At 40.9% G+C, this 124,872-nt stretch overlaps 2 protein-coding genes, 1 long non-coding RNA gene and 1 pseudogene across 7 annotated transcripts; 2 read left to right on the plus strand and 2 right to left on the minus strand.

The window, feature by feature from the left end:
- Positions 1-19,072: 19,072 nt before the first annotated feature.
- Positions 19,073-19,880, minus strand: LOC116564925 (annotated as a pseudogene). Its single transcript, XR_004275160.1, has one exon. The product of XR_004275160.1 is annotated as a 40S ribosomal protein S6 pseudogene (transcript).
- A 27,275-nt stretch (positions 19,881-47,155) lies between these two features.
- METAP2 (methionyl aminopeptidase 2) lies at positions 47,156-87,152 on the plus strand. 2 transcript variants are annotated; one of them, XM_032298433.1, is made up of 11 exons: positions 47,156-47,431; positions 49,189-49,296; positions 54,716-54,781; positions 57,502-57,604; positions 67,108-67,269; positions 68,000-68,181; positions 69,056-69,150; positions 77,770-77,866; positions 84,746-84,849; positions 85,621-85,736; positions 86,455-87,152. In XM_032298433.1, exons 1-11 carry the CDS (start codon positions 47,281-47,283, stop codon positions 86,705-86,707), a joined length of 1,437 nt encoding a protein of 478 aa, XP_032154324.1. In that variant the 5' UTR covers positions 47,156-47,280; the 3' UTR covers positions 86,708-87,152. The 2 variants fall into 2 exon arrangements, with proteins under 2 accessions (XP_032154324.1, XP_032154332.1); XM_032298441.1 differs by having other exon boundaries at positions 47,186-47,431; positions 49,192-49,296; positions 86,455-87,146.
- Positions 87,153-90,851: 3,699 nt separating this feature from the next.
- Positions 90,852-91,128, plus strand: LOC116564952. Its single transcript, XR_004275169.1, has 2 exons — positions 90,852-91,025; positions 91,071-91,128. It is a non-coding gene; the product is annotated as an uncharacterized LOC116564952 (long non-coding RNA).
- USP44 (ubiquitin specific peptidase 44) lies at positions 91,096-120,753 on the minus strand. Of its 3 annotated transcripts, none has more exons than XM_032298398.1 (6): positions 120,202-120,753; positions 103,801-105,298; positions 99,640-99,835; positions 96,231-96,339; positions 92,909-93,114; positions 91,096-91,477 (listed from the first exon to the last, which is right to left on the minus strand). In XM_032298398.1, exons 2-6 carry the CDS (start codon positions 105,226-105,228, stop codon positions 91,278-91,280), a joined length of 2,139 nt encoding a protein of 712 aa, XP_032154289.1. In that variant the 5' UTR covers positions 105,229-105,298; positions 120,202-120,753; the 3' UTR covers positions 91,096-91,277. The 3 variants fall into 3 exon arrangements, with proteins under 3 accessions (XP_032154289.1, XP_032154299.1, XP_032154310.1); XM_032298408.1 differs by having other exon boundaries at positions 119,970-120,226; XM_032298419.1 differs by lacking the exon at positions 120,202-120,753 and adding an exon at positions 115,895-115,922.
- Between the last annotated feature and the right edge of the window lie 4,119 nt (positions 120,754-124,872).

Consider the following 124,872-nt stretch of genomic DNA (forward strand, 5'->3'; position numbering starts at 1 on the left):
TAAAAATATAAAAATTAGCCAGGTGTGGTGGTAGGTGCCTGTAGTCCCAGCTACTTGGGAGGCTGAGGCAGTAGAATCGCTTGAACCTGGGAGGCAGAGGTTGCAGTGAGCTGAGATCACACCACTGTACTCCAGCTTGGGTAACAGAGCAAGACTTAGTCTCAAAAAAAAAAAAGAAAGAAAGAAAAGAAAGAAAGGAACTACATCTCAAAAGGGAACTATATCTCAAATCTCAAACTACATCTCAAAGCCAATCTTTATCTCAGTCACCTCTAATCTAATTGTAAGCTAAATTCAATATGGTAGGGGCATTCATTGAATGTAAGAACTAGAGGATGCTTGGAGAATATCTAATCCCATTTTATGGATGAGGGAGCTAAATACAGAAAAGGGAACAATAATCACAACGTAATAGTTATTGCTTATCAAATATTTGCTATACTCCAGAGATTGTGCTAAGGGATTCAGCTTACGATTTCATTTAATGCTTTCAATAACCCTATGAGGTAGATTCTATTAGGATTTCCACTTTACATGAGGAAAGTAAAGCTTTGAGAACCTAAATGTCTCAAATCCCATGATTGGCAAATGAGAGTCACGTGGACTCCAGAGCCTGGGTTCTAAACCTTTAGGCCATATTGACTCTTATACCCTTGGCCACACAGCTAAAAAATAGGATCAGCATTAGAAGCAAGCCCAGAATTCCCTTGTTTTGCACCGCCATGCTGGAACAGTGAATATGACTGAAATCAGAGAACTAGAGAGTCATCAACCACAGACCAGAGATCTGATTCAGGACCAGACAAAAGGTCCACATAGACCCTAACTGTGGAATGAGCTCTGCTTTCAGAACTAACCTGGGAACTGGTCTGGGATAGTTTCAGTATGTTTGTCAGACCAATCTTCTTCTTGTGATAAATCCACAGAGTCTATCCCAGGGTAGACCTGCCCCTGGGGTTAGAGAAGCTTCTGTCTTTTTTCCTGCCCTTAACTTGCCTGGGCCTGACTTAATAGTAAAGTTCTATAATGCTCCATGTTGAGCAAACAGAAATTTGGTAACTAGGCTGAATGTTCTGATTTGCCTAAAATTGCGATTCACCCAGCAAGCATTCATTTACTCTCCACGGTATTTCTAATGCCAGTAACCTGGGGATGTTGAGATTTTGCTGCTTTTCTTACAGAAATGTTTCATAATACACATTAAATTGCATCTGCTGTTTTGTTTTTAAAGCTTGGAGTCTACATACAACAGATCCTTTGGGAATGAATTCTAGTAAGTTTAGTAATTCTCATTGTTAAAAAACCACTGTCATGGCAGAGTTTATTATTATGGGTCATGTATAATGGCCTATTACTCATTCCTGCTGCTGTGTGCCAGCTAAATTCCCCTCCCCCATCATCTTTGTGAAACCATCTCTTCTTGGTTTTAAACCCACTTGTTTCAAGAAAGCACCCCTGGGCCAGGCACAGCGGCTCATGCCTGTAATCCCAGAACTTTGGGAGGCGGAGGGGGAGATGGATCACTTGAGGTCAGGAGTTCAAGACCAGCCTGGCCAACATGGAGAAACCCTGTCTCTACTAAAAATAAAAAAATTAGCTGGGCATAGTGGTGCACAGCTGTAATCCCAGCTACTCAGGATGCTAAAGCAGAAGAATGGCTTGAACCCGGGAGTCAGAGGTTGCAGTGAGCCAAGATCATACCACTGCACTCCGGTCTGGGTGACAGCACGAGATTCCGTCTCAAAAAAAAACCTCTGATGGTAATAAGTTATTATTTAAAAATACCCTTTACTCATTTAGTGCTTTAGTGTCTACAAAACATTTTAACATATATTGTGTTGATTTCAGCTTTTAACCTGAAGTAGTAAACAGAGACATGTTATTTTCCCTAAGTGACTGAGGACATTGAAGTTCAGAGAGTCCAAGTAACTTCCACAAGATCCCACACCCATTGACTAAGGAACCTGAGTGTTCTGACCTCAACTGGGATTTTATATTCTTTCAAATTTAAAAAAAGCTTCGTTATTCAGAACAGTTTTCGGTTCATAGAAAAATTAAGCAGAAAACACATACACTTCCCATACACTCCCTGCAAGTTTGGTTTTCTTTCCATGAAAATATGCTCCCTACTTCTAAAGTGCTAGGATTACAGGCATGAGCCACTGTGCCCAGACAGAAATTTCTTAAAAGATCAATAAATACCAAGTTAAATCTCTCTAATTATTAAAGAAATAGACACTTAAAGAGTATTTTTTGCCTATCAGTTTTGCAAAGTTGAGCAAGCATATTAATTCTGTTCAGTGCTAAGAATGTGTGATGGAGCGGCACGCAGTGGCTCATGCCTGTCACCTCAGCACTTTGGGAGGCTGAGGCAGGAGGATGCTTAAGGCCAGGAGTTCAAGACCCGTGGGCAACATAGCAAGACCCCATTTCTTAAAAAAAAAAATGCTGCACTGGGATCTCTTAGACTTTGCTATGAAAGGTTAGCTGGGATTTTTTTTTTTGAAAAGCACTTTTGCAGTACATCTCTAGAGCCTTAAAAATGTTCATATTCTTTAATGAAATTTCACTTTGAGGAATCTAGCTTTAGGGAGGACCCAAAGAAACAAAAATGTAAGACAGTTGTACAAACATAAATGTTCAATAATAGGAGAAGGATTCAAAAACTCGTAGACCATCCATGCAATGGAATTCAAAGCAGCTCTTCCAAATCTTGTTTCTGAAGAACTAAATATCACAGGAAAATGCTAATGATCAAGTGAAAGGAAAAAAAAAAGCAGGACAAAAATGGTATTCAAAAATAGTTTATATTAAAAGCATATTATATATGTACACACACACACAAATACATAGTGTATATTCACTATATGTGTGTGGGGTGGGCGTGTATGTATACTGAAGAAAAGTTTGGAAGAAAATACGCCAAATGTTGAAATGGTATTCTCTTGGTGAAAATACTGTGTGATTTCAATTTCTTTCTTACACTTTTCTAAATTTTTGAAAAATGTAAATACTAAGCGTGTATTACATTTAAAATACACCCTCAAAAGCCATAAGTGGTGATTTTCACACCAGACAGTAGGTGAAGAACTGGAGTAGAAAAAATCTGTGGTGAAAAATGGGCCGGGCAAAGTGGCTGACACCAGTAATCCCAACACTCTGGGAGGCCAAGGCAGGAAGATCGCTTCAGCCCAGGAGTGTGACACCAGCCTGGGCAACATAGCACGACCCTATCTCTATAAAAAATTTTAAAAATTAACTGGGTGTAATGGCATACACCTGTAGTCCCAGCTACCTGAGAGGCTGAGGCAGGAGGATGAATAGAGCACAGTAGTTTTAGGTTGCAGTAAGCCATGCTGTGCCACTGCACTCTAGTCTGGGCAACAGAGCAGGAGTCTGTTTCTAAAAGTAATCATAATAAATAAAAAAGAATAAATAAATAAATAAATGGACTTAGGAGTCACACAAAGCTGGGTTTTACCCCTGGCTCTGCCTTTTTGTACCTGTATCACTGTGAACAAATTGCTACACTTTATGGTACATCGGCGCCATCAGGAAAGGGAAGATTACTGATTATTGTGCCTCTCTCATGGAATTTTTGTGAGGTGTATCAGTGACATATGTAAAGCATCAGGTCTGCTGTCTGGCACAGACTACATATTTTGCCAATGCTTCTATTGTGACTAACATCTCCTAATTGTTTGATTTGTCCTCTGTTGATTGCTAGCTTGCTGAAATGCCTAGTTTACCATTCTAGGTGACAAATGCCTTAAATATAGGGACTGGATTTATGTTTTTTTAGAATGGTGCTTTTCCTACATCTGCCTTTTCTCTCCCTGACTTTTCTCCCTTTCCTCCTCCCTATGTTCTTTGTTTTTACGCCCCACTATTTTCACATGTAATCCTGTACCAGTCACCTGACAAGTCTGATGGACTGACAAGTTCATGTGCCATGTGGTGAATTTCCCATGAATTAGCAGGAAGAGAGGAGTTTGTGTGTGCAGGTGTCCATTTATGTTTTCATATTACAGATACAATCGGCAGGTATCGTGATAAGGTGACTGTCTGGGGGGGCCACATGCTCGCATTTCTTCTTGCCCATCAAACCATATGCTTTATAAAAGTCTATGATTATAAAGACCACGGAGGGCTTCCTACATTTCAATTATGGCTACTTGTCTCTTCACAGCAATACTGAGGACTGTCTTCCACTTCAAAATTTCCCATTTTGAGTGAGGATGTTGAAAGATCCAACCTTAAAAAAGAAGACATACATAAAGAATTAAAATAAGTAAACAATCAAACACAAAAGGGATATTTCAAAATGGATACCAGTTCAGCACTCACTGAGTAAATCCTGCCCAGCCATCAGTCTACTTGTAAAAGGAACCAAAATCCATTTATATCAAAGTATACAAATCATCAGCCTAAGAATAGCCTCTCTCAAGGGGACTCGGACTGAAATGGGATTGAAGCTTTAACCAGAAGTAATTAAATCTCTATGACGGTGGGCTGACCCTGGTGGCTCATGCCTGTAATCCTAGCACTTTAGGAGGCCAAAGCGGGTAGATTGCTTGAGTCCAGGACTTTAAGACCAGCCTGGGCAACAGAGTGAGATCCCATCTCTTAAAACAAAAACAAAATGCTCCAATGGTGTCTCAAGTATTTGAGGCCTTTCAAGAATCCCTACATACTGTGTGGACCTACAGATAAGACTCTCAGCATCTCCCAGTTTAAGACAGATTCCTATCTACCAGAGAGAACACTTTCTCAACAGTCAATAGACTTGGGTTCTGTTTTTGACCTTTCATTAGCCAGCCTAAGTATTCAACATCTCTGAGGCCAGGCACGGTGGCTCATGCCTGCAATCCCAGCACTACGGGAGACCGAGGCAGGCAGATCACCTGAGGTCAGGAGTTCAAGACCAGCCTGGCCAACATGGTGAAATCCTGTCTCTATAAAAATACAAAAATTAGGCAGGCATGATGGCACACACCTGTAGTCCCAGCTACTTAGGAGGCTGAGGTGGGAGGATCGTATGCGGGAGGCAGAGGCTGCAGTGAGCCAAGATCATGCCACTGCACTCTAGCCTGGGTGACAAAGGGAGACCCTGTCGCAAAAAAAAAAAAAAAAAAAAATCTCTCGGCTTCAGTTTTCTCATCTGTAAAATAAGAGAACTAAACAAGATCTATAAGGCCCTCTCAGCTCTCACATTCTTCTCTTGTAAAAATCCTACCTTATAGCGAACATATGGAAAGATCCACAGACAGCTTTCAGGAATTTAGGAGAGGAGGAAAACCTGCTATTTCTTTATTTCATCCCATCTAATCTAGTCCATTAAATAAACCAGTAAGTTACGTATAGAAGAAAATTTGGAAGATAATGAAATGAAAGAGAGAAAAAAGGCCATGAATCCTACCACACAAACACTGTTAACGTTTTGGTGTATCTCTTCTGGAATTTTTGCCTTATGTGTGGGGAAAACATAAGTTGTAATTAGAAAGGGTAACCAGTATTCTGTGTCTGGGTTCTTTGCTTTTGCCATAAGCTCTTCATTTTAGCCAGAGCTCCAGGTGAAGCTTGGGTTCTGTTTTTAACTCTTGTATTAACCAGCCTGAGTACTCAACATCTCTGAGGCCGGGCATGGTGGCTCACGCTTGTAATCCCAGCACTGTAGAATTACAGGGCATTGTGGATCCTAGTTTTTTCTTACCTCTATTTTCCTAGAGGGAATAGGAAATCTCAGCCCTAGATTAAGAACAGGCTTTGGCTGGGTGTGGTGGCTCACACCTGTAATCTCAGGACTTTGGGGGGCCAAAGTAGATGGATCGCTGAGGCTCAGGAATTTGAGACCAGCCTGAGCAAGATGGTAAAACCTCGTCTTTACAAAACTTAGAAAAATTAAACAGGTGTGGTGGTGTACGCCTGTAGTTCCAGCTACCCAGCTACTTGCGGAAGGAGGCAGGAGAACTGCTTGAGTGTAAGAGGTTGAGGCTGCAGTAAGCTGTGTTCACGTGCCACTGCACTCCAGCCCAGGCAACAAAGTAAGACCTTGTCTCAAAAAAAAAAAAAAAAGAACAGGCTTTATTTTCACTTCCGAAACTACGGAACTATTTGACTTCCCTTCCTTTAGGGCATTATCACACCCCATTCCATGTGGCTCACCTTGAGCTAATAATTACACTCCCTTGCACCCATGAGCCAATGGCCCAGGTTTTACTAATACTACCTGTCACCCATCTTCCAGGCAACCATGATCAGCCCATACAGTGGGTACTTATGTTTGTTCTTGTTGCTATTGTTTTGAGACAGGACCGTGCTTTGTCACCCAGGCTGGAGTGCAGTGGCATGATCACAGCTCACTACAAGCTTGACCTCCCCAAGCTCAGGTGATCCTCCCACCTCAGCCTCCCAAGTAGCTGGGACTGCAGGCACATGCCACCACGCTGGCTAATTTTGGTATTTTTTTGTAAAGACAGGGTTTTACCATGTTGCCCAGGCTGGTCTCAAACTCCTGGCCTCAAGCGATTCACCCACCTGGGCCTCCCAAAGTGCTGAGATTACAGGCAGGAGCCACTGCACCCAACCTAGAGTACGTACTTAATTCAAATAAAGTGAGTCAAAATCAGTAATGAGCTGGGGTTGACACATAACTTTGGGAGAAAATAATCGCTTTCCTTTTAAGAAGGGGGCACACAAATCTGGGGATGGTAGTGGCCATCTCTTCAACATGTGGAGAGAGCCTGTCTGCAGAGTGCAGCCATGTGGAGATGGACAGAGAAGAGACCCTGCAGTCTTGAATCCCCACATCCTGCCCTGGGCCCTGTACTTGTAGTTCTTCTTTTAATCTTTAATCCATCCCACAGGACACAAACAAATAATTATCTTGTCACTTAGGCTAATGTGAGTTGAGTTCTTCTTACCTACCACCAAGAGAATCCTGGCTAACATAATCTAGTCTCATTCAGGTTTACTCCCACTGGATCATGAGAACCATCCTAGACTTAGACTGGAAGATTGAATACGCTCCATCCTGGTTTCCTTGGGACTGGATAATGTCCTCATTGTTCCCAGCCTCCCAGCCTGGGATTAAGTCCTGCTCTTCAGTGACCAAGGCCTGCCTCATTGCTCACAGACTCCCTGGTGGGCCAACCACCTGCTTGCCACTTGACTGGTTGCTGTGAGACTTCCTGTCCCTGGACCACCTATTTAAGTTCCCAGGCATTTTCATGCTGGGTCCTCTAGATACTTCCTGGTTTACTTCACTCCTACGTGCTTTTTGCCATATCTGTAGGGCTTGTTCTTCCCATATGCACCTGGGTCTCTTTCCTCAATACCTGGCCCGCCCCAGTGAGACAGTTCCTGTCCTAAATTCTCATCCCTCATTACATCAAGTCCAGAAGTATATGTTGGGGATGGGGAGGTATGGAAGGAACACTTGATACCTAAGCACATTCTCTAAAAGCAAGAACCTTTCAACAGTTCTTAAGGTGTTAGATCTATGAAGAAAAGGTCATGAAAAGCAAGTCCGTGAGACCCACAGCAGTCAGCCCGACCTCCCACTCATTCCCTGAGCCACGCAGCAGTTAGCTATCTTATGCCTGTGCTCCAAGGGAGGACAAGGTTCCCTTTTTCTAACAGTCCATATATTCTTTCCTTTGTAACCTCAATCAGGGATAGACAATATTCTTTCTAGATTTGTGCAACCATAATCTTCCCTAGGAAGTCTCCTTTATAACATTTAAAAAATATAAGAACATATTTTTGCCTTGTAACATGGAAACCTTGGTTCCAATCCACAGTGGGTTGTTTTTGTGATAGAAGGGCCCAAGCCACTCTTCCAAGCACATGAATGTCATTGTCACCAAAGCCATGGTCCTGGCTTCTGAAGATCTTGAAGAAAATATTCCTAGGGTATACAGTGGAGAAATCAGGGAGGGCTGGGTCGGAGGGGGATGCCTTTGAAAAATATGACTTGGAATCCATGAGCTTGAATGTCTGTCTCTGATTGAGGTTACAAGAGGATGTAACCTAGGGGAAGATTCCAAATTCAGGGAAGGAAAGTGACTCTCACTCTGGTTACACATAAGAATGCTGCCTGATTTGGGTGGGTAAGGGATCTTACCATTTTCTGTTCTTTTGAGACAGGGTCACACTCTGTAGCCAGGCTGGAGTACAGTGGTGCCATCTCAGCTCACTGCAACCTCCGCCTCCCTGGTTCAAGCAATTCTCCTGCCCCAGCCTCCCAAGTAGCTGGGGCTACAGGCGCCCACCACCACAGGCTTGTATTTTTAGTAGAGAAGGGGTTTCACCATGTTGGCCAGGCTGATCTTGATCGCTTGACCTCGTGATCCACCCGCCTCAGCCTCCCAAAGCGCTGGGATTACAGGTGTGAGTCACCACGCCCAGCGGGATCTTACCATTTTCTAAACAGATCTTGGATGACAGTGAAAAGTGGATGGCAGCAGGTAAACTGCTCTCCTGCAAAGTTTAGGAACCATGGTTGTGATTGACAAGAGCTAGGAAAAAAGGAGGAACATGAACAAAGAGAGAAAAAGAGCATCATCAACAGAAGCTCCAATTGCCAGTACTTTAATATTCTTATAGAGGCATCAGCAAAGTTTTCCACAAATATCAACAATAACCCATGAAATATGTGTATTATTTGCTCTGGAAATGAATCTGCCTTCTAAACTGAAAACTTGCTGCATAATTTCTTGATTTATTAAAACACTGTTTTGTTTACGCTTTTGTTCTAAGAACTGCCCTTCTACATGAGGCTATTCATAAAGGATTTGTGTTTTATTTTCATTCCTTCTTTTAGCAATTGGATAACAGTAAAAGCACACATACACACACACACAGAAAGGCTTCCAGGACACAGCCCCTCTGTGTCATTATTTTGTGCTAAAATATAAATCTAAAACAAGAAACTTTATTAAATCTATGAAGTGAAATAAATTCATCCTGTGGAGAAAAAATATTTTGTAAACTGTATAAAAGAAAAAAGGAGACACATTTGAAAAGAAAGCAAAGCTCATGAGAGGTTCTTAAAGTTTAGAAATGAATTAGGAGGTCCCTACGTCCAGATTCCCATAAGAAATAGATTACATCCAAAGAAATAATACAAGAAAATTAAAATGATAAAGTGAAATAAGACTGCAGACAAGAATTTTTACAATAACACCTGGGTGCAGTGGCTCACCTCTGTAATCCCAGCACTTTGGGAGGCCGAGGCAGGTAGATCACTTGAGCTCAGGAGTTTGAGACCAGCCTGGGCAACATGGTGAGACCCCTGTCTCTACAAAAATTAGCCCAGTATGATGGCATGCACCTGTAGTCCTAGCTACTTGGGAGCTTGAGCTGGGAGGATCGCTTGAGGCTGTGAAGTAGAGGTTGCAGTGAGCCATGATCATGCCACTGCACTCCAGCCTGGGAGAAAAAGAAAAACCCTCTCTCAAAAAAAAAAAAAAAAAAAAGGAAAAAGAAAAAAGAAAAGGAAAAGAATTTTTACAATAACCATGACTTATCTTTATTAAACACTAACTATACTTTGGGCACTAAACACTTTATATGCAGGATATCATTTAATTCTCCCAACAACATTCTACTCTTAGTCATCCTCACTGTACAGATGATACAGATGAGGAAATCAAGATTTAGATTTCCCCAGATTCACAGAGCTGGTTGGTGGTAGAGCTGAGATTTAAAACTTTTCAGAGTCTTTCTAGCTCCAATAATGCGGTTCTACCCACATGCCCTCCATATTGGCTGTTATAAAAATTAAAAATATACCCAGAGACAGTATTCAGTGCTTCTTTAGCCCCCTGGTGCTCATAACTACCAAGTTTATCATTGTCAAGAAGAAAGTGACCAGTTGGCTGGGTGTGGTGGCTCACACCTGTAATCCCAGCACTTTGGGAGGCCGAGGCAGGCGGATTACTTGAGGTCAGGAGTTTGAGACCAGCTTGGCCAACATGGTGAAACCCCATCTTTACAAAAATACAAGTTATCCAGGCACGGTGGCGGGTGCCTGTAATCCCAGCTACTTGGGAGGCTGAGGCAGGAGAATCGCTTGAACCTGGGAGTCGGAGGTTGCAGTGAGCTGAGATGGTGCCACTGCATTCCAACCTGGGCAACAGAGTGAGGCTCAGTCTCAAACAAACAAAATAGAGAGAGACAGAGAGAGAGAAAAAAATAGCATGGATCTGTAAGTGGAAAACACTACATTAGAAATTTAAGAAAGCACCAACCAACCAATTAAACACACCAACAAAAACATCTAAATTTCCTGTTCCAGGGACTTTTTATGTGCTGCTGAACCTGTTTTTAGCCACTGATAGAATGCCAAGAAGCCAGGTCCTGAGAGATCACTAGGACAAAAATAAACTTCTCTCCCAACTCACAGTCACAGTATTGTTGCCGGGGCAGAGCTGGCCACAGAAAACAGGCGGGGTAAGACTATTCCACCAGGAAGCCTGTTTTTCTCTTCTCTCCCTCACAACCCTTTTACAGAAAACTAAACCACTGCCAGCTGTTTTAATCACACATACTGGACAAAGGGAAGCAAAAGAATGGAGTATATTTAGCCTAGGGTTTGGAGTCTGAAAGCCCATGTTCCATTCAGACTCTGCGAGAATCACTAAGGTTCTTGGTGTAAGCAACAGCCAGCCCCTAAGATAGCTCGCTACAGATTACAAAACACCTCCAGAGCCTGGAGTTTTAGAGATTATGAATTCTGTCTCTTGGCTAAAAAAGTTTTTATTATAAATGCTGTCTGTTTGAATTGGAATACTACAGTTTATTTTGTTTTCATAGGCTTTTATTTTTCTTTTTTTCTCATACTTTAAAAATTAGGTTATAATTCACATCCTGTAACCTCACCATTTTATTTATTTATTTTAAGGATTATAGAACTCCCCCCGACACCCTTTTTTTTAATTAAAAAAAATTTTTTTAAATAAAGACAGGGGTCTCAGTGTGTTGCCCAGGCTGCCCTCGAACTCCTGGGCTCAAGTAATCCTCCCACCTTGGCCTCCCCAAACTGCTGGGATTATATGTGTGAGCCACAGCATTCATTTATTTGTACTGACTTATTTGTAGAGACAGGGTCTCACTATGTTGCCCAGGCTGGTCTCAAACTTCTGGATTCAAGCAGTCCTCCCACCTCTGCTTCCCAAAGTATTGAATTTACAGGCATGAGCTACTGTGGCTGCCTGCCAGTCACCCTTTTAAAGTGTACAGTTCAGAGGTTTTTAGTACATTCACAAAGTTGTATAACCATCACCACTGTCTAATTCCAGAATATTTCCATTACCCCCAAAAGAAACCCCATACCTATTAGCAGGAACTTCTCAACGCTCCCTCACCCCAAATCCTGGCAACCACTAATCCACATTCTGTTTCTATGGATTTGCCTTTTTTGGAATTTTCATGGAAATGCAATCATACAATATGTGCCCTTTTGTGACTAGCTTCTTCCACTTTGCATAATGTTTTCAATGTTCATCTATGTTGTAGCATATATCAGTATTTCATTCATTCCTTTTCTTTTTTTGAGAAAGGGTCTCACTTTTTGACCAATGCTGGAGTACAGTTGCATGATCACGGCTCATTGGAGCCTCAAACTCCTGGGATCAATTGATCCTCCCACTTCAGCCTCCTGAGAATCTGAGACTACAAGCAATGCCACCACACCTAGCTTTTTGGTTTTTTTAGAGACTGGGTCTTACCACGTTTCCTAGGTTAGTCCTGCATTCCTGGTCTCAACCAATCTTGGCCTCTCAAAGTACTGGAATTATAGGTGTGAACCACTGTGCCTGGCCTCGTTAATTTCCTTTTGTGACCAAGTAAAATTCTATTATATGGGTATACCACATTTTGTTTACCCATTTTTGAATTTACAGACATTTTGGTTATTTCCACATTTTGGTTACCAAGAATGATGCTGTTATAAACATTTGTTTATAAGATTTCATGGCCGGACGCGGTGGCTCAAGCCTGTAATCCCAGCACTTTGGGAGGCCGAGGCGGGTGGATCACGAGGTCAAGAGATCGAGACCATCCTGGTCAACACGGTGAAACCCCGTCTCTGCTAAAAATACAAAAAATTAGCTGGGCACGGTGGCTCATGCCTGTAATCCCAGCTACTCAGGAGGCTGAAGCAGGAGAATTGCCTGAACCCAGAAGGCGGAGGTTGCGGTGAGCCGAGATCGTGCCATTGCACTCCAGCCTGGGTAACAAGAGCGAAACTCCGTCCCAAAAAAAAAAAAAAAAAAAAAAAAAAAGATTTCATGTAGCTGGGCATGGTAGCTCATGCCTATAATCCCAGCACTTTGGGAGGCTAAGGCAGGCTGATCACCTGGGGTCAGGAGTGCAAGACCAGCCTGACCAACATAGAGAAACCCTGTCTCTACTAAAAATACAAAAATTAGCTGGGCGTGGTGGTACATGCCTGTAATCCCAGCTACTCGGGAGGCTGAGGCAGGAGAATTGCTTGAACCCGGGAGGTGGATGTTGCAGTGAACCAAGATCACACTATTCATTGCACTCCAGCCTGGGCAACAAGAATGAAACTCCCTCTCAAAAAAAAAAAAAAAAAAAAAAAAAAAAAAAAATTTCATGTGGACATGTTTTTAGCGTTCTTGGATATGAACCTAGAAGCAGAATCACTAGATCATATGCTCTCTCTGTTTAATTTAATTTTAATATTTTTTGAGAAATGGGGTTTCACCATGTTGGACAGGCTGGTCTTGAACTCCTGACCTCAGGTGATCCACCTGCCTCGGCCTCCCAAAGAGCTGGGATTATAGGCGTGAGCCACTGTGCCCGGCCTCTATGTTTAATTTTCTGAGGAACTGCCAAACTGTTATCCGAAACGGCGGCACTATTTTACATTCCTATCAGCAATGTATGAGGGCCCCAATTTCTCCATACCTTGTCTAACACTTATTATTGCCTATCTTTTCAGTTGTAGCCATTCTAGTAAATGTGAGTCTTAATTTTGAAGTTTAATTTATTTACTAGTTATTTGATGGTGGACCTAACTGTCTTACAAATATCTCCTAAAACTTTCTGTGATGGTAAAAATGTTTTATTGTTTTTATTTTTATTTTTTGAGACAGAGTCTCTCTCTGTCACCCAGGCTGGAGTGCAGTGGCACAATTATAGCTCACTGTAGCCTCAATTTCCTGGACTCAAGTGATCCTCTTGCCTCAACCTCCTGAGTAGCTGAGACTACAGGTGCAAACAACAACACCCAGCTAATTTTTGTATTTTTTGTAGAGACAAGGTTTCACCATGTTGCCCAGGCTGGTTTCAAACTCCTGATCTCAAGCAATCAACCCTCCTCAACCTCCCAAAGTGTTGGGATTACAGGTGTGAGCCACCATGCCTGGCCTGTTTGTTCTTATAAAGTAAAAAAACGTTTTGCTGGAATTATTTTGTTAGAGCAAATGTATTGGGCCTCATGACCCATCAGGAATCCATATTAATACCTATTTAACCAAGGGTAACAATGAGGGTTATATGAGACAATGGGGATAATAGTAACAGTAAATACATGTAATATCCACTATGTTCAGATACTTTTCCAAATGCCTTAGTGTTAATTGATTTTCATAACAACCCTGGAGGAAGTATCATTTATAGCACCGTGTCACAGATCATGGCACTGGGACAAAGAAAGGCTAAGTCACATGTTCAAAGTTTTATCACTAGCAAGTGCCAGAGCCAGGATGTAAGCCCAGGGCTCCTGAAAGCAAAGGCTTGGCCGCTGCTGGGGTTACTTCCCTATCTCAGAGGGATTGTTGTAGGGAAAACGACTACCATTTTTTTTTTTTTTTTTTTTTTTTTTTTTTGGAGACGGAGTTTCGCTCTTGTTACCCAGGCTGGAGTGCAATGGCGCAATCTCGGCTCACCACAACCTCCGCCTCCTGGGTTCAGGCAATTCTCCTGCCTCAGCCTCCTGAGTAGCTGGGATTACAGGCACGTGCCACCATGCCCAGCTAATTTTTTGTATTTTTAGTAGAGACGGGGTTTCACCACGTTGACCAGGATGGTCTCGATCTCTTGACCTCGTGATCCACCCGCCTCGGCCTCCCAAAGTGCTGGGATTACAAGCGTGAGCCACTGCGCCCGGCCTACGACTACCATTTATTATCGATAATATCATTTTTATTATATGCGAGTAGAATGGGAATTAGGGATAAAGTTACAGAAAGAACATTATCCCACGAGTTAGGAGACCAGGGTTGGGGTCATGGCTCTAGCAGCAATCATATGACTTTGGGAAAGTTTTTCAACCCCTTGGAATCTAAGTTTTTCTTCTCAATAAAATGGAAATCCAGCCTAGGTGACATGGCAAGACACTGTTTCTATAAAAAATTTTAAAATTAGCCAGACATGGTGGCACATATCTGTGGTCCCAGCTCCTTGGGAGGCTGAGGTGGGAGGATCACTTGAGCTCAGGAGTTTGAGGTTGCAGTGAGCCAAGATCGTGCTACCACACTCCAACCTCTCTAAATAAATAAATAAATAAATAAATAATTTTTTTAAAAAAAGAGTCAGGCACAGTGGCTCACACCTGTAATCGCAGCTACTTGGGAGGCTGAGGCACGAGAATCACTTGAGCTTGGGAGGCAAAGTTTGCAGTGAGCCAAGGTTGCACCACTGCACTACAGCTTGGACAACAGAGCAAGACTCTGTCTCAAAAAAAAAAAAAATTCTATTATCCCACAGTGATATCAGGATGGCTAAATTAGACAATAGCTAGAAATAATTTTATTACTTAAAATGTCAGTTCTTTTTGCTACATCTAACTTTGCTTGTATATATTCAACATGATAAAAGCTAATCTTCAAGTCCTGAATATAAAGTTTCATTCCTGGGAGAAAAGCTGGGTCTCCCAGGGCTCTTCACTGCATAGTGCTAATCTCAGATGAGTTTCCTCATCCTTCTTTAATTATACAGAGCTGCTTCAGTTACTCATTTTTCCTGGAAACTATCAAGCTTTCTGAAGTTAGCATCAGCAAAGATTTGAAACTGCTAAGCCTTTATTTATATTCCTGGATTTGGTATTTGCAAATGTTTCTAGCATCTTAGAATGGCATTGATTTTTGGAGAAAAAAATAGTAAACTTCATTTTAACTGTAAAAAACCTAGAGGCAGCCATGTGCCGTAGCTCACTCCTATAATCCTATAATTTTTTTTTTTTTTTTTTTTATCACTTTTGTTTTGTATTTTTGCAACAGAAACCCCCTGTCCAGAGTCAGACTGTAGCTGAACTGTTCATACTGAAGAATGGAGCAGGCTGTGGGCACACCCCTGGTCCCTCTCCTGGGCAAGCGGCCCCCACCCCCAGGGAACAAGGTCCAGGCAGGCCAGCTCACTGCACGCTGGCCACCAGCACTTAGCCATACAGGTCATCGTCATTGTCTTCCGTGTATACACTGCCACCTGTGCCGCCTCCACTGCCCTGACTGGGGCCAGCTCCACCCTGGTTCCCTGAAGGGAATCTGAAGCTGCCAAAGCCCCGACTCTGCTGGAGGGTCTGGGCGAACATCTCATACTTCCGAATGTCATTGTCACTGACAGAACGGCGCGCAAAGCGCATGGCTTCTTCAAAGTGATCTCGACGGATCTCAGGCACTGGATCATCCTCTTCTACCTCCATGGCTGATGGGTTTGTCTGTCTTTCTCGTTCTCGCCTAATCTCACTCTCGATGGATTCACGGATGGCCAGCTTGCAAGCACGCTGGCAAATCTCTGTCAGGTCAGCTCCAGAGAAGCCATTAGTCATTTTAGCCAGGAACTCCAAGTCCACATCCTTGGCAACTGGGGACTTGCGCAGGTTGGCCTTGAGGATGGCAACACGGGAGGTGGAGGCAGGTGGATCACTTGAGCTCAGGAGTTCAAGACCAGCCTGGCCAACATGGTGAAATCCCATCACTACTTAAAAAAAAAATTACAAAAATTAGTCAGCTGTGGTGGCAGGCACCTGTAATCCCAGCTACTTGGGAGGCTGAGGCAGGAGAATCGCTTGAACCCAGGAGGCAGAGGCTGCAGTGAACCCAGATCACGCCACTGCACTCCAGCCTGGGTGACAGAGCAAAACTCTGTCGCAAAACAACTACAACAACAAAACAACAAATAACAACAACAAACAAATACCTGGAGTCCAAGATCAGGCAAAGATCAGGTAAAGAGGATGGAACAACATTTTGAGAGAGAAGAACAGACATTAGAGGCAAGGGAAGAAGACAACAGGGCTGACTTCTCCGTTAGGCACAGTGTGTAGGGTGTGCGATACTTCCAGGGGCCAAGGAAAATGTTTCTTTCAAAAAAATTGTTTTTGAGGTAGGGTCTTACTCTGTTGCCTAGATGGATCTTGAAGTCCTGGGCTCAAGTAATCTTCCTCCTTTGGTCTCCCAAAGTACTGGAATTACAGGTGTGAGCCACCATACCCAGACAGTATTTTTTATTGTGGTTGAATATTTGTAACAAAATTTACCTTTTCAATAATTATTATTATTATTATTATTATTTTTGAGACAGAGTCTCTCTATGTCACCAGGCTGGAGTGCAGTGGCGCTATCTCGGCTCATGCAACCTCCACCTCCCAGGTTCAAGCAATTTTCTTGCCTCAGCCTCCCAAGTAGCTGGGACTACAGGCACATGCCACCATGCCCAGCTAATTTTTTTTTTTTTTTTGTATTTTTAGTAGAGATGGGGTTTCACCATGTTGGCCAGGATGGTCTTGATCTCTTGATCTTGTGATCCACCCGCCTTGGCCTCCCAAAGTGCTGGGATAACAGGCTTGAGCCACCACGCCAGGCCCCATTTCAATTATTTTTAAGTGTACAGTTCTGTAGCATTAAGTTCACACATGTTGTACAAACACCACCACCATTGCCAGAACTTTTTCATTTTCCCCAATTGAACCCCTGTGCCCATTTAACACTAACTCCTTATTCCCCCTTCCCCAGCCCCTGTAAACCACCATTCTATCAGTGGAATTAGATAAGTGGAGTCCTCAGTGTAATATTTGTCTTTTTGTGCCTGGCTTATTTCAGTTAGAATAACGTCTTCATGGTTTATCTGTATTGTGGCATGTGTCAAAACGTCAATCCTTTTGAGGGCTGAATAGTATTCCATTGTATGTATACACCACATTTTGATAAGAAATGAGGCTGGGCTCAGTGGCTCATGCCTATAATAATCCCAGTACTTTGGGAGGCCAAGGGAAGAGGATCACTTGAGCCCAGGAGTTTGAGACCAGCCTGGGCAACATAGCAAGACCCCATCTCTACAAAAGAAGGAGGAGGAGGAGGAGAAGGAGAAAAGAGAAACCTCTACCTGAATGTTTTAGCAGCTTTCATAATAGCCAAACATTGAAACAAAACCTAACAACAAAAAACCCAAATGGCTTTCAAAAGGTGAGTAAACTGTGGTACGTCCATGCCATGGAACACTACTTAACAACAAAAAGGAACAAACTACTATTACAAACAACAGTCTGGATGTGTCTGCAGAGAATGAAACTGACTGAAAAAGGTAGTCATCAAAAGTTACATGTTATATGATTCCATTTACACAAAATTCTTGAAATGATAGAAATATAGAAATGGAGAACCCATTGGTGGTTGCCAGGGTTAAAGAGAAGGTTGGGACAGGAAGGAAGTGGGTCAGGCTCTAGAAGGATACCACGAGGGATCCCTGTGGTGGTGGGTGGAAGCGTTTTGAATCTTGACTGTATCAGTGTCAGTATCCTAGTTGTGATGTTACACTACAGTTTTGTGAGATATGATTTTGCCATATAGAGAAAATGGGTAAAATGCACATTTGTTTTCTCCGTGCTACTTCTTACAACTTCATATGGACCTACAGTTATTTTAAAATTAAAAAGCTTAATTTAAAATTTATATAGAAACCAGGCATGGTGGTGCATGCCTTTAATCCCAGCACTTTAGGAGGCTGAAGTAGGAGGTTTGCTTGAGTCCAGGAGTTTGAGACCAGCCTGGGCAACATGGTGAAATCATGTCTTTACTTAAAATACAAAAATTAGCCAGGTGTGGTGACATGCACTTGTGGTTGCAGCTACTTAGGAGGCTGAGGTAGGAAGATCACTTGAGCCCAGGGGGTTGAGGCTGCAGTAAGCTGTGATCAGGTCACTTCACTCCAGCCTGGGCAACAGAGCAAGACCCTGTCCCCCACAAAAAAATCACATGTGTAGCCAGCATTGTATTTCTGTTGGACCATACTACTGTAAAAGAAGCTGAAGGATACCCTGAGGCAGAAACTTCATATCAAATGGAATCTAGTTGAACCTTAATTGATGCTTCATCTAACTGAAAGCACTATGAATTCTAATATCTTTCTTCTAATGTTCACGAATCACTTATTAAAGTCATCAACACAAGCCAAATAGTACTAAAATAATGTTTCATCAATAGCTCCTTACTTGCTGCTTTTATTCATTCATCTTGAAGCATTATTTATACATCTAACCAGTAACTTCTACTTACATATATTTCTTCCATGGGTTTAGTTGATGCAACATGGTGGTCTTCTTTTGCTTTAACTAAGTGATTTTGTTTATGACATTCTTCTCTTGAACCCCTGCTCATTTTGCGTTTTAGTAAGTTAACTATGGTCATGGAACTGCAACCTCCTTGCAAGGCATGGTCTTGCGTCCACATTGAATTTTTGGTTGCACACATATAAGCATCTTCGGTAAGATCTTTCCAACTGTAATTTATGAGATTTACAATTCCTTCAGGGAAAGTAATGTCAAGCTCAGCGTATTGTTGCAACATCTCCCCAAGTTCACATAGTATTTCAAGAGCAATGAGTTTGTATTTTTCAGATAGGTTATTTTGCAGGCATCTTTTGGAGAATCTAAGTTTTGAAGGAAGCTTGGACACACTAGAAGTTGTGAGATGCTTGGTGAGTGGAATTCATCTTCTTTCATAGATGCAGCTACTGTAGTTAGTCTTGCTTTCTTTAGTTCTTTTAACTTTGTTTTCTTTTTATTACTGTAAAACAAAATGTGAGCTTTAAAGATATATATATATTTTTTGAGTCTGATCTTATTTATTTGTTACTCAAAAAATCTTATTTCTGACTGGATTCAGATTTAGAAGTAGAAGCTCGCAGAGACGAAAGTCTGCGTCTCTTCGCAATTTGTTCCTGGCGCTTCTCTTTAGCTTCCTTCATCCTCTTGGCCAAAAGTTTAGCATATTCTGCGGCCTCTTCCTTGTTTTTCTTAGTACGCTGCTTCTTCAGAGCAATACGCCGCCGTTTGTGCTGCAGGACGTGGAGTAACAAGACGCTGAATCTTGGGTGCTTTAGTCCTAGGTTTCTTACCTTCTTTGTTTAAGGGCTTTCTTACAACATACTGGCGGACATCATCTTCTTTAGAGAGATTGAAAAGTTTGCGGATTCTGCTAGCTCTTTTGGGCCCCAGGCGACGAGGCACAGTGGTATCAGTTAGTCCAGGAATATCTTTCTCTCCTTTTTTTACAATAACCAAGTTGAGAACGCTTAGATTAGCATCCACAATGCAACCACGAACTGATTTTCTCTTTCTTTCTCCAGTTCTCCTTGGTCTGTAACAGGAATGCCCCTTACTCAGTAGCAGGCGGACATGGCCATGAGTCAAGACACCCTGCTTCATGGGGGAAACCTTGTTTGTCGTTCCCACCACTGATTCGGACCACATAACCCTTCCGTTCTTCACCCAGAGCGTCAGCAGCAACTTCGGTCGCCATACGCTTCTCATAAAAAGTACGAAGTTTGCGTTCATCATCCACTTCAATGAGTTTCTGGCAGCCAGTGGCTGGGAAGGAGATGTTCAGCTTCATCTTGAAGCAGCTATACGCCTTCCTAAAGATATTTTATACTCTTTAACTTACTAATCCAACTTCTAGGAATTCATCTTAAAATATAAAAAAAAGATTTATAACATCTATGTGCAAAATTGCTTACTATAACATTATATTTTGATATGAGAAAAAATTGAAAAGAACCTTATAGTGCACAGGGATATAGCTAAGTAAATAATACCATACCCATACAATGGGTAGTCATAAAAATTATTGCTTTTAATAATTTGAGAACATTTTAATGTTATATAAAAAGTATACACGATTACAGCTGGGTATGGTGGTTCATGCCTGTAATCCAGGCACTTTGGGAGACTGAGGTGGGTGGATCACTTGAGTCCAGGAGTTTGAGATCAGCCTGGGCAATATAGTGAGACCCTGTCTCTATGAAAAAAAAAAAAAAAAAAAAAAAAAGACCAGGCACAGTGGTTCACGCCTGTAATCCCAGCACTTTGGGAGGGTGAGGCAGGTGGATTACCTGAGGTCAGGAGTTCCAGAACAGCCTAACCAACATGGTAAAACTCTGTCTCTGCTAAAAATACAAAAAAAAAGAAAATTAGACAGGCATGGTGGCGGGCACCTGTAATCCCAGCTACTTGGGAGGCTGACGCAGGATCACTTGAACATGGGAGGCAGAGGTTGTGGTGAGCCGAGATCATGACATTGCACTACAGCCTGGGCAACAGAGCAAGAGTCCATTTAAAAAAAAAAAATTATCCAGGTGTGATGGCATACATGTGATGTGGTTCCAGGTTCTTGGGGGAAGGGGTACATTGCTTGAGCTCAGGGTTTAAGACTGCAGTAAGTTGTGATTACACTATTGTACTCCAGCCTGGGTGATAGTGTGAGACTCTTTAAAAAAAATACATCAATAAAATAAAATTTAAATTTTAAAAAATAGCTGTTTTGACAAAATTCAGTGAAATTCAAGATAACACAGAGAAGGAATTTAGAGTCCTATCAGATAAATTTAACAAATAAATTGAAATAATTTAAAATAATCAAGCAGAAATTCTGGAGTTGAAAAATGCAATTGATTTGCTGGGTGTGGTAGCTCATGCCTGTAATTCAGCACTTTGGGAAACTGAAGTGGGAGAATTTTTAGTCTAGGAGTTCAAGACTAGCCTGGGACACATAGACAGACCCTGTCTCAAAAGAAACATGTAATTGACATACTGAAGAATGCATCAGTCTCTTAATAGCAGAATTGATCAAGCAGAAGAAAGAATTAGTGAGCTTGAAGACAGGCTATTTGAAAATATACAGCCATAAGAAAAAAAGAAAAAGGTTTGAAAAAGAACAAAGCACACCTACACAATCTAGAAAATAGCTTCAAAATGGCAAATCTAAGAGTTAGTGTCTTTAAAGAGGAGGTAGAAAAAGAAAAAGAAACAGAAATTCATTTATTTATTTATTTTGAGATGAAGTTTTGCTCTTGTTGCCCAGGCTGGAGTGCAATGGCGCGATCTTGGCTCACCGCAACCTCCGCCTCCCAGGTTCAAGCGATTCTCCTGCCCCAGCCTCCCGAGTAGCTGGGATTACAGGCAGGTGCCACCACTTCCAGCTAATTTTGTATCTTTATTAGAGATGGGGTTTCTCCACGTTGGTCAGGCTGAGAAATAGAAAATTTATTCAAAGGATAATAACAGAGAACTTCCTAACCCTCAAGAAAGATATCAGTATTCAAGTATAAGAAGGTTATAGAACACCAAGTAGATTTAACCCACAGAAGACTACCAAGGAATTTAATAATCAAACTCCCAAAGGTCAAATACAAATAAAAGATCCTGAAAGTCACAAGAGAAAACAAGTAGTTATATATGAAAAATGGAGTCAGGTTGTCAAAGGAATTTAGAAAAATACCAGGCTAAACACTAGGGTCTTGTGAGAGTGGACAGGTTTCTGTCTGTCCTAGAAACTGGGTAGCTCTAGACCAGGGTTTAGCAACAGGGAGCCCCAGGGCAGGACCCATCCCTGAGATTTTATATATATATATATATATATAATTGGATGTATTTGAAACAGGATCTGGCTCTGTCACCCAGGCTGGAGTGCAGTAGTGAGATCATGATTCATTATAGCCTCAAACTCCTGTGCTCAAGTGATCCTCCCACCTCTGCCTCTTGAGTAGCTGGGACTAAATGCACAGGCCAAGATGCCCAGCTAATTTTTTTTTAATAGAGACAGGGTCTCACTGCGTTGCACTGGCTGATCTTGAGCTATTGGGCTCAAGCAGTCTTCCTGCCTCAGCCTCCCAGAGTACTGGGATTACGGTGTAAGCTACCGCACTTGGCACCTGAGATATGTATTTTTTGGCCTGTCTAGTAAAGCGTACACAATATTTTTTAAAATTGGATTTACTGCCAGCATTTGAGGTCTAGGACTATGCTGTAAACATCTACATTACAGGTTTCTCTTTAAAAAATGGGGCTGGATGTGGCAGCTCATACCTGTAATAACCACACTTTGGGGGGCTGAAGTGGGAAGATTGCTAGAGCCTAAGAGTTCAAGACCAGCCTGGACAATGTAGCAAGACCCCATCTCTAAAAAAAAAAAGTTTTTAATTAGCTGGGCATGGTGGTGTGCGCCTGTAGTCTCAGCTACTGGGGAAGCTAAGGTGGGAGGGTTGCTTGAGCCCAGGAGCTCTAGGTTACAGTGAGCGATGATCATGCCACTGTACTCCAGCCTGGGTGACAGAGCACTACCTGGTCTCAAAAAAATATATTTTTAAAGATTTTAGTTTTTAAAAGCATGGGCTGCATTCCTGTAAAGTAGAAATAGCATTTAAGTTGGTCCCTCCTGTCGTTATGTTAAGGCTGTGACAGGGCAATGGTATTAACACGTCTAGAGAGATAAAGGAGAGAGAGCATGGGGAGAAATGCCAGATATAGGTGAAGGGGAGGAAGGCAGCAAATCACACTGCCATGTGTGTACCTATGCAACAATCTTGCATGTTCTTCACATGTACCCCAAAACCTAAAATGCAATAAAAAAAAAGAACTGTGCTGTATCTACACTAGTACTTCATACCAGTATTTATACGAATGTGAAATTTCTATAAAAGGGAAGAGAGCCACAGCTGCATGGCCACTGCCATCCTGAGATTTCCAGCCCTCTGAATTCTGAATGCTTAACTCTACTACTAAGGTGATTGTGATGAAGATCTGGTCGACCCCGGGAGAGAGAGACTGTGCTATTGACCCAGTGGTATGTAAGTACTATGCCTCCTGAGAGATTTTTTCAAAACAATTAGAAATTAATTCGTGACCTGGCACCCACAGGCCCTTCACAGTCCCACAGATATTTTGGTTGGCTCGAGTTCATATCCCAGGTCCTGATTACCTTTGTCTTTGACAAGAGCCATCCCTGGGCCCTTAGATGCACAGGGTCTGAATCTGGAATTAGAGGCTAAAGGGTGGTGAGACTCTAGCCGACCCTCCTTTAGATGTATTACTAGCAACCTCCTTCTACAAATTTCTTCAGTTCCTTCCTCCATAACCTTTTAGGAACTTTTTTTTTTTTTTTGGAGACAGAGTCTTGCTCTATTGCTTAGGCTAGAGTGCAGTGGCACAATCATAGCTCACAGCAACCTCCACCTCCAGGGTTCAAGTGATTCTCATGCCTCAGCCTCCCAAGTAACTGGAATTACAGGCATGTTCCACCACACCCAGCTAATTTTTGTACTTCTGGTAGAGATGGGGTTTCACCATGTTGGCCAGGCCATTTGGTCTCTCTTTTTAAAAACTCCTTGTTTTAAAAAAACGTGTTGTCAAATATACACAACAGTAAGTTTACCATGTTAACCATTTTAAAAATTTTTATATTTTATTTATTAATTTATTTTTGAAATGGAGTTTCGCTCTTGTTGCCCAGGCTGGAGTGCAATGGCATGATGTCAGCTCACTGCAAGTTCCACCTCCCAGGTTCAAGCCATTCTTCTGTCTCAGCCTCCCGAGTAGCTAGGACTACAGGTGGCTAATTTTGTATTTTTAGTAGAGGCAGGGTTTCTCCATGTTGGTCAGGCTGGTCTTGAACACCCGACCTCAAGTGACCCACCTGACTCAGCCTCCCAAAGTGCTAGGATTACAGGTGTGAGCCAGCGTGCCTGGCTCATGTTAACCCTTTTAAAATATAAGTTCTATAGCATTAAGTCTGTCCATATTGTTGAACAACCATCACCACCATCCACCCCCAGAACTTCTTCATCTTGCAAAATGTAAACTCTGTACCCATTAAATACTGACTCCATTCCCCATTTCCTCCAGCCTCTGGCAATCACCATTCATCTTCCTGTCTCTATGAATTTAACTACTCTATGGACTTCATATAAGAGGAATCATATGATATTTGTCCATTTGTGACTGGCTTATTTTGCTTAGCATGTCTTCAAGGTTCATCTATGTTGTGGCATATTGCAAAATTTCATTCTTTTTTAAAAGTGAGTAATAATGCTTTGTATGGATATATCACATTTTGTTTATCTACTCAACTGTCAGTGGTCCCTGGGTTTCTTCCACGTTTTGGCTACTGTGAATAATGCTGCTGTGAACAATGGTGTACAACATCTGTTTTGAGTCTTCGCTTTCACTGCTTTTGAGTTTATACCTAGAAGTGAAATTGTTAGATCATATGGTAATTCTATGTTTAATTTTTTTTTTCTTTTTGAGAAAAGAGTGTCTCACTCTGTCACCCAGGCTGGAGTGCAGTGGCACAATCTCGGCTCACTGCAAGCTCTGCTTCCCAGGTTCAAGCGATTCTCATGTCTCAGCCTCCCAAGTAGCTGGGATTACGGATGCCCACCACCACACCTGGCTAATTTTTGTATTTTTAATAGAGAAAGGGTTTTGCCATGTTGTCCAGGCTGGTCTCGATCTCCTGACCTCAAGTGATGCATGCCTCAGTTTTTCAAAGTGCTGGGATTACAGGCATCAGCTACTGCTCCAGGCCTCCATGTTTAATTTTTTGAGGGACTGCCATATCATTTTCCACAGCAGCTGCACCATTTTAAATTCCCACCAGCAATGGTCAAGCGTTCCAATATCCCCATATCCTCACCAATACTTGTTGTTTTGTTTTGTTTTAAAATAGTAGCCATCCTACTGGGTGTGAAGTGGTATATGAGAAAACTCTGAAAGTTGCTTTTATTCTCTATTCAACCCACTGTATTCTTTTCTACCACTTCACAGATAAAACTCTTTTAAGGTCACTAGAGTCCTTTATAGTGCACTGTCCAATGGTTGCTATTCAGCCCCCAACTCATAACACAATCCCCATATAGCATTTGACACAATTGAAATTGTCTCTCACGTGGTTTTCTGGACACCACTTTCTCTTGGTTTTCTTCCCTCACTGGTTATTCCTTCTCCAGCTCTTTGCTGTTTTCATCCATGGGTCAACTTTTCCCTGTCACACCTCTTTTCTTTTTGGATGATCTTCTCCAATTCACTGGCTTCTTGTGTGTGTGTGTGTGTGTGTGTGAGATGGAGTCTCACTCTGTCACCCAGGCTTGAGCGTCGTGGCATGATCTTGGCTCACTGCTACCTTCGCCTCCCAGGTTCAAGTGATTCTCCTGCCTCAGCCTCCCAACTAGTGGGGATTACAGATATGTGCCACCATGCCGGGCTAATTTTTGTATTTTTAGAAGACAAGGTTTCGCCATGTTGGCCAGACTGGTCTTGGACTTCTGGCCTCAAACCATCCACCCACCTTGACCTCCCAAAGTGCTGGGATTACAGGCATGAACCACTGCATCCAGCCAATTCACTGATTTTAAAAACCATCATGACCTTGACAACTCACAAATGTATATTTCCAACTTTGACATCTCATCTGCTCTCCAGACTTAAATAATCTACTTCCTATATAATGTGTCTCATAGGCATCTCATATTTAACTAATCCAACGTATTCAAAACTGAACTCTTGGTTTTTCTGCCAAAATGAGTTTTCCTTTAGTTCTTATTTATTTCAATAAATGGAATCTCCATTCTTCCAATGGCTCAGGCCAAAAGCTCTGGAGTTTTCTTTGACTCCTCTCTTTCTTCGTACCCTATATCCATCCCATAGTCAAATCAGTAAACTATATCTGAAATGCAACCTCATTACCTTCTTTCACTATTGGCTGACCTACCGTCATCCCTCAAGGATCATCACTATAGATAGCCTCATATCTTGTCTTTATTCTGACCATTCCTCCATTCTTTACAATGGAATATCAACACAGGAGCCAGGTCTTTACTCAGATCAAGTCATGCCCCTCTCTGCTCAGACTCTAATCTCACTTAGTGTAAAAGCTTGTATCACAGTGGCCTGGTGGCTCACCCCTGTAATCCCTGCACTTCAGGATGCCAAGGCGAGCAGATCACGAGGTCAAGAGATTGAGACCATCCTGGCCAACATGGTGAAACCCTGTCTCTACTAAAAATACAAAAATTAGCTGGGTGTGGTGGCACGTGCAGTGAGCCAAGATTGGGCCACTGCCCTCCAGCCTGGGCAACAGAGCAAGACTCCATCTCAAAAAAAATAAAAAAAAAAGAAAGAAAGAAAGAAAAAGAAAACCCCACAAAACAAACAAACAAAAAACAGTGGCCTCCGAGGTCTTTCATAATCTGACCCTCTCCCCTTCCTCTGATTTTTTCTTTTTTTTCTGATTTTTTAATATATCCTACTATCCTCTCTCAATACATTATGCTTCAGCCACACTGGCCCCCTTGCTTTCTTAAAAAATACCAAGGATATGTCTTTCCTACACGTCGCATACGTCCTCACATCCACCAAGTTTTGTTCAAACATTACTGTAGGAATAAGGCCATTTTGAACACTGTACATAAAAAAGCATCAGTCCCATTTCCTTAATCCTGCTTTATTTCACTGCACATATCACTATTGGTTATCCTATATTTACTTTGTCTCCCTTTCTCGAATGAAGTCTCCATGAAGCAGAGACTTTATCTTTTTCAGTGTTGTCTTTCTAGCACATATTTGCTCAACAAATAGTAGAATGGTCTCATATTTTCAAGTGTTGGCAGAAAAAAATGTATTAGGAAGAATGAATCATTTAGGAGCAGATAGCTGAATTTAGTGAATTCAAGCCTTGCTCTGATACAATTCTCCTTCAAAACAAGAGTCGTGAGGTGAATACAGAATATTTACATCCCAAGCATATATTTTACTGAACAGCATCAAAGGTATCTCCTAGCCTCTAGATAGCTGGCACAATAAAATCTAGGAAGGTGCCAGGCACAGTGGCTCACACCTGTAATCCCCACACTTAGGGAGGTCGAGGAGGGCAGATCGCTTGAGGTTAGGAGTTCCAGACCAGCCTGACCAACATGGCAAAACCCTGTCTCTACAAAAAAAAAAAAAAAATTATCCAGGCATGGTGGCAGGCACCTGTAACCCCAGCTACATGGGAGGCTGAGGCAGGAGAACTGCTTGAACCCAGGAGGCAGAGGTTGCAATGAGCTGAGATAACACTACTGCACTCTAGCCTGGGTAACAGAGTGTCTCTGTCTCAATAAAAAAATAAAAATCTAGGAAGGTAATTATCTTAGTTCATTTTGTGTTGCTATAAAGGAATACCTGAGGCTGGGTAATTGATAAAGGATAAAGGTTTATTTGCTCACAATTCTGATGGCTGGAAAGTTTAAAATTGGGCACTTGCATCTGGTGAGAACCCAAGGCTGCTTCCTCTCCTGGCAGAAGGCAAAGGAAAGCCTGTGTGTGCAGAGATCACATGACGAGAGAGGAAGTAAGAGAGAGTGGGGAGGTGTCAGGCGGTTTTTAACAGCCAGCTCTCATGAGAACTAATTGAGAACACATTCACCCCTGAGGGAGGGCATTAATCTATTCATGAAGGATCTGCCCCCATGACCCAAACACCTCTCATTAGGTCCCATCTCTGACACTGGAGATCAAATTTTAACATGAAATTTGGAGGCACAAGCATCTAAACAATAGCAGTCATCAAGATAGGGGGCACTGCGCTACATGGATTACATGGAGAGGACAACACAGTCCTCAATTTTTTTTTTTTTTTTTTTTTTTGAGATGGAGCCTAGCTCTGTGACCCAAGCTGGTATGCAGTGGCGCAGTCTTAGCTCACTGCAACCTCCACCTCCCAGGCTCAAGCGCTTCTCCTGCCTCAGCCTCCCAAGTAGCTGGGACTACGGGCATGAGCCACCATGCCCAGATAATTTTTGTATTTTTAGTAGAGATGGGGTTTCACCCTATTGGCCAGACTGTTCTCAAACTCCTGACCTCAAGTGATCTGCCTGCCTTGGCCTCCCAAAGTACTGGGATTATAGGCATATGCCACCACACCTGGCCAGTCCTTCTCTTTTCTGGAGCTTAAAATCCATAATCTGACCATTGTCATCATTCATTCATTCAACAAATATCTATTGCACAAGAAACCAAAACTGATTTCACTGCACTGCCTGAGGCATGAACAAGAGAACTTTAAATGAATTTTCCTCTGAAATGTTCTCCAAACCAGTTGTTCAAAGAATTCTAAGTAAGGCAGCTGCCCCAGTCATCACTATTTCAAAGTGTTTTCCTTCACGAGCCCCCAGTGTGTTGAAATATATTGACATTTGGTGGAGTTTCACCTGAATAAAATTTTTATAAATTGGTGCACACCACTAAAGAGCTGCTTATCTTTGCTGTCTAAATGATGGTTCCATTAGCATATTTTGAAAAATAACACTGGTTTTCCAACTAAGTGTTTAATGTGAAGTAAAAGAGAATTTTTTTTGAGATGGAGTTTCACTCTTGTTGCCTAGGCTGGAGTGCAATGGCACGATCTTGGCTCACTGCAACCTCCACCTCCTGGGTTCAAGCGATTCTCCTGCCTCAGTCTCCTGAGTAGCTGGGATTACAGGAATGGGCCAATGTGTCTGGCTAATTTTTTGTATTTTTAATAGAGACAGGGTTTGTCCATGTTGGTCAGGCTGGTCTTGAACTCCTGACCTCAGGTGATCCACCCGCCTCGGCCTGCCAAAGAGTGGGGATTACAGGTGTAAGCCACTGTGATTCGCCCTAAAAGAGAAAATTTTTAAAGATCAAAAAGTATTTGAGGTGGCATAGGAATTCTAAATGACAGCTGGGTGCATGGGCATGTGCCTGTAGTCCCAATTATTCAGGAGGCTGAGGCAGGAGGGTTGCTTGAGCCCAAGAGTTTAAGTAAGTTCAGCCTGGGCAACATAGCAAGATCCCATCTCTAAAAAAAAAAAATAAGGAATTCTAAATGTGGATCTTAAATCTTTGACAAATTAGGCATTGGCTATATATACATGCTAACATTTAAAAGACAGAAGGCCCATTTAAGAAATATTTATTTATTTGTACTTTTTATTTTTTTTTATCTTGCTCTGCTGCCCAGACTAAAGTTCAGTGATGCAATCATAGCTCATTGTAACCTCAGACTCCGAGACTCAAGTGATCCTCCCACCTCAGCCTCCAGAGTAGCTGGGACTACAGGTGCATGCCACCACACCTGGTTAAGTTTTAAAAGTTTTTATAGAGATGAAAAATTTATAGAGATAAAAAATTCCTACTGTCTTTCTCTTTATTTTTATTTATTTATTTTTTTGAGACAGCGTCTAACTCTGTTGTGCAGGCTGGTGTGCAGTGGCATGATCATGGCTCGTTGCAACCTCCGCTTCCTGGGTTCAAGTGATTCTTGTGCTTCAGCCACCTGAGTAGCTAGGATTACAGGCTAATTTTTGTATTTTTAATAGAGACGAGGTTTTCCCATGTTGGCCAGGCTGGTCTTGGACTCCTGGCCACATGTGATCTACCCACCTCAACCTCCTAAAGTGCTGGGATTACAGGCAAGAGCCACTGCACCCAGCCTGGATATCTCTTTATAGCTTTGAAGGGTGCCCTCACGAACACCATTTCACCAAACGCTAAAACTAATGCCATGTGGCATTTATTGTGTTATCTCCATTTTATGGTATATTCTTTGTAACATCCTATAAATATGTATGTGTAACTGCTACTCAAATACAATGATAAAGGCTGTGCTTTTTACAATAATAAAAGTAACACATACCATTTATTAATTGTTTCTGTCTGTTTTTTGTTTTTTGTTTTTTTTTTTTTTGAGACAGGGTCTCACTGTCACCCTGGTTGGAGAGCAGTGATGTGATCGCGGATTACTGCAGCCTCGACCTCACAGACTCAAGTGATCCTCTCAAGTAGCTGGGACCACAGGCGGGCACCATTATGCCTGCATAATTTGTTTTTTATTTTTTATTTTTATTTTTGGTAGAGACAAAGTCTCACTGTGTTGCCCAGGGTGGTCTTGAACTCCTGGACTCAAGCAGTCCTCCCTCTTTGGCTTCCCAAAGTGCTGGAAATTCCAGGCATGAGCCACTGTGTCTGGCCAATTGCCTCACTTTTATCATCTGTAAAATGGGGCCAATACGTATACCTCCTTCAGGGGGTTTTAAGGTTAAGAAATTTAATGTGCATTTTAAAAAATAATATTTATATGCTGGCTTATTTTTTAATTAGAGTGCTCGAATAATGGACTATCCAATTCAAAAGCAGACTTAACTATCTTAACAAGAGATAACCACCAACGAAGGTCTTGGTACTGGCCCAGTCTTAAAGTAGTCTCACTTCTCTAGGCACAGCACATGTAGAAGAATGATTCATTCATTCCACAAATATTCATCAGGCACAATTCTAGGTGCTGGGGAGACAGAGTGAAGGGGACAGATCTCTGCCTACATGGACCAGTTAGGGAAAGACAGGAAGAAAAGCATGGAGTGGGAGAGAGGGAGAAGAAAAGAAAGGAAATAAAAAATTACAGCTAGTGATGGCTGCCATGATGAAAAGAAAACAGGCCACTGTAATAGAGTGATGGGGATACGAATGTCTGGCTTCTTTGGACTGGGAGTCAGGGACATCCTCTCTGCGGAGGCCACGTTTGAGCTGAGACCCAAATGAAGATCATGAGGAGGAGGAGCCAACCATAAAATGGTGGAAAACATCCAAAGCAGAGTGCACAGCAAGTGTAAAGAACATGGAGCAGGCCAGGCATGGTGGCTCACACCTGTAATCCCTGCACTTTGGGAGGCTGAGGCAGGAGGATCATTAGAGCCTAGGAGTTCAAGACCAACTTAGGCAACATAGTGAGACCCTGTCTCTATGAAGGAAAAGGAGGAGGAGGAGGAGAAGGAGGCGGAGGAGGAGGAAGAGGAAGAAAAAGTAGAAGAAGAAGAACAACAACAACAGAACATCAATCTGGGGCAGCAATGGGCTTGGTTGGTTAAAAAAAAAAAAAAAAAAACGAAAACAGAGAGGCCAGAACAGTTGGGGAGCAGGGAGTGAAAGGGAAAACTGCCTGCGAGGAAGTCGGAAGGCGGGCAAGGAGAGGAAATCTCAGAAGGGCTTGCAGGTCAAGGTAAGAGGGGTGGATTTTTTCTCATCGCAATGGCAACGACAGGACAATCAGTGCGAGAAATGGGGTGTCTCCAAGCAGAGCAGGCAGAAGCAATGCTCAAGGCCTACGGAGAGCATCAAATGAGAAATGTCGGAGCCAGCAGGCCCCTGGAGCTCTAGGTTACACAGACCTCCTTACTGCTCATATGATAAGCTGACTGCATTGACGGAGGGCCAATGATAAGCCAAGCAATGCAAATGCAAAATAATCAAGCTATGCTGAATTGTTTTTTAAAAAGAAAATGGGGACTGGGCACAGTGGCTCACGCCTGTAATCCCAGCACTTTGGGAGGCCAAGTTGGGCGGATAACTTGAGGTCAGGAGTTCTTGACCAGCCTGGTAAACGTGACAAAACCCTGTCTCTACTAAAAATACAAAAATTAGCTGGGTGTGGTGGCAAGTGCCTGTAATCCCAGCTATTCGAGAGCCTGAGGCAGGAGAATCACTTGAACCCGGGAGGCAGAGGTTGCAGTGAGCCGAGATCGTGCCATTGCATTGCAGCCGGGATGACAGAGTGTGACTCCATCTCAAAAAAAAAAAAAAAAAAAACAAGAAAAAGAAAGTGGGAAATGAGATAGTGGAGTTTTAAAAACAGAAGCAGGGCAGGCGAGGTGGCTCATGCCTGTAATCCTCCCACTCTGGGAAGCCCAGGGGAGTGGCTCACCTGAGGTCAGGAGTTAGAGACCTAGCCTAGCCAACATGGCGAAACCCTGTCTTTACTAAAAATATAAAAATTAGCCCAGCATGGTGGGGGCACCTGTAATCCCAGCTACTCAGGAGGTTGAGGCAGGACAATTGCTTGAACCTGGAAGGCAGAGGTTGCAGTGAGCTGAGATCATGCCACTTCAGTCTGGCTTGGGCAAAAAAGGGAGACTCCATATCAAAAAAATAAAAACATAAAAACAGAAGCAAAATGCAGTTTTTGGTTTTTGTTTTTAATTTTTTAAATAGTGATGGGGTCTTGCTATGTTACTCAGACTGGTCTCAAGCAATCCTCCTGCCTAGCTTCCCGAAGTGCTGGGAATACAGATGCAAGCCACCATGCCCATGCTTGCAGTGATTTTGCTGAAAGGTATGGCAGATTCCAAAAAACTCAAATACAGATGAGTGTAAAGCAGGGTTTGTCCACATGGCACTACTGACATTTTGACCACATAATTCTCTGTCGTGGGGTGCTGTCCTGTGCACTGTAGGATATGTAGCAGCGTCCTTGATCTCTACCTATGATGACAATAGCAACCAGCAGTTGTGACTACCAAAAACATCTGCAGACATTGCCAAATGTCCCTGTGGGGCAAAATCGCCCCTGTTGGATAATTCACTAACACAACTGACAATATTTAATCTTATATACGTTTGTGATATATGTTCTAAGACAGATTTGAGTGTTTGAATTTTCCCTTCACAAGTAAATAAATTGTATGAGTGAGTGCAAAAGTAATTAGGGTATTGTTTTGTTGAAATTTGCCATTTGAAATTGGAATACAGGCCAGGTGTGATGTGGCTCACACCTGTAATCCCAGCACTTTGGGAGGCTGAGGTGGGCGGATCATCCGAGGTCAAGAGTTCGAGACCAGCCTGACCAACATGGAGAAACCCCGTCTCTACTAAAAATACAAAAATTGGCCAGGCATGGTGGTACATGCCTGTAATGCCAGCTACTTGGGAGACTGAGGCAGGAGAATCGCTTGAACCCGGGAGGCAGAGGTTGCGGTGAGCCCAGATGGTGCCATTGCACTCCAGCCTGGGCAACAAGAGTGAGAACCTGTCTCAAAAAAAAAAAAAAAATTGGAATACATTCTTAAATAAATGTGGTTATGTTATACATCATTTTAATTGGTATTTCTTACTTTATGCTTTTTCACTAATGACTTATTACTTGCTGTTTATTTTATGTGTATTTTAGACTATGGAAATGAGGTTACACAAAAAGCAAATTTGAGTGATTTTAGTATTTGAGTTCAAAATGGGTCATAAAGCAGCAGAGACAACTCCTAATATCAATAATGCATTTAGCCCAGGAACTCTAAAGAATATATAATGCATTGAGGATTCAAGAAGTTTTGCAGCTGGGCGCAGTGGCTCACGCCTGTAATCCCAGGACTTTGGGAGGCTGAGGCAGGTGGATCACAAGGTCAAGAGATCGAGACCATCCTGGTCAACATGGTGAAACCCCATCTCTACTAAAAATACAAAACATTAGCTGGGCATGGTGGCGCGTGCCTGTAATCCCAGCTACTCAGGAGACTGAGGCAGGAGAATTGCCTGAACCCAGGAGGCGGAGGTTGCGGTGAGCCGAGATCGCACTATTGCACTCCAGCCTGGGTAACAAGAGTGAAACTCCATCTCAAAAAAAAAAAAGAAAAAAGAAAAAAGAAGTTTTGCAAAGGAGATGAGAGCCTTGAAGATGAGGAGCATAGTGGTCGGGCATTGGAAGTTGATAACGACCGATTGAGAACAATCACTGAAGCTGGTCCTCTTGCAAGTACACGAGAAATTGCCAAAGAACTCAATGTCTACAATACTACAGTTTGGCACTTGAAGCAGATTGGAAAGGTGAAAAATTTCGATAAGTAGGTGTCCCATGAGCTGAGTGAAAATTTTAAAATCATCGTTTTGAAGTATCACCTGCTCTTATTCTACACAATAACAACAACAAACCATTTCTAGATCTGATCATGATATGCAATGAAAAGTGGATTATATATGGCAACCAGTGATGACCAGCTCACTGGCTGGACCAAGAAGAAGCTCCAAAGCAATTCCCAAAGCCAAATTTGCACCAAGAAAAGGTCATGGTCACTGTTTGGTGGTCTGCTGCCAGTCTGACCCACTACAGCTTTCTGAATCCTGGCGAAACCATTACATCTGAGAAGTAGTCTCAGCAAATCGATGAGATGCACAGAAAACTGTAGTGCCTGCAGTCGGCACTGATCGACAGAAAGGGCCCAATTCTTCTTCACGACAGCACCCAACCACATGTTGCACAACCAACGCTTCAAAAGTTGAATGAATCTGCCATACTCACCTGACCTCTAGTCAACCGACTTCTTCAAGCATCTCGACAACTTTTTGCAGGAAAAATGGTTTCACAACCAGCAGGATGCAGAAGATGCTTTCCAAGAAGTTCATCAAAAAAAAAAAAAAAAAAAGAGTTCATCAAATTCTGAAGCAGGGATTTTTACACTAACAGAATAAAGAAATTTATTTCTCATTGGCAAAAATGTGTTAATTGTAATGGTTCCTATTTTGATTAATAAAGATGTGTTTGAGCCTAGTTATAATGATTTAAAATTCAGGATCCAAAACCACAATTACTTTTGCACCAACCTAATAGTAACTAGAGGGTTAAAAAAATGTGGAATGATTTATTATTTCATTCATTTCTCATGGGCCTGACACAATTCTGTGGTGGTTAATCAAAAATATTTATTAAGTGCATTCTATATGCCAAGCGCTGTTTTGGGGGATGGGGAATAGAGAAGTGATCAAGCACATTAAAAAAATATATCCTGCCCTTGAGGAACTTATACTCTTATAAGAGGAGAGAGGGTAAACAAATAAATAGGTATATCATTTACAGTGCTACGAGGTGATAAGTGCAACAGAAAAATTAAGTTGGGAAGAGAGATGGGAGTGCCACGATGGAGCAGGACAGAGATTTAAAATAGACACTGGGTGCAGTGGCTCAGGCCTGTAATCCCTGCACTTTGGGAGGTCAAAGTGGATAGATCATTTGAGGTCAGGAGTTCGAGACCAGCCTGGCCAACATGGTGAAACCCCATCTCTACTAGAAATATAAAAAATTAGATGAGCGTGGTGGTGTGCACCTGTAATCCCAGCTACTGGGAGGCTGAGGCAGAAGAATTGCTTGAACCCAGGAGGCAGAGGTTACGGTGAGCTGAGATCATGCCACAGCACTGTAGTTAGAGTGACAGAACAAGACTCTATCTCAAGAAAAAGAAATCTAAAATAGAGTCTTCCTGCAAAGATGATATTTAAGAGAAGAGTTAAAGGTAATAGGGAGGAAGCTGTGCAGAAAGCAGCAGAAAAACATTAGTGCGAACCCTCTAAGGCACGAGCTGAGCTGGGTTTATTGCAAAATAGCCGGGAAACCAGTATGACTGGTTAATATGACCAATTATGTTGAAATTAACCAGTGGCCTGACTTAAAGAAAGCTCTCTGAACAACTGCATGATCAAATCTGAAATGGCAACTCCTTGGTATAGTTTTTCAGGGGACGAGGCAATGGGAAACCATTGGTCTTAAGGATCTTACAAGCCTCTGAAGATGTAAAGTAACACCAACAATTAAAGAGCAATTCCAAATGTTTTACCTATACTTAGCTCTTGAGGTGCCTTTTGGGTGGGAGAACTGTTCTTCAAGGTGATCTTTTCCCATCTTTTTCATTCAGGTTTCAACGAAAATAAAACAAAATGTTGAGTAAAATGTAGGGGAAAACACTGGTCAAAAGCGAATTGTTTTTTAAAAAGCAAATTATAATTTGATGAGAAGGAGAAATGTTATTACCTGACCAAAGAAATTGATGGGCCCAGTGTCCAAGGGTTTGGCTTTAGCAAATTCCTTCATTCTGCCACGAGACCTGAGAAAGAGCAATTGAAAACCCGAAGACAAATGATCATCTTCATAGATGATATTTCAAAGTACGCGATGGTTTTAAAGTTCAGCTGTTTTCTTCTTTTTTAATGGACATGAGGTCTCAGCCGGGTGCCAAGGCTCACGCCTATAATCTCAGCATTTTGGGAGGCTGAGGCAGGTGGATTGCTTGAGCCCAGGAGTTCAAGACCAGCCTGGGCAACACAGTGAGACCCTGTCTCCAAATAAATAAATAAATAAAATACAAAAATTAGCCAGGTATGGTGGTGCACACCTGTATTCCCAGCTACTCATGAGGCTGAGGCAAAGGATCAGTTGAGCCTGGGAGGCACTCCAGTCTTCAGTGAGTTGTGATTGTGCCACTGCACACCAGCCTGGGTGGCAGAGTGAGACACTGTCTCAAACAAACAAAAAAAAATGAGTTATCATTATGTTGCCCAGGCTGGTCTCAAATTCCTAGCCTCAAACAATCCTCCCATCTCAGCCTCCCAAACACTGGGATTCCAGGCATGAGCCACTGTGTCCAGCCAGATGTTTTATTTTCACTGAAGCATAAAAACATTGAGGGGAGAGGAATGCCACTGTTCCTTTATCTCCATCTTTATTCCATATGCTATTCACTTGACATAGATAAAATCAGAACTGAATGCTATTGGCAAACAAAGCAATAATGACATATTAATACAGTTTCTCAACCTCAGCACTACTGCCATTTGGACCAGATAATTCTCTGTGGCAAAAAGCTACCTCGTGCATTGTAGAATGTTTAGCAGCAAAAAAACCCTGACTTTTACCTTGCCAGATGCCATAACATAACCTCTCACCCAGCTGTGACAACAAAAAATGTCTCCCGATATTGCTGATGGTACCCTGGGGGTCAAAATCGCCCCTGGTTGAGAACACTGTGTAATGGACAAAACAAAACACAAACAAAAAAAAAGATTTGTTAAGAAAGGAACTGGTGTCTGTGAGGATGGGTGACACTGATGATGGCAGGGTCATTAAAGCAGTGACACTCAAAATGTGGTCTCTGGATCAGCAGTGTCAGCAACACCTGGGACCTTGTTAGAGATGCAAATCCTCAGGCCTTACCCAGACCTAATGTTAGAATCTCTGCAGGTGGCACCAGGAGTCTATGTGTGGGCAAGCCCTCTGGGGGATTCTGAGGAACACTCAAGTTTGCAAAATACTAACCAAAGGGACACATTTTACTAAGCACTTCATACCTACTAGCATAGTTATAATGAAAAAGACAATAAAAAGGGACACATTTTAGACTGGGCGTGGTGACTCACATCTGTAATCCCAGCACTTTGGGAGACTGAGGCGGGTGGATCATGAGATCAGGAGTTCAAGACCAGCCTGGCCAAGATGGTGACACCCCTTCTGTACTAAAAATACAAAAATTAGCCAGACGTGGTGGCGGGTGCCTGTAATCCCAGCTGCTTGGGAGGCTGAGGCAGAGAATTACTTGAACCCGGGAGGCAGAGGTAGCAGTGAGCCAAGATCGCATCACTGCTCCAGCCTGGGCAACAGTATGAGACTCAGTCTCAAAAAAAAAAAAAAAGGACACATTTTACTAAGCAGGTTGTGAAAAACACATGACTGTGATTGGAGAGGAACTCTGGGGTAAACCAGAGCTAAATGGCCTCAGGGATTTGCAGTGAATGCACAATGGAGGACGGGCAGCAGCAACAACAGGACTGGGACACATAGTGGACTGAGGCTCATTAACTATTGTGATTATTGGTCAGTTTCGGTGGCTCACGTTTGTAATCCTAGCACTTTGGGAGGCTGAGGCAGGCGGATTGCCTAAGCTCGGGAGTATGAGACCAGCCTGGACAATATGGCAAACCCCGTCTCTACTAAAAATACAAAAAATTAGCCAGGTGTGGTGGTGCATGCCTATAAGCTACTTGGGAGGCTGAGGCAGGAGAATCCTTCTGAGCCTCCCAAGTAGCTGGGACTACAGGCATGCACCACCACGCTGGCTAATTTTTCTACGTTTTGTAGAGATAGGGTTTCACCATGCTGCCTAGGCTGGTCTTGAACTTCTGGACTTAAACGATATGCCTCCCCCCTTGGCCTCCCAAAGTGCTGGGATTGCAGGTGTGTGCCACTATCCCCAGCCTTGTCAGGGTTTTTAACACAAGTGACTCCATTATGATTCTGACAACTTTCACACTTTGTCCCTTGATTTGGTGTCCAAGAAACCGCATCGCAATCTCTCTTCAATAGCCTGCTTCGATGCCCCTAACAAAATTGCTCTATCTGAAGTCAGTGGTCTATCCTGAGACTTTGTACTACTTGATCTTTTTACAACAGTTGATATAGCTGACCAAATTATTTCATGAAACATTTTCTCTCCTTACCTTCATGTGATTATTCTCTGCCGCATTTTCTCCTTCTTGTCTTACCATTCGTTTGTAGTGTCCTTAACAGAATTTCCCACTCTCCCCACAAACAAGCAAAATCTCCAAAACATTAGTGTCCTTGTGGGTTGTGTTTTGTTTTTTGGTCCCCTTCTCTTCTCCCTGAATGATCTCGGTCATAGTCCTCTGCCACACGGAAGGCCTAATTACTCTCCTGTCTATATCACTAGATCCATATTTCTAACTGACTACCAGATATCTTCGCCTGCGTGCCCTGCAGGCACCTCAAATTTAGAATGCCCAAAGCTTATCTGCCATTCCACTTCTTCCAAAACCTCCCCCTCCCCCTTCATTCTCTATCTCAGGGAGTGGTACCCCTCTCACCGAGGAACCCAAGCCAGAAACCTGGGTCTCATTCTCAACTCCTCTCTCTCTGTTCTCAGTGCACAGTAAGCTCTCTTAATACTACTTTAGAAATGTTTCTGTGGAAGCCGGATGCAGTGGCTCACACCTGTAATCCCAGCACTTCGGGAAGCCAAGGCAAGTGGATCATTTGAAGTCAGAATTCGAGACCAGCCTGGCCAACATGGTGAAACCCTGTCTCTACTAAAAATACAAAAATCAGCTAGGTATGGTGGCAGGCACCTGTAATCCCAGCTACTCAGGAGGCTGAGGCAGGAGAATTGCTTAAACCAGGGAGGCAGAGATTGCAGTGAGCTGAGATCACATCACCGTACTCCAGCCTGGGTGACAGAGCAAGACTCTGTCTCAGAAAAAAAAAAAAAAATTCTGTGATCCAGCCTCTCTTGTTAGGCCTGCCCAACCACCACAGCCTTTGTATAAGTTCCCATCAATATTGTTAGCAGCAATGATTTGGCAGTTCTCCCATAACACTAAGCTCTCCCATCTCCAATTCTTTCTTTAGAATAGAGACCATCAGACTTAGGGATGTCACTATTCAGAAATGTTTTAAAAGTGGGTTTGGGAACTAATACAGTGTTGCCTTTTAAAAAACTTTGTCAAGGCACTGAAAAATGATATCTGGTCTCACTGTTGTTTTATAATAATAATGTAAAATGACTGTTTAACTTCAAAAAATAGAAACTATCATACGCTCAGAAGGCAGTTCTTTAAATATATTTGACTTTTTATTTTATTTATTTTATTTTTGAGACAGGGTCACCTAGGCTGGAGTGCAGTGGCACCGATCAGAGCTCACTGCAACCTCTATCTCCTAAGCTTAAACCATTCCCCTGGCTCAGCCTCCCGAGTAGCTGGGACCACAGGCACCCACCACTATGCCAGTTAATTTCTTTTTCTTTTTCTTTTTCCGCTGCTGCTGTCCCTCCTGCTGCTGCTGCTGCTGCTGCTGCTGCTGCTTCCTCTCCTCCTCCTTCTCTCCCCTTCTTCTCCTCCTCCTCCTCCTCCTCCTCCTTCTTCTTCTTTCTCCTCCTCCTCCTCCTCCTTCTTCTTCTTCTTCCTCTCCTTCTCCTTCTCCTCCTTCTCCTTCTCCTTCTTTCTCCTTCTCCTTCTCCTTCTTTTCTTTCGTCTTCTTCTTCTTCTTTTTTTTTTTTTAGTGGAGATGAGGTCTCGCTGTGTTGCCAAGCAGGGTTTGGAACTCCTGAGCTCAAGCGATCCTCCTGTGTCAATCCCCTAAAGGTTTGAGATTCGTCCTGAGACTGACCAGCCACATGTTTGCCCTGAGTCTGAAACTCCTCAGCTGTCCAGGCACAAAGGTTCACATCTGTAATCCCAGCTACTTGGGAGGCTGAGGCATAAGAATCGCTTGAACCCGGGAGGCAGAGGTTGCAGTGAGCTAAGATCGCACCACTGCACTTCAGCCTAGGTGACAAAGCGAGATGCTGTCTCAAAAAAAAAAAAAGAAAAATCCCTCAGCTTTGTGATAGACTACCTTAGAATAGAAAATAATTAATAAATAAGGAAAGTGTTCGCATCTTATTTTATTTATGTACACATCTGTCTCATTGAATTCTAAACTTTCTTCAGGGTATGGATTTCTGCCCTATTCAGTTTTGCATTTTTCATCAAGCATAATTACTCCCAGTCTGCAATCAATAAATGTTTACTGAATTGATTTGAAATCTCAGTTGGGAAGGTAAAATTCAGAATTATTAAACTTTTGGTATCTGATAACCTGGCTTTGGATTCTAACTCCACTATTCACTTGCTGTATGACCTGGGGCAAGCTGCCTAAACTTTCTGTAATTTCCTCAACTCAAAAATGGATTAAGTGAGCTAATGAATGTAATATGCTGGCTGCTTAAATGTAATATGCTGGGTGCTTAAATGCTATTTATATCGTATTTACTGAGCTTTTACTATGCCTTAGTTTTGAGGCAGGTGCAGGTGATAGAGTAGAAAATAGGCAGGGGCCAGGTGCAGTGGCTCACACTTGTAATCGCAGTACTTGGAGACCGAGGTGGGCACGTTGCTTGAGTTCAGCGTTTTGATACCAGCCTGGGCAATGCATTGAACCATCATCTCAAATACAAAAAAAAAAAAAAAAAAAAATTAGCCGGGTGTGGTGTTATACACCTGTAGTCCTGGTACTCTGGAAGCTGAGGTGGAAATCACTTGAGCCTAGGAGGTCGAGGCTGCAGTGAGCTGCGATTGTACCACTACACTCCAGCCTGGGTGGCAGAGCGAGACCCTGTCTCAAAAAAAAAAAGGAAAGAAAAGACAGGGAAAATGTAATATGCAGGGCTCTTGGGGAGACAACCATAAAACAAGTAAATGCATAAGTAAATTCATTACACATTGTGATAAGTAACATGAAAAAGAGTTAAGAATTCTAGGAAAAATTGTGAGAGGAGGACCTGATTTAGAAAATTATGGAAGGATTCTCTGAAAAAGAGGCACTTAAGCTGAGACTTGAAGGATGGGAAATTCTCTATTCACCCACCCCTGAACTCATTCCTCAACACTGTTTAGTCTGGTTTCCATCTCTCTACTTAAATAGCTCTTGCTAAGGTCACCAATGGCATCCAAATTACTATGTACGTCAGTCCTCTTCCGTGACCTCCTAGCTGCTCTCAACACAGTTGATCATGCCCTCCTTCTTGAGAGGTCTTCCCTTGGCTTCTGTAATAATAAGTGCCTCCTGATTTCTTCCTCCCTCTCTGGTTACCTCGTCAGTCCTCTTTGAAAGTCCGTCTGCCCAATTCATTCATTAACTGTTCCCCAAGTCTTAGTTGCAGGTTCACCTTTTTTGTATCAACCTAAATAAAAGAGAGAGAGGCTCTGTAAAAGAGAGATATGTAGTAAATTATGTGCATAACTAGGGAGGTTAAAAAAAAAAAGATAAAGATGGCTGGGTACAGTGGCTCACATCTGTAATCCCAGCACTTTGGAAGGCCAAAGTGGGCAGATCACAGGGTCAGAAGTTCAAGACCAGTTTGGCCAATATAGTGAAACCCTGTCTCTACTAAAAATATATATATAAAATTAGCCAGGTGTGGTGGCACGTGCCTGTTGTCCCAGCTACTCAGGAAGCTGAGGCAGAAGAATTGCTTAAAGCCGGGAAGTGGAGGTTGCAATGAGTTGAGATCATGCCACTGCACTCCAGCCTGGGCGACAGAGCAAAACTCTGTCTAAAATAAATAAATAAATAAAGATATTTAGAGGAAAAATGAGAAGGATAACTGTTTTGAGATAATTATCCTTGGCTACAAAGATCAATAACAAAAGTTACGCCAGTCCAAAATCAGACAGGCAGTTGCTGGGTAGATGTCCTTGTAGAAGTATTTTTTGTGTACAGTTGGGATGGCCTTTGCGTGACGTTTTGGGTTTTGCAGAGTGATAGTTTTTGTTATTAGGCGTACAAATGTGAGAACCCTCTTTTATAGTCTTCCCCAGCTCTTTCTGACTGAGGCTTTTTTTTTTTTTGAGACAGAGTCTTGCTCTGTTGCCAGGTGCCAGGCTGGAGTGCAGTGGCACCATCTCGGCTCACTGCAACCTCCGCCTCCTGGGTTCAAGCAATTCTCCTGCTTCAGCCTCCCGAGTAGCTGGAACCACAGGCGCACACCACCATGCCCAGCTAATTTTTGTATATTTTAGTAGAGACAGGGGTTTCACCATGGTCTCTATCGCTTGACCTCATGATCTGCCCGCCTCAGCCTCCCAAAGTGCTGGGATTACAGGCATGAGCCACCGTGCCTGGCCCGTGCCTGAGTTTTTTTTTTTTAAACACTAGTGACTCCATTTTGATTTTGACAACTTCCATACTTCTTACTCTAGACTTTGTGAAGGTTGCAGACGACAAAATGAAATCACTTTTGTCAGACACAGACAAAATGGGGCCAGGAAGGTGAAAGGAGAGGAGGCCTATGCTTACATGTCTAAGAATTGTTGCCAAGGACATTCAAAAAGCTCTTTTGCATCTTTCAACATCTCCTGATTTGATAAGGTTTACAACTAGACATTTTTTAGGACTGTGAGAATTTAGGTAAGACGTTCTCGGAACACTTATCTGGTGAGGCATCACCACCAATGAACTGACAACTCTGGCTTTAAGCCTCTAGAAACAATGATCTGTTTCTAAGCAGTTTATATAAATGTCTTTTTTGTTGGTAAAAGCTCCCCTTTCCTCACTGAGTGCACTGGAGATTTGCCATTACATGCATTCTGGATTATAATCCTTATATCTATTCCCAAGTAAACCCAACATGTTAAAGATAATTTTCTCTTGGGTTTCTTTTTTTTTTTTTTTTTGAGACAAGGTCTCATTCTGTCATCAAGGCTGGAGTGCAGTGGTGATGAGACGGGATAGTTCCCTTTTCTCCCTTAGAGGATGGGAACTGCAGTGGCTGGTTTCACTCAGCCCACCGCTGGCCACTCCTCACGGAAGGGAGCGAGTGCAGGAACCGGGGTGAGCCACCGCTGGAACCGGCCAGTCGCTCCTCTCTGTCGGGAGCAGGCTCTATGTGGGCCCCGCAGCAGCGTCCAAGAATATTACAACCAATGCTCTTTCCGCTTTTCCGTCCAGGGATGGCCAAGTGTCAGCCAGCTCAGTGGAGAGTCAGGGTGGCAGCCCCTGTACTCTCAGGGGCTTCCTAGTTCTTGTCTGGCGTCCAGGAAGAATCACGTCACAGGAACGGTTTGAAAGGTGATAAATGAAGAAGACTTTATTGAGCGGTGGATGGCTCTCAGCGGAAAGGGAGGCTGAAAAGGGGATGGGAAGGTGATCTTTCCCTGAAGCCCACCTATCTCTGGCTGGGCGCCTCTCTGAAACTGCACGTCCGAAGTTAGCCGCATCTACCGGTATTCTCCGACACTCCGTTGTTTCTCGGCTTGCCACTCAGCCGCTTGTGTTTCCGACGCTCAGCTGCTTGGGCTGCTTTGCCAGCTGAAGTCTTTATGGGCACAGGATAGGGGTGGGGCAGGCCAAAAATGAAACGTTTGGGCAGAAAAATGGGGTCAGCTGTTTTCACTTAGAGCCGTGGTTCCAGGCTTAAGGGTGGGGTCTAGCTGGGAGCCCAGCCCTTCTGTGACAGTGTGATCCTAGTTCATGGCAGCCTTGACTTCCTCAGGGTCAAGCGATCCTTCCACCTGGGCCTCGAGTAGCTGGGACTACAGGCACACTCCACCACGCCCAATTAATTTTTTAATTCCTTGTAGAGAGGGGATCTTGCTTGGCAGCCAGGCTGGTCTCTGATTCCTGGCTTCAAGTGATCTTCCTGCTTCGGCCCCCTAGAGTGCTGGGATTACAGGTGTGAGAAACCAAGCCTGGCCTCTAATGTCTTCTTTTTTTAGGTTGGCAATTTACATTGTCCAATAGTCACTCATGTAATTTTAAATTTTCTAGTAGCCACATTTTATTTTTATTTTTTATTTTTTTTTTAGCAGGATGTTTAGACATATTGTAGTCACATTTTAAAAACTAAAAAGAAACATCATTAACAATCAATCTTAATGTTTTTATTTAACTTTATATAAAAATTATCACAATAAGTAATAAATACAACATTATTGAGAGACTTTAATATTTTTGTATTAAGTTTTTGTAATTCAGTGTGTATTCTAAATTATGGCATGACTCAATTTGGACTAGCAGCATTTTAAGTGCTCAGTAGCAACATGGTAGGTGGTCATCATTTTGTGCAGTACAGGTATAGACTCACGTCTAGATTCCCTTGCTGGACGGTCTTATCTGTGTCAAAGTTCCAATTCTCATCTATTAGCTGATGACTCACATTTTTATATCTGCTCCAACTATTCTTTTGATCTCCACTTCCTTACAGTTCGCTTTCTTCACATCTCCACTTTAATGCCCCAAGACACCTCAGACTCAGCATGTCTCACATCTAGCTCATAATCTTCCCTTTCAAATCTGAAATGTTTTTCTATCACTGCTATTTACATTACATTACCAGTCAATCCAATTTCACCAGCACACAACTAAGGGGCTTCCTTGATATCTTCTTCTCCCTCAAATCCCTTATATGACTCATCACCAAGTCTTGCCTATTTTATCTCCCACATATCTCTTAAATTTATTCATTTTTTGGTCACATGCATCATCACTCCCTTTCAAGCCACTGTAATCTACTGACTTTAATAGCCTCTAAGCTGATCTCCCTGCATTAATTCTGGCCACCCTCAGCTCTACTCTGTACACTGCAGCCATGGTGATATTTTCAAAACCTAATCATGTTAATTGCAAATCTCATCAGTTTAGCTGTCTCCTCACCATTAAAATACTTAAGAGACCTGGGCACAGTTGCTCACGCCTATAATCCCAGGACTTTGGGAGGCTGAGGCGGGTGGATCACCTGAGTCAGGAGTTTGAGACCAACATGGTGAAACCCCGTCTCTACTAAAAATACAAAATTTAGTTGGGTGTGGTGATGTGTGCCTGTAGTCCCAGCTATTTGGGAGGCTGAGTCAGGGGAATTGTTTGAATCTGGGAGGCGTAGGCTGCAGTGAGCTGAGATCGCGCCATTGCACTCCAGCCTGGGCAACAGAGCAAGACTCCATCTCAGAAAAAAATACAAAGTAAAAATAAATATTAAGGGAGGCAGGTGGATCACTTGAGGTCAGGAATTTGAGACCAGCCTGATCAATATGGTGAAACCTTGTCTCTACCAAAAAAATACAAAAATTAGCTGGGTGTGGTGGCATGTGCCTGTAGTCCTAGCTACTTGGGAGACCGAGGCAGGAGAATAGCTTGAACCTGTGAGGTGGAGGTTGCAGTGAGCTGAAATCGTGCCACTACACTCCAACCTGGGTGATACAGCGAGACTCCATCTCAAAACAAACAAACAAAACAAAGCAAAACAAAACTCTCTCTAAACCTTTCCCCTCCCCTTTCCCTATTCATTCTTCAGATCTCAGCCTAATTGCTACTTCCTCAGGGGAACTCTACCAGACCGTCCTACCTAGGCAAGTCCCCTTGTAATATGCTTTCATAGCAACACTTGTAAATTTGCTTTTATTAGCATTATTGCTTGACGTCTATTTTTGTTAACTGGCTCTATGATGACAAGGATTATCTTTGTTTTTGCTCTCTAAATGTTGCCAAATCTAGGTTTATACTAGGCATTGAACGCATGGATGAATGAGTGAATGAGTGACTATGCCTGCCAAGCAAACAGGAGCCGAGACAAAAGTGAGTTTGAAATGCTCCGAGGTCAGAAAGAGCTCTGAGAGCCGAGACACTGGAGAAGTAGGCGTGGCTGGATCTTGCTGGGTATTTTAAAGGACTTGGACACATGGAAGCTACCTCTATTTTTTTGGTATTATGTTTGCTTTACCAACTTTTTTATTGCTAGCCATCAACTAGGGAAAACAATTTAAAATCTAAATAGGGATAGATTTAGAGAGATAAATAAAGATATCTAAAGGAATAAGAGAAGCAGTTTTTAGTACTATTGAATAGGTGCTGCCTGAATCTTTAAGACAGAAGATGTACATTTATGCAGCTGCGGTTAGAGCCTGTGTGAGGTTTACTATAAATCCACTGGCAAGAAGGCTCTTAAAGACATTTTGATGGCCATGAAGCTTGGTGCCTAGTTTAAAACTAGTGAAAACACCTAAACTTTCTAGGTGGACAAAGCCATATTCAGGAGAAATTGAGAAGTTGGTGCAGGCGCCAATCACAATCCACTTACTCCACAAACCAAATCTCAAACTGCGGTTTGAACCTGAGGTTCAAAACATAAGAGGTAAAGAAACGGACAAAATTTAGTTTCTGGTGAAACGTCCTAAATCCAAAAGAACGGTGTCCGGAAATAGAGAAAACGGGGTGTGATCTTTTGCATTAATGAGAGAGACCGTGTCCTCGTGTGTCAGAATCTGTCATTCTCGTCCTGAGTCGGAAAGTGAGCGGAGTGTCAGGGAATCCCATCTTGAACTGTCGAGGGTTGAGTAGTTCAAGAAACTAACACGGAACTCCAGCTTCCAAAATTCTCTCCAGTGCCTAGACACCCCCGCAGAGAGCTGTGATTGTGAATATCAACGCAGATTTGATTAAATCTTTTAGATTTAAAAGATATGTGGAGTCATGACAGTAGAAATGTGTACAAGTGAACATATTTCTTAGCCCGTTTCCCCGCTGCCTGTGCGATTTATAAAAACTCAAATGTAAAACATTTCCGTTCCAGCAGAGACGCCGCTTGCTATCGCGGGTTGCCCTTCTCCACAGGCATCTCTAGCTGACTCTAGAGCTCAAGCTTCCCTTTAGACTTCACCCTGCACGAGAGGATTTCCACCAGAAATGCCTGAGGCACGAGACGAAGCAGCAGTCGGATCGGGCCCCAGCTGACTGCAGCCAGGCTGAGGCTTCAATCCGACACCCTCAGCCAAGTCCTCCACCGTCCCAGCATTCCCTGCGTCCCTATCATCGAGAGCAGCTTCCGGCGTGGCTGGTGTAGGCGGGTGAAGAAGGAGCGGGCCCTCGCAGTTCCGTCTCATTCCCTCGCGCTCTCTCGGGCAACATGGCGGGTGTGGAGGAGGCAGCGGCCTCCGGGAGCCACCTGAATGGCGACCTGGATCCAGACGACAGGGAAGAGGGAGCTGCCTCTACGGCTGAGGAAGCAGCCAAGAAAAAAAGACGGAAGAAGAAGAAGAGCAAAGGGGCTGGTGCAGGTAAAGGGAGTTTTATGTTTTCCCAGTGCCCGCCAGGAATGGCTGAACGGTTTGGCTCAGGCCGGGAGAAGGGGGCCGGGACTCGGGCTCCCGAGCCCCAGACTAGACTGGTTCTTAGGCCCGACAGGTTGGCAAAGCTGGGCTATAGATTCCTAGTCCCGAGACGAGGCGTCATCTTCTCCTATGGGACCAGAGTGCTTGTAGGGGAGAAAAGAGTACCTGAGGTTGGTGTGTGGCACCTCTGGGATCTCTGGGCCGGAGCCCCTGTGTTACCAGAACTCAGCTCCCACGCACATCGTGGCACGGTCTTGAGCTCGTGCACAGAGCACAGCCTTACCGTCTTCTGCGCGGTTTGGCCGCCGTCTCAAAAATCCGATTTTGACCCGTACTGCCGCGTCTTTGCTGGTTTGCTGGAGCAAGCTAGGACATATTTTCTTTGAGGGTGGGGGTGGGGTGGTCAGATGTGATGGAGAACACATCTCCCCCCACCAGCCCGGTTCACGTTGGGGTGGTTGTTGCAGCCTGCAGTTTTGGGGTGTGTGTACATATGTGTATGCCCGCGCGCTCACGTCATTAATGGCAGAATTTGTGGTGGTGATACGAATTTTCACCTGCCTAATCCCACAGCATCGCCAAGCTTTAGAGCCTTTAGACCTGAATTATAATGCCACTCGCAGGCAGTGCAGATAGAATATTCTGTGGCCCAGAACGGAACTTCTCAGCCCTTAACTTCCGAATCCACTGGTAAGGCAAGGAGAACTGCCGAAAGTTGGATATTATGAGCTGGGAACTTAAGTGTTTTGAGAAGTCTGTGGTTTTGCTGCCCAAGCTCCTTCACCTTGAGAAAAATTATTTTTACTTGTTTCTAATTAAAATCGCCAGAGAAACAGAAAAACGGAGAAGTCAAAAGCGATTAAGATGGAATTGAGAGAGGTCGAAGAGAGCTAATATTCATCTTTCTGAAATTTTGATTAGATGGGAATGGAAGGAGAGTTGTAGCGTTGCTGGAACTCTTCCAGAGCAAAATTTAATCCCAGGAAATACTCTGGTGGCTGTTCCTGGATTTCGAGTGAAATCGAAACACTGCTGTTTGTCTTGTAAGGTGTTCAGCTGACTGATCCTAATGTATTTTTAACAGTTGTATTTCTTAATATGAATTCTCTCCAGTAGCCAGAATGTCACTTCATTTCATGCCACCTGATACTATCAATACATGTAACATATTGCTCCGATAGGTAGGTTATAATCACTTCCAGAGCAGGGGCCGGGTTTTGTGCTTAGATATTCGAGCATTTTGCTTTTTTAGTAATGGTCTATCTTTGCCTATTTATTTTGACTTTACCCAGCCCATCATATCTTCATGAAACCAGGCTGCCCTGGGGTGTGGCACATGATTCTTCTTCCTAAGGCCTTCAGCATTTATTACCTATCTGGTAATTTTAAGTAGTTGTTGAGTCTAGTTGCTGACTACTATTAAAAGTTAAACTACTTGAGGATAGAGACCAGTTTATACTTTTGTTATCTTTTAGCTACTAGTGTGTGTAATGGATATTTTGTTGAGTAAATTAATGAATGGGCAGTACTGTGTTGGTATGGAAGATTTTTCTGTCATTAAACAAATTTTGTTATGTTGATAATAATGTTTCTGTTTTTGTTTCCTGAGGAAAGGATTTGTAAGTTTTCCAGGATCATTAGAGCATATTCTAGTGGGAAAATGTCTGTATTAGATTTAATTTCTGCTATTTTATTTTGATCAGCAGGGCAACAGGAACCTGATAAAGAATCAGGAGCCTCAGTGGATGAAGTAGCAAGACAGTTGGAAAGACAAGCATTGGAGGATAAAGAAAGAGATGAAGATGATGAAGGTAAATGGTTAATTTGATCTTTGTCATTAGAAAAGCTAGAACATGTGACGGTCCTTAATCAAAATTTATTTATCCATATGGTCTTTTTTTCTGACATTTCACTTGTTAGAGCCTCAGTGTCACAGATTTTAAGGAAAAGGTATTTATTAGCTAGTTTTGAAAAAGTTCAGTATGTTCATTAGCTGTTCAGATAGTACACATCTCAAATTTTAAAAATATACTTGGTAGAAGGCAAAGTAGTTCGTATTAATAAGATTGAGGGACTGTTTATTTAACTAATACTTTTCACATACATTTACATTTAAACCTCACAAAACCAAGCAAAGTAACCTACGTGTGCTTAGATACTCAAGAATTTTGTTTTTTAGTAATGGACTGTCTTTTCCTATTTGTTTTGACTATACCAAGCCCCTCATGGCTTTACCTAGCCATCTCATTTTATAGGTAGGGAAGTGGTAGTTATGTGATTTACCCAGAGTGACACAGCTGGTATGCGTAGAATAGAGCCAGAATTTCAAACCTAGTGCTTGATTGCAAGTTTGTTCCTTTTACTCTCTCTCTTTCTTTTTTTTTTTTTGGAGACTGAGTCTCACTCTATCACACAGGCTAGAGTGCAGTGGTGTGATCTAGGCTCACTGTCACCTCTGTCTCCTGGACTCATGCGATTCTCCTGCCTCAGCCTCCCAAGTGGCTGGGATTACAGGTGTCTGCCACATGCCCAGCTAATTTTTTTGTGTCTTTAGTAGAAACAGAGTGTCACCATGATGGCCAGGTTGGTTTTGAACTCCTAACCTCAAGTCATCTGCCCGCCCCAGCCTCCCAAAGTGCTGGGATTACAGGCTTGAGCAACTGTATCTGGCCTGTTCCTTTTACTCTCTGTTCCAAAACTACCTCTTTTATTCTTGAAGGATCATATAGGAGTGCACTAAATTTTACTATAAATTCTTTGACCCTAGCTCCTTGTGGGTGTTTGGGTACAATACGATTTTTTTTTTTTTAGACAGCAACTGCTAATTGATATTATCCAGTAAAACAGTGAAGGAAGAGATAGGTAAGAAAACTTACTATTCCCCAGCCTCTTTGGCAGGGGAAAAATGGCGCTTTCCCATTCTTTTTATTTGTAGTTGCCTGCTGCCATGAACAACTGTTCTACCTCAAGTACCACCAACCTGGGGTTATGTCTTTAACCATTAGTTGGGGCTGTACTTTAATTGTTGTGTTAGGGTAATGTAGAGTAATTGTTTTCCTTTAGAATGATATGTTCTCTGCCTTCAAGAAGCTTATAGTGAACATTTGGTGGAGTAAAGTGCCAAGACTCAAGGGAATTATTAGCTTTTCTCTTCCTTAAATCTTTTCCATTCTACGTTGGCTTATGCTTCAGATTATGAACATATTTTGAGCTCTTAAGAAAATGTTCTGTAAAATTCAAGGCAATATGATAGGTTGCTGTAGCCCCACTATATGTCCAATATCATAATGCTTCCTGAGCTTGTTGGGCTAGTTAAAAAATACTGGCTGGGTGTGGTGGCTTATGCCTGTAATCGAGACCAACCTGGGCAACATAGTGATACCCAATTTCTACCCCCCTCCCCCCAAGAAATCACAATGCTAATCTTGAAGTGTATCTTGTTCTGTTACACCTCTACAAAGTTGCCCCATCAGGTTGGAAATCTTCAATGTATTAAAGAAGATTTTAGGAATTTTTGTAGTTTTTTATTTCAGTAATCAGGGTAAGTCAATACTACCTATCTGTTGTTACAAGAGGTCTTTGAGGGAGTGGAAAGCTAGTGTTTCAAGATCTTTCTCCTAATGGAACACTAGGCTGGGTGTGGTGGCTTATGCCTGTAATCCCAGCACTTTGGGAGGCCAAGGTGGGTGGATCACCTGAGGTCAGGAGTTCAAGACCAGCCTGGCCAACATGGTAAAACCCATCTCTACTAAAAATACAAAAAATTAGCTGGGCATGGTGGTGGGCATGTGTAACCCCAGGTACTCGGGAGGTTCAGGCAGGAGAATCAGTTGAACCTGGGAGGTGGAGGTTGCAGTGATGAGATTGTGCCATTGCACTCCAGCCTGGGCAACAAGAGTGAAAATCTGTCTCAAAAAAATAAGAAAAAATAAAAAAGAAAACTATGTGGTAGACAGACAAAACCGAGAGGTGAAAAGGTATTTGGGTACCTGTAATAAAAATTTATTGAAATTTGGTGGTACAATTGTGAGCTGAAAGCTGAAGGAAGGCTCATTGGAAGGAATAGAACTTGAGTAAAACCAAACAGAAGAAACCACCATTTTGGGTTGGGGTAATGCTGCGAAAGTATTTGAAGCATGGTGATAATATAAGCTTGCCATGCAAGGTATGGATTTATGAAGTCTTTGAGGATTTTTAAGAAATGTTATGAGCCAAGCATGGTGACTAGTGCCTATAATCCCAGCTACTTGGGAGGCTGGGGCAGGAGGATCTTTGAGTCCAGGGGGCTTCAGTATGCTATGAAAACACCTGTGACTAGCCACTGCACTCCAACCTGGGTAACATAGTGAGACCTTGTCTCTTAAACAACAAAAAAAGGAATGTTATGAAAGAATAATTTAGGTTTTATCTATATACAGGGTTGTTTAGAGAGGTGTATAGGAAAGGCAAGGAGATCATTTTGGAGTCCTCTTAGAAATAGCCTAGGCATATGGTAATGAAGATGTAAACTGATAGTCATAAATAGAAATGGAAAGGAAGGATCCAGTGAACAGTAGCGTGGAAGCAGAATTCAAAAGACTTGGAGACTTACATTCTGGGGAGCAGGAGTAAGGCATTAGTGGACTCTGGGAGTTTGAACTTGTATGACAGAATGTTGGTGCTGTTGACTGAAATAATGAAGTTGGGAAAGAGCCAGTCAGTCACTGAGGGAGAGGTTTGGAGGCAAAGAAGAGGGTACTAAGTTTAATTTTAGATGTGCTGAATTAGAAACTGGGGTATTCATATAAAAAGTTGATCCTGTGGGCATCTAACAGTGTGCTGGAGATAATTCATTCAATATATTTTGAGTCAGGCTCATTAATTTTTAATGTTGGATATATACATACATCATATATGTATGATATATGTGTATATATATCCAACATATATATATGTATGTGTGTGTATATATATCCAACATATAATTTCCCTAAAATAATAATCACCTCTTTTTATGTTTAGGTCTATGGCTCATTTAGAATTAATTTTTCTAGATGATGCAAGGCAAAGTTTGAAAGCTTGAGGTTTTTTTTTTTTTTTTTTTTAATGTGGATTTCCAGTTGTCATTCAACAGATATCAATTGATTTGGGCCTAGTATTAATACAAATAAACATAAACAGCTTCTGTTGGTGGGGCCTGGTTGTTCATGCCTGTAATCCCAGCACTTGGGAGGCTGAGATGCGGTTCAAGACCAGTCTGGGCAACTTAGTGAGACCTTCTCTCTGCAAAAGATTGAAAACATTAGCTGGTTGTAGTGGTGCGTGCCTATAATTTCAGCTATTCAGGAGGCTGAGGTGGGAGGATTTCCTGAGTCTGGGAGGTTGAGGCTGCAGTGAGCTGTGATCCTGCCACTGTACTCCAGCTTGGGCAACAGAGCGAGACCCTGTTACAGAAAAAGAAACAAACAAAAAACAACCATTTCTCCTATGAAGAATATGCTGGGATGCTGTGAAAAACGGACATGTAAAAACACAAATTACAACATGGTATAGTGGTTGGAGCCATAAACATAAATAGTTTAATATTCAGATCCCAGCTCTGCTGCCATCCTGGCACAAAGTTAGTTCAATAAATTTTGGCTGTTATTCTGTACTGTATACAGACACTGGATATTGAATAAGGTAATTAGCTTCAAAAGGATGAAAGTATCAAAGAAGGACATTTTTGTTCCATTTTAAAGATGAAGAAACCAGGGTAGAGAGAGACTAAATAACTTGCCTAAGGTCACACAGATGAAAAGATTTTTAGCGTATGTTTAAAGTTGGTTGTGTTATCTTGGAAGTATTTGTTTTGGGTTGTGACTAGTGTATGTAGCACTACACTAGTATGTAGCACTAGTCACATACACTAGTCACAAACTGAAACAAATACTTCAAGATACATAACCAATTTTAGCCTGGAAAAAACTGTTGTTTTTCCAGAACAGAAACTATCTTGTTTATTTTTCTGTCCCTTTTACCTGGCACTAAAGAACTCAACAAACATTTAATGGAGTGAAGGTTACTATTAATGGTATAGTGGAGGATATGTGAATTAGATTATAATTTTTCATGTGCTTTTGATTAGGCTTTTGAATCTAAAATCCATAATAAGTCAGCAATATTTGTATTTTGGATTTGTTGCTGTTGTTTTGATACAGGATCACTCTTCTGTCACCCAGGCTGGTGTGCAGTGGCTTGATCTCAGCTCACTGCAGCCTTGACTTCCCCGGGTCAGGTGACCCTCCCACACCTCAGCTTTCCGAGTAGCTGGGACTACAGGTGCACACCACCACCCCTGGCTAATTTTTTGTACTTTTAATAGAGTACAAAATAGATTTTCACCATATTGTCCAGACTGGTCTCAAACTCCTGGCTCAAGTGATCCACCTGGCTCGGCCTCCCAAAGTGCTCGGATTAACAGGTGTGAACCACTGTACCTAGCCTAATATTTGTATTTCTACTGTTCTCTTTTGCCTGCTAGGTTTCTGATAATTTCATAAGATGAATATAAGAAATGGTGATTTTTGAGACTGGGTACAGTGGCTCACGCCTGAAATCCCTGGACTTTGGTAGGCCAAGGCCGGTGAATCACTTAAAGTCAGAGTTTTGAGACCATCCTGGTTAACATGATGAAACCCCATCTTTACTAAAAAATACGAAATTAGCCAGGCATAGTGGCACACACCTGTAATCCTAGATACTTCGGAGGCTGAGACACAAGAATCATTGGAACCTGGGAGGCAGAGGTTACAGTGAGCTGAGATCATGCCACTGCATTCCAGCATGGGCAACAAGAGTGAAACTACATCTCAAAAAAAAAAAAAAAAAAAAGGTCAAGTATTAGCGTTTTCATATGATTTAACCTGTGGAAGTCCTAGACCATGTTACCTTCCACTTTGCTAAACTGCTGCTTTCTGTTTCTAAATTTTTTAGAGATGGAGTCTCACTATGTTGCCCAAGCTGGATTCCAACTCCTGGGCTCAAGTGATCCTCCCACCTCAGCTTCCCAAGTAGCTGGGACTGTAGGCACGTGCCACCACACCTGGCAGCTGCTTCCTATTTCTTGTTTCAGTGAGAGAATAAATGTAAACAAGATAAACTAACATTTATTCATTTATTGAATAGACCAAATATTTGGCTGTTTGTACTTGCTTTGTCCCTCTGTTTACGAGGTTTAAATGAACATGTATTTGAAATTTCTTTTCTTAGATGGAGATGGTGATGGAGATGGAACAACTGGAAAGAAGAAGAAAAAGAAGAAGAAGAAGAGAGGACGTTAGTGACTTAAGTTAATCTTACTTGGTATATTAGAAGTGGTTATTTGGCCGGGTGCGGTGGCTTATGCCTGAAATCCCAGCACTTTGGGAGGCCAAGGCGGTTGGATCACCAGAGGTCAGGAGTTCAAGACCAGCCTGGCCAACATGGTGAAATCCTGTTTCTACTAAAAATACAATAATTAGCCGGGTGTGGTGGCTCACACCTGTTATCCCAGCTACTTGGGAGGCTGAGGCGGGAGAATCACTGGAACACAGGAGGTGGAGGTTGAGTGGCCAAGGTCATGTCACTGCAGTCCAGCCTGGGTGACAGAGTGAGACTCTGTCTCAAAAAAAAAAAAAAGAAGTGGTTATTCACCCACAGGTTTGAAGTTGCTTAAGGTCCTGATATATGTCAGGGAAATAAACTTAGGCTTAATAGAAGCAGATTTTAGTGAAACTAATAATTATTTAGAAAATAACTTTGGCTTAACAATCCTGTATTTTCTTTAGCTGTTAGCTAAGGGATGTCAATGTGAATTGGTTGCATTTTACTGCAAGTTAGGGATGAGTTTCTAAAAATTTTATGATTTAAAACTTGCATAATTTAAAAAATTCTGTCAGGAATGGCTAAAGTGGTGCCACTGTGGTGGTAGGGTAAACGTTGTTTGTAATTTACCTTCCAGCTTTTAAATTATGAGATTCTTCATGAATATTTAAAGAGGAGTCCCATTATTTAAAATGTGTGCATATGGTGAGACTTTATTATTGATTATAACTTTTATATTGTACTATCAGATTTGTATAAAATGTCCTACTTGTTTTGAGTTTCTATAAATGGCACAACCAAACATCATCAGGGACCTGAAAATATATTAGTGAGACTAAGGGGAGATTTCATAGTATTGAGGAAGAAAGGTTGGGTTGAGGATCACAACGTGTAAGTTTTAATCTTAGATGCCATTTGGGCTGTTGGAGACCGCTGAATGTCTGGTTATGCCTTCCTTTAAAATTTTTCAGGCTAAAATTTTATGAATCAGAATTTTGGGGGTTTGATAGTCATTCACCTATTCTCTAGGTGGAGGTAGGATAGCCTTCTTTGTGTTCAGACATCCATCCTTACTAGATCCTTCTACTCTTAGATGAGGATGTCAACTATTCTTGTAGCCTGTGAGGGCACATGAGTCTGTATTTGCTGAGCACAGGATACTTGCATTCCAGGAATCTTCTAGGGGCTATAATGTCCTATTCTTTCTACTAAAAAAAAATCATTAACAGTTTGGCTATGAGAAATAGTATTACCTGAGAATTACTTAAGAGACACCGATTTCTAAAAAAAAAAAAAAAAGCCATACCTGTTTCTCCAGGAACTCTACAATTGCTCCCATATGAAGGCAGACCAGCAGGGAGGAGTGTTGTTAGAGGACTGTTTTATATTTGCACTTGATAGAATTCTTCTGACAGGTGTTTAAATATGATGCCATTAACCTTTGTTGTGCTTCCTCTGAGGATGTTGTTAAATGTACTGTTTATTATATTTATTTATGAGCACTCTCTAGAGCTACTTCTTTTTTTTCTGCTTAGTATCAAGGATAATTGTGTTTTTTTCTGAGTATCAGTCTACTTTATCTCAGAAACATTGTGACCTGTGTAAATGACTTTTTTTTTTTTTTTTTTTTTTTAAATGTTGGCTACTAAAGGGCCTAGAGCCAAATGTGTGGTTTTGTGTTGGTCTTATTTCAAGCACTATTTTATGTTGTTCTTGTTTTGGTTTTTGCTAGTTTACTTTGAATGTCTGACTTGTTTATTTTTTGTATCCTGGTGGACTTCTTGAATCATTTCTGGAACAAACCAAAAAATATAGTCATGGGCAGTTCACTGTCCTCATTTTCCTCATCTATACAGTGGAAAAATCATAAATGATAGTTAATGATAACTATAGTACAGATTATTATAGATAATTCATAGTTTTATGTAATAACTTGGATGTAGTACATTATAATTTCAAAGATTATCCAAGATTTCATCTGATCGTTCATTTTGTAGATGAGGAAACTGAGGCTTGGTACTATTTAGTCATTTGTTCAAGTCACAGCTAATAAGTGGTAAAGACTAGATTTCAACTTTGATATTTTGATTACAAAATCTATGTTTTTTCTCTAATGATCTTTTTGAGTCCCTTATGTAATTTATGCACAATACAAAAGGCATCTTTATCAGATTTGTAGATGAGATAAAGTTGGGGTAATAAAATACTTTGACAAAAATCAAGATTTCAGAAGACCAGAATTGATTATATATGCTCTTAACTTTTATACCTAATATGCCCTTGAAATAATAGTTGTGCTTGATTAATATATATTAGGTTTATATTTTTATTTTATTGCTATAGGACGACTTATTACTTTGGTTTGTGTTTTGAAACCCAATGTCTCTGTGCTATTTCATCTCTAGTATAGTGAATGAAGATGGAAACATTAGAAGTGTGCTTTTTGTGAAGGCATATACCGTTTAAATACATAGTGGTGTTCTGAGGAGTTAAAAATTTCTTTTCCCAAGCAGCAATAAATCAGTGAGGAGGTGTCCAGCATGTTGAAGTGTCTTCTGTTCTCAACTGTGACAGCAAGGAGGAGGTTCCTTAAAATCAGAACATATAACAACCATTAGGAACTGAGAAAACTCTAATAACTGCTTAATTTTGTTTATAACTACAGAAGTTAATGCTTTATTTGTATCTCACAGCAAAAGTTCAAACAGACCCTCCCTCAGTTCCAATATGTGACCTGTATCCTAATGGTGTATTTCCCAAAGGACAAGAATGCGAATACCCACCCACACAAGATGGGTAAGGATCATCAAATCACTTCCAGTTTAACTTTTGGCAATTGTAGCTTAGCAATAAACAGATTTGACGTTCCTTAGAGCTTTGCTCCACTACTTTATAAATGCTTGTAAATTTCTTGTGAAGAAGATGCAGTAGAAGCCCTCTTACCCAAAATGATTGGGACCAATAACGGGTTGGTTAATTTAAAAATTATCTTAAACCGAGGATCACAAAATAAAAATTCTTGTAGATAAAAGTTAATGTAAACAAATTCGTTTTTCACCTCTCTTCAAATTTGGGTATAGATTAGCACTTGCCTGCCCCCCCCCAATTGTAGAGAATTGTAGCATTCTCTACAATTCCATTTTGGGTTTCTGAGTGTGATGTAAGGGTTGATGCCTGCTATATCTTTACTTTTTTTTCCCTGAAACCTTTTGATTGTTTTTACCTACACTTAATTTGACAGAAGTATTTTTTGATGACTTAACCTTATTGAGATTTATCAGGACAGTTTTCATGGAAAGTTTTTTTTATGTAACATTATTAGATCACATAATTACTGTAACAAGTACAGATCACTTAAACAGTCTTGAGAACAAATTCACCTGATTCTTCAAGGTGTCCTGTAAGGATACATTTCAGATGGTTAGCAGAAGTGGCATTATGTAGACATATTGAAAGCATGGAAGCTGGGACCAAACTATCTGCATTTGAATCCCAGTTCTAACACTTACTAGCTTTGTGACTTGGGCAAGTAATTATCACATCTGTACTTTCATTTCCTCATCCATAAAATGGGCACTCTGCAGGGTTGTGAAGAATGATGTATGAAAAACACTTAGAAGAGTAGATGCATAGTGAACATAAAGCAAGCTAGTTGCTGTCATTCAGAATAGGAACCTGTCAGTCGCCATTTTTATACCATGAACATTGATCAGTATGTTTTACAGAGGGAGTTAAGAGTTTTGCTTAATCCAGTGGTTGCAATCATTGGTTAAGAAAGCTTCTACTGTAGCTCTTGTTTTGTTGGCCTGTAAAGACACCATTATTTTTCTTTAAACATAAAAAAGAAAAGAAAAAAGAACGTACTGTTAACATTGTCACCTGCTCCCTTGTTTCCAATTATGAATGTTCTTAGAGGATAAGTCTGTAAAATTCTGGCATTTTATGGCATGGGCTTCTTTTCTTTGAATTTGAAATCATCAGTTGTCCCTATCTTAAAACACCTATTTTAAAAATGTCGCAGATACAGATAATTTTACATTAATAAATTCTTATAGTACACATGATGTGATCACATTTATTTTTAAATATAATCTCTTAATTTTTTTTTTTTTTTTTTTTTGCTGTTCCCTCTTCTTTTCCTTCCTTCCAGACCCATGTTAACCACCTAGCAGGTAGCCTTCCATATTTTTTCTATGCTCATATATGTATACATCTGTCTATGTAAGGGAATGTTTGATCATTGTTTGTTTTACAAAAATGGAAACATAGGCACATGTTCTTCGGCCTTCCTTTTCTCATTCAGTGCTAACTAATGGAAGTTCCTCCAAGTCAATTAGAATACTTCTATTATTATCTTGAATGGCTTCATAATATTCCATGGTGTGAGTGTACCACACTTTATTTCACCATTCTCTAGTTGATGGCCATTTGCTTTGTCTGCAATAATTTTTGCCACTGTAAACCATTCTGTAGTAGACCTCCTTAGGTAAATAGGTAGCTAGATACGTAGTGTATCTCTCTCTCTCTCTCTCTCTCTCTCTCTCTCTCTCTCTCTCATATATTGGTAGTTATATTCTGAAGTAATTTTTTAGGTGTGAGATTGATTAATCAAAGAATAGATTAATAATTTCTGATTCTTAAAACTACTAGTGATTTTGAGCAACTTTTCATTGTAGGCTTTGTTTATGATACCTTTTGCTTTTCCCAGTTTTATTTTTTTTATTTTTAAAATAAAAAAAATTTTTTTTTTTTTGAGATGGAGTCTTGCTCTCTTGCCAGGCTGCAGTCCAGTGGTGTGATCTCGGCTCACTGCAACCTGCGACTCCCTGATTTGAGTGATTCTTCTGCCTCAGCCTCCAGATTAGCTGGGATTACAGGCATATGCCACCACGCCCAGCTAATTTTTGTGGAGACGGGGTTTCATCATATTGGCCAGGATAGTCTCAATCTCCTGACCTCGTGATCTGCCCGCCTCAGTCTCCCAAAGTGTTGGGATTACAGGCGTGACCCACCACACCCAATGTCTTAAGATTTTAAATGCGTTATGTGTCCATGTTTAATATTTCTGAATTCCCAATAATCTCTCAGATTTTCTTGCACATCTATTTTGTGTTTTATTACATCTTTTTTTTCTGAGATAGAGTTTTGCTCTTGTTTCCTTGGCTGGAGTGCAATGGCACTGTTTCTGCTCACTGCAGAAACTCCGCCTCCCGGGTTCAAGTGATTCTCCTGCCTCAGCCTCCCGAATAGCTGGGATAACTGGTGTGTGCCATCATACCCAGCTAATTTTTGTATTTTTAGCAGAGATGGGGTTTTACCATGTTGGTCAGACTGGTCTGGGAACTCCTGACCTGAAGTGATCCATCTGCCTCGGCCTCCCAAAGTGCTGGGATTACAGGCGTGAGCCACCATGCCTGGCTAGTTTATTTTTTATTAATTAGTTCCTCCTACTGAATTGAATGACCATATTTGTCACATGCTATATTCCCATGTATGTAATGGAATCAGTTTTTGGATTATTTACTCTGCTCCACTGATCTCTTCATTTGTTCTTATGCCAACACTATTTTGATTTGATATCCCAAACAATTCTTTTTAACACTTTTCTTAGCTACTCTCGGTCATGTAGCCTTACACACACACACACACACGCAAATGTCCTTGTTAAAATTCTCATCAGAATTGCATTTATATTTGTGTGTTAGTTTCTGAAAATTAACAGTTTTATCATCTTGTCTTATCCAATGTCATGGGATGTTTTTGGTACTTTTTTTTTTTCCACGTATTGAATTTTTTTTTTTTTAGTTAGGTCCTAGCCCTTTTTAGTTAAATTTACTCTTAAGTGTTTCATGGTTTTTGTTAGTGATGTGAGTGAAGTATTTTAATCTCATTTCTGTTTCTTTATACTTACTTCTAGAGTGAAGGAAAGCCATTGAGTTCTTATACTAGTTAACAGATTGTTAATACTTTTAATACTTTTAATAATGTGAATATTGTGGAACACTTGAAGTGGTATTTAATACGTGAAAAAAATGAGATTTTGTAAACCTAAAAATTCATTTTCCTTAGTCTCAGCTTCTATTGAAATTAAGTAGAATAACTTCTGTTTTTGAAATAATGAAGGAAGATATTAATTATAATTTATAATACTTCTCAAAATAATTTTCTTAAATATTGCAGTATTGTATATTATCCTGGAGAAATACAGAATAAGCATAAGATAGTGTGATGTGTTTGCTTTTTAATAAATCTCAATATTTTTTACATTCATATAACCAGTTTTGACTATTTGCGAATAGATCAGATTCAGTATTCTTACAGATTTGGTATAGTTTATAACTTTCCTTCATTGTCTTATTAATAAACTTTTATCAGAAATTGAATGAATTATCACAAATAACTCACCTGTGAAGCTTTTCTAGGTTAAGCGTATTTTTAAAAACTTCTTTTGAAATAATTTCATACTTCCAGAAAAGCTACAAGCATAGCACAAAGAATTTCCACATACCTTTCACTTAGATTTCCTTTGTTTTGCCACATTTGTTTTATTCTTCTCTATTTCAATGGAATTTAACAAGTATGCATATTGTCATATACCAATAACATTCCATTTTCTCCTTGGAAGACAGATATAAGGCAAATGTGAAAAATGTTAAATCAGTGAGTCTGTATACATATAATTTATTTTTTCTTTTTTTGTTTTGTTTTGAGACAAGGTCTCACTCTGTTAGCTGGGCTGGAATACAGTGGCATGATCATAGTCCACTGTAGCCTAGAACTTCTGAGCTTAAGCAGTCCTCCTGCATTGGCTTCCCAAAGTGTTGGGATTACAGGTGTGTGCCATCACACCCGGCATAGTATTTTTTTCTGAGCCAGACTGTGCATTTTTGGCTGGGATACTAGATAATATATATGTAGTATCCTTTTCAGGGTGTTATATGTGGAGACATACAATGTCAATTTGCTCCTTATTGGTGGTGGTTAATTTTTATTGTTTGTTTAAATTAGTAGCCAGTTTCTCCAGTGTATTGATAGCATTTTTTTTCCTCTTGTAATTATTAATTTGTGGGAAGTTGTTTTGAGGATATCCAGATAACTGTTTTGAACAACGCTTCTCACACATAGCTTGAAACCTTTTTTTTTTTTTTTTTTAAAGATGAGGTGTCGATATATTGCCCAGGCTGGTTTAGAATTCCTGGGCTCAGGTGATCCTCCCACCTTATCCTTTCAAGTAGGTTTGAAACTAATTTTTAACAGTTGTAGTAATGTTTGTTTGCTTTCTAAAACCAGGATCCACTTGAGGTTTCCGTTGTATATGGTTAGAGTCCTCACCTTTTTCTCTTTCTCTTCAGTGTCCCATCTCTTTGAAGAAACCAGGCAGTTGTAGAAAGTCTCGTGTTCTGGAATTTCTCCGATTGTTCCTTTGTGGGGTGTTAAACTTTTTTCTCTACATCTGTGTTTTCTGTAAACTGGAATTAGGTATTAATGGACTTAGATTTAGATTAAACATTTTTGAGAGAGATATAAAATAAGTGATTGTGACCTTCATATTTTACCATATTCTGTTATGTTAGATGTAACATCAGGCTATCCTACTGTCTTATTGCGTTTGACCTCTTGATTAATGTGACAGCCAAATCTTTTTTTTTTTTTTTTTTTTCCTTTAAAGGTACTTTCTTCTTTTTGCAGTTTCCAAGTAATCTGTGGGGCTACTTTGGTATCATTTGGAATATCTATCTGTCTATCTTTCTTTTCTTCCTTTCTATTTATTTAGTTTATGCAAACTTGAGAAGAAAGGAATATCCTTTTCTTAACTTTTCACTGATGATCCTTGCTTTTATGGGTTATTTCATTGGGAACTGCAAAATGGTAGATTTCTAATTCTTTTATTTCTTCTACATTTATTAGGTGATACTATTCTGTAACAAGAGTTTTCTCTATCAACTGGGAATCAACTATAGTTCCTTCTTATAGGCAGTCTTTTTTTTTTTTTTTTTTTTTTTTTTTGAGAGGGAGTTTCACTCATGTTACCCAGGCTGGAGTGCAATGGCGCGATCTCGGCTCACCGCAACCTCCGCCTCCTGGGTTCAGGCAATTCTCCTGCCTCAGCCTCCTGAGTAGCTGGGATTACAGGCACGCACCACCATGCCCAGCTAATTTTTTGTATTTTTGGTAGAGACGGGGTTTCACCATGTTGACCAGGATGGTCTCGATCTCTTGACCTCGTGATCTACCCGCCTCGGCCTCCCAAAGTGCTGGGATTACAGGCTTGAGCCACCGCGCCCGGCTTTATAGGCAGTCTTAATATGTGCTTTATTTCTTACCCTTTAAGTACCAGTTTTTAGAGGAAGGACTTTATGTGATATATGCATACATTTTAATTATTATTATTACTGGGTTTTTTTTTGTTTGTTTTTTTTTGAGACGGAGTCTCATTCTGTTGCCCAGGCTGGAGTGCAGTGGTGCAATCTTGGCTCACTACAACCTCTGCCGTCCAGGCTCAAGCAGTTCTTATGCCTCAGCCTTGCAGGTAGCTGGGACTACAGGTGTGTACTGTCATGCCCAGCTAATTTTCTGTCACCCAGACTGGAGTGCAATGGAGAGATCATAACTCAGTTCAGCCTTGACCTCTGGGTTCTCCCACCCATCTCCTGAATAGCTGGGACTGCAGGCTTGTGCCACCTTGCCTGGCCAAAGTTTTTTTCTTTTTATAGAGATGGAGTCTTTCTGTGTTACCTAGGCTGATCTTGAACTTCTGGGCTCAAACAGTCCTCCTGCCTCAGCCTACCAAATGTCTGGGATTATAGGCATGAGCCACTGCACCTGGAGTATCATGTATATACATATACATACATATATTTATTTATTTTTGGTAGAGACAGGGCTTCACTGTGTCACCCTGGATTGTCTCGAAACGTTGGCCTCATGCAATCCTCCCACCTTGGCCCCCCAAATTGTTGGGATTATTAGAGTAAGCCACTCTGCCTGGCTTTAATTTCTATACTTTTGTTTAACTGACTGAGCAAGAGCAAAATAAGATCAAATGTGGGAAAATAATATTCTTTGTTTTTAGGGGGTCTGGAATTAATAGACCCTGACACTGAGTTTCTCTTGTTGTTAATAACTTTCAATTTGAACTCAAGACTTTGAGCAAAGGATTTCTTTAATCCCATTTCTTTTTACTGTATTATTTATTTTTATTTTTTATTTTATTTATTTTTTTGAGACAGAGTCTCACTTGGAGTGCAGTGGCGTGATCTTGGCTCGCTGCAACCTCTGTCTCCCGGGTTCAAGCGATTCTTCTGCCTCAGCCTCCTGACTAGCTGGGATTACAGGGGCACACCACTGTGCCCAGCTAATTTTTTTGTATTTTTAGTAGAGATGGGGTTTCACCATGCTAGCCAAGATGATCTCAATCTCCTAACCTTGTGATCTGCCCACCTTGGCCTCGTAAAGTACTGCGATCACAGGCGTGAGTTACCATGCCTGACCGATTGTATGATTTTAGAGACTGAGCATGATTTTAGGGACTCGGTCTGTTGCCCAGGCTGGGGTTTAGTGGTATGATCATAGCTCACTGTGTCCTTGAACTTCCGGGCTCAAGTGATCCTCTTGCCTCAGATTCCTGAGTAGCTGGGATTACAAGGCATGAGCCATAATGCCCAGCTAATTTTTTTTGTTTGTTTGAGATGGAGTCTCACTCTGTTTGTTGCCCAGGCTGGAGTGCAGTGGCATGATCTCGGCTCACTGTAACCTCCGCCTCCAGGTTTAAGTGATCCTCCTGCCTCAGCTTCCCAAGTAGCTGTGACTACAAGCATGCACCATCATGCCTAGCTAATTTTTGTATTTTTAGTAGAGACAGGATTTCACCATCTTGGTCAGGCTGGTCTTGAACTCTTGACCTCGTGATCTGCCCCCCTTGGCCTCCTGAAGTGCTAGGATTACAGGCATGAGCCACTGTGCCTGGCTATGCCCAGCTAATTTTTTTTTGGTAGAGACAGAGTCTTCCTGTGTTGCCCAGATTAGTCTTGAACTATTAGCCTCAAATGATCCTCCCACCCTGCTCAGGGTCTGTAGTTTAGGACAGAGTTGACTGAACTTTTTCTTCAAAGGGCATATAGTAAATATTTTAGGCCTTGAGTGTTACTTAGCTTTGCCATTGTAGCATGAAAATAGCTATAGAGCGGGTCCGGCCCGGCGGCCGCCCTCACATTCCCCTTCTTTTTTTTTAAATCCAAAAAAATAAAATAAATAGCTATAGACAGTACATAAACGAGTGGGCACAAGTTGCAATAAAATTTTATTTACAAAACAGACAGCAGGGGAGGCAAATAGGAGTAATTCCTGGAAGGTATCACATTTATACTTGTGTAATTTATACTCCGTGATCACTAAGTTGCAAACTGTGTATTCAGTATTTAAGAATGTCAGAAAATTGTAACAGATTAAAAATAGAATCATTTTAAAGCAGTTAATGTTTTTCCTACTTACAAGGAGTCATGGATCTCGTTCCCAGATACTGAATAAAAAATTCTCAGTGGCTCATGCCTGTAATCCCAACACTTTGAGAGGCCAAGGCAGGTGGATCACGAGGTCAGGAGTTCAAGACCAGCTTGGCCAGCATGGTGAAACCCTGTATCTACTAAAAATACAAAAATTAGCCAGGCATGCGCTAGCACGTCTGTAATCTCAACTACTCAGGAGGCTGAGACAGAACTGCTTGAACCCAGGAGGCAGAGATTGCAGAATGCCAGGATTGTGTCACTGCACTCCAGCCTGGATGACAGAGCAAGATTCCATCTCAAAAAAAAAACAACAGGGCCGGGCGTGGTGGCTCACTCCTGTAATCCCAGCACTTTGGGGGGGCCGAGGCAGGTGGATCACAAGGTCAAGAGATCAAGACCATCCTGGTCAACACGGTGAAACCCTGTCTCTACTAAAAATACAAAAAATCAGCTGGGCATGGTGGCACGTGCCTGTAATCCCAGCTACTCAGGAGGTTGAGGCAGGAGAATTACCTGAACCGAGGAGGCGGAGGTTGCGGTGAGCCGAGATTGTGAACTATTGCACTCCAGTCTGGGTAACAAGAGCGAAACTCTGTCAAAACAAAACAAAGAAAAACTGTCAGGTGGGGTGGCTAATGCCTGTAATCTCAGCCACTTGGGAGGCTGAGGCAGGAGGATCACTTAAGGCCAGGAGTTCAAGATCAGCCTGGACAACAATAGCAAGACCTCATCTCTTGAAAAAAAAAATTTTTTTTAAGGTTAGCTAGGTGTGGTGGTATGCACCTGTTTATTCCCAGCTGCTTGAGAAGCTGAGGCAGAAGAAACCTAGGAGTTTGAGGATGCAGTGAGGTATGATCCCATCACTGCATCTGCCTGGGTGACAGAGTGAGACCCTGTTTCTTTGTCTCTTCTCTCCCCCGCCTCGAGACAGAGTTTCACTCTTAAGCCCAGGCTGGAGTGAAGTGATGCGATGTCAGCTCACTGCAGCTTCCACCCCCCAGGCTCAAGCGATTCTCCTGCCTCAGCCTCTGGAGTAGCTGGAACTGCAGGTGCTTGCCACCATGCCCGGCTAATATTTGTATTTTTAGTAGAGATGGAGTTTCACCACGTTGGCCCGGCTGGTCTCAAACACCTGACCTCAGGTGATCCACTTGCCTCGGCCTCCCAAAGTGCTGGGATTACAGGTCTGAGCCACTGCCCCCAGCTGAGACCCTATCTTTTAAAACAAAAAGAAATTTGTTAGCACTGGCAGTTTTAAAATTTGAGCCATGTCTCTCAAGGAAGAACACCTCTTATGTATTGTATACACAAACAATTAGAAAAACCCTACAGAAGCATATAATATGTGTTTTGAGGAACTATATGCAGATTTTCAGGTCAGTTTCTTGGATTAGTATTTACCCTGTTGGCAAAGCTCCTTTGAAGTCTAAAGCACTTATGACCTCAAGTGGAAGAATGACTTCTTCCTACCTACTCTGATTCTAGGACTCTTGTCAGACTGTTCTGATTCTTTTGTTATCTTTTTGTGTTGTCAGGGTATTAGTTCCTCTGACTATGAATGAAGTATCACAGGATATTTTTCCTCCCTTACGAGTCTTAAAAAGGTTTTAACTTCATTTGGGCTGGTTGCAAGTGTTTGACTTTTTGCATTTCAGAAACTTTGTTGACATAAGCTGAGTATGTAATGTATTTTTATTTGAACTGTCTCATTACTTAGTATAGTTTTATCTCCCTCAGCTTTTATGCTTGTTCTGCTGTCTTAATGACTAATAGTACTCTATGCCCACTCTAAAGGCGAACAGCTGCTTGGAGAACTACAAGTGAAGAAAAGAAAGCATTAGATCAGGCTAGTGAAGAGATTTGGAATGATTTTCGAGAAGCTGCAGAAGCACATCGACAAGTTAGAAAATACGTGATGAGCTGGATCAAGCCTGGGATGACAATGATAGAAATCTGGTAAAAGGAATACTTTTTTGTAAGAACATGATTTTAAAACAATTTGATAAGTACTAACTCACCAATTGTAATGTTTGGCTTTCCTTACCACTTTGCTAAATCTTTAAGTAAAGGTTATAGAAATGTCTTCTACATTATTGTAGTGTCACTATGAGAAAACCATGGAGGGGAGTACCCACTGGCACTCCAGCCACCCGGTTTTGTGCTTATGTAGTCACTACTGATTCTTATTTTCCATCTGGAAATCTGTTATTTTGCTATCTAATAATTCATACTAAGAAATACAAAATTACTGGAGCATTTGCTTAAATACGGAACATGATGTTAATGCAGTAAGACAAAGTAATTATTTCTCTAGTTTTTCCTTTTGAGAAATGATTAGTGTCACATGTAATTCTCTGATTCCTACAATTTAAAAAATATGCAACATGAACAAGTAAGATCGGCATTTAAATTGGTCTAAATTAGACTCTTATTTTCTAGTAAATTTAGTTAAAAGTGGATTGAGTTTTTTCTGAGTTTCTGGCGGAAGCAAATTCCTTGTCTTCTAAAAATGAGCTGTTTTCATAACATCAGAGAACTGTTATTTATATTCAGAAAGTGCTCAGATCATTCTCAGAAAGTATTTAAGGTTTTTTGTTAACTTTCAGGATGTGATGAGCTATATGGTTTTAATATATAAGAGTAAGAATAAAAAATTAAACACATTCCCTTTTTTTTTTTGTTTTAGTGAAAAGTTGGAAGACTGTTCACGCAAGCTAATAAAAGAGAATGGATTAAATGCAGGCCTGGCATTTCCTACTGGATGTTCTCTCAATAATTGTGCTGCCCATTATACTCCCAATGCCGGTGACACAACAGTATTACAGTATGATGACATCTGTAAAATAGACTTTGGAACACATATAAGTGGTAAATTCTTGCAGAAATTACTACCCCAGCCTCCTCCTGAAAACTCTAGTTTTTATTTCTCTTAAATGGAGTGATAAATAAATACTGAACTCCCAAATTTTGTTCTTGCTTCCTCACTTCATTAGTAAAGGTGTGTTGAGGCAGATTTTAAAGAAAAATGTAGTGCAGTTTTAAGGAGAGAGAAGCAGTTGTGAGATTTACTTGAAAGCATATTGCTAAAGTGGAATGAAATGAAAACTATTGGGTAGTTGAGGTTTATTACCCTTTGTATCAAGGCATGGAAGACATTATCTTCCCTTTCTTCATTCAGGTCATTGTTTCATACCTCTTTTATTCAAATAATAATGTTTATTTAGTATATTTAAGTTTATCAGCCTTCATATACATGTTTGCTTTCCAAATTGTCTCCAAAACCCGATCAGGTAAGCACCTCGTTATCTCACTTACAAGCGAGAAAGCAAGCTTAGATTAAATACTTAGCTAAGGTTTCACTACGTTAGAAAGTACTATATTCAGAGCCCTGTATACTTTCTCTGCCCTGTGTTGCTATTCCTCATTTCCCTAGTCTTTTCTTGCATTCGTTTTGTTTCTGTTTATATGTTTGTATAACTGCCAGGGTGAGCACTGAATTGATGCTGTCTTGGAGTAATACATACTAACTCTGTAGTTATTCCTTTTTATTCTGAATTATTTGTATACTTCTACTTTTTGTCTCTTTGATTATGAATAATCTCTGGGTATTTGGAGTACAGCCTTTATTTGAGCCTTCATTCTATTTTTCTGTTAAACTCGCAAGATTAATAGAATAAATGCTATAAAGTGGATAAATTGACTAGCTGATAAGTAAAATTAAAAGAGGAATTTTCTCTTTCAGGTAGGATTATTGACTGTGCTTTTACCGTCACTTTTAATCCCAAATATGATGCATTATTAAAAGCTGTAAAAGATGCTACTAACACTGGAATAAAGGTATGTGATCTGTAAGCACCATTTCATTCACATATTTTGAGCACTTTAAGGTCTTTTAAACACTTACAGCATTTAAGTACTTTTAAGGCCTGTTTAAGGTCTTTGAGTAATTAAGACGAACAAAACCGATCCATTGCTCTGTGGTTTTAAGCAAGTAATTGTATTATAGTGTACCAAAGGTGTTTTGTTTTTCCCCTGCTAAAATTTATTAAAACAGAATTTGGATCTATATTTGCCTGTCAGTTGGCAATGATTATTTGTGTGTATGTGTGTTGTTTTTTAGAACAATTTTAAGTTGGCAGCAAAATTGAGCAGAAAGTGCAGAGATTTCCCATATACCCTCCCCTCCCCAACTTCCTCTGTTGTCAGCATCCCTACCACATAACGTATATTTGTTAAAATCATTTGAACCAACATTGACCACATCATAATTGTTCAAAGTTCATAGTTTACATTAGGGTTCATTCTCAGTATTATGCATTCTAAGGGGTTTGAAATATATAATGACATGCATCTACCATTATAGTATCATATAGAGTATTTTCACTGCCACCAAAATCATCTGTGCTCACCTGATTCAAATGGATTCATTCCTCTTTTTCCCCCAAGCCCTGGTACAGCCCAGCTTTTCTCCACGCAGTTTTTTTTTTGGGTGGGGGGTGCAATTAAAATAGACATTACATAAAATTTACCATATTAACTTTTTTTTTTTTTTTTTTTTGAGATGGAGTCTGTCTTTGCCCAGGCTGGAGCACAGTGGTGCAATTTTGGCTCACTGCAACCTCCGCCCCCGGGTTCAAGCGATTCTCCTGCCTCAGCCTCCTGAGTAGCTGGGACTACAGGTGCCTGCCACCATGTCTGGCTAATTTTTGTATTTGTAGTAGAGACGGGATTTCACCATATTAGCCAGGCTGGTCTCGAACTCCTGACCTTGTGATCTGCCTGCCTTGACCTCTCAAAGTGCTGGGATTACAGGTGTGAGCCATCCACACCCAGCCATTTTTCAGTATGTTGTTCATTGGTATTAAGTAAACTTATAATATTGTGCAACCATCATTACCATTCATCTCTGTTTACTCTTTTTATGTTGTAAAACTGAAAACTCAGTCCTCATTAAACAATAACTCCCGATTTCCTCTTCTCCCCCTACCTTGGCAACCACCATTCTACTATGTATGGTTTTAAATATGTCATGTAGTATTTGTGATTTTGTGACTGGTTTATTTCACTTAGCACAATGTACTCAAGGTTCACCTATGTTGTAGCATATGTCATAATTAAGGAAGTAAATTCTGACATATGCTACAAACAATACATTTTTATATACCACATTTTTGCTTATCCATTCATCCATTGATGGACACTTGGATTGCTCCCATGTGTTAGCATTGTGAATATTGCTGCTATGAATATGGGTGTACAAATATCTCTTCAAGATCTGTTTTCAATTCTTTTGGATATATTCAGAAGTGGATTTGTTGAATCAGCTGGTAATTACATTTTTTAAAACTTTTTGAGTATCTTCTATACTGCTTTCCACGATGGCTGTACCATTTTACATTCCCACCAACAGTACAAAAGGAAGGGTTCCAATTTTTCCATTTCATCACTAACACTATTTTCTGGGTAGTTTTTTATATCTTTGGAGAAATTTCCATTCAAGTTTTTTGCCCATTTTCATTTTTTTTTTTTTTTAATTAAAAAAGTAGAGATTGCGGGAGTCTTGCTATGTTACCGAGGTAGGTCTTGAATTCCTGGGCTCAAGCCATCCCCTCACCTCAGCGTCCCACAGTGCTGGGATATCAGGCATGAGCCACTGTACCCAGCTCTTTGCCTATTTTTGAATTGAGTCATTTGTTGTTGAGTTTTAGGAATTCTTTATAGATTTTGAATATTAATCCTGTATCAGATATATTATTTGAAAATTTTTTTGTCATTTTCTGGGTTGCCTTTTTACTCCAGATATTGTGTTGTGAAGGATAAAATGTTTAGATTTTTATGATGTCCGGTTTGTCTATTTTTTCATTTGTTGCCTGTGCCTTTGGTGTCATATCCAATAAATCATTGCTAAATCTAATGTCATAAAGCTTTTACTCTGTTTCCTTTTAAGGTATTTATAGTTTCAGGTCTTAAACTTAGGTCTTTGATCCATTTTGAGTTAATTTTTTTATATGGTGTTGAGGGTCCATATTCAGTATTTTGTGTGCACATGTCTAGTTTTCCCAGCACCATTTGTTAAGACTGTTCTTTTGCTACTGAATGGGCTTGACACCCTTGTTAAAGCTCATCTGGGCCAGGCGCAGTGGCTCATGCATGTAATCTTAGCACTTTTGGAGGCCGAGGTAGGAGAATCACTAGCTCAGGAATTAAAGACCAGCCTGGGCAAGATAGCAAGACCTTATCTCTACAAAAAATTAAACAAATTAGCCAGGTGTAATGGTGCACCCTTGTGGTCCCAGCTACTCAGGAGGCTCTGGTAGGAGGATCATGTGAGCCCAGGGCAATTGAAGTTGCAGTGAGCCAAGATTACACCACTGTATTCCACCCTGGGTGACCCTGTCCAAAAAAAAAAAAAAAAAAAAGGAATCATTTGTCTTTGTAAGTAAGGGTTTATTTCTGAGCTCTTCATTTTATTTTATGGGTTTACATGTCTGTCTGTATGCTAGTACCACACTGGGTTTGGGTTTTTTTGGTTTGCTTTGGTTTTGGTTTTGAGACAGGGTCTTGCTCTGTTACCCAGGCTGGATCACAGTGCGATGCTCTTGACTCACTGCAGCCTATACCTCCTGGGCCTAAGCAATTCTCATACCTCATCCTCCTGAGTAGTTGGGACTACAGGTTCGTGCCACCATACCCAGCAATTTTATTTTTTATAGAGACAAGTCTCACTGTGTTGCCCAGGTTGGCCTTGAACTGATCTCAAGCAGTCTTCCCGCCTCAGCCTCCCAGAGTGCTGGGATTATAGGCGTTAACTACTGTGCATGATGTCCATATTGTTTTGATTACTATAGCATTATAGTAAGTTTTGAAATTGAAAAGTGTAAATTCTCCATCTTTGTTCTTTTTCAAAATTGTTTGGCTATCTAGGATGTCCTGGGATTCCATATAAATTTAGGATCTTTCTTTTTTTTTCTGCAAAAACCACCAAGTGGATTTTGATAGGGATTGTGTTGAATGTGTAAATGGCTTCAGATGGTATTGATATTTTAACAATAAGTCTTCTAATCCATAGACATGAGATGTTGTATTAGTCCATTTTCATACTACTATAAAGAAATACCTGAGACTGGGTAATTCATAAAGGAAAGAAGTTTAGTTATTCACAGTTCCACATGGCTGGGGAGGCCTTAGGAAACTTAGAATCGAGGTGAAAGGCAAAGAGGAAACAAGGACCTTCTTCACAAGGCAGCAGGAGAGAAAACTGCAAGAGAGGAAATGTTAGGTGCTTATAAAACTATCAGGTCTTGTGAGAACTTTTATTATGAGACCAACATGGGGGAACCATCCTCATGATCCTGTCACCTCCCTCCCTTGACACATGGCGATTACAATTTGAAATGAGATTTGGGGGAAGACACAGACTCAAACCATATTGGATGTGTTACCATTTATGTCTTTAATTTATTTCAACAACGTTTTGTAGTTTTCATTGTATGCCTTTCAACTTCTTGGTTAATTCCTAATTTTTTTTTTTTTTTGAGCTGTTGTTAATGGAATTATTTTTGTAATTTCCTTTTCAGAATGCCCATTGTTAGTATGTAGAAATGCAACTGATTTTTATGTTTTGATTTTGTATCCTGTACTTGGTTGAATGCATTTATTCTGACACTTCTTTTGTGTGGAATCTTTAGGGTTTTCCACAGGTAAGATCATGTAATCTGTGAACAAAGATAGTTTTACTTTCTTCCCAATTAGATGCCTTTTTATTCTTTTCTTGCCTGATTGTTCTGACCTATGTTGAGTAAAACCGGCAAAAGTGGATAGTCTTCCTTGCTTTGTTTGTGATCTTAGAGGAAAGCTTTCAATCTTTCATCATTGAGTATGATGTTAGCTGTAGGTTTTTCGTAGATGGCTTTTCTTATTATATTGAGGTGTTTTACTTCTGTTCTTAGTTTGTTCATTGAATTTTTTCAGATGCTTTTTTCGCACCTATTCAGATGGTCATGTGGTTATTTTTCTTCATTCTGTTAATCTGTTTTTCATATGTTGAACCATCTTTGAATTTCACGAATAAATCCCACTAAGCCATGGTGTATTTCTTTTAATGTGCAATTGAATTTGATTTGCTTTTTTTTTTTTTTTGAAACAGAGTCTTGCTCTGTGACCCAGACTGGAGTGTAGTGGTGCAATCTCGGCTCACTGCAACCTCTGCCTCCTGGGTTCAAGTGATTCTCCTGCCTCAGCCTCCTGAGTAGCTGGGATTACAGGGACATGCCACCACGCCCGGCTAATTTTTGTATTTTTAGTAGAGTTAGGGTTTCACCGTGTTAGCCAGGATGGTCTTAAACTCCTGACCTCATGATTCACCCGCTTCGGCCTCCCAAAGTGATGGGATTACAGGCATGAGCCACCTCGAAATCCTCCCACCTCAGTTCCCCAAGTATCTGAAACTATAGGCATGTGCCACAATGCCTTGCGAATTTTTAAAACTTTTTGTAGAGATGGGGGTCTCACTTTGTTGGCCAGGCTGGTCTTGAATTCCTGGGTTCAAGTGATTCCCACCTTGGCTTTCCAATGTGCTGGGATTACAACATGAACCACCACACCCAGCCTGATTTCTTTCTCACTTTTGAAGGACAGTTTTCCCAGATAGGATTCATGGGTGACAACTTTTTTCTTTTAGTTAGCACTTTGAATATGTTGCACTGCTGCCTTCTAGCCTCCAAAGTTTCTAGTGTGAAATGTGCTTAAGTCTAATTGAGCATTCCTTGTATATAGTGAATCACTTCTTTCTTGTTGCTTTCATGTTTCCCTCTTTGTCCTTTAGAAAGTTTTTTTTTTTTTTTTTCTACTTCAGGTTCTGGGGTACATGTGTAGATCATGCATGATTGTTGCATAGGTACATACATGGCAAGGTGGTTTGCTGCCTTCATCCCCTCGTCACCTATATCTGGCATTTCTTCCCATGTTATGCCTCCCCAACCTTCCCACCCCCTGCTGTCCCTCTCCTAGCCACCCCCAACAGACCCCAGTGTGTGATGCTCCCCTCCTTGTGTCCATGTGTTCTCATTATTCAACACCTGCCTATGAGTGAGAACATGCGGTGTTTGACTTTCTGTTTTTGTGTCAGTTAGCCAAGATGATGGTTTCCAGATTCGTCCATGTCCCTACAAAGGACTCAAACCCATTGTTTTTTATGGCTACGTAGTATTCCATGATGTATATGTGCCACATTTTTGTTGTCCAGTCTATCATCGATGGGCATTTGGGTCTTTGCTCTTATACACAGGGCTGCAATGAACATGTGTGCATGTGTCTTTATAGTAGAATGATTTATAGTTCTTTGGGTATATACCCAGTAATGAGGTTGCTGGGTCAAATGGAATTTCTATTTCTAGATCCTTGAGGAATTGCCACACTGTCTTCCACAATGGTTGAGCTAATTTACATTCCCACCAACAGTGTAAAAGTGTTCCTATTTCTCCACATCCTCTCCAGCATCTGTTGTCACCAGATTTTTTAATGATTGTCATTCTAACTGGCATGAGGTGGTATCTCAGTGTGGTTTTGGTTTGCATTTCTCTAATGACCAGTGGTGATGAGCATTTTTTGTTTGTTGGCCTCATATATGTCTTCTTTTCAAAAGTGTCTGTTCATATCCTTCGCCCACTTTTGAATGGGTTTGTTTTTTTTTTCTTGTAAATCTGTTTTTGTTCTTTGTAGATTCTGGATATTAGCCCTTTGTCAGATGGGTAGATTGCAAAAATTTTTTTCCCATTCTGTTGGTTGCCAGTTCACTCTGATTGTTTCTTTTGCTGTGCAGAAACTCTGGAGTTTAATTAGATCCCATTTATCTATTTTGGCATTTGTTGCCAATGCTTTTGGTGTTTTGGTCCTGAAGTCCTTGCCTACGCCTATGTCCTGAATGGTTTTGCCTAGGTTTTCTTCTAGGGTTTTCATGGTGTTAGGTCTTATGTGTAAGTCTTTAATCTATCTGGAGTTAATTTTAGTGTAAGGTGTCAGGAAAGGGTCCAGTTTCAGCTTTCTGCAGATGGCTAGCCAGTTTTCCCAACACCATTTACTAAACAGGGAATCCTTTCCCCATTGCTTGTTTTTGTCAGGTTTGTCAAAGATCAGATGGTTGTAGATATGTGGCATTACTTCTGAGGCCTCTGTTCTGTTCCATTGGTCTATATCTCTGTTTTGGTACCAGTACCATGCTCTTTTGATTCCTGTAGCCTTATAGTATAGTTTGAAGTCAGGTAGCTTGATGCCTCCAGCTTTGTTCTTTTTGCTTAGGATTGTCTTGGCTATGTGGGCTCTCTTTGGTTCCATATGAAGTTTAAGGTGTTTTTTTCCAGTTCTGTGAAGAAGGTCATTGGTAGCTTGATGGAGATAGCATTGAATCTATAAATTACTTTGGGCAGAATGGTGATTTTCATGATATTGATTCTTCCTAACCATGAGCATGGAATGCTTTTCCATCTGTTTATGTCCTCTCATACTTCCTTGAGCAGTGGTTTATAGTTCTCCTTGAAGAGGTCCTTTACATCCTTTGTTAGTTGTATTCCTAGGTATTTTATTCTCTTTGTAGCAATTGTGATGGGAGTTCACTCTTGGTTTGGCTCTCTGTTAGTCTGTTATTGGTGTATAGGAATGCTTGTGATTTCTGCACATTGATTTTGTATCTTGAGACTTTGATGAAGTTGCTTATCAGTTTAAGGAGATTTTGGGCTGAGACAATGGGGTCTTCTAAATATACAATTGTGTCGTCTGCAAATAGAGACAATTTGACTTCCTCCTTTCCTAATTGAATACCCTTTATTTCTTTTTCCTGCCTGATTGCTCTGACTAGAACTTCTAATACTATATTGAATAGGAGTGGTGAGAGAGAGAGGGCATCCTTGTTTAGTGCCGGCTTTCAAAGGGAGTTTTGTGTGGAGAGTTTTCTTTGAGTTCATCTTTGAGTTCTTTGAACTTCTTGGATGTTTATATATATTCTTGTATTTCATCAAATGTGGGGAGTTTTCAGCCATTATTTTTTCAAATATTCTGCTTCCCTTTCTCCTTCTGAAAATTTCCATAATGCATATATAGGTTTACTTTTGATATACAGGTCCCTGAGGTTCTGTTCACTTTAATCTTTTTTTTAAATCTTAGACTTGATAATTTCTCTTGTCTTTTACCTTCAAGTTTGCTGGTTCTTTTTTTTTTTTTTTTTTTTGTCTGCTCAAGTACTTTTGAATTCTTCTTGTGAATTTTTCATTTTAGTTACTGTTCTTTTCAACTCCAGAAATTTTTTTTTGTTTTAGGTTTTCTATTACTTTGTTGATATTTTCATTTTGTTCATATATATATATATATTTATTGACTCTTTCATTGTCTTCCTTTAATTTTTTTAAGCATCTTTAGAAGAACTGTTTTGAAGTGTTTAGTAGTAGATCTGCCATCAGATTTTTTTTTTTTTTTCAGGGATAGTTTCTGTCGATTTATTATTTTCCTTTGAATGGGTGTTCTTATTTCCTTGTATGCCTTGTTTTTGTTGAACACTGCATATTTGAATGTAATATAGTAATTCTGGAAATCAGATATTCCCCCTTCCCCAGCAATTATTTTAGACTTTGTTTTGTTTTGTTTTGTTTTGTTTTTGATTCTTGTCGTCAGTCTCTGCCAAGGATCCACCCGAGGTGTACACTTTAGGTTTTCTCAGGTCTTTCCCTGGGCGTGTGTGCTCACTTTAAAATTTTCTTGTACATGCAGTTGTTTTTGAATGATCTAGTCTTTAATATCTGACCCCAAAGGAAGAGAAAAAGAAAAATGAGTGTGGGCTGGAGGCCATGCCAAGTGTGAGGGAGTGGAGGGGAAAGAGTGCTCACCACTTGGAAATCCCCTAGAAGTCACTTCGGCCAGAGGGGTAGGGACTGAGGTTTGCAACTACGAGGACAGATGCAACAACAATGGCCACTTCTGTATCTGCACCTTCGTGACCCGGAGCAGCAACCAGGGATTGCTAGCATTTGGGCAAAGTTTGTTTTGTCTACCCAGATACCCCCAAGCTGTGTGCATATTGTTCCAGGAACACAAGCCAACCATGAGCTTATGGAAGGGTAGGTAGTGGCACTGCTACTGTGCTAAGAGCTAAAATGGATGGAAATTAACCACATTTGACCATCCCATTATTCCCCTGGAAATTGCAAGGCTTCAGTAGACTCCAGAGTTCCCAAGTAGTTACATCAGACAGATTTTGTCAGAGCACTTGTTGTCTATGTAGGGACACAGATTCCTGGTGCTTAATACTTCACCATCCTCCCATAATCCTCTGCAAAGTATTTTAAACAGGAAGTTATAATGTACAAAGCAGTTTTTTTGATTGTCCCTTATTTTTAAATGTTATTTAAAAAATATTGCTATGAAAATTTTGCACTTTGGATAATAAAGCATACATTATTCTTTTTTTAGTGTGCTGGAATTGATGTTCGTCTATGTGATGTTGGTGAGGCCATCCAAGAAGTTATGGAGTCCTATGAAGTTGAAATAGATGGGAAGACATATCAAGGTATGTTCTTTTAAAATGCATCTTATTTTGCAGTTGATTTTTACAAACTATTGCTGAGTGCTTTCTTTGGGTTAGCTGCTTCATGTTTATATCTTGGAAACACAAGGAAAGAAAATGGGGAAATGACCTGCTTAGAGCATGGTACATGATAGGAGTACTGCTATAACTAACTGGAAACTATTGCCAAGCCACTCTGTTAGTGATAAACACCTGAGGAATTATACTAGGGCAGCCAAGATTTGGAGCAGATTTTCTGTGACTAGTAAAATCAAGACTGATAGAAGACAGGACTCTTGCCATTGTTGACTCCTCATTGTGATTTTTTGATGTTGTTTTTCGTTTTGTTTGTTTGTTTTTTAAAGACAGGGTCTCACTCTGTCATCCAGGCTGGAGCTCAGTGGTGCAATCATGGCTCACTGTAGCTTCAACCTCCCAGGTTTAAGCAATCCTCCTACCTTAGCCCTTCCAGGTATCTGGCACTACAGGTGCACAGCCCTTTTCTTTCTTTTTAAGACAGAGTCTGCTGGGCTTGGTGGTTCACGCCTGTAATTCCAGCACTTTGGGAAGCCTAGGCAGGTGGGTCATCTGAGGTCAGGAGTTCAAGATCAGCCTGACCAACATGGTGAAACCCCGTCTCTACTAAATACAAAAAAAACTAGCTGGTCGTGATGGCACACAACTGTAATCCTAGCTACTTGGCAGGCTGAGGCAGGAGAATCACTTGAACCTGGGAGGCAGAGGTTGCAGTGAGATGAGATTGTGCTATTGCACTCCAGCCTGGGTGACTGAACAAGACTTCATCTGAAAAAAAGACAGCCTTCCTCTGTTGCCAGGCAGGAGTAGAGTGGCATGGTCACAGCTCAACCCCCTTGCTCAAGCACTCCACCTCTCAGCCTCTGGAGTAGCTGGGACTACAGATGAGCAGTATCACTCCTGGCTAATTTTTGTATTTCTTTAAAAGTAGTGACAGGTTTCAGCATATTGCCCATGATCTCGACTTACACTCCAGGTTCAGGTGATTGTCCATCTGCCTTGACCTCCCTAAGTGCTGGGATTACAGGCATTAACCACTGCTCCCAGCCCAATCTTAGACTCTTAAACAATAGCTAATCTTTGTTTGCAGCTCTTTCATTTCCTTACTTTTTTATTTCTATTTCTCTTTATTTCTAATGTATATGCTTTGTTATATCAAGATATTCGGACATGTCAATGTTCTTCATGGTTTCATTTCCCTTCCTCCTGCCTAGACCCTGTGTCAGCAGCTTTAATTCGTCTCTCTCATCCGTATCTTTAACTTCCTTATTACTTTGATTTTCAGATATTCTGTTAAAGACCTCTAATTCTGTGAACACACAAGTGCAAAGCAGTTTGTTTGTTTGTTTATTTATTTATTGAGACAGAGTCTCACTCTGTTGCACAGACTGGAATGCAGTGGTGCATTTTTGGCTCACTACAAGCTCAGCCTTCCAGAGTAGGTGGGATTACAGGTGTGTGTCACTATGCCGGCTAATTTTTGGATTTTTTTTTTCCCATGTTGGTCAGGCTGGTCTTGAACTCCCGACCTCAGATGATCTGCCCACCTTGGCCTCCTAAAGTGTTGGGGTTACAGGCATGAGCCACTATGCCCAGCCCAGAATACTCTTGATGTTACTCACACTTAGGTAGGAGGTGGGGAATAGTGAAGAAAACATACTTTGGGTTCAGGCAGTTTTTACTTGGAGTCTTAGATAAATCCTATAATCTGAATACCCAAGTTTGTTGACTGTAATAGGATTAATGGCATCTAGTTTATTTTGAGAAATGTAAATTATATGATAGTGCTGGAATTTATTAAGTATTCAACAATTATTTGTTATTCTTTCCCCTTCTCACCCCAGTTCTGGGATTAGTGCCACTAATACAGTGCTTATTCAGGTTCTTCTCAAATCGTTCTTCATATCTCAGGAAATTACTTAGCTAATAAGAAAAATAGCCAAACAATCCTAACACTCTTTAACTTTTTTGCCGTGTTGCATAAAGAAAACCCACTTTCTCCCTATTCTTATGTTTTTTTCTCTCTTCTTTGAGGAAGAAATACTCTTTTTTTTATATAGCATTTTTTTTTTTAAATTGTTAGTTCAAACACTGCTTTAAGGATCTTCTTTTCCGTGTAAATCCTCCCACCTCCTTTGAGATACCATCTTATTACCCCTTTTCTCTGCATACTCAGCCTTTCCCTAGTGGCTCCTCTCAGTGTGAAAGCATGTGTGGAGGACAATAAAAATCCTAGCACTAGATATTCTTCTATGACTCACATATTCTACTTTTGGCTTTTACTTATTGTTATGTGAAATTTTAAAAATTCATTTCTACATTAAGACATGGCTTAAATTTACTATGTTTAAGAGTGAACATACTTTTCTTTGTGTCCAGTCAAAGCCATAAGGACAGCCAAAAGATTTTTAAAGGCTAGAATTTAGAATATCCCATTTCCAGTGTGCTTTTCTTTGGAAAATGTTTTGTCTAGTTCTTTAAATAGCTTATAACCAGTTTTAGGACTTGCTGCTTCTATTAACACTTTATGAGCTCCCCAGAAGCAAGATTCTTACCCCAAAGGAAGCTGAGATTAACAGCATAAATGCCAAGTTAATTTGAGGAATTTATGGGTCTGGAACATGGGCCTTCTGATTTCTGGGTTCACTGCTGCAAATAAACAGAATCTATTAGTTCCAAATTTGTGACTCTTAGGTCAACTTGGAGTACAAACTGTAGTAGTCTGCTTGAAGACTGCTTCTAGAATGAGTTATTTCTCTTTTTTGAGAATTTGCTGAAATTTTTGTAAATTCTGACACCAGCCAACACATATGCCAGTGTCTTCTCTTTTTCCTTTCATTTTCTCCTAATTCTACAACTTGTTTGGTATGTGGTCTGCCTTTCAAGGTATAGTAGGTGACAATTTGACTTGATGTTTATAGTCACTGCATAATAATTCCAGCCTGCAACATTGGGATTTTTTTTTTAGACGGAGTTTCACTCTTGCTGCCCAGGCTGGAGTGCAGTGGCGTGATTTTAGCTCACTGCAACCTCTGCCTCCTGGGTTCAAGCGATTCTCCTACCTCAGCCTCCTGAGTAGCTGGGATTACAGGCATGGGCCACCACACCCAGCCAATTTTGTATTTTTAGTAGAGACTGGGTTTCTCCTTGTTGGTCAGGCTGGTCTTGAACTCCCAACATCAGGTGATCCGTCCACCTCAGCCTCCCAAAGTGCTGGGATTACAGGCGTGAGCCACCACACCTGGCCGCAACATTGGGATTTTTCATATCTACCCTCTTACGTCTTCCACTAAGCAAATGTAACATTTTAGGTTCCATTATTTCAGTGCCCCTCTTTTGATGCCTGTTATTGTATTGATCAGGGTTCTTAGTTTGAGGCAAAATCCATTTTTAATAGTTTAAGCAGAGAGGATGTGAAAAAATCATAATACTAGGAAGATGAAGAAATGAACTCTGTTGAACATTCAGAAACAAACAAAAAAACCACATAGCACAACTGGGCCATCAAAGGAGTGCTTAATCTCCTTTCATCAGGAAGCTGTAGAATTAAAAAGTGATTGTTACAAACTACTGGCCCCAGAATTAGCCTGTGCTCTTACAATCTGCATAAGTAAAAAATGAATTACCCTGTACTCTCATTCTTCTGTGTAACTAACATGTTAGGTTGGTATGGCTAAGAAACTTTCTTAAAAAATGATTGGCTTGTAAGGGTCAGTTTGCAAGATTTGAATTTTACAATAAGCTAGTTATTTGTCAACCTAAACAGAGAGAGTCTCTCTACAAGAAACTGATGTTTGTTTGGGAATAGAGCATTGCAGTGGGAATGCCATAGGAAACTTGTGCATATTCAGGGAGGTAAGGAAGGCAGAGGTTTTTAATGACAAAAATTAGGGTGACATAACTGTTTTGAAATAATTATCCTTGGCTCCAAAGACTGATAACAAGAGTGACGCCAGTCTGAGGTTGGGTGAGCAGTTGTTGGGCAGATGTCCTCGAAGAAGTTTTTTTTATTTTTTTTCAGAGTATTTTTTTGTGGAAGGTTGCAGTGGTCTTTGGGCAAGATTATGGTTTTTGTAGTCATCTTCATTATCAGGCATACAAACACGAGAATTCTCTCTTCATGGCTTTCCCTAGCTCTGTTTGTCAGAGTTTTCTTAACATTACTGCCTCCATTTTGAGTCTGACAAATTTCACACATTTATATAAGAAGGTTTTTGTGAAGAGCAAATTGAGTTTTCTTGCCACCCCACTAAGTTTGTAACATACTTGTTCATTGCTTCAGACTACTTAATTCCTCTCTAGAAGAAAGGTAGCTCATACTGAGGATTCTAGCACTGTAGACCTAGATTTTTTTTTTCTTTTGCCTGAACATAGCAGTAAACTGTTACGAGATAGACCTAGATTTTTTAAGCCCCTCCCCCCCGCCTTGTTTTTGAGACTGGCCTCCCTCTGTCACCCAGGCTGGAGTACAGTGGTGCTATCCCAGTTCACTGCAGCCACCGCCCATGGCCATTTTAAGCCCTTTTTTAAAATTTGAAATAGTAACACAAAATATACAAGGCATAAAAACTCAACTTCTCAATTGCAAAAGCTGTGTAACTTCACTCAGCAAGAAATAGAATATCACCAGCATTCCAGAAGATGTTCAGTCTCATTTTCTTAGTCCGTTTTGTGCTGCTACAGCAGAATACCTGAGACTGGGTAATTTATAAAGAACAGAAATTGATTTCTCACAGTTGTGGAGGCTGGGAAGATTGAGGGACTGGCATCTGGTGAGAGTCGTCTTGCTGCATCGTCCCATGGCATTAGGCAGAAGAGCAATGAAAAGTGTGAGAGAAAGAGCAAGAAGTGATCAAGCTCAGGCTGGGCGTGGTGGCTCATACCTGTAATCCTAACACTTTGAGAGGCTGAGATGGGCAGATCACAAGGTCAGGAAATTGAGACCATCTTGGATAACAGGGTGAAACCCCATCTCTACTGTAGTCCCAGCTACTCAGGAGGCTGAGGCAGGAGAATCGCTTGAACCCAGGAGGCGGAGGTTGCAGTGAGCTGAGATCATGCCACTGCAGTCCAGCCTGGGCGACAGAGAGAGATTCTGTCTCCAAAAAAAAGGGTGGTAACTCGTCCTTTATAAAGAACCCACTCCTGAGATAATGGCATGAATTCATTGGAGAGTGGTGCCTCCATGGCCCAAACTCCTCCCATTAGGTCCCACCTCCCAACACTATCACATTGGGGATGAGGTTCCCAAGACATGAACTTTGGGGGATACATTCAAACCATAGCACCAATACACTGCTTTCGAATTACAGCAGCCTGCCTCTAATGAGCCACTATCTTGGCTTGTGGGGTCAATTTGCCAGGTCTTAGAGAAATAGTGATGATGTCTGAATTTTCAAATGTATTTAGCTTATCAGCACTGCAAGTATGGAAGGATTTGCATTTGCTTTTCTTTATGTCTTCGCTACCTGATGATGCATCTCTAAACAGTAGTTTTATTATGCTTAATTTTGAACTATTATAAATATGGAATTGTATAGTATGCATGTAATTTTGCGTTTTTCTGCTCATTTTGTCTTATTCCAGTTGTTTTAGCTGGAAAATAAAACTTCTAGCAGTTTGATTCCAGTTGTTAAATGTATTCCTAGTTTTTTGTTTTTGTTGTTGAATGTTATTCCATTGTGTGAATATGCCACAATCTGTATTTCTGTCATTGCTGTCCAGACAGCGGCATTGTTTAGATTTTCTTTTCTTTTTTTTTTTTTTCTTTGGGGGGACCGAGTTTCGCTCTTGTTACCCAGGCTGGAGTGCAATGGCGCGATCTCGGCTCACCGCAACCTCCGCCTCCTGGGTTCAGGCAATTCTCCTGCCTCAACCTCCTCAGTAGCTGGGATTACAGGCAGGCGCCAACATGCCCAGCTAATTTTTTGTATTTTTTTAGTAGAGACGGGGTTTCACCGTGTTGACCAGGATGGTCTCGATCTCTTGACCTCGTGATCCACCCGCCTCGGCCTCCCAAAGTGCTGGGATTATAGGCGTGAGCCACCGCGCCCGGCCTGTTTAGATTTTCTTTGTTAATTATTGTGTCTTGGGCACATAGATTTTCTTTTTAAGCATTTGAAATGTTGATACAAAGTTTTATAATACTGTCATCTTAACAGTATCTTTCATATTACTTTTTGGTCCATAACAATACAATTTATGTTTCTAATCATTTGTGTACATGGCATTTTGTTGTTGTTGTTGTTGTTGTTGTTGTTGTTGTTAACAGTACCTCCTTAGATGACCTCCCTTATACCCTTAATCCTGTAATTCTTTCTTCCATCCTCCTAGTATTTTTGTTTTGTTTTCTTTTGTTTTTGAGATGGATTGTTGCTCTGTTGCCCAGGCTGGAGTACAGTGACATGATCTTAGCTCACTGCAACCTCCATTTCCCTGGTTCAAGTGATTCTCCTGCCTCAGCCTCCTGAGTAGCTGGAATTTATAAGCACTCACCACTATACCCAGCTAGTTTTTGTATTTTTAGTAGAGACAGGGTTTCGCTATGCTGGCCAGGCTGTTCCCAAACTCTCAGGTGATCTGCCTGCCTCAGCCTTCCAAAGTGCTGATATTACAGGCGTGAGCCACTGCACCCAGCCTACTTCTAGTATTAATAACACTGCAACTAACTACTTTTTATATTCCACTAGATTCCAGTTTATATTTAACTACCTTAATGTAAGGTTATTTAGTAGAGCCATATCTGGTTTTTGAATAAATGCTTGAACTCTGTACCAAAATGTAAGAGATCTGTTTTTGCTTCTTGAGATCCTGAATAACCTTTATTTCCCTATTTTTTTATAACAGTGAAACCAATCCGTAATCTAAATGGACATTCAATTGGGCAATATAGAATACACGCTGGGAAAACCGTGCCGATTGTGAAAGGAGGGGAGGCAACAAGAATGGAGGTATGTGTGGCACTTTTTACTCCCATGGAGGACATTTTCCCTTCCAAGCAAAAGGTCATGATGGTTAAGTGTATAGTTATAATGACCAGAATTAGTTTATCATCCATATTCACCCTTCCAGGAACTGGGCCATTTGAATAATGTGGAAATCGTGTATAGTCAGCCCTAAATCAGTTGTGGAAATTGGGTTTGTGAAAGAATTGTGTATTTATTGAGCATTCCCAGGTGCCAGTCTCTTTATAGTAGGCTCTACAGGTAGAGATGTAAACAAAATTCATAGAGGGAGTTAGAAAGACCAAAAAGTGCTAAGGAGATAAAGCAGGGCAAGGCTAGGTAAGGACTGCCAGAGGCTCTTTCATCTTGCTGCGTACGTCAGGTAGGGACTTCAAGAGATGGTGATTGTTGGGCAGGCGCGGTGGCTCAGGCCTATTAATCCCAGCACTTTGGGAGGCCAAGGTGGGCAGATCACCTGACGTCAGGAGTTCAAGGCCAGCCTGGCCAACATGGTGAAACCCCGTCTCTGCTAAAAATACAAAAAATTAGCTGAGCATGGTGGCACGTGCCTGTAGTCCCACCTACTTGGGAGGCTGAGGCCAGAGAATCGCTTGAACACAGGAAGTGGAGGTTGCAGTCAGCTCAGATCACGCCACTGCATTCCGGCCTGGGCAACAGCGCTAGACTTCGTCTCAAAAAAAAAAGAGAGAGAGAGATGGTAATTATGGTGCGTTCTGAATTTTTCTTCTCTCCCCTTGACCCTTATTTATTTTTAAGGAAGGAGAAGTATATGCAATTGAAACCTTTGGTAGTACAGGAAAAGGTGTTGTTCATGATGATATGGAATGTTCACATTACATGAAAAATTTTGATGTTGGACATGTGCCAATAAGGTGAGAGACGATTAATTTTATGTGGGTAACAAGCATCTCTTCCGAGTTAACAGCATTTTAAAAAAATGTGGCATACATTTTTAAAATGTATATTCATGAATGTCAAGTTCTATAGCCCAACAATAAGAAAAAAATTAGCCTGTTAAACATTTTAACTGAGATAAAAACCACACACACACACACACACACACACACACACACACACACACACACACACACACACACAGCTCTCTTCAAGTCTGGTTTCTGATAATCATAAATGTCTTTGCTAGCATTCCTAGGTTTTTTTCTTAATATTTTCCCTTTGGTAAACTTCTATTTACAATATCTTTGAATTTACATTTAATTTTTTTTAACATTTGGAGAAGATGATTGAAGTCTGGATTTACATCTTTTATATGCAAGTCTTTGAGCTTGCTGCACACAAAAGGAAATTCCCATGATAATACCACGTAGCTATGTCCGTTCTGGGAATGTAACACACACATGCATAGACACATAAACACAATGAGATGGCCGCCAGCTGGTTTTCTATTCAGCTGCCATCTATAATTAGGTCTGGGCTATTATACATTCTGGCTTTTGATTATTGAAAGCAACAACAAACAGTTTTGGACTTTAACTACTAAGACACAGCTAAGGTTTGGGCTTTTCTTAATGAGGGAAATGAGTTCGTAATTCTCTTGCCAACAGTTAATCTTGGATTTTCTCCTCCTAGGCTTCCAAGAACAAAACACTTGTTAAATGTCATCAATGAAAACTTTGGCACCCTTGCCTTCTGCCGCAGATGGCTGGATCGCTTGGGAGAAAGTAAATACTTGATGGCTCTGAAGAATCTGTGTGACTTGGGCATTGTAGATCCATATCCACCATTATGTGACATTAAAGGATCGTATACAGCTCAATTTGAACATACCATACTGTTGCGTCCAACATGCAAAGAAGTTGTCAGCAGAGGAGATGACTATTAAACTTAGTCCAAAGCCACCTCAACACCTTTATTTTCTAAGCTTTGTTGGAAAACATTATACCAGAATTAATTTGCAACATATCTGTTTTAACAGTGGACCCATGTAATACTTTTATCCATGTTTAAAAAAAAGAAGGAATTTGATCAAAGGCAAACCGTCTAATGTAATTAACCAAGGAAAAAGCTTTCAGGACTTTTAAATGTTGACTGTTTTCCCCTTCCTGTCTAGGAAAATGCTATAAAGCTCAAATTAGTTAGGAATGACTTATACGTTCTGTTTTGAACACCTAAGAGATACTTTTTGAATATTTATATTGCCATATTCTTACTTGAATGCTTTGAATGACTACATCCAGTTCTGCACCCATACCCTCTGGTGTTGCTTTTTAACCTTCCTGGAATCCATTTTCTAAAAAATAAAGACATTTTCAGATCGGAGAGCTACATCTCAATGTCTGTGGTTATAATTCTCGACAGGATAAATAGCTAAACTTAATGCAGAGAAATGCAGAGTGATTAATCTGAAATGTAGGCCTCTACACTGAGACTCTTCTGGCATAGTGGCTAAAACAAGATCTACACGTGCATAAGAGGGACAATCATCTTTTCTTCATAAACATACAGCTTTAGGAATATTTTGCCATTTTCTATAGGACGGATTAGTCTTTGTCTTTTTTTCCCCTGACATTGGAAAGACATACTAACTGAAACATGACTTAGTAGGAACATTTCCAACTCGAAACCTTGATTTAGTAAAAATCTCAATGTTTAGATCCTTTGTCCAGTGGCAGTATTTATCAGGGAATGTACTCAGCTTGCTCAGAAAACCAAAAGGGCATTAAAGCCATGAAAGCAAAGAAGAAAAAAAGTTTCCCATGTTCCGATCTTGTTCTGGTTAGAAAAATTAAATTGAAATTACTGGGGTTTTTCATTCATCAGGCAAATGCTATAGTACCTTGCCCTTTGACAGGTTTGTATTCTTAACATTACTAATGGTATTTCAGGAAGTGAGGTTACAGTTACTTTCCTTTTAGCGGCTAAGTGTATTAAGTTGAATGTAACAATGATAATATTAACTTGTTTGAACTGAGGCCCGCTACTGATTCTTTAAGAAATTGCTTGAATTCTTATATGTAAATAATTTTATGGGAATGTTCCATCATAATTTCTAAATTGTTTATATACCAAGGTAGCCTTAATTTGTGTATGTTTCAGTACAATGAGATTTTATTGCCTCCGGGATGCTGTTTAGTTTGTATTTTGTTGAACGTTTTTATCATAGGAAGAGAAACCTATGACTTCTGTACCTAGATCATTTGTTACATTAAAAAGCTGCTCTTTCAGCATTAGAGCTATAAATGAATGTTATCTTGTGGGGAAACAATCTAGTTTTTAGCTGTATGAGCTGTTTATTATGGTGCTAATGTTCAATAGCCACATTTTACTAATTTCTCCATTTTCTGTGATGCTGTGGCTAGCAACAGAGCTCTCCAGTTCATGCCTGGATATACTGTCAGGGCTGGGCCCTCCAGCTAGCTTCTTTGGGGTTGAGTCCATATCTTTTTGATGTGGAAGTATATAAAGTAAGTATCTTGATTTCTAAACCCAGGAATTTTAGAATTGGCCTTTATGAGTGAAGAGACTTTTGGAGCTTTTACAGATCTTGGCAGTCGTGATCTCAAACCAATTATGAGCTCCAAGCTCCCTTGCCAGGTAACTGCTGGGAGCAATGGCATCACTGTATGCCCTTGTAATGGCTGGAAGGGACATGATCTTGTAAGTAGGAAAGCTGTCACTTAAAATTGTATTGTTTGCATATTAGTCATGTATCTCTTAAAATTTTGTTATGTTTACAATGATGTACCTTATTGGCAACAAATTATTAGTTTGATGTTTAACAATAGTGCCTTTAGTAAATTATTTTACAACCAAAACATGTTGTTTTTTGTTAGATCAACTTAGCAGAATGTAGACGTCCATGTTGAGCTTTAAGATACATAGTAAGAAATCTAAGTTTCTGTTTATTGTTTAGGTTTTAATTTTATCTTTGGTATTTTGAGATGTTTTTAGAGCCAGTTTAGGTTCATACTAAAATTGAATGGAAAGTACTACAGATTTCCCATATGCCCCAATAACATCTCCCTCCTTCAGGCCTCCCCCTCACAGGTGTTAGTTTTAATGGATTACAAAGTAAAGGGCTAAGTCACTTTCTCATATATTTTTGTATTGAAATAAGTACAAGCAACTATACCATTACAAATAACATAGCTGATGAGTTTTTTAGAATTCCATTAAAATTACGTGCTAAAATGTAAAAATGACATTTTTTAAATAGTCCTTGAAATTAGAAAAGGCTAGACTCTGGTAACTTGACCACATAAATTTTTAATGAGGTATTAAGTGTGTAACAGTTGAGGTAACAATTTATATAGGTATTATGAACAATTTTGAACATAGCCAATCATTTTTGGCACAAATAATTTGTTTAGTGTTAAAGTCTGATTGCACTTCACTATCAGCTAACAACTTATTTTGTGAAACTTAAGAAAAATTTACTGGTAGACATTTCTTTCAAGTCTGTACTTAAAGATGAACTAGTGGTGAACAGCATTCTACAGGATATTATCTTTCACTAAGACTTCAACCTGCAAATAAACCCACTTTAAAAAAAGGATAGGCCTGGCGCAGTGGCTCATGCCTGTAATCCCAGCACTTTGGGAGGCTGAGGCAGGCAAATCATGAAGTCAGGATTTCCAGACCAGCCTAGCCAACATAGTGAAACCCCGCCTCTACTAAAAATACAAAAAATTAGCCTGGCATGGTGGCGGGTGCCTTGTAATCCCACTTACTCAGGAGGCTGAGGCAGGAGAATCGCTTGAGCCCAGGAAGCAGAGGTTCCAGCGAGCTGAGTTCGTGCCACTGTGCGACAGCGGGACTCCATCTCAAAAAAAAAATAAATAAATGATCTTTCTGTGGTTACCGCTGAGCTTAGATATTATATAGCTGGTCTACAGAGATTAGTTAATTCTGCCCTCTCCCAATAAGATAAGTTAGCAGCAACAGGACTTGAAAGAGTGACTCACACTGTTTTTTTTTTTTTAATGGAAGTTTAAATAGCTTTTAATTTTTTTTTTTAATTCTCAGGGCCAGTGTTGAAGAGGCTCCTACCTAGTAGACACATAATCCTAACAAGAGTAAGTAATCAAGCTTTAGTTATTTAGGAGAATGAGATGCTAGACATATAGTCCAGTAGCCAATTTTCAACAGGTACCTTTTCTGCCCTATAATTATTTCTCTTTAAGACTCTTATTCCTTTGAACTAAAAAAATATATATGAAGTTTTAATGTCATTAGACATTACAAAATGAACTCATGCCCAAGGTAAACTATTTGAATAACATCATACACTGGTTTGCTGAATTCAGACATTTTATGATTGCTTTATTAGACTACTGGACAACTGTTTGCTGCCAGACAAAAATAATAAATCCCAGCCATCATTTTTTCATGTCCATAGTTCCAAAGTTCACTTAAATATACTATTTGTAAAGCTGCCATTTTTATGTATAGTTTGACTATGCCAAGTAAAGAGCAATTACTAAAACAATTATTATGGGGTTACATTAACCAAAATCATGTCTATTACAAGGCCTGTTAACACACAAAGCCTCAGAAATACCAGTGAGTGAGTGTGACTGATGAATATTTAGGTGATACCTTGATATGTCACTTCAGTAACTCCAAGGGGCAAGGTAATTTCAGTATACAAATGGCCTGAAAGAAAGACTATTAGTGACCAAAGTAGAGTCTAATTTTTCCATCTATTGAGAATTTGTAAAAAGCCAGGCGCGGTGGCTCACGCCTGTAATCCCAGCACTTTGGGAGGCTGAGGCGGGTGGATCACGAGGTCAAGAGATCGAGACCATCCTGGTCAACACGGTGAAACCCCGTCTCTACTAAAACTACAAAAAATTAGCTGGGCATGGTGGCGCGTGCCTGTAATCCCAACTACTCAGGAGGCTGAGGCAGGAGAATTGCCTGAATCCAGGAGGCGGAGGTTGCGGTGAGCCGAGATCGCGCTATTGCACTCCAGTCTGGGTAACAAGAGCGAAACTCTGTCTCAAAAAAAAAAAAAAAAAAAAGAATTTGTATACAAAATAGCTGAAAAAGATAATAAGTATATATAAAATGATGCCACCTGAACTTTGTTGGTAGAAGACTGCACAAATTCATGATCTGAGCCCGTTAAGACATAAAAATATAAAAGAGGTAACAGTCTGAGGTAAACACCAAAAGTTTAAAACTCCAGATTTTAAACAGTGTATAACAACAGTGTATATACAACAGTATATATACAACTCCAGTGTATATACAACTGTCTATACCTTAAGTTGATATACACATATTTGTACTTTGGGGGAAGAAAAAGTTTTGTTGTAGTTAGATACAAAATATATAAATGTAGTGTGCACTGATTCATAAGAAAAAAATAATGAAGCTTAAAATGGTACATCAGCCCTTTTTAAAAGAATATATATAAATCACAGGAAGAAAGTCCCATTGTCTTTGGATCAGCTAAGGATTTCATTAGAAGAGGTATCAGCTTCTTCATTGGGATGTTGGCTCCCAGACAGGAGCTCTGGAGGCAAAAGTTTAGAATGTCCATTTTCAGTAACTCGTTGGGTATAAAACAAGATATAAGCTTGGGCCTTGCATACTTCATCCATAGTGCACATGCTTAGCTTGGAATCATTGCAGTGTACCCAGAACCCTAGAGCAAAGCACAGAAATATGTTTATATAGGGACTTTAGGAAATTCTAGTATGAAAGGCATTAAGTTTGAGTGAAAATTAAATTTTTTCTGAAGGGAAAATAATTTTCTAGCCAATTTATTTTTCTTTTATTTAATGAGAAATATAAATTGGGCAGTACCCTGGAATTATCTACCTTTATTTTAGAAGTAGCTTGAAGTTTACAGTAAGCATCTGACTGATTAGAGTACCTGACACTATTCCTTGTATAAACCTACCAGTTAATGCTTTTGCCACTAATCATACAGGCTGATCATCCCCAATTCCAAAATCTGGCCGGGCATGGTGGCTCACACCTGTAATCCCAGCACTTTGGGAGGCTGAGATGGGCAGATCACCTGAGGTCAGGAGTTGGAGACCAGCCTGGCCAACATGGTGAAACCGTGTCTCTACTAAAAATACAAAAATTCAGGTGTAGTGCGCATGTGCAATCCCAACTACTCGGGAAGCGGAGGTTGCGGTTAGCCAAGATCATGCTGCTGCACTCCAGCCTGGGTGACAGAGTAAGACTCTGTCTCAAAAAAAAAAAAAAAAAAAGCAAATAGTATACAACTAACTTGGCAGTTTAGTGTTGAGTTGCCTTGGTGGATTAGCTGGGCTTCTTATCCTCACTTCTCTTTTTCTGTTTGGGGTGTGTGGGGTTGAAGATGGGAGATGGCGTTTCATACTTTGTTCAACAGTATCAAAAGGGGAAGAAAGGCTGGGCATGGTGGCTCACGCCTATAATCCCAGCACTTCGAGGTGGGCATATCAGGAGGTCAGGAGATCAAGATCAACCTGGTTATCACAATGAAACCCCATCTCTACTAAAAATACAAAAAATTAGCTGGGCGTTGTGGCACGAGGGTGTAGTCCCAGCTACTCAGGAGGCTAAGGAAGGAGAATCACTTGAACCCAGGAGGCGGAGGTTGCAGTGAATCGAGATCACACCACTGCACTCCAGCCTGGTGACAGAAGAAGGTTGGGGAGGGCAGGAAAAAAAAAAAAATGAAATCTCAATCTAATCACTTTTGCTAGAACTACACTAGAAGGCAGAAAATAAAAGTGAGTTTTGTATGTTAAACTTGAACACAGTGTTTGCTCCAACTATCTGTGATCCCCCAGTTCTATTTCTTTAAAAAAATTAACTGAGGTAAGCCAGTAAACATAGGATCTGCTTTTCAAAGTGTGTCTTTAACACTCACTTTTAGTTAGCAACAAGACTATTCCTATTACTGTGTCCCTCCAGCCCTTAGTCAAAAGTACTGCAAAACCAGAAAATACTTGATACATAAACTCTGATTTTTTTAATACCTCCAGAGGTATTCTCTGTAGTCAATTTAGAAATCATTAAAGGCTGAACTCCAGCTTCCAAGTCCAACCCAAGATAAAATACTTTTTCTTATCTATACCTCCTTCAGAATTATAGCAGTAGGCAGTGTAGTGCCCTGAGCCAAATCCTTTCCCATGGTGCATCACCACTGCAGATAAGTCATAGATAAAGCATTCCGGTCTGAGGGATTTCAGGGTCTCCCTGCAGCAATAGGGCTCCATGTTTAAGATTTCCTCAAAGACAACATGAACACCAATCTTTTCTCTGTTATTGCGTCCTGACCACCTGTGAACAAACCGGAGTCAAATTATCAACACAATTAAGGGAAAATAGCCATGTACTAGGTCTAGACAGTTGTAACACATGACCCCAGGCAATGTGGAATACAAATTATATATAAAATTCTTTCAATGCTGAAGTTGGCTATACATGGAGGAATTTTGGCTTATTTTGCTTTCATGTCTTTAGATGATAGTAGGAAAAAAATACTAACTTTTGGAAAAGTATTGCCTTATGGGGGCATTTACCCCCTAACAAAAGTCAAGGCCATGAAAGGGTTGGGTTTTGTTTTGTTTTGAGACGGAGTCTTGCTCTGTTACCCAGGCTGGAGTGCACTGGTGAAATCTTGGCTTACTGCAACCTCTGCCTCTCAGGTTCAAGCCATCCTTCTGCCTCAGCCTCCCAAGTAGCTGGGACTACAGGTGTGTGCCACCACACCCAGCTAATTTTTGTATTTTTAATAGAGAGGGCTTCACCATGTTGGCCAGGCTGGTCTTGAACTTCTGACCTCAAGTGATCCGCCTACCTTAGCCTTCCAAAGTGTTGAGATTACAGTTGTGAGCCACTGTGCCCAGCCCACCATAGGGTTTTTAATTCCTTATTGTCTTGCCATGGTCTGAAGAGGGTTATCCCAGATGGGAGACAGTCTGGATCCTTCTTGGCCAGGTATGGAGGAAAACAAAACAGGGCACTTCTTCTAATTCCTCAGAACACTTCAGAGATTTTCAGACTTAAAAAATAGGAACTGTGTCCCCTTGCTGTGTGTACATCAGCACAACCACCCATTAGTGACAGAACTCAAAGAATGCCCTTATCCTGTCATTTTCTCAGTCTGTTGGTCATATTTCCCATGACTGGATCTCAGCATGGCCAGCCGTATGTTTATCAATATGCATAATGAGTTGGTGCTATGAGGGGTAAATACTGTAATGTGGTAGTTTAAGAGATTATATAGTCCAGTTTGGGGTAGTATGGTACAGAGACAAGGTGGACAGATTAAAATACAGTGGTAAAGTACTAAAACATGAGCTTCAGACAAATAACAGCAGGTAGAGAAGGGAGAGACAGGAACATAATTTTATGATGGAAAAAAATAAATGTGAAAATGCTTGGTACAGTGTAAAATGATATGGAACTAAAGATGAACCATGCAAATTATGTTATCTGCTGGACTGTAAGTCATATTCCAATCTCTCTGTGTAGTTGTGAAATACATATTTGGTCTTCCAGTTTCCTGAGATACATCTCCTAAAATTCTTGGAATCCCTGGAGTGATAAGAGTGTCTTTTGTATGCTAATGAGACGACTGGTAGCTGGCAACCCCTAGATAGCTTCAGGATGTGGGCTAGACCTGGGAATGACTAGAGAGGGTTGGCACTTTCAGCTTCCTCCCCTATACTGCCCTCCACCCCCAGAGGGAATGGGGGAGGGTGGGGGGGTGAATGATGTAATCAATCATGCCTGTGTACTGAAGCCTCCATAAAAACCCAAAAGGTTTTTATGGAGCTTCCAGATAGCTAAACATGTTGAGGTTTCTGGAGGGTGGCACCCCCCAGGGAGAATGTGGAACCTATACACCCCTTCCCAGAAGCCATGCCCTACACATCTCTTCCACGTGGCTGTTCATATGTATCCTTGAAACTCTCCTTTGTAATCAATGTGTAAACACAAGGTTTTCCCAAGTTCCGTGGGTCCCTCAACCAAATTAATCAGACCAGGGGAGTGGCTAGTGGGAATCCCATTAAATTTACAGCCAACAGGGTGGTCAGAACTTCCACAAACCTGGTGTTATGACTGGTGTCTGAAGTGGGGATCAGTCTTGTGGGATTGAGCTCTCAATGTGTAGGATTGGATGCTACCTCCAGGTAGACAGTGTCAGAACTGAATTGGAGGACACCCAGCTGGTGTCCGCTGCAGAAGTGACTGCTTGGTGGGGAGAAATCTCCTGCACATTTTGGTAAGCAGAAGCCACATTCGTATTCTCTGTTGTAAGAGTATGGTAGGAGAAACTGAGTTTGGTTTTTCCAGTATCTCTCAGCCAGGTGCAGTGGCTCATGCCTATAATCCCAGCACACTGGGAGGCTGAGGCAGGCAGATTGCCTGAGCTCAGGAGTTTCCAGATTAGCCTGGGCAACATGGCAAAACCCTGTCTCTACCCAAAAAAAGGAAATACAATAAAATGATGAAGAACAACAAGATAATACTATACCCAAAATTCATAATGGTTTGCTTCTGAGGAGAGGGGAAAGGAGTAAGGACAGGCACACAGGGGACATCTAAGGCATTAGAAATGTTTTACCGGGTGCAGTGACTTACACCTGTAATCTCAGCACTTTTTTTTTCTTTTCCTTTTCTTCTGTTTTTTTGAGACAGAGCCTCACTCTGTCACTCAGGCTGGAATATAATGGCATGATCTTGGCTCACTTACAACCTCTGCCTCCCAGGTTCAAGCGAATCTCCTGCCTCAGCCTCCCAAGTAGCTGGGATTACAGGCACGTGCCACCATGCATGGTTAATTCTTGTATTTTCACTTTTATGTTTGTTTTTTATTTATTTATTTTTGAGATGGAGTCTCACTCTGTTGCCCAGACTGGAGTGCTATGGCGAGATCTCTGCTCACTGCAACCTCCAACCCCTGTATTCAAGCAATTTTCCTGCCTCAGCCTCCCGAATAGCTAGGATTACAAATATGCACCACCATCCTCAGCTACATTTTAGTATTTTTAGTAGAGACGGTGTTTCACCATGTTGGCCAGGCTGGTCTCGAACTCCTGACCTCAGGTGATCTGCCCGCCTTGGCCTCCCAAAGTGCTAGGATTGTAGGCATGAGCTACCGCACCCGGCCAGCACTTTGGGAGGCCAAGGTGGGTGGACTGCTTGAGCATAGGAGTTTGAGACCAGCCTGGGCAACATGGTGAAACCCCATCTCCACCCTGGGTAACAGAGTGAGACTCCATCTCTAAATAAATAAATAAGCAAATATAAGTCATTTACTAGCCAAGCATATGGTACTAAAAGTTAATTCATTTGCCAGAAAGGTGATTAAAGTAGGAGGAGCATTCTTTAAGTTTTGAAGCATAAGCACAAGGAATAATCACTTTGCAACTGGTGTTAATACAGACCTGAATCGTTTGAGGTGCAGCCTGAGAACCTGAGGTAGGCGGCATATCATCAGTTGTTTCTGGGCTTCTGTGAGTACAACTGGTTTGGAGGAAAACCTTCTACGCTTTGCTGTAACATCAAAGAATAAAAATCGAATTTAATTTAAAGATGCAGGGAAAAGCTGAGTAAATCTGCATTTTAATTAAGTCACAAAGGAGAAATACCTTCTGTGTTCCAGGCATTGTACTGTGCTAGAGATACAGACATAAGCTTTGCCCTCGAGAAACTCATGATCCGCAATTAAACAAAAAACTTAAGAGCTAGTCAAGTTAGTTAGATCTGTAAACAAGCACATCATTTAATAATAATCTTGCATATAATGTAATAGAAGAAAGTATACTGCTTTATTTATTTATTTAGAGACAGAGTCTTGCTCTGTTGCCCAGGCTGGAGTGCAGTGGCATGATCTCAGCTCACCACAAACTCCGCCTCCCAAGTTCAAACAATTCTCGTGCCTCTGCCTCAGGACTACAGGCATGCACCACCATGCCCAGCTATTTTTGTAATTTTAGTGGAGACAGGGGTTTCACTATGTTGGCCAGGCTGGTCTCGAACTCCTGACCTTATGATCTGCCGCCTTGGCCTCCAAAGTGCTGGGATTACAGGCGTGAGCCACCATGTCCAGCCATAATATTTTCAAATGGAACTGTCTATGCCAATTAATAGGAAAAGTTAAAACATTCCCTAAACATTTTAATGTACATTTCCCAAACTCTTAATTTAAACGTTTGTGGTCAAAAGATTTAAAAAAGAAATAAGAAAAAAAAAATGTGTGGTCAGTTCATTTTCTGAGGCTAGTCAGGACCCCAGAGGAAGGTCCTAAATGCCTAGAACACCCTTCCACTTTTCCTGGGGAACACCCCAGCCCTGGCCAATGGCATAGGAAAGCAGCCCTTCACCAGCTCTGCATCTGAGGCCTCCCTCACTCAAGCATTTTGCTTTTGCTCTTTTTGCACCAGATCTTAGACAGCTGGAACTCAGGATTCTTCTTGTCCTTTCTGCTTCTCTAGAGGTCCACCTATGGACTGTCCTGCAGCTGGGCCATCGGCTACAGTCTGTTCCTGATGTCTAGGAGCTATCCTTCAACTTGTACACCAGCTCCGACTCCAGCCATGGCAGCAGCTGCTTCTTGTGGGAAGTAGGCTCAGTCCACCATGAAGCTGAGCTCTAAGCCACCTTCGCTGGCCATCAGCAGCCTTTCCTCCAGGTGTCTAACCCTGCGATTCAGGTATCTGGCTGCTGCTGAAGCTCCTGGAACTGCCTCTGGATTGTCTCCCAGCACATCTGGTCCAATCGTAGCCAGATAGGGGATGTCAACTCCCCGGTGTATAATTGTAAACGTTTGCCCTGCTGTGTTAAAGCAGATTTTTTAGGCCTGTATTTGGTAGCCTTAGTAAACACATAGAAATTTGCTATAAAACCATATTCTGCATTCATAACATTACCCCAAAATTTGGTGATGAAAGCACTTAGGACTCTTCACATTTATATCCAAGAAAAAATAATACTTTATCATAAAAGCTTTGACAAAGGTTTATTTTTTTTTTAAAAAAAACCTTATAAATTTTATGAGCTCACATTAGACAGCACTCAGAAAAAAGTGTTAAAATTATTCTAGGAAACCATCAATTGATATAACATTTCTTCATTGTGGGAATATCCTGTTTTGTTTTTTTTTTTTTTTTACATTACCTTAAAAGTTTACTCTCTAAAGCCCTAGAATCTATTCTGAGATAAGGAAATTAGGGAGAATACATATATATATACACACACACATATATAAAATATATATATACACACACATAGTATAGTATAAACTAGTATAAACTATAATAGAGCGTCTATATAGTATACTGTACTACATGTTTATACTATATATATAATATTAATACTAAGATGCTATGTAAGTAGATCTTATTCTTTTCTTTAATTTCAATAGGTTTTTGGTGAACAGGTGGTGTTTGGTTACAAGAGTAAGTTCTTTAGTGATAATTTTTGAGATTTTGGTGCACCCATCACCCAAGCAACGTACACTGTAGTCAATGTGTGATGTTTTATCCTTCCTTCCCCTTCTACTCTCTCCCCTGAGTCTCTAAAGTCCACTGGATCATTCTTTTTTTTTTTTTTTTTTTGAGATGGAGTCTTTCTCTGTCACCCAAGCTGGAGTGCAGTGGCACAATCTCAGCTCACTACAACCTCCACCTCTTGTGTTCAAGCAATTATCCTGCCTCAACCTCTTGAGTAGCTAGGATTACAGGCATGCACCACCACACTCAGGTAATTTTTGTGTTTTTAGTAGAGACGGGGTTTCACCATGTTGGCCAGGCTGGTCTTGAACCCCTAACCTTGTGATCTGCCTACGCTGGCCTCCCAAAGTGCTGGGATTACAGTCATGAATTGAGACACAGTATTCTGTCACTGATGCTGGAGTGCAGTGGCGCCATCTCGGCTCACTGCAACCTCTGCCTCCTGGGTTCAAGCAATTCTCCTGCCTCAGCCTCTCAAGTAGCTGGGATTACAGATGCGCTCCACCACACCTGGATAATTTGTGTATTTTTAGTAGGGATGGGGTTTTGCTATGTTGACCAGGCTGGTCTTGAACTCCTGACCTCAAGCCATCCACCCGCCTTGGCCTCCCAAAGTGTTACGATTACAGGTGTGAGCCACTGTGCCTAGCCAGCACTGCAGATCTGATGCGGTTTTACACACCGTTACCTTGGAGGAAGATGCTTCTCTTAAGTGGCTGTTTTGCCCCCAGCGTCAGGTTCCTGTGCTCTCTTCTATTAGAGCACTTATCATAGCAGATCCCGTCTATCTGCTTCCACCACTAGAAATGTCAGCACCTTGAAAGTATCTTACCTCTATCTGTAGACACTGGGAATAACTAACACAGAAGAGACAGTGTATGGTTTTGGATAAATCTTTGTTTTGATGAAGCCAATCTCTACAGCAGCAGTCCAGCATATATTACTTCCTATTTTATGTATATAGACACACATACACACATTTATCTACATAGTATTTTGATACATAGCAAAAAAAAAGCTCATAGAGCAAATGTTTCATTCATCCTACATGACATGCTTTCATTATGCCTCTTTGCTACTTTATTTTGCTGTACATGTCACATTTAAACTTCCTATGATCTTCTCCCTCCAAAATTGTCTGCAGGATCAGAAACAATTTGAATTCCAAAAATACAGCAAAACAAACGCATAGTTCATAAATGCCAATTATAAAGTGAAAATCTGTTTATTTCAATGAACTAAAGTTCATTTTCATAACTGCTAAAGAATTTCAGCTTCCTCTCATCTGCATTTCTCTTTATTATTCCTAGGAGAGCACAGAGAACACACCGTCTTTACTCACAGTTACACTGGTCACATACGTAGATTTTTCCTTCTAAAGCTTCAGTTTCTGTAAATTTGGCCAACATTTCAGTAACCAGACATGGCTGGGAAGCAGTATCTTTTCCACTGCATTGATATCGTTCTGGAAACTCCAATGACAAGTCCCAGAAAGGTTCTATGGTATTTGATTTGTTGTCACATACAAGACATGTAACCTGCAAATAAGAATATTCGTTCCTAAGATTATTATCTTTCAATCAAAACATTAACTCTTTTCACTAGAGGTCACTGCCAGTAAATAAGCTTTTCTCATGAAAATGCACCATTAGAATACTGAATAATCTGCTTTACATTCTTGTCAGGAAATCTTTCATTATAATTTTTCCTTCCAAAAGACTGTTAGTCCCATCATGAATTAGGTGCTTTAACTACTGGGCATTCAAAAAGCTCTAAGGGTATTACATTTAGGTAAAAATCCAAATTGTAGACACACTGAATAGAAACGTATTATATATATGTATATATAGATATATACATATGATGTTTATTCACATGCATTAAATTTAATGTATTTATGTCATTAGTCTTGAGGTTCCTCTCTGTTTCCCCTTCATCTTTTTTTTTTTTTCTGAGGTGGAGTCTTGTTCTGTCCCCTGTACTAGGGTGCAATGGCACAATCTCGGGTCACTGCAACCTCTGTTTCCTAGGTTCAAGTGATTCTCCTGCCTCAGCCTCCTGAGTAGCTGGACTGCAGGTACCAGCTACCATACCCAGCTAATTTTTCTATTTTTAAGACGGGGTTTTGCCCTGTTGGCCAGGGTAGTCTCGAATTCCTGACTTTAGGTGATCTGCCCACCTCAGCCTCCCAAAGTGCTAGGATTACAGGTATGAGCCACTATACCCAGACTCTCCTTCATCTTTTGCTGTTTTTTTTTTTTTTTTCCTAACTCCAAATGCTATAACCTCTTAGCCCAATCCAATCTTAACCATATTAGAAGTAAAATACTATCTTTTCTTTTCATTTATTTTTTGAGATGGAGCTTTACTCTGTCGCCCAGGCTGGGGTGCAGTGGCGTGATCTTGGCTCACTTCGACCTCTGGCCCCTTAGGTTCAAGCAATTCTCCTGCCTCAGCCTCCCCAGTAGACAGGATTATAGATGCGTGCCACCATACCTGGCTAATTTTTTTGTAATTTTAGTAGAGACAGGGTTTCACCGTGTTGGCCAGGCTGGTATCAAACTCCTGACTTCAGGTGATCCATCCGCCTTGGCTTCCCAAAGTGCTGGGATTACAGGTGTGAGCCACTACACCCGGCAATACTGTCTTTTCATTACACAGTTAGGCCCTGACAACTGATTATTTCAAAAGACATGATATGTGACATAAATAATGATGTTATACTCTTAAACATCACATTAAAATCCCCTTCCTAACACAGAAAACGAAAAACATGGAGCTGTTTTAACAACTTACATAGGCAACGTAGCAACTGGAAAGGACCTGAATAGTAACTTCAGTGAAACATTCAGCAGGATTTAATGCCAACAAACACTGCACATAATTGAAGACAGACTCCATGAACTAGCAAGTCACACATGATAGGAAATATTATAAAGAACCTCTTTCATACAAGCTATAGTCCTGGCATAGGCAATGAAATAAAGAAGCCAGTTCTAATACAGATTTTAGATTTAACAAATTGACACAAAGAACACTCCTGGCGTTTATAGTCTAGAGACTCAGTAGTGCCAGGGCCTGACATTATGAGAATTTTCTTGAATTAAAAAAAAAAAGACAAAAGAAAAAATACATAAAAAGCCATTCCAGGCTGGGTGTAGTGGCTCATGCCTGTAATCTCAGCACTTTGAGAGGCCAAAGCGGAGGACTCTTTGAGCCCAGGAGTTCAAGACCAGCCTAGGCAACATAGTGAGACCTCGTCTCCATAAAAAAATAAAAGGAAAACACATTCCAGCAACCAACTGTCTTAAATCTCCTGAGAACCAGTTACCTAAGAGTGTATTAAAGAAAGAAAAGCAATTGGTATAACAATTTGTTTTAATTTCAAAATTCATTTATAAAGGAAAAAACAAGCACAGAGCCACTCTCATATTACCGGAAATATATTTTAAAAAGAAAAAAGAAAAACACTTTCCGGAAAGAACTTTGTCACCAAGTAACAGAAGTCTTACTCTGACAAAGTCAGTGTCCAGGACTCTGTCATAAGGAAATTGGAAAAATTAATTGATGACATCATAAAAATGGAAAAAATTAAAAACAGTCAACAATAGGGGAATGGTTAACTAAATTATGGTATAAACATGATGTTAAACAGAAACATACAAAAAAAATGATGAACATTGAAATGTTTTGAAAAGAACGATGAAATATTTTTAATGACTGGAAAATCATCACAACATTAAATGGGAAAAGCAGGTAAGTGCAAAATGACCAATTATGGGAAAATATGTATATATGTGCAGGAGAAAAAGAGACTAGAGGAAAATATACCAAAATATTTAGTTTACCCATGGATTGTGGGGTTGCAGGATTAGAGAATGGTTTTTCACTTTTTCTACCTAGATTTCTTATATAGGTTTCCTGCAACTATATATTGCACTCTATAATAGCGTATTTAAAAACTTTTGCATAAAAAGGAAATGACGGAGAAAGATGGAGAAGTAAAATTGCATGTAACACAAGTACAACTCTTATTTGCTAACTGACACTGAGTAAAGTCTTTGCATTTTTGAAACACTGAAAAATAAACTTCATAGATATTCCCTAAAGAGAAATACATCTGAAATACTTAAACAACATTCTGGGAAAGTATGCTATAAAAACAAAAGATGACCTTATTACAGTGAAAGTTGAACTGAAGCCGAGTGTGGTGGCATGGTGGCTCATGAGGTCAGGAGTTCAAGACCAGCCTGAACAAGATGGTGAAACCCCATCTCTACTAAAAATACAAAAATTAGCTGGGTGATGTGGCAGGTGTCTGTAATTTCAGCTACATGAGAGGCTGAGGCAGGAGGATTGCTTGGGCTGGAATGCGGAGGTAGCAGTGAACCAAGATCGCACCACTGCACCTCCAGCTTGAGAGACAGAGCAAGATTCTGTCTCAAAAAAAAAAAAGTTGAACTGAAAAACAGATGTGCAGGGGAAAGGAAATGACCTATAAAAAATTTTGTTTAAATCTATGTGTTATGGGAAAGTTGAGGACCTTATGTCTATTAATAATTCATCAATAAGTCCACTGAGTATACAGAACATTTACATAGACGATTGTGGTTTTGTAATCTACCTTTTCATGACAAAGGAAACTTTTGAGCAGTAATTAAAATAAAGGAAAATTATTTAAGATTATTATAGATTAAATTACAATTGTTTACTTTAAAATTTCCCTACCTACTTGTTAAAGCTCTCAGACCATGACGCTTTGGTTTTATAGGAAGTCCTCCAGGGCTACTGCTTGGTACCTGAAATTGGTCAAATGTGCACCATTTTCTTTCTGTTTTCTTTTCTTTTTTTGAGATGGAGTCTTGCTTTGTCATCCAGGTTGGAGTGTGGTGGCATGACCTCGGCTCACTGCAAACCTCCACCTCCTGGGTTCAAGCAATTCTCCTGACAGCCTCCCAAGCAGCTGAGATTATAGGCGTCTGCCACCACACTCAGCTAATTTTTGTATTTTTAGTAGAGACGGGGTTTCACCATGTTGGTCAGGCTGGTCTTGAGCTCCTTACCGCAGGTGATCCACCCACCTCGGCCTCCCAAAGTGCTGGGATTATAGGCATGAGCCACCGTGCCTAGCCATGTGCACTATTTTCATTCCCAGTATAGCAGTATCTTCAAATCTGTTCCTTCTGGGATTTAAACCCTCCTCTTCTCAATCCCTCAGACAATGAATGTAATATTGGTAACCTAGAGAGCTCCATTTCCTGATTTCTCCCTCCCTCCAAAAGCTTTCAATACCATGGATGTAAAACTACTTCCAGTGATTCATAAAAGAAGGAACTGTAAATGTGTGAGCTGATTTATTTACACATATTTATAAAAACAATCTATTTTGACCTGAAAATGGTACCAGCTCAACACACTAGATGTACATAGAATATGCCCTTTTATAGGCTTCACTCTATAATAAACTCTCCATGATAAAAATAAAATTAAAAAAAATCCATACCTGACTAAGAAGTTGTCCATGAAAAATGTTGTTTACAACATTCAGAACTTGTTTGATAAGTTTCCTTTGAGAAGTGGGGATAAGAGCTGGTAAACTGGTACCAGTTGTCTCTAATTCATGTTGTATTTTATCTAAAAGTTCACAAAGAAATTCCTGAGCATCTTGTTGGGCATAACCCCGAAAGGCAGGAATGAGTCTCCACACCGAGTGTAGCATAGCAAATGGTGAGACCAAGGCCCACTTTCCAGACCACATGACTTGGAACAAAGTATGCAATTCATGACAAAGAGAAATGTACTGTGAAGTCGGCTCCCTTGGCTGAATAAGTTCCATCTTTCTACCTTTTGGTGCTCCACCACTGAGTCCTGATGACAAACTTGAATGTCTGGAGCGAACAAAACCTGTATCTTTTTCTTGACATTCATTCATTTGATATGCTACTGTATCAGTGACTGGTGGATGCTTATAAGATCTTGTCTTCTCACTAGCAGTCACAGCCAGCCATTGGTTCAGATCAAGCTTTAAAAAACATTGCCGAAAAATAAGTAAATGACTCAACACCTGAAGAACAGAATTCATATAGCAAGTGTTTCCCAAATTTCTCAATCCTGTTACGCCAGGAGTTACTACTGGCCTTCGTTTAACTGAGGAGTCACTGACTTTTTTAGATCTTTCATCTTCTGAGGTAGAGACCACTTTATCTTTTGCTGGTGATGCTGGAGTCTGTGCTGGCCCCTCAAGAGGAACTATTTCTATTATGGTTGACTGAGAAAGCCCTTGTAAACGTAAACTCTTTCTTGGAGGCATACTTTCCAATTCTACTTTAACTTGATACTCTAATTCTTGCTGTCTTTTCTTTACTTCTCTTTTTACTACTATTTTTTCCTGAAATTGTTCTTCTTGCCTTTTTCTTCCAATGGGTGATTGTTCAAACCATGTTCGAAAGATTTTACCCATTAGGATCCTTCTCCTGTGCCAAAGAGCAGCATACATTTGATCTTCATTTTGAAGCAGAGATTGGGCATCATCATGTAAGAAGTAAGAATCATCACCTGTACCCAAGGACCGTGAAACGCTTCCACTGTGAGTTGTGCAGTGAGAATTTTGACTTTTGATTGCACTTAATGTACTTCGCAGTAACTTCAGGTCTCCAGTTGCATTATCATTAAGAACATAATCATCACAAAGGTAACAAAAAACATACATCTCATTCACCTCCAGTGCAACAGGATGACTGCTTTCTTGAAAGTGCATGAGTGCATGCTCCTCAATATATCTTCCGCAGGCAACATGGGAGCAGCTAAGGCAAGCCCAAATGGACTCGGTCGTGTTGCAGTCCACGCAGTGCCATTTCTGAGGGTTGAGGATGGAGTGGTCTTGAGCAAGCTGCAACTGCCCAACATGTTTGCACTTATCCATTGTTAGCATTTATTTAGCCTAGCTGAGAAACGCATAATCCAAACAAGTCTGTGTTCACCACATTTGAAGCATCTGAAAACTAAACAGAACAATGTCAAGTGTTAATAAAAACAAGATGCAAATATTTTTCATGAGGTGTTTTCCCAAGTATAATAAAGATTTGTATCCTCTATTCCCGATTTCTAGGCTGCTTATCATAACACCATTTGCAGTTCTTACTTTTCCCTTGCTCTAGATGTCCCTAATCTCATATCCACCTCACTCTGAAAGCACAGATATTTCACTTTCTCTCTTTCAATTTTTAATTTAATTCAGTTTTATTATTTTATTTGCGATGGAGTCTCATTCTATTGCCCAGACTGGAGTGCAATGCACAATCTCGGCTCATTGCAACCTCCACCTCCCAGGTTCAAGCGATTCTCCTGCCTCAGCCTCCTGAGTAGCTGAGATTATAGGCGCCCACCACCACGCCCAACTACTTTTTCCGTATTTTTAGTAGAGATGGGGTTTCACCATGTTGGTCAGGCTGGTCTCGAACTCGTGACCTTGTGATCCTAGTGCTGGGATTACAGGCGTGAACCACTGCCCCAGGCAGATATTTCACTTTCTCTGAGTCTCCTTTAACAACTTTTGTTTTTAATTTTTTGCCACCATCTAGTGGTGAAAAATGGGTAGTAACTTTCCACTAGAATAGCTTAAGTTCTATCCTTTTTGCCCAGTAGTCTGAGGGCAATTTCCAAAACTACATTTTTTTTTTTTTTTTTTTTTGAGACAAAGTCTTGCTCTGTTGCCCAGGCTGGAGTGCAGTGGCACCATCTCAGCTTACTGCAACCTCTGCCTCCCAGGCTCACAGGATTGTTGTGCTTCAGCTTCCCAAGTAGCTGGGATTACAGGTGTGCGCCACCATACTTGGCTAATTTGTTTTTTGTATTTTTAGTAGAGACAGGGTTTGGCCATGTTGCCCAGGCTGGTCTTGAACTCCTGGGCTCGGGTCATCCACCTGCCTCAGCTTCCCAAAGTGCTGGGATTACAGGCATAAGCCACTGTGCCTAACCATTTTTCTTAAAGACTGGGGTTGTCAAGACCCAAATGTATCTCACTAATATTTATAAACATTCTGAACCCCATGTTGAGTTAATAAAGCATAATCAAAGATGAAACAACAAGTCTTAAGGCAGAAAAATGTAGATTTGAATTCTACCTTTGCCACACGCTGTTAAATGTATGGTTTTGAGCAAAGGTTTTAACTTCTCTAAACCATCTGTAAAAGAGAGAAAATCATACCAATTTCAATTGAACTGCCGAAGAATTGAGAGACAATATTTATCTGACACATGGTAAATGCTCAATAAATGGTAGTTTTAACTGTAGCTATAGTGAACAAATCTTAATACCCTATTCAAATAAATCAGATATTCTATTTAATTACCATTAAACTTGTTTTTTTCCATTTAGTCAATCAATAATTAATTCATGGCTCTATACCATACTCTGAGACTGAACAGACATGATAGTTGGCTTTAGGGAAAGAGAAAGACAGAAGTGGAGAATGTGCTTTTGTATTTGAATATTCTCAGGAACATACAAAAGGAAATAAAGAGAAAAAAAGGAAGAATATGAAGTGGGTAGCAGTAAGCTTTTATTACATTCTGGCAGGCCTAAACCTATCTGAAATTATAAGCTTATTTTTAAAAAAGCTTATGTGATTTTTTGACACAGAAATTTTTCCTTTATCAAAGTCAGGAACATTTCTGCTGTAAGTTATTTATATGTAATGAACAGAAATCTTATTTAAAAAGTAGTGTTTACAAAACACTTTTTTTTTCATTGATTTAATACAAATTGAAGACAAATTTCAGAGTTTGAGTGGAGACCTAGTTACAAAACACTAAAAACATCCTATGTATCATGACCAAGTCATTAAATTTTTAGGGCAGTTGAAACTGTAAATTTCAATGGTACCTGCAAGTGCCACCTCTAGGGCCTTAGGAAAACTACAAAAGCAGTTGATTTTTGGTTCCTTCCTACCTCTTTTTGTAAAATCTAGTCATCGTTCCTTAGTTTTTAGGTATCCCAAGTCTCACATCTCCCTCCCTCCCTCCCCTCCCCTCCCCCCCCTTCCCCTTTCTTTCTGACAGGGTCTTGCTCTGTCACCTAGGCTGGACTGCAGTGGTGCAATCTCAGGTCACTGCAACCTCTACCTCCCAGGTTCAAGCGTTCTCCCATCTCAGCATCCTGGGTATCTGAGACCACAGGCTTGTGCCACCACACCCGGCTAATTTTTATATTTTTAGTAGAGACGGAGTTTCGCCATGTTGCCCAGGCTGGTCTTGAACTCCTGGCCTCAAACAATCCACTCGCCTAAGCCTCCCAAAGTGCTAGGATTACAGGCATGAGCCACCATGCCCGGCCCCCATCTTCACACGTTTCAAGTGCACATTTTAAATTTACTTCTCTCTCTCTCAAAATTTCCAGAGATTTAAAATCTGGTTGAATATGGTATTTTATTACAACACTTAGGATTTGATAATAGTTGCTAATGGCAAAATTGAGACATCAGTGATTAATATATTCCATTATCCCATATCTTTCTATACTGAGGCAAGAAACCTTGGAGTCATCCTTGACTCTCTGTAAATCAACTCTTCAAGAAAAATGGTTGGCTCCATCTTCAGAATAGACCGAGAATCTGACTACTTAGTACCTCCACTGCCACCAATCTGATCCAGCTACAATCAAGTCTTAGCTGGATTACTGCAGTAAGGCCCCAGATGGTCTCTCCACTTCTGTCCTGACTGCCACCAAGTCTACTCTCAACACACAGTAGCACCATCTGCATCTAGACCTAGACAGCCAGTTACTTTAGGGACCCCTTGCTGTGGCCTTCCTCCATTAACACATAGTCAGCAAGGCCAAGGGCATGTGGCCACCTGAAGTCTGCATACACCAGCAACTCCCCTTCTAGAACTACTTGCTGGTACCGGGGACTCAGAGAATTACTTTCCCCAATCATCCCCAAGCTTGCTTCTAGGGCCTATGAGCAACAAAAAGCTACTGATGAAATCTGTAGAGGAGAATGATATGATCAGATCTATGGGTTACAGAGGGATCTGAATTACAAAGAGCTCTGAAGAAGGGACAAGTGATTAAGAGAGACTAGGTGTCCAGAAATTATAAGGCAATTAAAGCTGTAGCAGTTTTGAAGAAGGGGGCAGAGTAGAATTAGTACTTAACAAACACTGGTTGAGAAAACTGATTCAATTTGGAGGTTAAGGGAAAAATCTAGGGCTCTGTATTACCTTTTATTCAGTTACACATGTTATTGGCAGTTCAACATTCTTAGGCCGGGTGCAGTGGCTCACACCTGTAATCCCAGCACTTTGGGAGGCCGAGGTGGGCAGATCACGAGGTCAAGAGATTGAGACCATCCTGGCCAACATGGTGAAACCCATCTCTACTAAAAATGCAAAACTTAGCTGGGCATGGTGGCACGTGCCTGTAGTCCCAGCTACTTGGGAAGCTGAGGCAGGAGAATCTCTTGAACCTGGGAGGTGGAGGCTGGAGTGAGCCAAGATCACACCACTGCATTCCGGCCAGGCAACAGAGCAAGACTCTGTCTCAAAACAAACAAACAAACAAACAATCAAACAAGAATATCCTTGCAGAGAATGCCAGCATTTACTCTCAAAAAAGATCATTTCATTCCAAAATTTTAAACAGGTAAAATGAGTTAACACCTTACACAGCATTCAGAAAAGGCTCCATAGAAAAAACCCTGGTGAGGATATATACATTTATTCTGAGGTTATCTCTGGGTAATGGGACTGCAAATTACTGTGCTTTCTTTATTCATCCATACTTTCAAAATTGTAAAAATAACAAAATAAGTTTTACATAAAAACAGCTCAGATAGTGTTATGTCTGTGCTAAATTATACACTAGCCTCTTTACTCCTTTCTCTACTCTGCAAATACATTCATTTGAATATAAAAAAAGTACCCATTTCATTGAAGCTATTGCTAAAAAAATCTATTTAGATGATAGCAAAGTATTTGGCCTTCAACAGGAAGTGGCATCTATAATTGAACACATGATTCTACTTGACACAAAACTGTGAAAAGGGTGAAATCTTGATTAGATGTCATCCATCTGAGAGACATTTTGGTAGAAGAGAGGTATTACAGTAGAATGGTTAGAGAGCACCCCTGGAATCTAAATCCCCGAGTTTAACACTTGACAGGATTTACTATGTGACCACAATTATGTGCTACATACCTCAGTTTTCTTATCTGTAAAGTAACAGTGGTAATAATACCAAAAGGGCTGTTGGAATTAATTAGAACAACTTCTGCACTTAATAATACGGCCCTCAGTACATCTTAGCTGCCAATTGCAACAAAATAATAAATTATTATTATAAATGCTAGTTTCCTTCTAGTTGATCACTGTTAGCCAGGGGTTCTGTCTTCTCAGCCACATGTGTACTAAGTCCAACTAAGGTGCTAACAGATAATCAAGATGTTAGCTAAGGACTAAGGTCTGACCTCTCCCAGGGGTATTTGCATTTTAAAAGGGGGTCTCTTAAAGATAAAATCTTTTTAAAAATAGAACTATGTGAAACCAGAATAGTGGAATGGCAGATCACGAGATTAATATTTTAGGGCAGGGGGCCCATTTACCCTATTTATGAAAGAAACCAGTAGCAGGTGGACAACAGAGGCAGGGGCAGGGTGGAAAGCAGGAGCTGAGAGCCAGGCCACTGTCACCAGAGATCTCCAGTTTGTGCTCCAGCCTGGAGCTGAAGCTCAGACAGTTACTAGGGTATCCCCAAAGGGGCCTCATCACACAAAGATCTAAGAGCTTGGAGAAAAGAAAGGAGGATGGGAGTATTTTCTTGACACTTCCTATTTTCCTCCACTGGGTTCAGAGCACCTCTTTTCATTTGCTAATCCACTGCTGTGAAGCTATGCATTAACTCTGGCACCAGCAGACTGGATATATGAATTTTGGCAGTGCATTCATTTTAAAGATGTATTACCTAACAAAACATTTTTATATCCCTGATGCAGATTCTGATAAAATATTACCTGTACCAATATAATAGCACCATACAAATAGGATGCTTGGAATGAAATCTATAAGAATTAAAACTATATGTGCTGTCATTCTTATGCATTTAAAAAATGTTTCACACTTGAAATTCAAATTAGTAGCTATCAAATGGCTTTTTTTAAAAAAACTTTTCATTTTCTCAGTGTGAATTGTCAATAAAATGGCTTTTTAAAAACAAAGTATACTATTTTCATTTTAAAGAATGATATACATACAAATATTCTAAAACCTTTTTATTATTCTTCAGTGCAAAAAGACAATAAAAAATTTAATTTGTTCAAAGAAAGCCATTTAAGCTCTTAATACTTTTCATCTTTTCATACCTATGACTGAGTATGCATTTAAAAAATTCTCGTGAACATATCTCTAAAGTTAAATAATTGTATTTGACTTATTAAAAGCTAATTTTATGTAGAATTAGTGTATCATTAAAGCATTTATTAAACAAAAACAAAAAGGAGAAGAGAAATAAAACAGATGATCTTATGAGGGATTTGTAATCAATGGTTTATACCAAACTTCAAAGTCAAATAAGATCATAGGTAATATATTTAACTTGTTACAGTGCAACAGTATAAAACTGCTTATATTCACCACAGTGAGGGCTCTCTGAAATTAATTTTTTTCTTTTCCGTTTTTTTTTAATTGAGATGGAGTTTCGCTCTTGTTGCCCAGGCTAGAGTGTAATGGCATGGTCTTGGATCACTGCAACCTCCACCTCCAGGGTATAAGTGATTCTCCTGCCTCAGCCTCCTGAGTAGCTGGGATTACAGGCATGCACTACCAGGCCTGGCCTTTTTTTTTTTTTTTTTTTTTGCATTTTTACTAGAGATGAGGTTTCACCCTATTGGCCAAGCTGGTCTCAACGTCCAGACCTCAGGTGATCTGCCTGCCTTGGCTTCCCAAAGTGCTAGGATTACATGCATGAGCCACCATACCCGGCCCCAAAAGTTAATTTCTATTGACTCAAATTATAGCCCTTTGTAACCTACAACCCAGGGTTTAGCATGTAGCATAATACCTTCCTGTTCTATTTTCATAGCTCTTCAAACCTCTTCTGATAATGAACTCGTCCTACAGAGGTTCCAGCAGGGGTTTGATCATCAGTTCTAGACAGCTGACCACCCAGACTTTATCCTTAGCCCTAACCTTTCTGAGCCAGTCTCAGACACAACCCAAAGTCAGCTTACCTATACATCTTACCTTCTCAGAATTAGCTTTTCCTCTGACGGTATTTTCCTCTAACGGATACTATATTATCATTCTAGGACCTATGCTAAAAATCTTAAGGGTTTTCTTTGCTCTTCCCTCCCATCTTTTCCACTCCTGTGTATTTAGGGTTATTGTTTCCTAAGTCTCTATGACTTTTCATTTCCACAGCTATCACTCTCATGGATTTTATTACATTGTTCCTGGAAAACCATAGTTTGGTAGCCTCCAAACTTGTCTCCCATCATCTGGACTCTCTCCTCCATGCTGTCCCACCAAATAACCTTCAAGTTTGCTTTGAGCCTTTAACTCCTTTTTTGATTATATATATAATTTTAACTTCCTTTTTATGAAAGTAAAACACTAATCAAAAAAAAAAAAAAGAAAAAAGAAAGAAAGAAAGAAAAGAAAGCAAAACACATTCATTACAGAAAAATTGGGAAAGAGAACAAAAACATTTCCCCCAATCTCACCATACAGAAGTAGCAGTTTAAAAAATTTATCTTTTTAAAATTGTAGTAAAATACACATAACAAAATGTATCTTAACCATTTTTAAGTGTACGGTGTAGTGGGGTTACACTTACTTTGTTGCACAACCATCCATTCCATAACTCCATCTTGCAAAACAAACTCTGTGCCTAACAGGCACAATGTCAACCCATTCCCCCGCTCCCCTCGGCTTGTGTGAGGCTTTAACGCTTATTACTTAAAATCTTCCAATGGGCTGGGTGTGGCTGCTCAACCCTGTAATCCCAGTACTTTGGGAGGCCGAGGCAGGTGAATCATCGGAGGCCAGGAGTTCGAGAGCAGCCTGATCAACATGGAGAAATCCCATCTCTACTAAAAACAAAAAAACAAAATTAGCCGGGGGTGGTAGCGCATGCCTGTAATCCCACCTACTTGGGAGGCTGAGGCAGGAGAATCGCTTGAACCCGGGAGGCGGAGGTTGCGGTAAACCGAGATTACGCCATTGCACTCCAGCCTGGACAACAAGAGTGAAACTCCGTTTCAAAAAAAAAAAAAAAAAAAAAATCCTCCATTGGTGTCCTGTAGTCCAATAATGCAGAGGCTTTTGAACTTTGAGACTGAAACATTTTTACCTCACACCCCAGGAAATAGGTAACACACACACTCCGAAACAAAAGCCTCACAAACAATCCTTTAAAGAATAATGTATTCTGGGCTGGCAATGGTGGCTCATGCCTGTAATCCCAGAATTCTGGGGGACCAAGACAGGTGGATCACTTGAGGTCAGGGGTTCAAGACCAGCCTGGCCAACGTGGTGAAACCCCATCTCTACTAAAAACACAAGAAATTAGCCAGGCATTAGTGATAGATGCCTGTAATCCCAGCTGCTTAGGAGGCTGAGGCAGAATTGCTTGAACCTGGGAGGCAGAGGTTTCAGTGAGCTAAGATCACACCACTGCACTCCAGCCTGGGTAACAGAGTGAAACTCTGTTTAAAAAGAAAAAAAAAAAAAAAGAAGAATGAATTCTGGCTGGGCACAGTGGCTCATGCTCAGAATACAAACTCCCAGCACTTTGGGAGGCCAAGGTGGGCAGACTGCTTGAGCTCAGGAGTTTGAGACCAGCCTGGGCAACATGGTGAAACGAAATATGCAAAAATTACCTGGCATAGTTGCGTGTGCCTATTAGCCCAGCTACTTGGGAGGCTGAGATGGGAGGATCACCTGAGCCTCGGGAGGCTGAGGCTGCAGTGAGCCATGATGGTGCCACTACACTGCAGCCTTGGCAACAGAGCAAGACCCTGTCTTTGAAAAATAAAAAAGAATAATGTATGCTGATATTTCCTGTTTCATTTAAAAAATGCTGATTGCAACTAATTTCATAATAGCAGTTGTATATATATTTCAATAAAAACATACATTTGTTAGTCTTGCTTTCACAATTCTCCACAATCAGATTCTAACCTCTCTTCGCCTTATTACCCTTCTACCTGTCATGTGCACGCCAGCCAAAAAGTCAGCCCCAGCTAATTTCCAGAATTCATCTTCATTCTCCAAGGTCCAATTCCTTCATAAAATCTTTTTGGTCAAAAATAATATCTTCTCGGCTGGGCGCGGTGGCTAATGCCTGTAATCCCAGCACTTTGGTAGGCTAAGGCGGGTGGATCACTTGAGGTCAGGACTTCAAGACCGGCCTGACCAACATGGTGAAACCCCGTCTCTACTAAAAATACAAAACCAGCCGCGCATGGGTGGTGGTGCACGCCTGTAATCCCAGCTACTTGGGAGACTGAGGCACGAGAATCACTTGCGAGACAGAGATTGTAGTGAGCCGGGATCACGCCATTGCACTCCAGGCTGAGCAACAAGAGTGAAACTTTATCTCAAAAAAAAAGAAAAATAAATAATATTTTCTCCTCTTTTTTTTGACCCAGGGTCTTACTCTGGCACCCAGGCTGGATGACAGTGGCGTGATCTTGGCTTACCGCAACCTCCGTTATGGCAGGCTCAAGTGATCCTCCCACCTCAGTCTCCCACGTAGCTGGGATTACTGGCGGATGCCACTATGCCTAGCTAACTTTTATATTTTTTGTAGAGATGGGATTTCACCATTTGCCTAGGCTGGTCTCAAACTCCTGGCCTCAAGTGATCCTCCTGCCTTGGTCTTCCAAAATGCTAGGATTATAGAAATGAGCCACTATGCCCAGCCTTCTCTAATTTCTTAAAGTACTTTGGATTGTGCCAACATTATGCCACTTGCCAAATGTGAATCCTTATTTATGTGTGCACACATCCTTACTCTGTCACCTAATTGTTGGGTAGGCTCCTTATGGTCAAGAAAAGACTATATCCCAAACATCATCTTTTCACCTAAAACTTCTCTCAGGGCTTTATGAAGACTGTATAGATATATAGCCATATTGTTTCAGGCTACCAAATTCTTGGAGCAACCAATTAGCATTAACTGCAGGTCATTCTCTTTATATTTGAATCCAAGGTTGAAAACAGGCCAGGCGCAGTAGCTCATGCCCATAATCCCAGCACTTTGGGAGGTCGAGGTGGGTGGATCATCTGAGGAGTTTGAGATCAGCCTGGCCAACATGGTGAAAACCCTGTCTCTACTAAAAATACAAAAATTAGCTGGCCATAGTGGTGGGCACCTGTAAACTCAGCTACTGGGAGGCTGAGGTGGGCGAATCACAAGGTCAGGAGTTCAAGACTAGTTTGACCAATATGGTGAAACCCCATCTCTACTAAAAATACATTAGTTGGGCATGGTGGCACGCACCTGTAATCCCAGCTACTCAGGAGGCTGAGGCAGGAGAATCGCTTGAACCTGGGAGGTGGAGGTTGCAGTGAGCCGAGATCGTGGCCCTCCACTCTGGCCTTGGTGACAGAGCAAGACTCTGTCTCAAAAAACAAACAAACAAACAAAAAACAAAAAAAGCAGAGGTTGAAAACAGTAAGTCCAGCTGGGCACGGTGGTTCACACCTGTAATCCCAGCACTTTGGGAGGCTGAGGCGGGTGGAAACCAGCCTGGCCAATATGGTGAAACCCTGTCTCTACTAAAAATACAAAAATTAGCCAGGCATGGTGGGGCATGCCTGTAGTCCCAGCTACTCTGGAGGCTGAGGCAGGAGAATTGCTTGAACTTGGGAGGCAGAAGCCGCAGTGAGCAGAAATCATGCCACTGTATTCCAGCCTGGGTGACAGACACTGCCAAAAAAAAAAAAAAAAAAAGGAAAGAAAGAAAGAAAAGAAACAGTAAGTCCCAAACTGGGCAACATGGCAAGACCTTGCCTCTAGTTTAAAAAGAGGGATTTTTTCCCAACAATATAATGAGATCTCATCACTATTAAAATAATTTTTAAAAATCCACATGTGGCAGTACATGCCTATAGTCCCCAGCTACTTGAAAGCTACAAGAATCACTGAAAAATCAGAAGGGTGGCTAAATTTTTTTACTTCAAAAACGAACATTCTACTGTAAATTTTAGTTATCTTTGACATAACAAACTTTTCAGCCAGCCACTTCCTTTCTACCTCAGTTTATTAAGACACATTGAAAGAAAACATGGAATGGGACTATACAGCTGTAGGCCCTGGAGGTTCTTACAGGAGGGTATCAGGTACCAGATGTCAATGGTATGAATAATATAATATAGATATAATTGGTATAATTAGTAACTCAATTTTCAGATTCCTTCTTTAAGAAATATTTTAATAAGGCCGGGTGCAATAGCTCATGCCTGTAATCCCAGCACTTTGGGAGGCCGAGGCAGGCAGATCATCTGAGCTAGGGAGTTCAAGACCAGCCTGACCAACATGGAGAAACCCCGTCTCTACTAAAAACGCAAAAAGTTAGCTGGGTGTGGTGGCACATACCTGTAATCCCAGCTACTCCGGAGGCTGAAAAAAGAGAATCGCTTGAACCTGGGAGGTGGAGGTTGCAGTGAGTGCCTGGGCAACAAGAACGAAACTCCGTCTCAAAAAAAAACAAAAAACAAAAAAACCACAACAATTTAATACATGTCAGGAAGTTACCATGAAGAATAAACATCAAAAACAAACAAAAACAAAAACAAAAAAACAGCCAGATTAAATTACTATTTAATAAAGCGACAGAATAAGGGAAATGGCTAAAATGCATTCCTAAAAAGAATTAATGTATACAACTGTGTAGGGTGAGAAAATAAAGAAAAAAAGAATCTATATGCTAAAATCTGATTAGACACTGAGATAACATTTTTATTCACTATGAAGAAGCTTCCCCTCCATAGCTCATTCTTAGTCAAATAATCATCATACAATATTTACATTTTATATCTTAATGTTTTACCATCACAATTTTATAAATATTAAGCTATTTCTAAAATAGCCATTATTTTATAAACATTAAGATTGTTTAAAGTCTTGAAAGACCACAAGCTAAATCTAAACTTCTTAACGTGGCACATAAAAGCCTTTAAACTTTGGAACAATATATGCTTTTCTCCTCTCATATATGATGAACCACTTTTCAAACATCTTTTGTTAAGACGTTTTTAACAAATCTTACTGTGAATGTTTAATTTTTAAAACTCTTCATAATCAGGATATAAACTATTTTCATAAGAAATGGGCATGCATATTTTACACAAACACATATATATTCTACCTCTATTAAAGAAAGAAGAAATATAAGTACCACTGGGCATAAAATAGAATAAATTTTAAAATAAAAGTGTCACAGCAAGCATCTCATTAAAAAAAAAATCTTGAAGTCTCCTAGAGGGAGAATATGTTGCCTATTTTATTTTAATGAAGATAATTTCTGTAACAAAACATTTTTCTTTAAACAGTAACACACTAAACAGATCCCCTACAGGCTATTAAAAGTTGTATGATTTGTTATTTTCCATAATAAAAGATAGGAGGAAATGGTCGATAGGAAGTAGGCCTTAGGAATTACTAACCACCACAATGCATTTGAATAAAAATGAAAACAACTTTACCCATAGTTTGTAGTAATTAGGGTAAATCTTACCCATTCCTATAAGCAGTTTTCCATTTTCCATTTAATTCACAGAACCACCATAGTACTCTATCCTCTTAAGAAATGTTTGTAAAATGCCAAGGGTCAAGCATAGTGCTTGGTACACAGAAAGGGGTTCAATATTTTTGAATGAACAAATTACTCAACGAATGAACACAATGGGCTCTCAAACCCTCCCTACTCCCTCTTAGGTTTGCTATTATGTCCATTATGTGCTTTGGCACCTCTCCATGTCAATCATGATGTATTTCCTTTCCTTTATCCCTAGAAAGGCCCTGGTTATTCTTTCTTCCTTTAGAGATCTAGAATCTATAATTACCCCGATCTCGCTTGAAACTCATTAAACAATAAAGGACACCCTTTTCCCTCGGGCCTTCCTCATGTCTCTAACATGCCTCTTCTGCAGCAGAGATTGAATCTAGTTGAACCCGTTGTAAGATAAAGCTCCTGAAAGTAATTTCTGCCTCCAGGTTATTTGGATTTCTCACCTCATTCCTACCTAAGAAGTAATTTTGTTCCAAAACAGTTATCATTAGTGAGACATCAACGTATTTACACGTCAATCTACTCCAGCTAACTTCATAACAATGGGAGAAACAGAAAAATACTGAGCATCCTACTGTGGGTCTCAAAAATTGAATTCAAATATTCTGTGTATAAAATGCCTAGACTCTGTCATTCTAGCACATCTATGATCTAGCCTAACAAGCATATCGTTAGACTATAAAATAGCTTTTTCCTATGATGTGTAAAACTCCATTAATAATGAATTCTTCCTAATAAAGTTTTCTATGGGTCTAAAATTGCTGTGAATATCAGTTACACCTTTACAACGATCTTTTAGCCAGAAAGCCATTATTTGTTGAATCCTCATATATTTCAGTTATTTGTCACCTATTTAGCCTGGGCCTAATAGCAAAACTGTTCCCCATTACTGAATTCAGAGAATTATTCAGGCACATGATTTATCTCCTGTCTTGATACTCCTGAGCCCATGCCCCAGCCTCTCGGTAATCTCCCTGGACCAGACAACTCCATTAGAATCTGGCACCCACGTTTGTTCTGTCTTAACACTGCAGGAAGGACAGAAAACTCAAAGCACTTTTTTTTCTTTTTTGGGCTACCAAGAAGCCAAACTTTTGTACCTCTACCATTCAAAACCCCAATTCAACAAACTTTCACAGGGGTTTTTCCGCCATGTTAAGCAGTCAGGTACTAGAGATACACAAATAAAACACAGACTCTGTCTTCAAACAACCCAATGAGCAGAAAATTCTCTTATGCAGAACCAAAACGCTGTAATAGTAAGATTCAAATGTGTAGAGGAAAATTTGGTTGAGTGTATGACACTTTTTCTTTCTTTGTAGTACAGAAAAGGTAAGTCTGTAGAAAAAGGAGAAAGACAACTAGGTAGAAAATTTATTTCAAATATCTAACCCAAATCTTCAACAGATTTTCCATTTTAAGTATTCCAAAAGGCGTACCATTGTATATTACACTAAATGTGGGTTCACTTATCATTTAAACTTTTTTAAGCTAAAAAATCTCAAACAATTAACATTTGGGAAGAAAAACAAGACTGATATACAAAGTAGTCAAAACATTTCAACTTTCTAAATTGTATGCACTGGACTAATTTTTTGATATTAGAATATCTCCACATTTGAATTTGGATAGTCCACAGTGATAAATACTGGACTAAAATATTTGACATCGAACATATGCAAAACTAATGGCTAGTACCAAAAACACTAGAATGGAGAGAGAAAACCTGCAAGTGCCAAAACGTTTAAAAGCTCTTTCAAATATCCCGAGATGCTGAATTAAGAACAAAACGATTAGGGTTCCAAGAATACAAACTTTCATCTCTTTCAAGGCAACGGAATATTGAATCTCATTGAGATTATGAAATAAACCTGTGCTTAACTCCTATTTGGCTTTCCGAACTTCACCACAGTGAACAGCCCATTCTTTCTCCTTGTTTACAGCAAATGCTCGTTTTGAACACAACTCAAAATGGAATTCCAGGCCCCAAAAGTCACTTTCACCCCCACAGGCAGCTACTTAACAGATAATAAGGGATTCAAGCGCAGGACCTGAAGGTCTTATTTCCATGCTAATTTCACAATCCCCGTTTCTTTCCCAGAGACAAAAATTAAGATCTAAAAGGTAGCGGGAGTGGGGGACTTGAGGAAAAAAATAAGATTTTTTTTTAAAATTAAGATTTAAAAGGTGGCGGGAGTCTGAGGAAAAAAGTGAATTTCCCAAGAATTCCTAAATGGTTTTGCTTCTAATATTAAAACCAAGAAATTATCCAGCTATCAATAGAATTTAACAGCTGAAACTTGCATTTGAAACAATTACTATGTTTCACTTTCTTTTTTCCTGGGGGCAAGGGATGGTGTCTTACCTACTCTTAAAATTTAACATACTAACAGGTTCCCCTCCGCCCACACTGACAGGTTTCATATCCCACGTAATGAATTCAGTCACATGGCATTTTTTTCTCATCGAAGGCTATCGAGAATAGTTTTAGGAAGTGGATTTTCACGCATTGGGATCTTAAGCTGCAGCAGGTGCCGGGACCGATCGATGGAGAGTAGGCGGGCAAGACGCCCGGACGCGCATTCCTTCCAAACCAAGCGCCAGAACCGCTTGCCCGAAGCGCCCCGGGGCTTAGAGCATCACCTCACTGTAATCCCCGCGGCAGGGAGGGTGCGGCTGGACCCCGGCAGTGCGTGCTCCACACAGCGCCCAGCCCGCGCCAGCCCCGCAACGCTGGGGCCGGGGTCAGCGCGCAGCCCCTCCGCGTCCCCCAAGCCCCCGCCCGTGCTCCTTCTTCCCAGCCCGCCCCTCCAGCCAGTTGCATCTCCGGGCACTCGTGAGGTGGCCGCCGGGACAGGGCCGGAGCGCCGCAGAACCCACCGAAACTTCCCAGGGGTGCCAATTCAAAAATCGCCGGACCTGCAGCCGCCGCGCGCCCCTCGGCTGGCTCCCCTCAGCGCGCCCGCAGCCTCTGTCTCCCCCTCCCTCAGGACCCCCCAGCGCCCCGCGCGGCGGGAACACGCCCCCAGGTGCCTGCCGGCCCCGGGGGCCGCTCCCGCAGGCGGCCCCATTCAGCCAATCGCCGCGGCCGCGCGCCCTCGAGCACACTCACCAGCCCGAGCCGGGGCGGCCATCTTGACGCTCACCCTGGCCCCCAGTCCCCCGGTTCGGCGGCCGCGGAGACCCGGTCTGGCGGCTACGACAGCGGTGACGCGCGGCAGGCCCCGCCCCCGCACCCGCTCTGCGGGGACAGCAAACGCTGCCTACCCGGGCGGGCTTCGCACCTGTGGTGGTCGTCGGGGCCGGGGAGGGTAAACTGAGCGTGCCCTGTGTGCCTGTGAGCCGCAGAATCATCCACGGACGTCGTTAGTCCTTCCCGGAATTTCTGTGATTTACACAGCGTCGAATTGTTTGGGAGAAACGCGTGCCACTTCCGTTATCTTTAAAGCCTTCCCCAATTCACTTGCATAGAAATTCTCACAGAAAACGTTTCCTTCTTGAGATGACCCCTGGTGTAACTTTAGTGGCGATGACGACTGTGAATTGGGCTTCCTTGCATAGCAAAAAAGGCGAGAGAGGTTCCAGAACGGGCACAGGATAGGGACTGCTATCCAGAACTGCCTAACCCGAAATTGCCCATTTAAATAATGAAGTAGATACCGAAAAGAAAAAGAAGAAATAGATCAAGGAGGCGAAATCTTCCAGGCAAGTCAAGGCTGAGGTACCTGAAAGTTAATCCATTAATATTTATTGGATTCTTTTTGCTCAGCTCTGAGACAGATTGTTTTTAGCTGAACCTATGCTCAATGATGAGCCAGTTCTACTTTGGCCACCCTGTGGAGCATACTGAAAATGTAAAAACTCTCCAAGGAGAGCTTAAAAAGAGACAAAGATGCAAAGTTAATAATACATCAATACAGTGCAAAATTTTGCAATATGTAAGACAAGCTATAAAATGGTTCCTATCTTTTCTTCAACAATTTTATTATGAGTAGTATCTTTCAGTGGTATGAGCTGAATAAAGAAATGGGTGCTCAAAGGTATTCACAGCATATTATCCAAACACTGAAAAACTGAAGGCGGGGAGGTGTGGGGCGGGATTCTAACTAAAAGGAAATGACTAATTAAGATCTGATGGCGAGTTCGGGCGCGGTGGCTGACGCCTGTAATCCCAGCACTTTGGGAGGCGGAGGCGGGTGGATCGCCTGAGGTCACGAGTTTGAGACCAGCCTGGCCAACATAATGAAACTCGGTCTCTATTAAAAATATGAAACATTAGCTGGGCGTGGTGGCGGGAGTCTATAATTCCAGCTCCTCGGGAGGCTGAGGCAGGAGAATCGCTTGAACCCAGGAGGCGGAGGTTGCAGTAAGCCAAGATGGCGCCATTGCACTCCAGCCTGGGCAATTAGAGTGAAGCGCCATTAAAAAAAAAAAAATCTGACACAGTAACACAGGAAGTTCTTATGTCAACAAAATAGATAACAAAATAGCAATAGTGTCTAATCAATTCATACTTGAAAAAATAGCAAATATGTACGAAGGTTACAACTGCTTAAAATGTAGTCATGCAAATAAAGATTCAAGATAGGGGATAAATTTGCGTAATTTAATACTCATTTCATTCTTTTTTTCTATATATTGAAGTGCATAATAATTCTGATTCAATAATGGCCCCAGTGTACTCCTCCCACTCAAAACATCTAACTCCTGTCTTGTACTTTTGCCCACCACCTGAATTTCTAAAATGCATTAAAAGCATTACGTGGGCCGGGCGCGGTGGCTCAAGCCTGTAATCCCAGCACTTTGGGAGGCCGAGGCGGGTGGATCACGAGGTCAAGAGATCGAGACCATCCTGGTCAACATGGTGAAACCCTGTCTCTACTAAAAATACAAAAAATTAACTGGGCATGGTGGCGCATGCCTGTAATCCCAGCTACTCAGGAGGCTGAGGCAGGAGAATTGCCTGAACCCAGGAGGCGGAGGTTGCGGTGAGCCGAGATCGTGCCATTGCACTCCAGCCTGGGTAACATGAGTGAAACTCCGTCTCAAAAAAAAAAAAAAAAAAAAAAGCATTACGTGAAGTCATCTCTTAAGATGAAATATTTAAAATGTAAGTATTTCTGGCATGCAATAGGGGTTTTCCTGTAATTCCTTGCAAGCAAAATATTAATAAAAGAAAAAGAAAAACTCTTGCATTCCAATTATAATGACATAAAGCCATTCTGGAAGGTCATTTGGGAGATATGAAGAGTCTTAGTTTGCCTCCCTCTGATCTAGTAATTGGGAGGGGTCTTTTAAGGACTAAAATGATGTGAATAAATGAAGAGAAAGAGTGAAATGGGAAGAAAAGCAAAGGCAGGCTGTGTAAGGGATAAGGTGGAGAGTGCTGAACAGTGTCTTCAATAAAACGCCTTGAATACAATCATGTAAGCTAGGAAGAGGTGCGGAGTGGAAAGAAGAGACAAGAAATTCTCTTTTCTAGTGTTAGTAATTAAGGAGCAGATGTTTGTAGTTTAGCTTTTTTTTTTTTTTCATACTTATTACTGCTTATTCAACTTTGAAATTTCCTCAGCTACCATTTTATTCCTGATCCTCACTAGCTAGGCCTTAATTATAGCATGCTCTAGCTCATTTCCTGAGTTCCAGAACCTCTCTATTGCAAGTTTATTTTTACATAACAATCATAATCATTCTTCCCCTTAAATTTTCCCATTTGTGTTTTACCCATCTCATCGAATCTAAGTTTTTTACTCTAATGTTAAAAAAAAAAAAAAGAAGCCTCCTTCCCTGCCCACCTTCATCAATGATGTCCCCAAACTTACCTATTAAAACCTCAAAATCAGTCTTTCCCCAGGTAGACCTTTGGACACTCAGAAGCCAGTCCCTGTATGACCTCCCACTTTTCCACCACGGGACACGTTGATCTCCTAAGTGCAAATCCTGGCCGCTGCCTCCAGTGGCCTCCTGCAAATCATTACAAATCAACCTCTTTCAGGTCTGGCTTAAACTCTCACCGCCTGGAAACTGCTTTCCCGAAGTAACAACCTGCGTGCAGCTCCCCATCCCCCACCCCCAGCAGTGCCTTATTATGCAGTCACCGCTTTTGTTCTGAGTTCCGAGCCTGCGTCTATTTGCATCGTAACCTCTTTGGGGCCGGGACTCTGCACTTGGTCCCTTTCTATACCTCTCCTCAGTTCCTAGTACGGGCCAAAAACACTGCTGAAATGCCTAAGGAGTCAACTAGAAGTTTCTTAGCATAATATGGGGGCGTGGAAGTGATGTTTAGTGGGGCTTCCCTTGCGTCTCTGGTGCCCAGATGGCGAGAAATGGCAATTTGCCCTTCCAAGGTAAGCAGTTTCCTAAACAAGATAAAATTTTTAACGATTCTGAAACCTAATGAGTGTGTAACTACTCAATTCTAAGATACAACACAAACTAGTTTTGCTCCTTGTATCCTGACAGATTATGAATGAATTAAAAGAAGACAGAACATGGTAAATTACACAAACCTCCGAGTGGCTTTTTACGCTTTATGTCGCTTTTTAGAATTTCGTAGTCTTTCATGAATAGAAGATTTCAGGAATTGTAATTGCAGACTAAAAAACTTACGAGCTTTTTAAATTTTAGGAATCGATTTTTAAGAAATTTCTGAGTTTTACAGACAATGCTGTTATCTAATAACTAAGATTCATTTAAGATTTGTTCGAACACCTGCATGCCTGGCACCGTGCTAAGACGAGATATTCATAGCCTTCATTTCAATGGTTAGAAGAATTGAGCGGAGGAAGTGGGTAAAGAAACGCTAAAGAGCTTAGCCCTAAACTTTAAGGTGTTGCAAGACACTTCTGTTGAACTTTTTAAATGAGAGGAACCCAAACGACCTTAAATTTATCGCAGATATGAAAGGAGTTGAGAGAGTAGTATGGAAAAAAGAACAGCAGACGTAAGATGTGGCCTTAGTAAGTGAATAGAGAGGAAAGTGAGTAGAAGGGACGTTAGGAGTCGCCTTTTTTCTTCTTCTTTCTTCGAGACAGAGTCTTGCTCTGTCGCCAGACGCCAGTCTGGAGTGCAGTGGCACGATCTCGGCTCACGGCAACTTCTCAGGTTCAAGTCTGCCTCCGCCTCCCGAGTAGCTGGGACTACAGGTGCGCGCCATCACACCCAGCTAATTTTTGTATTTCAGTAGAGATGGGGTTTCACTATGTTGGCCAGGATGGTCTCCATCTCTTGACCTCATGATCCACCCGCCTCGGCCTCCCAAAGTGTTGGGATTACAGGCGTGAGTCACCGCGCCCGGCCTTTTTTCTTTAATTCTAAGAATGGGGGTGGTACCAGGTAAGGAAGGTATATGCCAGCTGAGTAGATGATACCAAAGTTGACTTGTTTTTAAAAGACCATTATGTAATTGGTGGTGTGCCAGGGAAGCTTGTACTTTGGAGGTGAGTTTCCAACATAGGACTACTGGAAACTGAAATGGAGCCCCAGGGTTTAGGTATTAATGGAAGCAAAATTGTGAAGAGAGTCAATTTCTCTCCCCTATTAAACATCCACTCCACCTCCACCCTATACTCAGTTTTACAGGGATCCTCAGGCTGCTCTGTCTAGGGCTTTATTGAAATCTGTCTCTCTTCCCTTCCATCAAAACTTTTCCCATTTTGTTCAGGACAGGTACCCCAACCTTTCATATTCTCTGTGTCTCTCTCTCTCCCCCTCCCCCCTCTCCCCCTCCCCCTCTCCCCCTCCCCCCTCCCCCTCTCTCCTCTCTCGGAATAGTGCGTCCACA

Source organism: Sapajus apella, unplaced genomic scaffold (genome assembly GCF_009761245.1).
Source record: "Sapajus apella isolate SASKATOON/1434 unplaced genomic scaffold, GSC_monkey_1.0 scaffold2, whole genome shotgun sequence".
Taxonomy (NCBI): domain Eukaryota; kingdom Metazoa; phylum Chordata; class Mammalia; order Primates; family Cebidae; genus Sapajus; species Sapajus apella.

Excerpts from the sequence above, each read along its gene's own strand:
- METAP2 (XM_032298433.1), top strand. The coding sequence starts at position 47,281 with ATGGCGGGTGTGGAGGAGGCAGCGGCCTCCGGGAGCCACCTGAATGGC. Across the intron at positions 49,297-54,715 it reads AAGAGATGAAGATGATGAAG|ATGGAGATGGTGATGGAGAT; the intron begins GTAAATGGTTAA and ends TTCTTTTCTTAG. Across the intron at positions 77,867-84,745 it reads AGATGGGAAGACATATCAAG|TGAAACCAATCCGTAATCTA; the intron begins GTATGTTCTTTT and ends TTTTTATAACAG.
- USP44 (XM_032298398.1), bottom strand. The coding sequence starts at position 105,228 with ATGCTAACAATGGATAAGTGCAAACATGTTGGGCAGTTGCAGCTTGCT. Across the intron at positions 99,836-103,800 it reads ATGGACAACTTCTTAGTCAG|GTTACATGTCTTGTATGTGA; the intron begins GTATGGATTTTT and ends TCTTATTTGCAG. Across the intron at positions 93,115-96,230 it reads CTGCACCTCAAACGATTCAG|GTGGTCAGGACGCAATAACA; the intron begins GTCTGTATTAAC and ends GTTTGTTCACAG.